Raw genomic sequence first — 144,179 nt, forward strand, 5'->3', positions numbered from 1 at the left:
CATTTCCTTAATGAGTTTATTATCTGTATTATTATCCCTGCTTCACACAGAGACCGTGCTGATTAATAATGATCACGTTTAGGCTTCACATGATCCAGTATACAGTGCATTCGGAAAGTATACAGACCCCTTGTCTTTTTTCACATTTTGTTTCGTTACAGTCTTATTCTAAAATTGATTAAATTAATTAACAATACCCCTTAATGTCAAAGCAAAAACAGGTTTTTAGAAATGTTTGCAAATAATTTACAATTAAAAAGTAGACCCTTTGCTATGAGACTCGAAATTGAGCTCAGGTGCATCCTGTTTCCATTGATCATCCTCGAGATGTTTTATCAACTTGATTGGAGTCCACCTGTGGTAAATTCAATTGATTGGACATGATTTGTAAAGGCACACACCTGCCTATATAAGGTCCCACAGTTGACAGTGCATGTCAGAGCAAAAACCAAGCCATGGTGTCGAAGGAATTGTCCGCAGAGCTCCAGGACAGGATTGTGTCGAGGCACAGGTCTGTGGAAGGGTACCAAAACATTTCTGCAGCCTTGAAGGTCCCCAAGAACACACTGGCCTCCATCATTCTTAAATTTAAGAATTTTGGAACCACCAAGACTCTTCCTAGAGCTGGCCACCCGGCCAAACTAAGCAATCGGAGGAGAAGGGCCTTGGTCAGGAAGGTGGCCAAGAACCTGATGGTCACTCTGACAGAGCTCCAGAGTACCTCTGTGGAGATGGGAGAACCTTCCAGAAGGACAATCATCTCTGCAGCACTCCACCAGTCAGGTCTTTATGGTAGAGTGGCCAGACGGAAGCCACACCTCAGTCAAAGGCACATGACAGCCCACTTGGAGTTTGCCAAAAGGCACCCAAAGGACTCTCAGACCATGAGATGCAAGATTCTCTGGTCTGATGAAACCAAGATTGTACTCTTTGGCCTGAATGCCAAGTGTCATGTCTGGAGGAAACCTGGCACCATCCCTAAGGTGAAGCATGGTGATGGCAGCATCATGCTATGGGGGATGTTTTTCAGCGGCAGGGCCTGGGAGACTAGTCAGGATCGAGGGAAAGATAAACGGAGCAAAGTACAGAGAGATCCTTGATGAAAACCTGCTCCAGAGCGCTCAAGACCTCAGATTGGGGCGATGGTTCACCTTCCAACAGGACAACGACCCTAAGCACACAGCCAGGAGTGGCTTCGGGACAAGTGTCTGAATATCCTTGAGTGTCCCAGCTAGAGCCCAGACTTGAACCCGATCGAACATCTCTGGAGAGACCTCAAAATAGCTGTGTAGTGACGTTCCCCATCCAACCTGACAGAGCTTGAGAGGATCTGCAGAGAAGAATGGGAGAAACTCCCCAAATAAAGGTGTGCCAAGCTTGTAGTGTCATACCCAAGAAGACTCAAGGCTGTAATCGCTGCCAAAGGTGCTTCAACAAAGTACTGAATAAGGGTCTGAATACTTATGTAAATGTGAAATTTACGGTTTTTGTTGTTGTTCTTTCCCAAAAATGTATAAAAGCCTGTTTTCGCTTCGCCATTATGGGGTGTTGTGTGTAGACTGAAGAGGGAAAAAAGAAATTCAATCCATTTTAGAATAAGGTTGTAACGTAACAAAATGTGGAAAAAGTCAAGGGGTCAGAATTCTTTCCGAAGGCTCTGTATGTTGATAGAAGTCAGAAAATGCTATTGTGTGAGGTGTTTGTAATAAGATTAAAATAAAATTAGATTTCATCCCTGACTCTCTGTCATCATCTGTAATTAAACATGCACATTCCTCCCTCTCTCTGTCCTTTCTTTACTTACATTGCTCACTCAATTGGTTTCCTGACCTGATTCTCTTTCACTTGCTATTATCCAGGTACACTATATATACAAATGTATGTGGACACCCCTTCAAATTAGTGGACTCAGCTATTTCAGCCACACACGTTGCTGATAGGTGTAAAAAAAATAGAGCACACAGCCCTGCAATCTCTATAGACAAACATTGGCAGTAGAATGGCCTTACTGAAGAGCTCAGTGACTTTCAACGTGGCACAATCATCGGATGCCACCTTTCCAACAAGTCAGTTCATCAAATTTCTGCCCTGCTAGAGCTGCCCCGCTCAACTGTGCTTTTATGTATGAATTGGAAATGTCTAGGAGCAATAACGGCTCAGCCGCGAAGTGGTAGGCTCACAAGCTCACAGAACAGGACTGCTGTTTGCTGAGCAGTGTAGCGCTCATAAATCGTCTGTCCTCGGTTGCAAGACTCACTACCGAGTTCCAAACTGCCTCTGGAAGCAACATCAGCACAGGAACTGTTTGGGTTGGGTTGGAAATGGGTTTCCATGGCCGAGCATCCGCACACAAGGCTAAGATCACCATTTGCAATGTCAGGTGTCGGCTGAAATGGTGTAAAGCGTATCGCAATTGGACTCTGGAGCAGTGGAAACTAGTTTTCTGGAGTGATGAATCACGCTTCACCATCTGGCAGTCCGATGGACAAATCTGGGTTCGACGAATGCCAGGAGAATGCTACATGCTCCAAAGCATAGTGCCAACTGTAAAGTTTGGTGAAGGAGGAATAATGGTCTTGGGCTGTTTTTCCATGGTTGGGCTAGTCCCCTTAGTTCCAGTGAAGGGAAATCTTAATGCTACAGCATACAATGACATTCTAGACGATTCTGTGCTTCCAACTTGGTGGCAATTGTTTGGGGAAGGCCCTTTCCTGTTTCAGCATGACACTGCCCCTGTGCACAAAGTGAGGCCCATACAGAAATGGTGTGGAAGAGCTTGACTGGCCTGCATAGAGCCCTGACCTCAAAAAATCTCTTATTTGAGAAAGACCTGATTTAGACTAAATAAAAGGGGTGGATGTGAAATAAAACAAAAACAAAATCAAAAACAGGATCAGTGTAAAATCACATTTTAAATAAAAAATGTAAAGACAAAGAGAAGAACATTATGTGAAGTGAAAGACTTGCTAATGTGAGAAAAGGGAACTTTCCTACATATTCCTACAGCATGGTTGTAGGATGGAACGTTCCTACATATTCCTACAGCATGGTTGTAGGATGGAACTTTCCTACATATTCCTACAGCATGGTTGTAGGATGGAACGTTCCTACATATTCCTACAGCATGGTTGTAGGATGGAACGTTCCTACATATTCCTACAGCATGGTTGTAGGATGGAACGTTCCTACATATTCCTACAGCATGGTTGTAGGATGGAACGTTCCTACATATTCCTACAGCATGGTTGTAGGATGGAACGTTCCTACATATTCCTACAGCATGGTTGTAGGATGGAACTTTATTAAGACATTCTTAATAGCTGACTTGGGGAGAAGCTGTAAAAAGACATGTATAAGGGGAAATACAGTATTAATCAGGTTAGATTAATGACCTGGTGATAAGCTAATAAGGGCCTGGACAGGAAGTGAAGGGGAGGAATGGTGTTTCCATGAATAGATGAACAGATGAAGCCGTTTCCTAGGTGTATTTATGGAGGAGGAGTTCTGGGCACCATGCCTCTAGCTCCCATCGCTCCCTTCTTGTGTGTATGTGTATGTGTATGTGTATGTGTGTGTGTGTGTGTGTGTGTGTGTGTGTGTGTGTGTGTGTGTGTGTGTGTGTGTGTGTGTGTGTGTGTGTGTGTGTGTGTGTGTGTGTGTGTGTGGTGTGTGTTTTAAAAACAAGTGTCTCTGAGAAAAACAACTTCCAACATCAAAGGCTTTAATCATGGACTTGTTCCAGGGAACACCGTCTTTGTTATCAATTTTGGCCAACAAAACAACACACAAGTAGACCGTCCATGTCTTTTCTATATTTGTTAGGAAGATCATTAAAGAGAACAGAACAGGGACACATTGTTTAAATGAGTTAGGTGGGGCTTGATGTGAGAGAGCAGATGGTTGGTTCAATAGATTCCAGAGCTTAATGGAAAGTTGGTTTGGGATTTGGGCCACTGGTCTCTCCCTATGTGTCGGATGGCTGGGGGCCTGTGGTGGTTGATGAGTCACGGATGGGCACAGATAGGGATTTATCTGCCAACTCACTGAGGGGGTTATTGGCTATTCAGTGCCAGACCTTAAAGCAAGCCTCACCTCCTCTGCGGCTGTCATCCAGCTCTCCATGGTGGCAGGACATGGGTGTGTGTTGAATAATGAATAACAGGGCAGTGATTTGGAGTGTTGAGGTAATTAGAGATGCATCTGTACTAGGAGGAACAGCCAGAGGAGAGCAGACCAGACACAGGTTCTCTCACACACACACACACACACACACACACACACACACACACACACACACACACACACACACACACACACACACACACACACACACACACACACACACACACACACACACACACACACACACACACACACACACACACACACACACACACAGAGGCCAGGCTTGTCACCGACTTCCTTATTAGATTTAATTTAATCTAGGATTAGACACACATTCACGCACGCACACACATACACACAAGCACACACACACAAACACACACACAAACACACACTACAGAGTGCTAAGGAATAGAGAGTAAAATGTACTTAATGTTTTGTCATCTATGAACATATGTTTGGGAGTTATTTTGGGGTGATTCTTTTGGGGTGATTCTTTTGGGGTGATTATTTTAGTGGCTTGCCTGCATTCTTTGAATAATTTACAAGAGGATTTAGATTCACCCTACTGAAGTTTGATCTCTTCATTGCACACACAACTTCAGGGTGTCACAGAAATGATTATCTTCTCTCTTGGTTCATTCAGATTGCTTCCCTCTGTAGATAGAACCTGGTGGTAATCTGAGTATTACAGTTACGGAGCACGTTGTGAAGACGTGGGCTCAGACAGCCTCAGCCTCGGAGACATCTGTAAGGATGTGATACAGAATTATTCAGCAGGGGTAGAAAGCAGAGAGACAGAGACAGAGACAGACAGGTCTTACTGCTCTACCTAGACTCTGTCATCATCTCAAACCCTGTTCATGGGAGAAGGAAAGGTGGAGGGAGAAGGGAGTGATGTGGAGGGAGACAGGAACATATCTACAATGACCCTGTCATCATCGCAAACCGTGTTTTTGGGAGAAGGAAAGGTGGAGGGGGGGTCTGTTGTTTTCTCTCTGACAATTCAGGTATGATCCGAGCAAAACAGTCCTCTTTAAGCAAACTAACCTTTGAGCCTTGAGCTCTTCACTATCTCCCTGTGAAGCCATCCCTTCCCTGCCCTAGATCTCTCTAAGATATCCTGTCAATAAACTGACAACACAGGGCAAAACTATAGGCTCTCTCCATCTCATCACACCACTGTCTGTATCATTCCCTGCCTTGCATCTCTCTAATCTAACAGATATCCAGTTCAAGATATTGATAATATGGGCCATGCCTGTCTCTCCTCAATAAATCATATCACTATTTCATTTAATGGTTCATCTCTAAAGGAAAAAGCCCATCGCACCGAATGACGGTGCCGTTCGTTTGCAGTTTGTTCGCTGTTCGTTTGGCGCAGTGTGTTTTAGGGTCCACTCGCATGTAGGTGTCCGACTGCATACATTTTCATCTTTCTAGGTGTAGAATCGGTTTGTACTAGGTTAACACACTCTGCTCAGAGGTGCTAAGTACTCTCAGCCAGAAAACGCTACCGGTGTGTCCGTGCCTTTATGACAGACTTCTGGGTTCCAAGATGACTTAATGGTTAATCAGGGGTTGGACAAAATACCGTAGGGATCGGAAAATGTAGAACTCATCTGTTTATGTGTAAATAGAAAACAGGATCAAGACTCTTGGTTTGATCAAATCAAACGTAATGACTCATGAAGAGAAGAAATGCACAGTATGACATGTATGTTCATGAACCAGGACCCCATATCAAAGTCAACGTAATGGTAATAAACAAAACAAACTCTCCAAGGTAATAGCTTTCACTGCTTTGGATGACTAACGAGACCTTTGTACTGTTGAACGTTGAGTCAAATGTTGAGTCAATACTTTGTAGAAGATCCTTTGGCGGCGATTACAGATGTGAGTATTTTGGGGTTAAGAGCTAAGTCTCCTGTTACGGCTAGACGTTCTGCTTGTTTCGACAACATCCGGTGAAATTGCAGAGCGCGAAATTCTAATTGAATTAAAATTACAAGTGCAATACACCAAAATAAAGCTTATTTTTTTGTTAATCCAGCCACCGTGTCAGATTTCAAAAAGGCTTTATGGCGAAAGCAAACAATGCGATTATCTGAGGACAGCACCCCACATTACAAACACATGAAAATCATATTTCAACCAAGCAGGTGCGACACGAAAGTCAGAAATAATTATATAATTCATGCCTTACCTTTGAAGATCTTCTTCTGTTGGCACTCCAATATGTCCCAGAAACATCACAAATGGTCCTTTTGTTCGATAAACTCCTTTTTCATATCCCCCGCAAAAAAATGGCACGTTTGATTCAGAAAAACACCGGTTCCAACTCGCCCAACATGACTACAAATGATCTAATAAGTTACCTGTAAACTTGGTCCAAACATTTCAAACAACTTTCCTAATCCAACTTTAGGTATCCTAAAACGTAAATAATCGATAAAATTTAAGACGGAATATACTGTGTTCAATAGCTAATAAAATCAACGTGGAGCGCGTGACCTGTAGTGCGCGCCAAACAAAAGAGTACACTTGGCTTGACACTCATTCTGAACAGCCGTACTTCTTCATTTCTCAAAGGAAAAACATCAACCAATTTTTAAAGACTTGCTTACTAGGTGTGTCTAATCAATGTTGTAACCACTCCCTCTTCCAATTAGGGCTAATTGGAAAAGCTGTTCAAAAGAGGACATTGTACTCTTTTTTTTTGTACTCCCTGACGAAGGCCATGCAGACGAAACGCGTCTGTTTTTTAAAAACTTTGTTTCGATTGAACATGCCATACTAATAAAGGCATTTTAATTAATTATATGAAGAGTGCCTTGGTCCTCCTTTCTTTTTGATGACCAATTTACCCCTTTTACCAAAGAGCACCTTCTATCTACCAAAATGTACTATTGTGTACCTTAGTAGCGCTTCCCTTCCTCCTCTTTCTACAATTTCTAAAGACTGTTGACATCTAGTGGAAGCCATAGGAACTGCAACCAGGTGCCTCATAAATCTAGTTACCCATAGAAAATAGAAAACACAGTCACCTCAACAAACAAAAAAATCCCTGGATGGTTTGTCCTCGGGGTTTCGCCTGCCAAATAAGTTCTGTTATACTCACAGATGTTATTTTAACGGTTTTAGAAGAGTGTTTTCTATCCAAATCTACCAATTATACGCATATCCTAGCTTTTGGGCCTGAGTAGCAGGCAGTTTACTTTGGGCACGCTTTTCATCCGGACGTGAAAATACTGCCCCCTATCCAAACAGGCTAAGAGCCTTGCAAACCTGATTGATCATTGCCAGACAGCCATTTTCAGGTCTTGCCATAGATTTTCAAGTCGATTTAAGTCAAAACTGTAACCAGGTCACCCAGGAACATTCAATGTAGTCGTGGTAAACAACTCCAGTGTAGATTTGGCATTGTGGTTTAGGTCATTGTCCTGCTGAAAGGTAAATTCATCTACAAGTGTCTGGTGGAAAGCACACTGAACCAGGTTTTCTTCTAGGATTTTGCCTAAAAACTCCCTAGTCCTTGCCGTTGACAAGCATACCCATAACATGAAGCAGCCACCACCATGCTTGAAAATATGAAGAGTGGTACTCAGTGAAATGTTGGATATGCTCCAAACATAACACATTTTATTCAGGTCAAAAAATGAATTTCTTAAAAATCTTTTTTGCTGTATTACCTTTAGTGTCCTGTTGCGAACAGGATGCATGTTCTAGATGTCACGATCGTCTTGACTTGGAAGAGAGGACCAAAACGCAGCGTGTGAGAAATACATTCTCTTTTTATTAGAGACGAGCAACGAACGAAACAAAACAACAAACTGACGACCGTGAAGCTATATAAACAAATGGTGCTGACACTGACCACTACACAATGACATAGACAATTACCCACAAACACATGATGCCCATGGCTGCCTTAAATATGGCTCCCAATCAGAGACAAATGAAAGACATCTGTCTCTGATTGAGAACCACTCAGGCAACCATAGACATACCTAGAAACATTCACTAAACACAAACCCATACACTAAACCCAACACCCCCTTTACCATATAACCACCCAAGACGAGACAAAACACAAACATTCCCCATGTCACACCCTGACCTAACTAAAATAATAATGAAAACAAAGAATACTAAGGCCAGGGCGTGACAGTACCCCCCCCCCCCCCAAAGGTGCGGACTCCGGCCGCAAAACCTGACATAGAAAGGGGAGGGTCCGGGGTGGGCCCCATCATGGCGGCGGCTCGGGTGCGGGACGTGGCCCCCACTCCACCATTGTCAATACCCGCTTTGGTAGCCTCCTCCAAATGGCCACCCTCCAAATTAACCCCACTGGATTAAGGGGCAGCACCGGACTAAGGGGCAACACCGGATTAAGGGGCAACACCGGAATGAGGGGCAGCTCCGGACTGAGGGGCAGCTCCGGACTGGATGGCGGATCCTGGCTGGCTGGCTCTGGCGGATCCTGGCTGGCTGGCTCTGGTGGATCCTGGCTGGCTGGCTCTGGCGGATCCTGGCTGGCTGGCTCTGGCGGATCCTGGCTGGCTGGCTCTGGCGGATCCTGGCTTGCTGGCTCTGGCGGATCCTGGCTGGATGACGGCTCTGGCTGGTCATGGCTGGATGACGGCTCTGGCTGGTCATGGCTGGATGACGGCTCTGGCTGGTCATGGCTGGATGACGGCTCTGGCTGGTCATGGCTGGATGACGGCTCTGGCTGGTCATGGCTGGATGACGGCTCTGGCTGGTCATGGCTGGATGACGGCTCTGGCTGGTCATGGCTGGCGGACGGCTCTGGCTGGTCAATGCTGGCGGACGGCTCTGGCTGATCCTGGCTGGCGGACGGCTCTGGCTGATCCTGGCTGACGGACGGCTCTGGCTGATCCTGGCTGACGGACGGCTCTGGCTGATCCTGGCTGACGGACGGCTCTGGCTGATCCTGGCTGACGGACGGCTCTGGCTGATCCTGGCTGACGGACGGCTCTGGCTGATCCTGGCTGACGGACGGCTCTGGCTGATCCTGTCTGGCGGACGGCTTTAGCGGCTCCTGTCTGGCGGACGGCTCTAGCGGCTCCTGTCTGGCGGACGGCTCTAGCGGCTCCTGTCTGGCGGACGGCTCTAGCGGCTCCTGTCTGGCGGACGGCTCTAGCGGCTCCTGTCTGGCGGACGGCTCTAGCGGCTCCTGTCTGGCGGACGGCTCTGCAGGCTCATGGCAGACAGGCGGCTTTGCAGGCTCAGTACAGACGGACAGTTCAGACGGCGTTGGGCAAACGGGCAGTTCAGGCGCCGTTGAGCAGACGGGCAGTTCAGGCGCCGTTGGGCAGACGGGCAGTTCAGGCGCCGTTGGGCAGACGGGCAGTTCAGGCGCCGCTGGGCAGACGGCAGACTCTGGCCGGCTGAGACGCACTGTAGGCCTGGTGCGTGGTACCGGAACTGGAGGTACCGGGCTAAGGACACGCACCATCAGGCTAGTGCGGGGAACAGCAACAGGGCACACTGGACTCTCAAGACACACAGGAGGCTTGGTGCGTGGTGTAGGCACTGGTGGTACTGGGCTGGAGACACGCACCATAGGGCTAGTGCGTGGAGGAGGAACAGGGCTCTGGAGACGCACTGGAAGCCTGGTGCGTGGTGTAGGCACTGGTGGTACTGGGCTGGAGACACGCACCATAGGGCTAGTGCGTGGAGGAGGAACAGGGCTCTGGAGACGCACTGGAAGCCTGGTGCGTGGTGTAGGCACTGGTGGTACTGGGCTGGAGCGGGGAGGTGGCGCCGGAAATACCGGACCGTGCAGGCGTACTGGCTCCCTTGAGCACTGAGCCTGCCCAACCTTACCTGGTTGTATGCTCCCCGTCGCCCGACCAGTGCAGGGAGGTGGAATAACCCGCACCGGGCTATGTAGGCGAACCGGGGACACCATGCGTAAGGCTGGTGCCATGTAAGCCGGCCCGAGGAGACGCACTGGTGGCCAGATGCGTTGGGCTGGCTTCATGACATCCGGCTCAACGCTCAATCTAGCCCGGCCGATACGTGGAGCTGGAATGTACCGAACCGGGCTATGCACGCGTACAGGAGACACCATGCGCTCTACTGCGTAACACGGTGTCTGCCCGTACTCTCGCTCTCCACGGTAAGTACAGGGAGTATGCGCAGGTCTCCTACCTGACTTCGCCACACTCCCTTTTAGCCCCCCCCCCAAGAAATTTTTTGGGCTGACTCACAGGCTTCCTACCGCGTCTTCGTGCTGCCTCCATTCGCCGGTATCCCTCCTCGCACTGCGCCAGAGAATCCCAGGCGGGCTCCGGCATTCGCCCTGGGTCGATCGCCCACCTGTCGATCTCCTCCCACGTAGTGTAGCCCAGATCCTTCTCCTGCTTCCGAGCTAGCTCCTCAAAACGCCGCCTCTCTGCTTTCGCTGCCTCCAGCTCAGCTTTGGGGCGGCGATATTCTCCTGGTTGAGCCCAAGGTCCCTTACCATCCAATTCGTCCTCCCATGTCCAGAAATCCTGTGTAGGTGGGTCCTGTTGCTGTTTCACACGCCGCTTGGTCCGATTCAGGTGGGTAATTCTGTCACGATCGTCTTGACTTGGAAGAGAGGACCAAAACGCAGCGTGTGAGAAATACATTCTCTTTTTATTAGAGACGAGCAACGAACGAAACAAAACAACAAACTGACGACCGTGAAGCTATATAAACAAATGGTGCTGACACTGACCACTACACAATGACATAGACAATTACCCACAAACACATGATGCCCATGGCTGCCTTAAATATGGCTCCCAATCAGAGACAAATGAAAGACATCTGTCTCTGATTGAGAACCACTCAGGCAACCATAGACATACCTAGAAACATTCACTAAACAAAAACCCATACACTAAACCCAACACCCCCTTTACCATATAACCACCCAAGACGAGACAAAACACAAACATTCCCCATGTCACACCCTGACCTAACTAAAATAATAATGAAAACAAAGAATACTAAGGCCAGGGCGTGACACTAGAATAATTTTTTATTCTGTACAGGCTTCCTTCTTTTCACTCTGTCATTTAGATTAGTATTGTGGAGTAACTTCAATGTTGTTGTTCCATTTTTCTCCTATCACAACCATTAAACTCTGTAAACTCACCATTGGCCTAATGGTGAAATCCCTGAGCAGTCTCCTTCCTCTTCGGCAACTGAGTTAGGAAGGACACCTGCATCTTTGTAGTGACTAGATGTATTGATACACAATTGAAAGCCTAATTAATAACTTCACCATGCTCAAAGGGATATTTTGCGTCTGTATTATTATTATTTTTTTTACATCTACCAATGATTTGAAAAACCTCTCTGGTCTTTGTTGTTGGATCTGTGCTTGAAATTCACTAGTCGATTGAGTGACCTTAAAGATAATTGTATGTGTGGGTTACAGAGATGGGGTAGTCATTCCAAAATCATGTTAACCACCATTATTGAACACAGAATGGGTCCATGCTACTTATTATGTGATTTGTTAAGCACATTTTAACTACTGAAATGATGTAGGCAGGCCATAACAAAGTGGTTGAATACTTAGCGACTTAAGACATTTCAGCTTTTAAATTTGTATTAATTTCGAAAAAGTTTCCACGAACAAAATTACGCTTTGATATTATGGGGTATTGTGTGCAGATCAGTGACACAAAATCTCAATTTAATACAGTATATTTTAAATTCAGGCTGTAACACAACAAAATGTGGAAAAAGTCAAAGGGTGTGAATACTTTCTGAAGGCACTGTACACACAAGTCATGCAGTTGGAGCAAACTGTGGTGCAACTGCAGGAAACAACACATCCAGATACTCTCTGTTTCTGTGAACAGACCACATTTATCCCCAAGGCTCCCTCCACTGAGACACTCTCTAACTCAGTGGTTCCCAACCTTTTTCGGTTACTGTCCTACCAAATTAATTTAGCTCTACCCGGAGTACTCCTGAAGTACCGCCTGTGTGCATTTTACCAGTAAACCTACGGTTTCAAGAGTCTTCTCAAGTACCTCCTGTGGATAGGCCAAGTACCCCCAGGGGTCCTAGTACGGGTAGGATATTATCATAAGTGTTCATTCATTAAACACTGCATCATTAATTTCACATAACTCTTGGCAAGGTTTTAGATCTCAGGTTGGCTGTAACACACACACACACACACACACACACACACACACACACACACACACACACACACACACACACACACACACACACACACACACACACACACACACAAACACACTGGGCAGCTCACAGGGGTCCTGATGTGATGTCAGTGATTGATGAGGGTCTTATCATGTTCCCAGAATGCTTTTTCTACTTCCTCCTGCGAGAAGCAGGCCACTCTGATGCACCCATCACACGCCTCTAGTGTAAGGGCTAGCAGAGGACGGATATACACTGAGTATACAAAACATTAAGAACACCTGCTCTTTCCATGACATAGACTGACCAGGTGAATCCAGGTGAAAGCTATGATCCCTTATTGATGTCACTTGTTAAACTTCAATCAGTGAAGATGAAGGGGAGGAGACAAGTTAAAGAAGGATTTTTAAGCCTTGAGACAATTAGGACCTCCTAGTTTTATACAGCTACACTGATGCACCAGACTGATTTCAGAAGCAGTTCTGTGAGCCATTACCACTTACAGCATCTAGGAACATCACATGAACCATGGTTTAGCTCCTCTAAAATTGGGAGGGAGCAACCAGTTATAATGTGCTCTACTGTACTGTTAAGTGTTATTTTACACTAAGAATTGACTGTGATAACTTACACTGCCGGTCAAAAGTTTGGACACACCTACTCATTCAAGGGGTTTTCTTTATTTTTACTATTTTCTACATTGTAGAATAATAGTGAAGACATCACAACTATGAAATACACATATGGAATCATGTAGTAACCAAAAAAGTGTTTCAACAAATCGAAATATATTTGAGATTTGAGATTCTTCAAATAGCCACCACTTGCCTTGATGACAGCTTTGCACCTCTCATGAGGTAGTCACCTGGAATGCATTTCAATTAACAGGTCTGCCTTGTTAAAAGTTAATTTGTGGAATTTCTTTCCTTCTTAATGTGTTTGAGCCAATCAGTTGTGTTGTGACAAGGTATACAGAAGATAACCATATTTGGTAAAAGACCAAGTCCATATTATGGCAAGATTAGCTCAAATAAGCAAAGAGAAACAAAAGTCCATCATTACTTTAAGACATGAATGTCAGTCAATACGGAAAATTTCAAGAACTTTAAAAGTTTCTTCAAGAGCAGTCGCAAAAACCATCAAGCGCTATGATGAAACTGGCTCTCATGAGGACCGCCACAGGAATGGAAGACCCAGAGTTACCTTTGCTGCAGAGGATAAGTTCATTATAGTTACCAGCCTCAGAAATGTTTGCCCAAATAAATGCTTCACAGAGTAACAGACACATCTCAACATCAACTGTTCAGAGGAGACTGTCAGGTCTTCATGGTCGAATTGCTGCAAAGAAACCACTACTAAAGGACACCAACAAGAAGAGACTTGCTTGGGCCAAGAAACACGAGCAATGGACATTAGACCGGTGGAAATTTGTCGTTTGGTCTGTAGTACAAATTGGAGATTTTTGGTTCCAACTGCCATGTCTTTGTGAGATGCGGTGTGGGTGATCTCTGCATGTGTATTTCTCACCATAAAGCATGGAGGAGGAGGTGTTATGGTGTGGGGGGGGGCTTTACAGGTGACACTTTCAGTGATTTATTTAGAATTCAAGGCACACTTAACCAGCATGGCTACCACAGCATTCTGCAGTGATACGCCATCCTATCTGGTTTTCACTTAGTGGGACTATCATTTGATTTCAACAGGACAATGACCCAACACACCTTCAGAGTGTGTAAGGGCTATTTTACCAAGAAGGAGAGTGCAAAGCTGTGTGCAAAGAGTGTGCAAAGCTGTCATCAAGGCGGCAGGTAGCCTTGTGTTTAGAGCGTTGGACTAATAACCGGAAAGTTGCAAGATCAAATCCCCGAGCTGACAAGGTAAAAATCTGTTGTTCTGCCCCTGTTCCTAGGTGTCATTGAAAGTAAGAATTTGTTCTTAACTGACTTTCCTAGTTAAAAAAAGGCAAAGGTTGGTTATTTGATTTATTTAACACTTTTTTGGTTACTGCATGATTCCATACGTGTTATTTTATAGTTTTGATGTCTTCACTATTATTCTACAATGCAGAAAATAGTAAAAATAAAGAAAAACCCTTGAATGAGTATGTGTTCTAAAACGTTTTAACATTAGCGTAGCAAGAGAAGGTATTGACAGGAAAGTCTCAAGGTGATATAACATGATTTAACCAACCGTGGAAGGGTTCAGGGGGGCTGACCAGGGGCAGACTGGCCATCAGGCATTTTTAGCCCAGATGGCTTGTGTAACAAAATGATCATTATCTGACTAATAATGTCGGCCTCAAGGGGAAAATATGGGCCGGTATGGGGGCTTTGAGGAAAAAATGTGTCTAGTATGTGGGCCTCAAAGAAAAAAATTGAAATGCCAGGGCCGAATTCTGGTCCCAATCCGCTCCTGGGGTTGACCCTCAAATAGCAATCCCTTTGTGTTTGTAAAACAGCTGATTGAGATGACAGGGGAGCCCCAGTTTGAGCCTCAGCTCCTGCCCAGTAACGACTGTGGGCTATGCTTGGGCCCCTGACTGTGTCCCTGGCTCCCTGGCAGCATCCCCCTCCTGCTGCTCCCCTCTTTACAGAGTCAGAAGAATACATTTCCTGCCTCTTAGTCCCCTGCCATTGTTATCTGAGTTCTCAGGTCAATAACATTAATACAGTATCAACACACTGGGCTGACAGGGGAGGGAGGGGGAGTGGGGCAAGGGGAGGGAGGGGGAGTGGGGTAGGGGGAGGGAGGGGAAGTGAGGGACAGGGGAAGGAGGAGTAAAGCGGGAAAAGGGTATTGTTTTCATAAAAGTCAGCTTCAGGGTGGCTTAACTATTCACTTTTCTTTGCAAACATTTACAGTGGACAGGGCTACTGTATTTGTAGTGTGGTAATGTTGGAGAAGTCAGAGTTTTCACATTAAATACTTTTGAGGATATTTGTGGCCTGTATTTATAGTGGATTTACAACTCAGTTGTCCCATTGTAAAAGAATAGGGGTCTGACGCCCACTGTTAAAATATATGTAAGGATTCAGTGGTGGAAAAAGTATTCAATTGTCATACTTGAGTAAAAGTAAAGATACCTTAAAATAGAAAATGACTCAAGTAAAAGTTAAAGTCACCCAGTAAAATACTACTTGAGAAAAAGTCTGTAAGTATTTGGTTTTAAATATACTTAAGTATCAAAAGTAAATGGAATTGCTAAAATGTACTTCAGTATCAAAAGTAAAGGTAAAAGCATAAATAATTTCAAATTCCTTATATTCAGCAATCCAGACGGCACCATTTTTAAAATATATTCTTTATTGACAGATAGCCAGGGGCACACTCCAACACTCAGACATAATTTACAAACAAAGTATTTGTGTTTAATTAATGAGTCTGCCAGATCGGAGGCAGTAGGGATGACCAGGGATGTTCCCTTGAATTGGACCATTTTCCTGTCAAAATGTAACGAGTACTTTTGGGTGTCAGGGAAAATTAATGGAGTAAAAAGTACATCCTTTTCTTTTGGAATGTAGTGAAGTAAAAGTTGTCTAAAATATAAATAGTAAAGTAAGGTACAGATACCTTAAAAAGATACTTAAATTACTCTCCAGTACTTCACAACACTGCAGGGATTACTTGCCTACCATAAGTAAAGGCCCAATGCAGCAGTTTTTATGTCAATATCAAATAATTACTGAGTAACAATTAAGTACCTTACCGTGATTGTTTTTAATTAAAATGGTCAAAAATAAACAAAAATAGCTTCTTAGCAAAGAGCAATTTCTCAAGCTAGATTTTGCTAGGACTGTCTGGGAATGGTTTGAGTGAGGAGGGGAAAACCGAAATTGTTATTGGCAGTGACATTTGGAACTCACTTTCTTATTTGTCTATTAACTAATTTATCACCTAGTGATGTCACCAGGCAGATCAAAATTCCATCCCAATTAAACAAGCTGTAATTTCTTACACTAACAGGGTATTATCATAATTTTCACAATTTCACAGTATTATTCCAACCTCATAGTGTGGAAATATATATAAAACACATAAAAGTCTCATTAGTGACTGCACTGGGCCTTTAAAGCATATTGTTTAGTAAATTAAACTGATTTAAAACTTAGTCTATGTGTGTTTTCAGCATCAAAAATCAACATATAACTGTTATGAATATTAACAATCTGAAATGACAGAGAGGACTGTTAGAACAGGCAAAAGTAATTAAACATGGCATGAGAATCAGCCGTTACTCAACTCAGCCCTTCCAAAATATTATTCATCTGAGCCAGACAGTGTGCTGAAGGCTCAGTCTGTGATTGGTGAGTTGGTGCCAGAAGCACACTGGGAAAGAGTTGTGGCCTATCTTACAACAACACCCCCCCACACACAGATGCACGCACCCATTCACACACACACGCACACGGATTCATGCACTCAGACACTTTTTGGACAGTAAAATGTTTGACCATTAAAAATATTCTTCTAACTTCTAAACCTTAACCCTAACCCTAACCCTACCCCTAAACTAACCCCAACCCCCAAAACCCTAACCCTAACCTTAACCACAAAACTCTAAACATAACCCTTAAGATTAAAATAGCATTTGAACAAATTTAGGACATGAAAAAAGTAATTTCCTACCTTGTCATGACTTTTGGGTGAATTGTTAGGACATTGGGGTACTGACAAGGTAGGAAAACAAGTACACACACACACACACACACACACACACACACACACACACACACACACACACACACACACACACACACACACACACACACACACACACACACACACACACACACACACACACACACACACACACACACACACACAGGTGTCTCCTGCTGGAGCATGTTCCAGAGCCTCATTTGGACATACCACAGCAGACGCTGTGGAGGGAAACTACACCAGCGTTACATAACAGTAAACGGCCCTGGAACAGACTAAACTGTTGTGTTGTGTTTTGTCATCTTAGGGACTCCTGATATGTGTACACTATCACAGTTCTACCCTGTTTGATGTCCTCAAACATACACACTCACGCGTACGCACACGCATGCACACATGCACGCTCTCTCTCTCTCGCACTCTCTCACACACATGCACACGCACACACACACACACGCGCACGCGCTCACGCACATGCACACACACACACACACACACACTGTATTGTATAAGACTTAGAAAGGACAAGAATTTCATTTCAAGGAGATGTGAGGAGGAACTGAATGTTCTTAAGCTGCTGTGGGATGTAATCCATTCCAGGTGGGATTTGTTTGTGTCAAATACTTGGCAACAGGAAGTCGTATATCTGAATGCCTTTAAACATGTGGGGCTTTTTGAAGGATACCTCATTGTCTTTGAGTAAACACAGAGTCTATTTGAGGATTATATGTGTCTGTTTGAAGGTGTGTGAGCTGTTGCCCCTCCTGTCGATGTATCAATCAAAGGTGATAATGAGGTGTCAGTCAGTGGCTCTCTGCATGTCCCATCCTGGAACTATATCTGTTAGCTGCTGAGAGGTAATCCTGTTGGTTCACCTCCGTAAACAGCCGTCCCATGGGCGTGTGTATGAGTGTGTGTGTGTGTGTGTGTGTGTGTGATTGAGTGTGTGTATAAGTGTGTTTGTGGATGCGTGTGTTTGTGTGTGTTTCCAGATAAAACATGGCTCTCCCAGCAGCACACGTGACACCTGTCCATCACCCTCCAGCAGGCCCAGTTGGGGTGTCCCTCGTTGGGGTGTACCAATAGATATACACTAGATTCAACACAGAACTTCTACCTAGGAAGTCTACTGTGTGTCTGCTGGGAGGCATCTCTTTGCGTGTTTTCACAGTGGTCTGCCTACCTGGAGTTTCCCTGATCATCGTGCCAACAAGTGTTGCATAACCCAAGCCATAACATTTCCCTCCACTCTCCACTCTCCAATACCCATAAACCACACAATCTCTACATGGTATAGAATGGTACCACAGGAGGTTGGTGGCACCTCAATTGGTAATGGATGGAGCGGAATAGTGGAATGGTATCAATTACATCAATCACATGGTTTACATGCCATTCCATTTGCTCCAAACCAGCCATTATTATGAGCCGTTCTCCCCTCAATCAAATATGGTGTAAAGGAAATGCTTCCTTGGAAACAGTTAACACGAAATACTCTAAAAACATCTCTGCCGCCTCCAGAGTGGCGCAGCGGTCAAAGGCACGGCATCTCAGTGCTTGAGGCATCACTACAGACCTGGGTTCGATCCCAGACTGTGTCACAACAGGCTGTGACCGTGAGTCCCATAGGGCGGTGTACAATTGGCACCTGCAGGCTGACTTTGGTCGTCAGTTGAACTGTGTTTCCTCCGACACATTGGTGCAGCTGGCTTCTGTGTTAATTATGTGGGCGGGTGTTAAGAAATGCAGATTGACGGGTCATGTTTCGGAGGACGCACGACTTGACCTTTGCCTCTCCTGAGCCCGTTGGGGAATTGCAGCGATGAGACAAGATCTGAATTGGATCAAAATTGTATATCATGAAAAAGGGTGTGAAAAAGAAATCCTCTCTGCCTTTATCATTGTGGGTTTGAATCATTTTGATTTCAAGGCCCAAGCTAACATACTTTTTGAGTCGCACCGTCACGCCTTGAGAAAAGGTGGAAGGTGTGAGATGTATCGGTGGTTGTGAATGGTGGAGAGGAAACATTAAAAATCACTTTTTTAGAGTGCCTTTTATAACCTGCAATTTTTTAATGTTTTTTGAGCGACTGAAAGTTGAATAAAGGGCTAAGAGGGCACACAATACTGTCCACATACCTTGAATACTTTAAAACAGCAAGCATGCACAGGGAGTAATAAACCTGACATTATATAAGGTTCCTACACTGGTTGAATCAAAATCAAATAAAAATAAAAATGTATTTGTCACATGCGCCGAATACAACAGATGTTTACCTTACAGTGAAATACTTATTTACAAGCCCTGAACCAACAATGCAGTTTTAAGAAAATAAGAATAACAATATCGGGCTATATACAGGGGGTACTGGTGTCAATGCAAATAGTCTGGGTAGCCATTTGATGAGCTATTCAGGAGTCTTATGGCTTGAGGGTAGAAGCTGTTTAGAAGCTTCTTGGACCTAGACTTGGGGCTCCGGTACAGCTTGCCATGCGGTAGCAGAAAGAACAGTCTATGACGAGGGTGGCTGGAGTCTTTGACAATTTTTAGGGCCTTCCTTCTGACACCGCCTGATATAGAGGTCCTGGATGGCAGGAAGCTTGGCTCCAGTGGTGTACTGTGCCGTACTGTGCCGTACGCACCACCCTCTGTAGTGCCTTGCGGTCGGAGGCCGAGCAGTTGCCATACGAGGCAGTGATGCAACCCGTCAGGATGCTCTCGATGGTGCAGCTGTAGAACCTTTTGAGGATCTGAGGACACATGCCAAAACTTTTCAGTCTCCTGAGGGGGAATAGGTTTTGTCGTACCCTCTTCACGACTGTCATGGTATGCTTGGACCATGTTAGTTTGTTGGTGATGTGGACACCAAGGAACTTGATGTCAACCTGCTCCACTACAGCCCCGTCGATGAGAATGGGGGTGTGCTCGGTCATCCTTTTCCTGTAGTCCACAATCATCTCCTTTGTCTTGATCACGTTGAGGGAGAGGTTGTCCTTGCTCCACATGGTCAGGTCTCTGACCTCCTCCCTATAGGCTGTCTCATCATTGTCGGTGATCAGGCCTATCACTGTTGTGTGATCGGCAAACTTAATGATGGTGTTGGAGTTGTGCCTGGCCATGCAGTCATGAGTGAACAGGGAGTACAGGAGGGGACTGACCACGCACCCCTGAGGGGCCCCCGTGTTGAGGATCAGCATGGCGGATGTGTTGTTACCTACCCTTACAACCTGTGGGTGGCCCGTCAGGAAGTCCAGGATCCAGTTGCAGAGGGAGGTGTTTAGTCCCAGGGTCCTTAGCTTAGTGATGAGCTTTGAGGGCACTATGGTGTTGATCGCTGAGCTGTAGTCAATGAATAGCATTCTCACATAGGTGTTCCTTTTGTCCAGATGGGAAAGGGCAGTGTGGAGTGCAATATAGATTGCATCATCTGTGGATCTGTTGGTGCGGTATGCAAATTGGAGTGGGTCTAGGGTTTCTAGGATAATGGTGTTGATGTGAGCCATGACCAGACTTTCAAAGCATTTCATGGCTACAGACATGAGTGCTACAGGTCGGTAGTCATTTAGGTAGGTTACCTTGGTGTTCTTGGGCACAGAGACTATGGTGGTCTGCTTGAAACATGTTGGTATTACAGACTCAGACAGGGAGAGTTTGATAATGTCAGTGAAGACACTTGCCAGTTGGTCAGCGCATGCACGGAGTACACGTCCTGGTTATCCGTCTGGCCCAGCGGCCTTGTGAATGTTGACCTGTTTAAAAGTCTTACTCACATCAGCTGCGGAGAGCGTGATCACACAGTCGTCCGGAACAGCTGATGCTCTCGTCCATGTTTCAGTGTTACTTGCCTCGATGCGAGCATAGAAGTAGTTTAGCTCGTCTGGTAGGCTTGTGTCACTGGGTAGCTCGCGGCTGTGCTTCCCTTTGTTGTCTGTAATAGTTTGCAAGCCCTGCCACATCCGACGATCATCGGAGCCGGTGTAGTACGATTCGATCTTAGTCCTGTATTGACACTTTGCCTGTTTGATGGTTCGTAGGAGGGCATAGTAGGATTTCTTATAAGCTTCCGGGTTAGAGTCCCACTCCTTGAAAGCGGCAGCTCTACCCTTTATCTCAGTGCGAATGTTGCCTGTAATCCATGGCTTCTGGTTGGGGTATGTACGTACGGTCACTGTGGGAATGACGTCCTCGATGCACTTATCAATAAAGCCAGTGACATGTGGTGTACTCCTCAATGCCATTGGAAGAATCCCAGAACCTATTCCAGTCTGTTCTAGCAAAACAGTCCTGTATTTTAGCATCTGCTTCATTTGACCACTTTTTTATAGACCGAGTCGCTGGTGCTTCCTGCTTAACTTTTTGCTTGTAAGCAGGAATCAGGAGGATAGAGTTATGGTCAGATTTGCCAAATGGAGGGCGAGGGAGAGCTTTGTACACGTCTCTGTGTGTGGAGTAAAGGTGGTCTAGATTTTTTTTCCATCTGGTTGCACATTTAACATTCTGATAGAAATTCGGTAAAACTGATTTAAGTTTCACTGCATTAAAGTCCCCAGCCACTAGGAGCGCCGCCTCTGGATGAGCGTTTTCCTGTCATTGAGTTCGGTTTTAGTGCCAGCTTCGGTCTGTGGTGGTATGTAGACAGCTACGAAAAATACAGATGAAAACTCTCTAGGTGTAACGGCTTTCTTCTTCCTCCTCTGATGAGGAGTAGTAGGAAGGATCGGAAGACCAATGCGCAGCGTGGTACGTATCCATAATGACTTTTAATAAGAATGAATACGACAAAATACAAACTAACAAAGTGAAACAAAATGAAAACCGAAACAGTCCCGTAACGTGAAACACACAAACACTAAACAGGAAATAACCACCCACGAAACCCAGGTGGAAAAAGGCTACCTAAGTATGATTCTCAATCAGAGACAACTAACGACACCTGCCTCTGATTGAGAATCATACCAGGCCAAACGAAAAAACCAACATAGACAAACGAACATAGATTACCCAACCAACTCACGCCCTGACCACACTAAAACAAAGAAAATACAAAAGAACTATGGTCAGAACGTGACACTAGGTAGATAGTGTGGGCTACAGCTGATCATGAGATACTTTACCTCAGGCGAGCAAAACCTTGAGACTTCCTTAGATATTGTGCACCAGCTATTGTTTACAAATATGCATAGGCCCCCGCCCCGTGTCTTACCAGAAGCTGCAGTTCTGTCCTGCCGATAGAGTGTATTACCCGCCAGCTGTATGTTCTTAATGTCGTCGTTCAGCCACAACTCGGTGAAACATAAGATTTTACAGTTGGTAAGATATATGTGCTTTCAGTTCGTCCCATTCATATTCCAGCGATTGAACATTAGCTAGCAGAACGGAAGGCATGGGCAGATTAGCCACTCGTTGCCTGATCCTCACAAAGCATCCTGATCTCTTTCCGCAAAACCTACTTCTACATTTCCTTTTCCAGCGAATCACGGGGATCTGGGCCTGGTCGGGTGTCCGTAGTATATCCCTCGCGTCCGACTCATTGAAGAAGAACTCCTCGTCCAATTTGAGGTGAGTAATCCCAGTTCTAATGTCCAGAAGCTCTTTTCGGGCATAAGAGATGGTAGCAGCAACATTATGTACAAAATAAGTTATGAACAACGCGAAAAAACTAACAAAATAGCATGGTTGGTTAAGAGCCGATACGACAGCAGGCCTACCCTCCTGTGCCATCTTCTACAATAAAATTATTTTGAACCAACGCGGAGTAGACGTTGAATTGACGTCTGTGCCCAGTGGGTTTGGTGGAGAGAGGTGGAGGAAGGTACGACAATACAAGTCATAGCATGTAGGCTTCATCTTATGAAGCCATCACACCTTCAATTAGATTTGAGATCAGTATAATTAGTCAGTTTTGCTATTCAAGGTTTAGAGATACACTGTACTGTAGATAGAACGATATAGGGCTCAGTATACAGATAGGGCACAGTATAGAAAGACAAACATTTGAGCCTCTTCCTCAGAGTTGAACAGAGTTGCATTTGAGGAAATCTTAACTTCTACCGCCTCAGAAACCCGGGTCCGGGAGCACCCCCCACCACCCCCACCAGTAAAAAAGCTGACTAGCATAGCTAGCATAGCGTCACAAGTAAATACTAGCATCTAAATATCATTAAATCACAAGTCCAAGACACCAGATGAAAGATACACTTCTTGTGAATCCAGCAATCATTTCTGATTTTTAAAATGTTTTACAGGGAAGACACAATATGTAAATCTATTAGCTAACCACGTTAGCAAAAGACACCATTTTTCTTACTCCACTATTTTTTCACTCCATCACCAGCTATCACCAATTCAACCAAATAAAGATATAAATAGCCACTAACCAAGAAAAAACTTCATCAGATGACAGTCTGATAACATATTTATTGTATAGCATAGGTTTTGTTAGAAAAATGTGCATATTTCAGGTATAAATCATAGTTTGCCATTGCAGCCACCATCACAAATCTCACCAAAGCGACTAGAATTACTACAGAGAGCAACGTGTATTACCAATTTACTCATCATAAAACATTTCTTAAAAATACACAGCGCACAGCAATGGAAAGACACAGATCTTGTGAATTCAGACAATATTTCAGATTTTCTAAGTGTTTTACAGCGAAAACACAATAAATCGTTATATTAGCATACCACATGTGCAAACGTTACCCGAGCATTGATTCAAGGCAAAGAGAGCGATAACGTTATCATCACCAAAATATATTAATTTTTTCACTAACCTTCTCAGAATTCTTCCGATGACACTCCTGTAACATCATATTACACAATCCATATAGAGTTTGATCGAAAATGTGCATATTTAGCGGCACAAATCGTGCTTACACAATGGAAATACTGTCCAACTACTCAAGCAATCTGCCCGGCGCCATCTTGGAAAGACACCTATTTTTATCGAAAACTATTCATAAACTTGACTAAAAAAATACAAGTTGGACAGCAATTGAAAGACAAATTAGTTCTTAATGCAATCGCTGAATTACATTTCTAAAATTATCCTTACTGTGCAATACAGGGTGCGCCAAAGCGAAGCTACACAAAAAAAATGGCGATATATGCGTTTAACATTTTTCAACAGAACAACGATTTATCATCATAAATAGTTCTTACTATGAGCTGAGCTTCCATCAGAATCTTGGGCAATGTATCCTTTCTCCGGTCTAATCGTCTTTTGGTCGAAAGATGTCCTCTTGTCCTGTCGAAATGGCCACTAACGTTCGGCATCTACAGGAAAAGTGTCCAACTCTTCAAAGTGCGTCACAAAGAAATGCCTCAAAATCGCACTAAACGGATATAAATTGCTATAAAACGGTTTAAATTAACTACCTTATGATGTCTTTAACACCTATAACGAATAAAAATATGACCGGGGATATAGAAGTGCCTAAACCAAAGCTTGGAAGGAGGCCAGTCCGACGACCACTCTGCGTCGAGCGCACGGCTGAAAAGAAAGGTACTTCCGTATCTTGGTCTTTTATAAAGTCCCAGATTGCGCAATCGACCCCATTCAAATTGTCACCACTTACTGACATCTAGAGGAAGGCGTAGGCAGTGTTTGTAGCCCCATAGCATTCACAGGGACTTATAAACTGACCTGGGAGCAGGGGCCAAGATTTCTGAAATCTCACTCCCTGGCAGGAAAAGTGCTGTAGAATGAGTTCTGTTTCACTCAGAGACATAATTCCAACGGTTTTAGAAACTAGAGAGTGTTTTCTATCCAATAATAACAATAATATGCATATTGTACGAGCAAGAATTGAGTACTAGGCAGTCTCCCTATTGAGTAGAGGTTAAATCCTGTCCTCTCAGTGGGCTACCTCTGTCTGAGGAACACGTTAAAGACATCACTTCCAAACCCAGTGTTACCCAGTGGGCTGTGTGTCGAGGCCGGGGTCGGGACAGAGAGCAGGAAGCTCAGGACATCCCCAACCTGTAAACGAACAAAAACCCTACAAATTCCTGGACTGATTGTCACGCCCTGACCATAGTTTGCTTTGTATTGTTTTTATGTTTTGTTTGGTCAGGGTGTGATCTGAGTGGGCATTCTATGTTGTATGTCTAGTTTGTCTGTTTCTGTGTTTTGCCTGATATGGTTCTCAATCAGAGGCAGGTGTTAGTCATTGTCTCTGATTGGGAACCATATTTAGGTAGCCTGTTTTGTCATTGTGGGTGTGGGTGATTGTCTATGTGTTAGTTGCCTGTGTCTGCACTGTTATATATAGCGTCACGTTCGTTTTGTTGTTTTTGTATTAGTTTGGTTAGTGTTTCTTCTTAAATAAATAGAAGAATGTATTCACTTCACGCTGCGCCTTGGTCCTCCTCTCTTCCACATTACGACGAGCGTGACACTGCTGTTATATTGACCTCCTCTGCCCCTACTTCCATACTGTTCTACCCCTCTGCTCCTCTCTACCTCTGCTGCTCCTCTGTTCCCCTCTAGTTCTCCTCACCCCTCCTAACCCTTACCAAACCTATCCTTCTACCACTCCCTTCTTCCACCTCCTCCCCACCCGTCTTAGTTCTCATCACTCCTCCTCATCCCTCCCTCTGCCCCTCCTTATCCACCCCTTTTCAGTTATTGCTTCCACCAGTATTAGTTTATTCTTATAATGCTCATAAATACTCTGACCCTAAGAGACTGGAGCCATTAAAGACAAACAGACAATCAACGTCTTAACTGGCCCGCCATATTAAGACGTTGAACACACATATTGTATATTATTACTACATGCATTATGCTTCTGGAAATCATGTTGGATCCTGAACATGGTGGTGAACAATTTAGAAACATTTTCAACAAAACATCACTTTATTAATGTTGAATTTATTGATTTAACCAGAAAGAACCGTTGCGGTCACATGACCTCTTTCCAAAGGGTATTGGTATCTTATGTTTTGGATTTTCTCCTACTACAAAGAGAATTGTTAAAAGGGCCCAATGTACTGTACCCATTATAGAACATGCTCTTTTATCACAGGAACAGGACAAAATGGTGTGTGACCTCACTTCCTCGCTGGTGTGAATTTGCAGAACTCGTGCTCCCCGATCCGCCAAAGTGCCAACTGCCAACACTCCAGCTTTCATTTTTGTTTTATTTAACCCTAAACTTACTATGGAAATTGACTGAGAAGAGAACACATTCTCATTCACAGCAACTTCTTTGAGGTTTTGTGGTGATGTGCAAAGTAATAAAAGGTGCATTCACAGCACCAATCTTGAGTAGAAAGGAGAGGAGATGGGTTGAATGAGCCAATTGGAAGGTGGACATGATTACGTGACCAATGATGGCCATAATAGTATGAGGGCCAGGGTGGCAATGTAGCCAGGACACCAGGGTTAACACCCATATTACTACATGTTGTTTATTTAGTCAGAACACCAGGGTTAACACTCATATTACTACATGTTGTTTATTTAGCCTGAACACCAGGGTTCACACTCATATTACTACATGTTGTTTATTTAGCCAGAACACCAGGGTTAACACTCATATTACTACATGTTGTTTATTTAGCCAGAACACCAGGGTTAACACGCATATTACTACATGTTTTTTATTTAGCCAGAACACCAGGGTTAACACTCATATTACTACATGTTGTTAATTTAGCCAGAACACCAGGGTTAACACTCATATTACTACATGTTGTTTATTTAGTCAGAACACCAGGGTTAACACTCATATTACTACATATTGTTTATTTAGTCAGAACACCAGGGTTAACACCAATATTAATACATATTGTTTATGTAGTCAGAACACCAGGGTTAACACTCATATTACTACATGTTGTTTATTTAGCCAGAACACCAGGGTTAACACTCATATTACTACATGTTGTTTATTTAGCCAGAACACCAGGGTTAACACTCATATTACTACATATTGTTTATTTAGTCAGAACACCAGGGTTAACACCCATATTACTACATATTGTTTATTTAGTCAGAACACCAGGGTTAACACTCATATTACTACATGTTGTTTATTTAGCCAGAACACCAGGGTTAACACTCATATTACTACATATTGTTTATTTAGCCAGAACACCAGGGTTAACACCCATATTACTACATGTTGTTTATTTAGCCAGAACACCAGGGTTAACACTCATATTACTACATGTTGTTTATTTAGTCAGAACACCAGGGTTAACACTCATATTACTACATGTTGTTTATTTAGCCAGAACACCAGGGTTAACACTCATATTACTACATGTTGTTTATTTAGCCAGAACACCAGGGTTAACACTCATATTACTACATGTTGTTTATTTAGCCAGAACACCAGGGTTAACACTCATATTACTACATGTTGTTTATTTAGTCAGAACACCAGGGTTAACACTCATATTACTACATGTTGTTTATTTAGCCAGAACACCAGGGTTAACACACATATTACTACATGTTGTTTATTTAGCCAGACCACCAGGGTTAACACTCATATTACTACATATTGTTTATTTAGTCAGAACACCAGGGTTAACTCATATTACTACATGTTGTTTATTTAGCCAGAACACCAGGGTTAACACTCATATTACTACATATTGTTTATTTAGCCAGAACACCAGGGTTAACACCCATATTACTACATGTTGTTTATTTAGCCAGAACACCAGGGTTAACACTCATATTACTACATGTTGTTTATTTAGTCAGAACACCAGGGTTAACACCCATATTACTACATGTTGTTTATTTAGCCAGAACACCAGGATTAACACTCATATTACTACATATTGTTTATTTAGTCAGAACACCAGGGTTAACACTCATAATACTACATATTGTTTATTTAGCCAGAACACCAGGATTAACACTCATATTACTACATGTTGTTTATTTAGTCATAACACCAGGATTAACACTCATAATACTACATATTGTTTATTTAGTCAGAACACCAGGGTTAACACTCATATTACTACATGTTGTTTATTTAGCCAGAACACCAGGGTTAACACTCATATTACTACATATTGTTTATTTAGTCAGAACACCAGGGTTAACACCCATATTACTACATGTTGTTTATTTAGTCAGAACACCAGGGTTAACACTCATATTACTACATATTGTTTATTTAGCCAGAACACCAGGGTTAACACCTATATTACTACATGTTGTTTATTTAGTCAGAACACCAGGGTTAACACTCATATTACTACATATTGTTTATTTAGCCAGAACACCAGGGTTAACACCCATATTACTACATATTGTTTATTTAGCCAGAACACCAGGGTTAACACTCATATTACTACATGTTGTTTATTTAGCCAGAACACCAGGGTTAACACTCATATTACTACATGTTGTTTATTTAGCCAGAACACCAGGGTTAACACTCATATTACTACATATTGTTTATTTAGCCAGAACACCAGGGTTAACACCCATATTACTACATGTTGTTTATTTAGTCAGAACACCAGGGTTAACACTCATATTACTACATATTGTTTATTTAGCCAGAACACCAGGGTTAACACTCATATTACTACATGTTGTTTATTTAGTCAGAACACCAGGGTTAACACCCATATTACTACATGTTGTTTATTTAGCCAGAACACCAGGATTAACACTCATATTACTACATGTTGTTTATTTAGCCAGAACACCAGGATTAACACTCATATTACTACATGTTGTTTATTTAGTCATAACACCAGGATTAACACTCATAATACTACATATTGTTTATTTAGTCAGAACACCAGGGTTAACACTCATATTACTACATGTTGTTTATTTAGCCAGAACACCAGGGTTAACACTCATATTACTACATATTGTTTATTTAGCCAGAACACCAGGGTTAACACTCATATTACTACATGTTGTTTATTTAGTCAGAACACCAGGGTTAACACTCATATTACTACATGTTGTTTATTCAGCCAGAACACCAGGGTTAACTCATATTACTACATGTTGTTTATTTAGTCAGAACACCAGGGTTAACACCCATATTACTACATATTGTTTATTTAGTCAGAACACCAGGATTAACACTCATAATACTACATATTGTTTATTTAGTCAGAACACCAGGGTTAACACTCATATTACTACATGTTGTTTATTTAGTCAGAACACCAGGGTTAACACTCATATTACTACATATTGTTTATTTAGTCAGAACACCAGGGTTAACACTCATATTACTACATATTGTTTATTTAGCCAGAACACCAGGGTTAACACCCATATTACTACATGTTGTTAATTTAGCCAGAACACCAGGGTTAACACTCATATTACTACATATTGTTTATTTAGTCAGAACACCAGGGTTAACACTCATATTACTACATGTTGTTTATTTAGCCAGAACACCAGGGTTAACACTCATATTACTACATATTGTTTATTTAGCCAGAACACCAGGGTTAACACCCATATTACTACATGTTGTTTATTTAGTCAGAACACCAGGGTTAACACTCATATTACTACATATTGTTTATTTAGCCAGAACACCAGGGTTAACACCCATATTACTACATATTGTTTATTTAGCCAGAACACCAGGGTTAACACTCATATTACTACATGTTGTTTATTTAGCCAGAACACCAGGGTTAACACTCATATTACTACATGTTGTTTATTTAGCCAGAACACCAGGGTTAACACTCATATTACTACATATTGTTTATTTAGCCAGAACACCAGGGTTAACACCCATATTACTACATGTTGTTTATTTAGTCAGAACACCAGGGTTAACACTCATATTACTACATATTGTTTATTTAGCCAGAACACCAGGGTTAACACCCATATTACTACATATTGTTTATTTAGCCAGAACACCAGGGTTAACACTCATATTACTACATATTGTTTATTTAGTCAGAACACCAGGGTTAACACTCATATTACTACATGTTGTTTATTTAGTCAGAACACCAGGGTTAACACTCATATTACTACATGTTGTTTATTTAGTCAGAACACCAGGGTTAACACTCATATTACTACATATTGTTTATTTAGTCAGAACACCAGGGTTAACACTCATATTACTACATGTTGTTTATTTAGCCAGAACACCAGGGTTAACACCCATATTACTACATGTTGTTTATTTAGCCAGAACACCAGGGTTAACACTCATATTACTACATATTGTTTATTTAGTCAGAACACCAGGGTTAACACTCATATTACTACATGTTGTTTATTTAGCCAGAACACCAGGGTTAACACTCATATTACTACATGTTGTATATTTAGCCAGAACACCAGGGTTAACACTCATATTACTACATATTGTTTATTTAGCCAGAACACCAGGGTTAACACCCATATTACTACATGTTGTTTATTTAGTCAGAACACCAGGGTTAACACTCATATTACTACATGTTGTTTATTTAGCCAGAACACCAGGGTTAACACTCATATTACTACATATTGTTTATTTAGCCAGAACACCAGGGTTAACACCCATATTACTACATGTTGTTTATTTAGTCAGAACACCAGGGTTAACACTCATATTACTACATATTGTTTATTTAGCCAGAACACCAGGGTTAACACCCATATTACTACATATTGTTTATTTAGCCAGAACACCAGGGTTAACACTCATATTACTACATGTTGTTTATTTAGCCAGAACACCAGGGTTAACACTCATATTACTACATGTTGTTTATTTAGCCAGAACACCAGGGTTAACACTCATATTACTACATATTGTTTATTTAGCCAGAACACCAGGGTTAACACCCATATTACTACATGTTGTTTATTTAGTCAGAACACCAGGGTTAACACTCATATTACTACATATTGTTTATTTAGCCAGAACACCAGGGTTAACACCCATATTACTACATATTGTTTATTTAGCCAGAACACCAGGGTTAACACTCATATTACTACATATTGTTTATTTAGTCAGAACACCAGGGTTAACACTCATATTACTACATGTTGTTTATTTAGTCAGAACACCAGGGTTAACACTCATATTACTACATGTTGTTTATTTAGTCAGAACACCAGGGTTAACACTCATATTACTACATATTGTTTATTTAGCCAGAACACCAGGGTTAACACTCATATTACTACATGTTGTTTATTTAGCCTGAACACCAGGGTTAACACCCATATTACTACATGTTGTTTATTTAGTCAGAACACCAGGGTTAACACTCATATTACTACATATTGTTTATTTAGCCAGAACACCAGGGTTAACACCCATATTACTACATATTGTTTATTTAGCCAGAACACCAGGGTTAACACTCATATTACTACATATTGTTTATTTAGTCAGAACACCAGGGTTAACACTCATATTACTACATGTTGTTTATTTAGTCAGAACACCAGGGTTAACACTCATATTACTACATGTTGTTTATTTAGTCAGAACACCAGGGTTAACACTCATATTACTACATGTTGTTTATTTAGCCTGAACACCAGGGTTAACACTCATATTACTACATGTTGTTTATTTAGCCAGAACACCAGGGTTAACTCATATTACTACATGTTGTTTATTTAGTCAGAACACCAGGGTTAACACCCATATTACTACATATTGTTTATTTAGTCAGAACACCAGGATTAACACTCATAATACTACATATTGTTTATTTAGTCAGAACACCAGGGTTAACACTCATATTACTACATGTTGTTTATTTAGTCAGAACACCAGGGTTAACACTCATATTACTACATGTTGTTTATTTAGTCAGAACACCAGGGTTAACACTCATATTACTACATGTTGTTTATTTAGTCAGAACACCAGGGTTAACACTCATATTACTACATATTGTTTATTTAGTCAGAACACCAGGGTTAACACTCAAATTACTACATATTGTTTATTTAGCCAGAACACCAGGGTTAACACCATTATTACTACATGTTGTTAATTTAGCCAGAACACCAGGGTTAACACTCATATTACTACATATTGTTTATTTAGTCAGAACACCAGGGTTAACACTCATATTACTACATGTTGTTTATTTATTCAGAACACCAGGGTTAACACTCATATTACTACATGTTGTTTATTTAGTCAGAACACCAGGGTTAACACTCATATTACTACATATTGTTTATTTAGCCAGAACACCAGGGTTAACACTCATATTACTACATGCTGTTTATTTAGTCAGAACACCAGGGTTAACACTCATATTACTACATGTTGTTTATTTAGCCTGAACACCAGGGTTAACACTCATATTACTACATGTTGTTTATTTAGTCAGAACACCAGGGTTAACACTCATATTACTACATGTTGTTTATTTAGTCAGAACACCAGGGTTAACACTCATATTACTACATATTGTTTATTTAGTCAGAACACCAGGGTTAACACTCATATTACTACATGTTGTTTATTTAGCCTGAACACCAGGGTTAACACTCATATTACTACATGTTGTTTATTTAGCCAGAACACCAGGGTTAACTCATATTACTACATGTTGTTTATTTAGTCAGAACACCAGGGTTAACACCCATATTACTACATATTGTTTATTTAGTCAGAACACCAGGATTAACACTCATAATACTACATATTGTTTATTTAGTCAGAACACCAGGGTTAACACTCATATTACTACATGTTGTTTATTTAGTCAGAACACCAGGGTTAACACTCATATTACTACATGTTGTTTATTTAGTCAGAACACCAGGGTTAACACTCATATTACTACATGTTGTTTATTTAGTCAGAACACCAGGGTTAACACTCATATTACTACATATTGTTTATTTAGTCAGAACACCAGGGCTAACACTCATATTACTACATGTTGTTTATTTAGCCAGAACACCAGGGTTAACACCCATATTACTACATGTTGTTAATTTAGCCAGAACACCAGGGTTAACACTCATATTACTACATATTGTTTATTTAGTCAGAACACCAGGGTTAACACTCATATTACTACATGTTGTTTATTTAGTCAGAACACCAGGGTTAACACTCATATTACTACATGTTGTTTATTTAGCCAGAACACCAGGGTTAACACTCATATTACTACATGTTGTTTATTTAGCCAGAACACCAGGGTTAACACTCATATTACTACATATTGTTTATTTAGCCAGAACACCAGGGTTAACACCCATATTACTACATGTTGTTTATTTAGTCAGAACACCAAGGTTAACACTCATATTACTACATATTGTTTATTTAGCCAGAACACCAGGGTTAACACCCATATTACTACATATTGTTTATTTAGCCAGAACACTAGGGTTAACACTCATATTACTACATATTGTTTATTTAGTCAGAACACCAGGGTTAACACTCATATTACTACATGTTGTTTATTTAGTCAGAACACCAGGGTTAACACTCATATTACTACATATTGTTTATTTAGCCAGAACACCAGGGTTAACACTCATATTACTACATATTGTTTATTTAGCCAGAACACCAGGGTTAACACTCATATTACTACATGTTGTTTATTTAGCCAGAACACCAGGGTTAACACCCATATTACTACATGTTGTTTATTTAGCCAGAACACCAGGGTTAACACTCATATTACTACATATTGTTTATTTAGTCAGAACACCAGGGTTAACACTCATATTACTACATATTGTTTATTTAGCCAGAACACCAGGGTTAACACCCATATTACTACATGTTGTTTATTTAGTCAGAACACCAGGGTTAACACTCATATTACTACATATTGTTTATTTAGCCAGAACACCAGGGTTAACACCCATATTACTACATATTGTTTATTTAGCCAGAACACCAGGGTTAACACTCATATTACTACATATTGTTTATTTAGTCAGAACACCAGGGTTAACACTCATATTACTACATGTTGTTTATTTAGTCAGAACACCAGGGTTAACTCATATTACTACATGTTGTTTATTTAGTCAGAACACCAGGGTTAACACTCATATTACTACATGTTGTTTATTTAGTCAGAACACCAGGGTTAACACTCATATTACTACATATTGTTTATTTAGTCAGAACACCAGGGTTAACACTCATATTACTACATATTGTTTATTTAGCCAGAACACCAGGGTTAACACCCATATTACTACATGTTGTTAATTTAGCCAGAACACCAGGGTTAACACTCATATTACTACATATTGTTTATTTAGTCAGAACACCAGGGTTAACACTCATATTACTACATGTTGTTTATTTAGCCAGAACACCAGGGTTAACACTCATATTACTACATATTGTTTATTTAGCCAGAACACCAGGGTTAACACCCATATTACTACATGTTGTTTATTTAGTCAGAACACCAGGGTTAACACTCATATTACTACATATTGTTTATTTAGCCAGAACACCAGGGTTAACACCCATATTACTACATATTGTTTATTTAGCCAGAACACCAGGGTTAACACTCATATTACTACATGTTGTTTATTTAGCCAGAACACCAGGGTTAACACTCATATTACTACATGTTGTTTATTTAGCCAGAACACCAGGGTTAACACTCATATTACTACATATTGTTTATTTAGCCAGAACACCAGGGTTAACACCCATATTACTACATGTTGTTTATTTAGTCAGAACACCAGGGTTAACACTCATATTACTACATATTGTTTATTTAGCCAGAACACCAGGGTTAACACCCATATTACTACATATTGTTTATTTAGCCAGAACACCAGGGTTAACACTCATATTACTACATATTGTTTATTTAGTCAGAACACCAGGGTTAACACTCATATTACTACATGTTGTTTATTTAGTCAGAACACCAGGGTTAACACTCATATTACTACATGTTGTTTATTTAGTCAGAACACCAGGGTTAACACTCATATTACTACATATTGTTTATTTAGTCAGAACACCAGGGTTAACACTCATATTACTACATGTTGTTTATTTAGCCAGAACACCAGGGTTAACACCCATATTACTACATGTTGTTTATTTAGCCAGAACACCAGGGTTAACACTCATATTACTACATATTGTTTATTTAGTCAGAACACCAGGGTTAACACTCATATTACTACATGTTGTTTATTTAGCCAGAACACCAGGGTTAACACTCATATTACTACATGTTGTTTATTTAGCCAGAACACCAGGGTTAACACTCATATTACTACATATTGTTTATTTAGCCAGAACACCAGGGTTAACACCCATATTACTACATGTTGTTTATTTAGTCAGAACACCAGGGTTAACACTCATATTACTACATATTGTTTATTTAGCCAGAACACCAGGGTTAACACCCATATTACTACATATTGTTTATTTAGCCAGAACACCAGGGTTAACACTCATATTACTACATATTGTTTATTTAGTCAGAACACCAGGGTTAACACTCATATTACTACATGTTGTTTATTTAGTCAGAACACCAGGGTTAACACTCATATTACTACATGTTGTTTATTTAGTCAGAACACCAGGGTTAACACTCATATTACTACATGTTGTTTATTTAGCCTGAACACCAGGGTTAACACTCATATTACTACATGTTGTTTATTTAGCCAGAACACCAGGGTTAACTCATATTACTACATGTTGTTTATTTAGTCAGAACACCAGGGTTAACACCCATATTACTACATATTGTTTATTTAGTCAGAACACCAGGATTAACACTCATAATACTACATATTGTTTATTTAGTCAGAACACCAGGGTTAACACTCATATTACTACATGTTGTTTATTTAGTCAGAACACCAGGGTTAACACTCATATTACTACATGTTGTTTATTTAGTCAGAACACCAGGGTTAACACTCATATTACTACATGTTGTTTATTTAGTCAGAACACCAGGGTTAACACTCATATTACTACATATTGTTTATTTAGTCAGAGCACCAGGGTTAACACTCATATTACTACATATTGTTTATTTAGCCAGAACACCAGGGTTAACACCATTATTACTACATGTTGTTAATTTAGCCAGAACACCAGGGTTAACACTCATATTACTACATATTGTTTATTTAGTCAGAACACCAGGGTTAACACTCATATTACTACATGTTGTTTATTTAGTCAGAACACCAGGGTTAACACTCATATTACTACATGTTGTTTATTTAGCCAGAACACCAGGGTTAACACTCATATTACTACATGTTGTTTATTTAGCCAGAACACCAGGGTTAACACTCATATTACTACATATTGTTTATTTAGCCAGAACACCAGGGTTAACACCCATATTACTACATGTTGTTTATTTAGTCAGAACACCAGGGTTAACACTCATATTACTACATATTGTTTATTTAGCCAGAACACCAGGGTTAACACCCATATTACTACATATTGTTTATTTAGCCAGAACACCAGGGTTAACACTCATATTACTACATATTGTTTATTTAGTCAGAACACCAGGGTTAACACTCATATTACTACATGTTGTTTATTTAGTCAGAACACCAGGGTTAACACTCATATTACTACATATTGTTTATTTAGCCAGAACACCAGGGTTAACACTCATATTACTACATGCTGTTTATTTAGTCAGAACACCAGGGTTAACACTCATATTACTACATGTTGTTTATTTAGCCTGAACACCAGGGTTAACACTCATATTACTACATGTTGTTTATTTAGTCAGAACACCAGGGTTAACACTCATATTACTACATGTTGTTTATTTAGTCAGAACACCAGGGTTAACACTCATATTACTACATATTGTTTATTTAGTCAGAACACCAGGGTTAACACTCATATTACTACATGTTGTTTATTTAGCCTGAACACCAGGGTTAACACTCATATTACTACATGTTGTTTATTTAGCCAGAACACCAGGGTTAACTCATATTACTACATGTTGTTTATTTAGTCAGAACACCAGGGTTAACACCCATATTACTACATATTGTTTATTTAGTCAGAACACCAGGATTAACACTCATAATACTACATATTGTTTATTTAGTCAGAACACCAGGGTTAACACTCATATTACTACATGTTGTTTATTTAGTCAGAACACCAGGGTTAACACTCATATTACTACATGTTGTTTATTTAGTCAGAACACCAGGGTTAACACTCATATTACTACATGTTGTTTATTTAGTCAGAACACCAGGGTTAACACTCATATTACTACATATTGTTTATTTAGTCAGAACACCAGGGCTAACACTCATATTACTACATGTTGTTTATTTAGCCAGAACACCAGGGTTAACACCCATATTACTACATGTTGTTAATTTAGCCAGAACACCAGGGTTAACACTCATATTACTACATATTGTTTATTTAGTCAGAACACCAGGGTTAACACTCATATTACTACATGTTGTTTATTTAGTCAGAACACCAGGGTTAACACTCATATTACTACATGTTGTTTATTTAGCCAGAACACCAGGGTTAACACTCATATTACTACATGTTGTTTATTTAGCCAGAACACCAGGGTTAACACTCATATTACTACATATTGTTTATTTAGCCAGAACACCAGGGTTAACACCCATATTACTACATGTTGTTTATTTAGTCAGAACACCAGGGTTAACACTCATATTACTACATATTGTTTATTTAGCCAGAACACCAGGGTTAACACCCATATTACTACATATTGTTTATTTAGCCAGAACACTAGGGTTGACACTCATATTACTACATATTGTTTATTTAGTCAGAACACCAGGGTTAACACTCATATTACTACATGTTGTTTATTTAGTCAGAACACCAGGGTTAACACTCATATTACTACATATTGTTTATTTAGCCAGAACACCAGGGTTAACACTCATATTACTACATGCTGTTTATTTAGTCAGAACACCAGGGTTAACACTCATATTACTACATGTTGTTTATTTAGCCAGAACACCAGGGTTAACACCCATATTACTACATGTTGTTTATTTAGCCAGAACACCAGGGTTAACACTCATATTACTACATATTGTTTATTTAGTCAGAACACCAGGGTTAACACTCATATTACTACATATTGTTTATTTAGCCAGAACACCAGGGTTAACACCCATATTACTACATGTTGTTTATTTAGTCAGAACACCAGGGTTAACACTCATATTACTACATATTGTTTATTTAGCCAGAACACCAGGGTTAACACCCATATTACTACATATTGTTTATTTAGCCAGAACACCAGGGTTAACACTCATATTACTACATATTGTTTATTTAGTCAGAACACCAGGGTTAACACTCATATTACTACATGTTGTTTATTTAGTCAGAACACCAGGGTTAACACTCATATTACTACATGTTGTTTATTTAGTCAGAACACCAGGGTTAACACTCATATTACTACATGTTGTTTATTTAGCCTGAACACCAGGGTTCACACTCATATTACTACATGTTGTTTATTTAGCCAGAACACCAGGGTTAACTCATATTACTACATGTTGTTTATTTAGTCAGAACACCAGGGTTAACACCCATATTACTACATATTGTTTATTTAGTCAGAACACCAGGATTAACACTCATAATACTACATATTGTTTATTTAGTCAGAACACCAGGGTTAACACTCATATTACTACATGTTGTTTATTTAGTCAGAACACCAGGGTTAACACTCATATTACTACATGTTGTTTATTTAGTCAGAACACCAGGGTTAACACTCATATTACTACATGTTGTTTATTTAGTCAGAACACCAGGGTTAACACTCATATTACTACATGTTGTTTATTTAGTCAGAACACCAGGGTTAACACTCATATTACTACATGTTGTTTATTTAGTCAGAACACCAGGGTTAACACTCATATTACTACATATTGTTTATTTAGTCAGAACACCAGGGTTAACACTCATATTACTACATATTGTTTATTTAGCCAGAACACCAGGGTTAACACCATTATTACTACATGTTGTTAATTTAGCCAGAACACCAGGGTTAACACTCATATTACTACATATTGTTTATTTAGTCAGAACACCAGGGTTAACACTCATATTACTACATGTTGTTTATTTAGTCAGAACACCAGGGTTAACACTCATATTACTACATGTTGTTTATTTAGCCAGAACACCAGGGTTAACACTCATATTACTACATGTTGTTTATTTAGCCAGAACACCAGGGTTAACACTCATATTACTACATGTTGTTTATTTAGCCAGAACACCAGGGTTAACACTCATATTACTACATATTGTTTATTTAGCCAGAACACCAGGGTTAACACCCATATTACTACATATTGTTTATTTAGCCAGAACACCAGGGTTAACACTCATATTACTACATATTGTTTATTTAGTCAGAACACCAGGGTTAACACTCATATTACTACATGTTGTTTATTTAGCCAGAACACCAGGGTTAACACCCATATTACTACATGTTGTTTATTTAGCCAGAACACCAGGGTTAACACTCATATTACTACATATTGTTTATTTAGTCAGAACACCAGGGTTAACACTCATATTACTACATGCTGTTTATTTAGCCAGAACACCAGGGTTAACACTCATATTACTACATGTTGTTTATTTAGCCAGAACACCAGGGTTAACACTCATATTACTACATATTGTTTATTTAGTCAGAACACCAGGGTTAACACTCATATTACTACATGTTGTTTATTTAGTCAGAACACCAGGGTTAACACTCATATTACTACATATTGTTTATTTAGTCAGAACACCAGGGTTAACACTCATATTACTACATGTTGTTTATTTAGTCAGAACACCAGGGTTAACACTCATATTACTACATATTGTTTATTTAGTCAGAACACCAGGGTTAACACTCATATTACTACATATTGCTTATTTAGTCAGAACACCAGGGTTAACACTCATATTACTACATGTTGTTTATTTAGCCAGAACACCAGGGTTAACACTCATATTACTACATATTGTTTATTTAGTCAGAACACCAGGGTTAACACTCATATTACTACATATTGCTTATTTAGCCTGAACACCAGGGTTAACACTCATATTACTACATGTTGTTTATTTAGCCTGAACACCAGGGTTAACACTCATATTACTACATGTTATTTATTTAGTCAGAACACCAGGGTTAACACCCATATTACTACATGTTGTTTATTTAGCCAGAACACCAGGGTTAACACTCATATTACTACATATTGTTTATTTAGTCAGAACACCAGGGTTAACACTCATATTACTACATGTTGTTTATTTAGTCAGAACACCAGGGTTAACACTCATATTACTACATGTTGTTTATTTAGTCAGAACACCAGGGATAACACTCATATTACTACATATTGCTTATTTAGCCTGAACACCAGGGTTAACACTCATACTACATGTTGTCACAGTGACTCGGTTAGAGTAGGAGGACACCCTTTGAAGGCTGTGAAGTTCAGGATTTATGGAATAACAAATCCACAGGACTGTCCAGCCACCTCCCTCTAACCTCCCCCACCCTTCCCTCTTCCCCTCCCTGTCTCTCTTCCCATTGTCTCAGGGAGAAAGGGAAACCTGCTTTGTCCCACTTGCAAAGTTTCAGAAACAGTCATACAACTGGCAAAGTCTTCTGTTGATCACATCATATGTGGAGTGCAGCTATGAGGTGAGAGACAGACTGAATTAGACTTCAGAACTTTTCTCTTAACACTTAATAATGAATGCGATTGAAGTTAAATGGAGATATGATTGCTTTTGTTAAACTCTCGTCTAAACAGGGACAAAAAGAATGCTGGGGCATCCAAATTCAGGCCTTAGTTACGTAATAGAGTGAAGTAGGACTGTTTGGGTCTGAGGTGTTCCTCCATTGGCTCTACCACCCCATCACTCTCACTCTCACACACACACGCACGCACGCACGCACACACGCACGCACGCACGCACGCACGCACGCACGCACGCACGCACGCACGCACACACACACACACACACACACACACACACACACACACACACACACACACTGCACTAGTTGAGCCGGTCTGTTTACTTGAAAGAGAATATTTGTACATGTTTTGTTGATTCTGCCATTCAACCCAAAATCAAATAAGTACATGAGAAAAATATCTGAGTTACGTTTGAATAATCCCTTATGGCTTTTGGAAGGTTCACCTTGAAGAAAACAGGTCACAGATTCCAGAGTTTACAGTTCCCTGATATTATCTACTCCATAATGAGCTTCAAATCCAAACAAATTTGATTTTACACATGCGCCAAATACAACAGGTGTAGTAGACCTTACAGTGAAGTGCTTACTTACAAGCCCTTAACCAACAATGCAGTTTTAAGAAAAAAAGTGTTAAAGTATTTACTAAAATAAACTGAAGTTAAAAATTATTTTTTTAAATATAGGAAAAAAAACTAGAAAAATGGACAAATAACAAATAATTCAGGAGCGACAATAAAATAACAGTAGTGAGGCTGTATAACAGGGGGTACCGTAACAGAGTCAATGTGCGGGGGCATCGGTTAGTCGAGGTAATTGAGGTAATATGTACAAGTAGGAAGAGGTAAAGTGACCATGCATGGATAATAAACAGAGAGCAGCAGCAGCAGCATAAAAATGGGGTGGGAACAATGCAAATAGTCCGAGTAGCCATTTGATTAGCTGTTCAGGAGTTTTATGACTTGGGGGTAGATGCTGTTAAGAAGCCTCTTTGACATAGACTTGGCACTCCGGTCCTGCTTGCCGTGCGGTAGCAGAGAGAACAGTCTATGACTAGGGTGGCTGGAGTCTTTGACAATTTTTTGGGCCCTCCTCTGACACCGCCTTGTATAGAGTTCCTGGATGGCAGGAAGCTTGGCCCCACATGTACTGGGCCGTATGCACTACCCTTTGTAGTGCCTTGCGGTCGGAGGCCGAGCAGTTGCCATACCAGGCAGTGATGCAACCAGTCAGGATGCTCTCGATGGTGCAGCTGTAGAACCTTTTGAGGATCTGAAGACCCATGCCAAATCTTTTCAGTCTTTTGAAGGGGAATAGTTACTGTCGTGACCTCTTCACGACTGTCTTGGTGTGTTTGGACCATGTTAGTTTAAGGATATGTGGACACCAAGTAACTTGAAACTCTCAACCTGTTCCACTACAGCCCCGTCGATGAGAATGGGAGCGTGCTCGGTCATCCTTATTTTGTAGTCAACAATCATCTCCTTTGTCTTGATCACGTTGAGTGAGAGGTTGTTATCCTGGCACCACACTGCCAGGTCTCTGACCTCCTCCCTATAGGATGTCTCATCGTTGTCGGTGATCAGGCCTATCACTGTTGTGTCGTCGGCAAATTGAATGATGGTGTTGGAGTTGTGCTTGGCCATGCAGTCATGAGTGAACAGGGAGTACAGGAGGGGACTGAGCATGCACCCCTGAAGGGCCCCTGTTTTGATAATCAGTGTGGAGGATGTGTTGTTGCCTACCCTCACCACCTGGGGGTGGCCCGTCAGGAAGTCCAGGATCCAGTTCCAGTCCAGGATCCAGGGAGGTGTTTAGTCCCAGGGTCCTTAGCTTAGTGATGAGCTTTGAGGGCACTATGGTGTTGAACGCTGAGCTGTAGTCAATGAATAGCATTCTCAAGTAGGTGTTCCTTTTGTCCAGGTGGGAGGGGCCAGTGTTGAGTGCAATAGAGATTGCATCATCTTTGGATCTGTTGGGGAGGTATGCAAATTGAAGTGGGTCTACAGTTTCTGGGATAATGGTGTTGATGTGAGCCATGACCAGCCTTTCAAAGCACTTCATGGTCACAGACGTGAGTGCTACGGGTCGGTAGTCATTTAGGCAGGTTACCTTGGTGTTCCTGGGCACAGAGACTATGGTGGTCTGCTTGAAACATGTCGGTATTATAGACTTGGTCAGGGACAGATTGAAAATGTCAGTGAAGACACTTCCCAATTGGTCAGCCCATGCTTTGAGTACACATCCCGGTAATCAGTCTGGCCTTGTGAAAGTTGACCTACTACGGAGAGCTTGATCACACAGTCGTCCAGAACAGCTGATGCTCTCATTCATGCTTCAGTGTTGCTTGCCTCGATGCGAGCATAGAAGTTATTTAGCTCGCCTGGTAGGCTTGTGTTACTGGGCAGCTCTCTGCTGTGCTTCCCTTTGTAGTCCATAATAGTTTGCTAGCCCTGCCACATCCGACGAGCGTCGGAGACAGTGTTGTACGATTCAATCTTAGTCCTGTATTGACGCTTCGCCTGTATGATGTATCGTCGGAGGGCATAGCGGGATATCTTAAAAGCATTTGGGTTAGAGTCCCACGCCTAGAAAGTGGCAGCTCTACCCTTTAGCTCAGTGCGGATGTTGCCTGTAATCCATAGCTTCTAGTTGGGGTATGTACGGTCACTGTGGGGACAATGTCATCGATGCATTTATTGATGAAGCCAGCGACTGATGTGGTGTACTCCTCAATGCCGTTGGAAGAATCCCGTAACATATTCCAGGCTGAGCAAGCAAAACAGTCCTGTAGCTTAGCATCTGACCACTTCCTTATTGAGCGAGTCTCTGGTACTTCCTGCTTTAGTTTTTGCTTGTATGCAGGAATCAGGAGAATAGAGTTATGGTCAGATTTGCCAAATGGAGGGCGAGGCAGTGCTTTTTATGCGTCTCTGTCTGTGGAGTAAAGGAGGTCTAGAGTAATGGGCAGCTGTATGTTAGGGCAGCTGTATGTTATCCAAGGTCGTTGTTCAGCCATGACTCGGTGAAACATAAGATATTACAGTTTGTAATGTCCTGTTGGTAGGGCAGTCTTGATCGGAGCTCATCCATTTTGTTATCCAATGATTGGATTGCGCCGGAGGAGGTTATCCAAATTGTAATTACAGTTGAAGTCGGAAGTTTACATACACCTTAGCCAAATACATTTAAACTCAGTTTTTCACAATTCCTGACATTTAATCCTTGGAAAATTCCACGTCTTAGGTCAGTTAGGATCACCACTTTATTTTAAGAATGTGAAATGTCAGAATAATAGTAGAGAGAATGATTTATTTCAGCTTATATTTCTTTCATCACATTCCCAGTGGGTCAGAAGTTTACATACACTCAATTAGTATTTGGTAGCATTGCGTTTAAATTGTTTAACTTGGGTAAAACGTTTCGGGTAGCCTTCCACAAGCTTCCCACAATAAGTTGGGTGAATTTTGTTCCCATTCCTCCTGACAGAGCTGGTGTAACTGAGTCAGGTTTGTAGGCTTCTTTGCTCGCACACACTTTTTAAGTTTTGCCCACAAATTTTCTATGGGATTGAGGTCAGGGCTTTGTGATGGCCACTCCAATACCTTGACTTTGTTGTCCTTAAGACATTTTGCCACAACTTTGGAAGTATGCTTGGGGTCATTGTTCATTCATTTGGAAGACCCATTTGCGACCAAGCTTTAACTTCCTGACTGATGTCTTGAGATGTTGCTTCAAAATATCCACATAATTTTCTTTCCTCATGATGCATTATATTTTGTGAAGTGCACCAGTCCCTCCTGCAGCAAAGGACCCCCACAACATGGTGTTGCCAGCCCCGTGCTTCACGGTTGGGATGGTGTTCTTCGGCTTGCAAGCCTCCTCCTTTTTCCTCCAAACATAACAATGATCATTATGGCCAAACAGTTCTATTTTTGTTTCATCAGACCAGAGGACATTTCTCCAAAAAGTACGATCTTTGTCCCCATGTGCAGTTGCAAACTGTAGTCTGGCTTTTTTATGGCGGTTTTGGAACAGTGGCTTCTTCCTTGCTGAGCGGCCTTTCAGGTTATGTCGATACAGGACTAATTTTACTGTGGATATAGCTACTTTGTACCTGTTTCCTCCAGCATATTCACAAGGTCCTTTGATGTTGTTCTGTGATTGATTTGCACTTTTCGCACCAATGTATGTTCATCTCTAGGAGTCAGAACACGTCTCCTTCCTGAGCGGTATGATGGCTGCGTGGTCCCATCCAGACTTGTGGAGGTCTACAATTTTTTTCTGAGGTCTTGGCTGATTTCTGTCGATTTTCTCATGATGTCAAGCAAAGAGGCACTGAGTTTGAAGGTAGGCCTTGAAATACATCCACAGGTACACCTCAAATTGACTCAAATGGTGTCAATTAGCCTATCAGAAGCCATGACATCATTTTCTGGAGTTTTCTAAGCTGTTTAAAGGCACAGTCAACTTAGTGTATGTAAACTTCTGACCCACTGGAATTGTGATACAGTGAATTATAAGTGAAATAATCTGTCTGTGAACAATTGTTGGAAAAATTAGTTCTGTCATGCACATGTAGTAGATGTCCTAACCGACTTGCCAAAACTATAGTTTGTTAACAAGAATTTTGTGGAGTGGTTGAAAAACAAGTTTTAATGACTCCAACCTAAGTGTATATAAACTTCCTACTTCAACTGTTTTTCACCTCCCTAATCTTACTTTATTTGCACACACTGTATATAGACTTTTCTATTGTGTTATTGACTGTACATTTGTTTATGTGTAACTCTATGTTGTTTGTGTCGCACTGCTTTGCTTTATCTTGGCCAGGTCACAGTTGTAAATGAAAACTTGCTCTCAACTGGCCTACCTGGTTAAATAACGTGCAATTTTTTTTTATTGCACGTTGGCTAATAGGACTGATTGTAGAGGGGGATTACTCACTTGCCGTCAGATCCTTGCAAGGCATCCCGACCTAGGTCCCCGATATTTCAGTCTCTTCTTCATGTGAATGACAGGGGTTTGGGCCTTGTCGGGTGTCTGAAGTAAATCCTTCGCGTCTGACTTGTTAAATAAAAAATATTTGTCCAGTACGAGGTGAGTAATCGCTGTCCTGATATCCAGACGCTCTTTTCGGTCATAAGAGATGGTTGCAGAAACATTATGTACAAATAATGTGAAAAAACAGACACAATAACACAATTGGTTAGGAGCCCGTACAACTGCAGCCATCTTTTCCGGCGCCATCTCAATCACCCATTCATTTCCTGTTATTATGAAAAAGAAATTAAAACGGTTCATTGAGCCTTATTATGCAATTTAGCACAGCCGTTAGTTGTTATTAAGGAGTATTTAGGCACAGAAATCATTTTTATTCGGTTTGTTTACCTTAACACAAAAAAGGTGGAAATAATTTATGTTTCACAACATTACACTGCGCTTTTCCAAAATTCATTATATCGTTATTATTGAAGCCAATAAAAAATTGCTGATATATGAGAAATAAACTGACGGGGAAAGGGTGAGACAATAGGCCATGCTTGTAAACCCGACACTTTGCAAAGTGTGAAAAGCTCTGCTGTAATGTCCTGTCTCTCACTCTGAGTGTTAGCGAGGGCAGGCCGCTCTAGGCCTCTTCTCAGGAAAGCCATGCTGTAGGGAGTGGTAACTCTGGTTCCTCTCTTATCAATGATGGCCTCACCATCCACACCCTAGCTACCACGGTTTACACATCCTGCCCCACAGCTCACACACGCTGGAGATGAGGGATGATCGGAGCTTCACACACACACCCATCCAACATGAATAATTCCACTCCCACATTCACACCTCTGGAGTACTGACAGTGCTAGACCTCTGAGGCAGACAGGCTTCAAATGAATGGTAATAGTGATAGAGAAGCAGTAATGTAGAGCTTGTTCTGATAATACCTGTCCAACTCCTCAACCACAGGAAACCATCAGATCAGACTAACCTCTTAGTGGACTACACAAAATGAATTCAACACAGAGTTGAGTGTGTTCACTTTCACATAATAGTGCTAATTGTGACTGAGTGGAATATCCTGGTAAAATCAATACAAATGGCATGAAATTAAATGAGGAAGAAAAGGGTGGACAGAGATGCCATCAGCGTGTGAGTTTGGCTCTCATAATTTAGGGCACTGCCCTGCGTCACGTCACAGCAGCGAGAGCAGAAGGTACAGTAAAACATCTGGTGTAGATGAAAACATGTACAGTCCACATCTGGCTCCACACTACATCCCTCCATGGAAACCCGTAATGACCATGTGCACAGGGATTTTTTATGGTTGTGAGCTTCTCTTTTATGACCCTAGAGCAGGCCTAATTCAGTGTCACATAGGAGGAGTGGAGGGTGTGGGGGGAGTGGAACAGCGAGGGTGTGTGACTTGAACAGGGTTGGACTGGAACAGGGTGTGGTTTGACATACAGCTTCTGAATCAACTACTTCTGAGGGCAGGGAGGAATCCCATGATGCTGGTCAGCAGGTGCGCTTGATTTAGCTCAGAGTTTGCACTTTAAGGACAATTCCATTGGTTTAATTGTACAGGACAAATTAAGTCACGCAAAGCTCAATTTGAAGGGGATTGGAGTCCATGTGTTTAGCCCCTTAACACACTAATACCATATTACTTACATCAAAAGATCAGAGGGCAGGGGCCCAGTCAGGGCTTGTAGTGGTACAGGAAAGGAGGAAAGGAGGAAGAGAGGGAGAATGATAGGAGGGTATGGGAACGACTGAACCCTACGCACCAATGTGACTCTGTTAAACTGTGTGTGTGTGTGTGTGTTCCCCCTGGCCTTAACCTCTGGTGCCACACACATCTGTCTGACGTCACTATGACGGAAAAATCGACATGGGCAAACAGCCATTTAGCCCCAGAGAAGGGATATCACAGAAACAATGTGCCACCGTTTACATGGCAGGACCCTGGACGATCATTCAGTCATATCCACATGTGGTAGGAAAGTAACACTTGTTTAGGTGTAGTATTGAAATGTTTAATCCAAATGTTTACAGCATAGCGAAGACTGAAAAAGTAGTGTGAAGCTTTACGAAGTCAAATTCATATTATTTCTGTTTTCTGCTGTTTATTTAGTTGCAACAATGTCTATGTTGCTCCTCCTTTCATAAAAAAAGACTAAATTCTTAAAATGTTTGAAAACACATTTGAAATTCTCTTTGACGTTTTTGGTGCAGGACCAGGCTTTCTGTAGGTGCACATGCAGAGAGAGAACATGAATATGCAGAGAGAATATTTTTGCATATTTCATTATCTCTGAAACAATTAACTGTGTGCCAGTTTCATCACATTATCCTTCCCTATCAAATACCTGGGTGACCTGGATGACCACATTGTGTGTGTGTGTTTGTGCGTGGGGGTTATGTGTGTGTGTGTGTGTGTGTGTGCGCGTGCGTGCGTGCGTGATTGTACGTGTGAGCTAGTGTGCGTATGTGTGTGTGTATTTGTATGCGTGTGTGTACGTGTCAGTGTGTGCGCACATGTGTGTGCCCTCCCCTCACAGGACTGTGCCTTCCCCTCCATCCAGCCAACAACCAGGAAAGGGCTTAACAGAGGAAACAAGTCCAGAAAAATAACTCCTTACTGGGTCATCTCCTCTGACCGATTGCCCCTCTCCTCCCTTTCTCTCTCCCTCTCTATGTTTTTGTTCTGAGGAGGGCGGGTCTTCCTGGGCTAGAACTGGCTGTGACCGCTCGTCTCTTCTCCAAACAGAAACAACCCAACACCACTGAAATCAGCCCCAGATAATAAACAAGATAATACATAGTTTCAACAGCTGGTAATGGTGTGAACATGTTATACTGCTTGTCCTGTAATGGAGGTAGCCTATATCCCAAGGCCACCTGATCAGCACCACTATCAGAGTTGTAATTCTGTGCCCAGCTCCAAATCCCACTGCTATGACCCTGTTCCCTGTTACATTATGCATATCATGCTTTTCCCTCAGTGTTTCTCAGGAATATTCATGAGCCTCATTAGAACACCAGCCTCAGTTCTAGCTAACAGTGAGAGTAGCTGTTGAACCTGAATTAGTTTCACCGCAGAATTCAGGGGGTTTGGGGCGTAGGCAGTGAATTCAGGGGGTTTGGGGCATAGCCAGTGAATTCAGGGGGTTTGGGGCGTAGGCAGTGAATTAAGGTGGTTTGGGGCGTAGGCAGTGAATTAAGGGGGTTTGGGGCGTAGGCAGTGAATTAAGGGGGTTTGGGGCATAGGCAGTGAATTAAGGGGGTTTGGGGCGTAGGCAGTGAATTGAGGGGGTTTGGGGCGTAGGCAGTGAATTAAGGGGGTTTGGAGCGTAGCCAGTGAATTCATGGGGTTTGTGGCGTAGGCAGTGAATTAAGGGGGTTTGGGGCATAGCCAGTGAATTAAGGGGGTTTGGGGCGTAGCCAGTGAATTCAGGTCGGTGAAAAGTGAAATACAGTGTGTCTGTGTGTGAGTAGAGTACACTGTGTAATGAAAGCACATCTCTCCCGTTTGTTATTCTCCGTTTCTACACTGACAGGAGGGCGGGAACCTATTTCATGAGCAAATATCAGTGATTTACATTTTTCCCCCCAGAATCCAATGCAGTGTGTAAATGCCATATAACTGCTGATAAGCTATGATAGAAGTGTGACTTAAATATTCTTCTTCTTCTTCCTCTGAAGATAATATTAATTACACTGTTGCCCAAGGTCTAACGTCATCTAGGAAATTATTTTCACCACTTTTTACATGGGAGAGGAGAAAACCACTGTGATGTCATGTTATTGCATTTAATTGTTGCTTTATTCGAGTTGAACAAATTCCTACAAACAAACACATACATATGATCACCCCTCCCCCCTCACACACAGACAGAGTAAACAGGTGGACATAACTGACGGTCCAATGTGGTAACAGTGTAACAACTTTTTTTAAACGCTTCCTTCGAAGCAATATCAATATTTGACTTCTTTTAAGTATCATAATAAACGTCATACAAAAATCTGATGACGCAAGGTCAGAAAACGGACCAATAAAGTGCATTTACTTGACTGTCCCTAGGGAATTTGGAAGTCCATGGGTGCGTTCCAGGTACACAAACCCTGCACAAATCTGAGATCAGATCTTTACATCATTTGGAGAACTATTTAACATCTCAGGAAGCACATCAACATGATATAACGATCCTATAAACTGCAAGGACCTGAGTAGAATGAGTGTATCTGGAACGCACCTAAAGTCTTAGGTAGGGCTGGATCTGACAGCAGAAAAGGTGTATCTGGAACGCACCCAAAGTCTTAGGTAGATAGCGAAGTAGGGCTGGATCTACACTCTGGAATGCACCCAAAGTCTTAGCCAGGTACTAAGCCTGGATCTGACAGATGCCTGACACTTTTGGAGTACAGGGTCCAGATCAGACCGCTAGCCAAGCCAGGAAGGAATATTCAGATTGCTTAGCCAACTGAGCCTGGCATCAACAGAATTACACAAGACACAACCACTGACACTGACACCAATAGTGCTGAGCTGAACTAAGTTTATACCCCACCTTGACCTCACTTCACCCAAGTGATAGCAACATTAAATAGCCTAACTGCTGTAGATCCTAATCATTTATCACTGATGAAACACTAACATTGTTACACTTACGTTTAAAAATGTCCATCTCTGTATTCTCTTCTCAGTGAATCATCATCATCATTGAGCTTATTGTGAACTATTCTCTCTAAACTTGTATACAGAGGCGCAACTTTGGTTTTAGAAGAAGGGGGGACATACTTTTTTTATTTTATTTTATCCAGTCGGACAAACACTCCAAACAGTTTACCCGACTGCTCGGAGGCGTCCGCATGGTCCTAAAGCACACAGTTGCCTCGTTTTGTATCACATTCCAATGTTTAAACGTTCTCAAAAATGCAATTTCAGAATGTGGGGGGGACATGTCCCCCGTTCCCAGTGAAAGTTGCACCCCTGCTTCTAATACTGACTGATTGTAAGACTATATTTCAGAGGTCACACTAACATGACTCCTACTGCAACTTGATAGTCCTTCTTTGTGTTTTCGACATGTAATCTCATTGTCAACAAAAGCTTTGGTAAACCTATAATTTCATTGTGTTTTCATGTTTCAAACTGATTGAACAATAGGCTACATACACTTGTAACACTTGACAGTAAAGACAGTCAAGTGTGCATTTGACTTCTCTGACACTCCAACGTTTTGATTGTTTTGTCTCTCTGGGAACTCTTGTGTGCCTCATGGTATGACGAAATACTTCCTATAAAAATACATTAGTGTCTACTGTCCCGTGTTGCTGTGCCAGCCAGGACTGTTACCATCCAAAGTCCATGGCATGGTGAAAAAAATCTATTCCATCAGTTCCAGTGAGGACATATTGACAACACCCCGAGACAGCCCTGAACAAACTCAGTCCATTTGACTGATACAACTGAGCCAAGACAGACTTACAGGCAGGCAGGCAGGCAGTCCAGCAAGCAACTGACCCATCACTGAGTGCTCCACATCACCTGGTCAATGTATTGATAAGGAGACACCTAGCAGTATTGGTACACCATACTAGTCAACACCATATGTCCAGCTCATGGTTAACAGGTTAACACCCCGACAGATGGGTCACCGTCCATCACCATTGGTATCTCACATTAAGTCCTTGTGTAACTCCACCAACTCCGCCATGTTGGCGGTTGTGTGTGTGACCAATCCGATCATCTCTTCTTCTTCTGTTGAGCTTTCTGCGTCTTCCTCCTTTTGATGATCATGGTGTGGAGCTTCTCGAGACCTTCCTGTAGCCCCTCCCCTATGATGGCGCAGGCGGGCTGCAGGTGCCAGGGCGTTCCATTACCCAGCTCTGCTAGCGCCAGAGAGCGCTCCATCTCGTGAAGCGGCAGGGAGTTCCTCAGGTCCTGCTTGTTGGCCACCACTAGAACAGGCACCCCCTGGTTCTCTGCTAACCTTGTGATCTTATGGAGCTCCGTCTTGGCCTCCTCCAGACGCTCGGTGTCGACGGAATCCACCACAAACACGATACCGTCGGCGCACCGCGTGTATGAGCGCCACAGGGGGCGGAGCTTCTCCTGACCGCCCACGTCCCAGAAGTGGAACGCCGCCTTCCGCCAGGACTTTCCGCTAGCACTCAGGGACACTTTGATCTTCTCCGTGTTGAATCCCTTAGTGGGGACCGTGTTCACAAACTCATTGAAACGAAGGCGGTAGAGGACAGTGGTCTTCCCGGCGCAGTCCAGACCCAGGATGACAATATGGAGAGCCTGGAAGGAAGGAAGGCTGGGGAAGATCTGGTCTGATAATCCATTACCCATCTTGTTTCTCACACTTTGAGGGAGACTCAGACAGGGGAGAAGCTTGCCGCTGCTGCTTCAACAAATAATCACAAGACTGCTTTGCTCATTCCTTTTCCAGGGGGCTGTGCTGCAGCATTCACCTAGACATAAAAGAGAGAGGATACAATGTAAGCAGCTGTAAAAAGCACTCTAACAACCAACAAGAACAGCAGTCTATTGCTTTACAATTGGAGGGGCTATGCACTGTAAGTGAATATAGCCTAGGCCTATACAGTCTCTGTCTTTTTTCCTTTTTTCATTGTAAGTGAATATGCTCTCTCTCTTTCTTATTCTTAAGCCTTCTACATCTTTAATATTTCGGGCCATGAGATGAATGAGAGGTAAACCAGAGGGGTGTGAAAGGAGCCTATTTGCACATGTAGCGTCTAGAGCAGCGCTCGGAGCTCGGTGGATTTCATATGTTAATTCCCATTCAGAGACAGTAGGCTATCAATATTGAATAACAAGGACGTCGGCGTGCTCCCAACAAAATCCGACTTTAACTGTCTTCGGGTTGATGATCATTGCCGTTGGCACAAGGAATAACACTATTCTGCTCGTTGCCTGACAAATCGTAAATTGAGAGAATAATCGAAATAGGCTACATAAGATTGACTGGCTGGCCATCAAGAAACTGTTGCGCGGCAACAACAGTCTTCTACCACTAACGACAAAACAAATGGGTTGACAGGCAGACAGGGGGGTTATGTCAACATGTGCTATGAAAAAACAATACACTGAATCGAATGCGTTTATATATGTTAGTAGGCTATTGTTAGTTTGCTATTCAATCATCTTGCACTCAATAATAGGCGGTCTAGGCAGACATTCAATGCAAACTGTCATGAAAAATTGGCGACGATGGTTTGGGTATAATCTAATTCATTCCACATATTGTACTAAACGTAATCTCTATGCATAATCTCCATGCATGGAAAAAATTATATAATTTGTAGAATGCACACCTACCTTTGTGATGTAGGCCTATGGACTTTCCAAAACATCAAAGCGAAATCGTTGCAACAGGGTATCGTTTATGATCTCCTCTCTCTTGCTCACACTTTCATGTCCACACGACTACTGAGCGATAAACGTGGATATACTCCCTCTCCAATCCCGCACCACGGGTTCAACCCAGAATGTTTCTAGCGAGAGCTCTGTTTGGTTGAAGTCCCAGAGTGCTCCGTTTTCTCCTTGTCCGATTGGTGATGAGCGGTGCCTGTTGTCGTCGTCGTCCTCACGCGACACACCTCCACGCGCCACCTGTTTCTGTCACTTGGTGTCATTGAACTCTGAAATTACATTGTACTGGTTGCAATGAAAAGTGCGTGTTATATATTCTAGATGTATTTGTACTTGATATGATGTTTTCTGTGTAAAATGTGTATCTTATCAGGAACTCATCTATAGGCTACACTTGTGTGACTTGTGATTGAAATGTGATTGAAATGTTTCAAGTTTCATTGATTGCAACAAACTATTAAATATTAAGATCTAGATCTTTTTAAAAGATGTGTCCTGCCTAAATGTGTATGTTCAATTACAAATAGGGCCAATGTTTGCCGATTTAAAAAAAAAAATTAGATCATTAGATCAGAAAGGAAAAAAGCAATAATGTAAGATCAAAGCACGGTGATTTCCTTCACCAAGATGAGGACCATCAAGAGCACATTTACTGAGTGACTTGGGTGGTCTCTCGGATCTGGTCTGATCGCTCAACAGTTTCAATTGTATGGTCTGAAAGTGTGTGGGCTCCCCAGACGCCAGACATTGTGATGGTGGGAAATGTACATTTGAAATAACATTTCAGTGCAATCACACTGGGCACACATTGATTGAATCAACGTTGTTTCCACGTGACTTCAATGAAATTACGTTGAACCAACGTGGAATTAACGTTGAATTGATGTCTGTGCAAAATCTCACACTCAATTTACTAGTGATAGTTATGTCTCTCATTGGAAAGCCTAGGTCTTTCTTTTGATATTCTAACGTGACCAAAATGACTTTTTCAGGTACTCGAATATTGTAGGATATGAATTACAAGTTCATTTTCCAGGCTACACAGTAGGCCAAGGTTTGAGATGAAGACAAGACACTGGAGCTAATAAATGTTTAAGACAAGACACTGGAGCTAATAAATGTTTAAGACAAGACACTGGAGCTAATAAATGTTTAATAATGTATTAGCCCGTCTTGAATTAATTTGATTGTCCATCATGGTTAGACGTTTAGCCTGGTAATTACCAGACTGATTAGCGAACCATTCATGTAAGCTCGCGAGATCAGGCGGCTACGTTAGACTCGAGGACAAAAAAAAATGAAATTCTCTTTCTCAGTGTGAGTTCATGCAAATAACTCTCGGGAAGGCGTTATGCATTTTCTATCAGAGTTTTTAATGACAAAAGCATTCAATCTTCCATACTCGCCAACACACAAATTACAAACTTCTTATTTGTATTTTTGTTTTTATAGAGCAAATAGCAATATTTAATTCCAGACGTAGTCCAAATGTAAAGATCCGCATTCAAATTAACATCATATATCATACTTTTTGGTCTTTTATCTTTGGAACCAAAACAACAAAGTTGTCCAAGCAGTACACATCATCTGGGGTTAACACTAGTCCATGAAGAGCTAGCTAACCCTCCTTTCACACTAGTATTTGTAAACCCTCCACTGAATACAGAGTGAATGTTATAACTGTTATAACTGTCTAACTGTGTTATAATGGTGTTATAACTGTTGGGATTCATTGATGCTAAATCTGCAGTGTCTTCATGGTCCTGGCCATGGTGTCTGAGTCCCAGCGTGCCGCGTCCCACCCCAGGAACCACCCTGTGAAGGTGGGGGGCTCATGACCCTGCTTCACCATCACTATGGAGGTCCTCTTATCCCGACCACCCGGATCCGTCTCTATGTATGTCTTGGCTGTAAGGAAGGGAGCACATAGATGTTATCAACGGGATAAACCATAGAAAAGAGGGTGTTCACACCTCTTATATATTAAAGGTATATAAGTACATACATATATATATATATTTTTTAATCTCATCTCATTGCTTAAATGTATGCATAAATAAGACCTTATAGATGCCAAGTCTTGGTCATGATATGGTTTCAGTTTATATACTTATAAACTATATATTAAACGTACTACGAAAAATAAACTACCCTATATACACACACACAAGGCAAAACTCACCTGATTTTACAGATTCAGTTCTCTCAACTTCATTGGCATCTTTGCCAATCCAGATAAACACCTATCGCAAAAAATGAACATCAATGTAGTTCAACCTCCATAGAGTTAGAAATGGCCTGAAAATTGTAATTGAGGATATGTAACAAGCTCCATACCTGATCCCAGACATCCAACAGCATCACGTCATCCTCTGCCAGATCCTCCTGACTGAACTCCCCTGGAACCTCCTCAATCTGCAAACAGTATTTGTCATCTATCTATCTATTTGAGTGTGAGTGTGAGTGTGAGTGTGAGTGTGAGTGTGAGTGAGAGAGAGAGAGAGAGAGAGAGAGAGAGAGAGAGAGAGAGAGAGAGAGAGAGAGAGAGAGTGTGTGTGTGCGTGTGTGTGGTACTCACTATGAACCTGCCAGTCTTGTTGGAGCAGGAGAACAGGCGAGGTTGTTGAGTGAGGCTCTTACTCGCCAGTCTCTCTGATGTTTGGTAGTCCTTCTTTCCCCCTAATGCTGCCCAGAGGTCCGCTACAACCAAACAAACAAACCTGCTTGGGTTTCTTTGCATCTTGAACTTGTGATATACATTTTTAGGACGAAAAACCTCAAACTTGTCAATCTGTCTGAAGACTTTCCTTGTGTCAGTGTGTCCCCTGGTGACTTTCCTGAGTACTACATCATATCTCTTTTTTTTTAATTTTACCTTTATTTAACTAGGAAAGTCAGCTAAGAAAAAAATATCTTATTTTCAATGACGGCCTAGGAACAGTGGGTTAACTGCCTTGTTCAGGGGCAGAACAACAGATTTTTACCTTGTCATCTCAGGGATTTGATCTTGCAACCTTCCAGTTACTAGTCCAACACTTTAACCACTAGGCTACCTGCGGCCCCTCATAAAGCTTCTCGGAGTAGAACTTCTGATCTAATATCAGGAACCCGTCCATATATTCTTATTCATTATGAACTAAAAAGGAAAACTAATACTACATTAGCACTCCTCTGAGACGTTTTATGAACATGAGCCCAGGCCAAGGAATCTGTATGATATTCTCACCTGGTTCCTGTCCCTCTACGATGCGTTGTGTCTGACACTTCAGCACCTGACTCAGGTACTGGGCCCCCCGCTCTTCGTCCTCGCTGGCGCCCTTACCCACCCACAGGTAGCTCCCCCCCGAGGGCAGCTTCAGCAGGTATGCGTCGTTAGAGTTCAGGCTGCCAGCCTCCACATCCACCTGCCACAACACACACACACAACAGACAATGCAACTGGGATCTAGTGGTGAGGAAACGCTGACCTCCAGTCTAGATGATAGGAAATGACAAATGAGCATCGTAAATGCCAATGAAAAACCCTCAAATTTAGCATAATCAGTGCCTATTCACAATATAGTGTGAAAACTGCATTTATGTGTGTTTACCTTCCATCTCTGCCAATCAAACAACCATAGGTGTGTGTCTGTGTGAGAGAATATCCTAACCTCTGCGATGCGTGTGATGGTGCCCAGGTTACGTCGGACCTGGAACAGGCGTGTGGGGGCCGCAGGTGCCTGGCCTCCGATGCGTGAGGTACCACTCTTATACACGATGAGGGGCTTGGCTTTGAACAAACTCAGGAGATGGGCAGGCTCTTTTCCTTGGGATACTCTCACCTAGGAAACCAAAAGAGAGTATTAATGCATATCAAATTTGGTACAGGAGCTCATGGATAGCAAAGCCATAGCTGGAGGGCCAGGTAGAAAACTATGCTGTAGACAACCACTAGGGGGCACTATAACATGGCATACACAGTGGAAGATTCTCATTTGGGCAAAAAAACGTTATCTATCCTCCGTGACCCAGAAACCGATAAGTTGTCGGGTGGTGGAGGAAATTGTCAATTCGTTAGTAGGCGAACAAAGGAGTCTGCTCCCTCTTCGATGGCCTCCTTCGGCAGCGGATGCACAAGAGTGTCCTCGCGGCAGGTAGCCTGCGGTTATGGAACCCCTACCTGTCCCAGACCTGCTGTTTTCAACTCAGAATTATCGGCTATGAAAAGCCAACTGACATTTATTCCTGATTATTATTTGACCATGCTTGTCATTTATGAACATTTTGAACATCTTGGCCATGTTCTGTTATAATCTCCACCCGGCACAGCCAGAAGAGGACTGGCCACCCCTCATAGCCTGGTTCCTCTCTAGGTTTCTTCCTAGGTTTTGGCCTTTCTAGGGAGTTTTTCCTAGCCACCGTGCTTCTACACCTGCATTGCTTGCTGTTTGGGGTTTTAGGCTGGGTTTCTGTACAGCACTTCGAGATATTAGCTGATCTACGAAGGGCTATATAAAATAAACTTGATTGATTGATTGATAGCGCAGAAGTGTTTTATAATCCGCCACACCCACTTTGAATCAGATGTGTTTTTTTCGAAGGAGAAAAACATGTACACATTTAAAAACTATACTCTACTTATCTATAAAATGTCTGCCACAACTAGCTCCATTTGTTTAAATCACTTTAATCATTTATTTGGGTATTCCACCCATGTAAACGCATTTCGAGAGTTTGGGACTATAAGTTGTATCTGCATTTTTGTCTAAATGTTGTTATTGACATAGCCTTGTTCTGTTCAATGTTCTCTACCTATATAGTACTCTAAATACCACAAATCATGTTGTTAATTTCAAAAGATTACAAGATAAACATCGCTGACACCATTCAAACCATTGAGGGATCAGAACTTTAATTATCTCAGAATCATCTTTTTCCACATTGAACCTTATCGTCCCAAGCTCTCGATTTGCCTGATGAGGCACGAGTGGAGAAGGAGAATCTCATTTCATACAAGCGCATTTGTTTCCACGTTTCCTCTCCTCGATTACCTTTGACCTTTTTAAAAAAAGAGGTGAGGAGAGGATGGAGGAGTTAGTAAAACAAATTGAGAACCTCCCAGCGGCACCCTGTGCTAACAGTTGATCATAAAACATTGAATCAGATAATGAGATACTGTAACGTCCTGACCAGAGTTCTTATGTGTTTTGCTTGTTTAGTGTTGGTCAGGACGTGAGCTGGATGGGAATTCTATGTTGTGTGTCTAGTTAGTCTGTTTCTGTGTCCAGCCTAATATGGTTCTCAATCAGAGACAGCTGTCATTCGTTGTCCCTGATTGAGAATCATATATAGGTGGCTTGTTTTGTGTTGGGGATTGTGGGTGGTTGTTTCCTGTCTTTGTGTTTTGTCTGCACCAGCTAGGACTGTGACGGTTAGTTTGTTTTGTCATTTTGTATAGTGTCTTGTTTTGTGTTAATTAAATAATGGAAAATTACCACGCTGCACATTGGTCCTCAGATCCTTCTCGCCTCTCCTCGTCTGAGGAGGAGGATGACTTAGACTGCCGTTACAGAACCACCCACCAAACTCGGACCAAGCAGCGTGAGTACGGGCAGCGACAGCAGCAGCAGCGGCCAACTACACAGGACTCCTGGACATGGGAGGAAATTTTGGAGGGTAAAGGACCCTGGGCTAAGGTTGGAGAGAATCGCCGCTCTCGGGAGGAGATGGAGGCAGCTAAAGCCCAGGAGCGGTGGTATGAGGAGGCAGCACGGAAGCGTGGCTGGAAGCCCGTGAAGAAACACCAAAAATTTCTTGGGGGGGGGGTGGCTAAAGGGTAGTGTGGCGAAGGCAGGTAGGAGACCTGCGCCCACTTCCCATGCTTACCGTGGAGAGCGGGAGTACGGGCAGACACCGTGTTATGCGGAAGAGCGCACGGTGTCTCCTGTACGTGTGCATAGCCCGGTGCGGGTTATTCCACCTCCCCGCACTGGCCGGGCTAGATTGAGCATTGAGCCAAGTGCCATGAAGCCGGCTCTACATATCTGGCCTCCAGTACGTCTCCTCGGGCCGGTGTACATGGCACCAACCTTACGCATGGTGTCCCCGGTTCGCCAACACAGCCCAGTGCGGGTTATTCCACCTCCCCGCACTGGACGGGCTACGGGGAGCATTCAACCAGGTAAGGTTGGGCAGGCTCGGTGCTCAAGGGAGCCAGTACGCCTGCACGGTCCGGTATATCCGGCGCCACCTTCCCGCCCCAGCCCAGTACCACCAGTGCCTACACCACGCACCAGGCTTCCAGTGCGTCTCCAGAGCCCTGTTCCTCCTCCACGCACTCTCCCTGTGGTGCGTGTCTCCAGCCCAGTGACCCCAGTTCCGGCACCACGCACCAAGCCTCCTGTGCGTCTCCAGAGCCCTGTACGCACTGTTCCTTCTCCCCGCACTCGCCCTGAGGTGCGTGCCCTCAGCCCGGTACCACCAGTGCTGGTACCACGCACCAGGCCTATAGTGCGCTTTGAGAAACCAGTGTGCCCTGTTCCTGCTCCCCGCACTAGCCTTAAGGTGCGTGTCTCCAGTCCGGTACCACCAGTTCCGGCACCACGCACCAGGCCTACTGTGCGCCTCAGCAGGTCAGAGTCGGCCGTCTGCCCAACGCCGCCTGCACTGCTCGTCTGCCCAGCGCCGTCTGAGCTGCCTGCACTGCTCGTCTGCCCAGCGCCGTCTGAGCTGCCTGCCTGCCCAGCACCATCTGAGCCATCCGTCTGCCCAGCGCCGTCTGAGCCATCCGTCTGCCCAGCGCCGTCTGAGCCATCCGTCTGCCCAGCGCCATCTGAGCCATCCGTCTGCCCAGCGCCATCTGAGCCATCCGTCTGCCCAGCGCCATCTGAGCCATCCGTCTGCCCAGCGCCATCTGAGCCATCCGTCTGCCACGAGCCTTCAGAGCCGCCCGTCTGTCCCGAGCCATTAGAGCCGTCCGCCAGTCATGAGCTGCCCGCCAGTCATGAGCTGCCCGCCAGTCATGAGCTGCCCGCCAGTCATGAGCTGCCCGCCAGTCATGAGCTGCCCTCCAGTCATGAGCTGCCCTACAGTCATGAGCTGCCCTACAGTCATGAGCTGCCACTCAGTCCGGAGCTGCCACTCAGTCCGGAGCTGCCACTCAGTCCGGAGCTGCCACTCAGTCCGGAGCTGCCACCCAGTCCGGAGCTGCCACTCAGTCCAGAGCTGCCTCTCTGTCCTGAGCTACCTCTCTGTCCTGAGCTACCTCTCTGTCCTGAGCTACCTCTGTCCTGAGCTACCTCTCTGTCCTGAGCTACCTCTCTGTCCTGAGCTACCTCCTAAATCATGTGGGGGCCTTGGGGAGGATTCTTAGGCCAAGGTCGTGGGCGAGGGTCGCCACTCAAAGGACGCTAAGGAGGGGGACAAAGACAGTGGTGGAGTGGTGTCCTCGTCCTGCGCCGGAGCCGCCACTGCGGACAGATGCCCACCCAGACCCTCCTCTTGAGTTTTAGGGGTGCGTTCGGAGTCCGCACCTCAGGAGGGGGGTACTGTAACGTCCTGACCAGAGTTCTTATGTGTTTTGCTTGTTTAGTGTTGGTCAGGACGTGAGCTGGGTGGGAATTCTATGTTGTGTGTCTAGTTAGTCTGTTTCTGTGTCCAGCCTAATATGGTTCTCAATCAGAGACAGCTGTCATTCGTTGTCCCTGATTGAGAATCATATATAGGTGGCTTGTTTTGTGTTGGGGATTGTGGGTGGTTGTTTCCTGTCTTTGTGTTTTGTCTGCACCAGCTAGGACTGTGACGGTTAGTTTGTTTTGTCATTTTGTATAGTGTCTTGTTTTGTGTTAATTAAATAATGGAAAATTACCACGCTGCACATTGGTCCTCAGATCCTTCTCGCCTCTCCTCGTCTGAGGAGGAGGACGACTTAGACTGCCGTTACAGATACCAACTTCACAACCAGAGAAAAGATTACATCATGCCCCGTAGGCATGGAAAGTAAACCCTGATAAAACAATCAAATTAGGGAATTTAATACACTATGGGCTGGAGAGAATAACCTCTAGTATCACAATTTACAACTGTGATAAAAAAAAAAAGTTTAAAACTTTCTACAGCTTTTACACATTTCCACCGAGGGCCTTCGCTCCAACAGCAGTGTGTGTGTCTTTCGGAGGGGTTGGGATAAAGCACATCCACTGGACATCTGTGGACATTGGACAATAAGAGATCCTCAACTTAACTTCTTGGGGATATAGGGGGTGCTGTTTTGCATTAGCATAATTTGCTCTACAGATTAAACTGCCTAGTACTCAATTCTTGCTCGTACAATATGCATATTATTGTTATTATTGGATAGAAAACACTCTCTAGTTTCTATAGCCGTTTGAATTATGTCTCTGAGTGGAACAGAACTCATTCTACAGCACTTTTCCTGATATGGAGTGAGATTTCAGAAATCTTGGCCACTGGTCCCAGGTCGGTTGTAAAGTCCCTGTAAATGCTATGGAGAAACAAACACTGCCTACGTCTTCCTCTGGATGTCAGTACGTGGTGACGCTTTGAATGGAGTCGATTGCGCAATCAGGGCCTCTATAAAACACCAAAGACCGGAAGTAGCTTTCTTTTCCTGCCTGCGCCTGACGCACGAAGGACGTTGGACTGGCTCTCTTTCCAAGCTTTGGTTTAGCCACTTATATATCGCCGGTCATGTTTTTACTCGTTATAGGTGTTAAAAACATCATAAGGTAGTTAATTTAAACCGTTTTATAGCAATTTATATCCGTTTAGTGCGATTTTGAGGCATTGCTTTGTGTTGCACTTTGAAGCGCCGGGCACATTTCGGGGTCCCGGTCGAACGTTAGTGGGCATTTCGACGGACAAGAGGACATCTTTCGACCAAAAGAAGATTAGACCCAAGAAAGGATACATTGCCCAAGATTCTGATGGAAGATCACCTCATAGTAAGAAATATTTAAGATGATAAATCGTTGTTCTGTCGAAAAATTTTAAACGCATATTCCGCCATTTTCTTTGGTATAGCTTCGCTTGGCGAACCCTGTATTGCACAGTAAGGATAATTTTAGAAATGTAATTCAGCGATTGCATTAAGAACTAATTTGTCTTTCGATAGCTGTCCAACTTATATTTTTTTAGTCAAGTTTATGAATAGTTAATCATGAGACAAGATCACTGTCAAATATGGCGCCCGACATTTTCAGGCTAGTTTTGCTAGTATTGTCATTGTATAACCACGTTTTTTTGTGGCTAAATATGCACATTTTCGAACAAACTCTATATGTATGTTGTAATATGATGTTACAGGAGTGTCATCGGAAGAATTCTGAGAAGGTTAGTGAAAAAATTAATATATTTTGGCGATGATTACGTTATCGCTCTCTTTGGCTTGAATCAATGCTCTGGTAACGTTTGCACATGTGGTATGCTAATATAACGATTTATTGTGTTTTCGCTGTAAAACACTTAGAACATCTGAAATATTGTCTGAATTCACAAGATCTGTGTCTTTCCATTGCTGTGAGCTGTGTATTTTTAAGAAATGTTTTATGATTAGTAATTAGGTAATACACGTTGCTCTCTGTATTTATTCTAGTCGAGTTGTGATGGTGGGTGCAATTGTAAACTATGATTTATACCTAAAATATGCACATTTTTCTAACAAAACCTATCCTATACAATAAATATGTTATCAGACTGTCATCTGATGAGGTTTTTTCTTGGTTAGTGGCTATCAATATCTTTATTTGGCCGAATTGGTGATAGCTACTGGTGGAGAGAAAAAATGGTGGACAAAGAAAAATGGTGTCTTTTGCTAACGTGGTTAGCTAATAGATTTACATATTTTGTCTTCCCTGTAAAACATTTTAAAAATCTGAAATGGTGGCTTTATTCACAAGATCTGTATCTTTCATTTGGTGTCTTGGACTTGTGATTTAATGATATTTAGATGCTACTATTTAATTGTGACGCTATGCTAGCGATGCTAATCAGTGGGGGGTGGGTGGGGGGTGCTCCCCAAGTGCTCCCCAAGACGCAAGCGTCCCACTGTCCCAGAGAGGTTAATTTGGGTTAGACTTACCTGAACTGCATTCCCACCCAGAGAGCGATCGAGCTCCACAGTTAGGAAGGCAGAAGCTGTGAGCTCATCTAGAGTGCTGCTAGCCCCCTGCCTGCCACAGGAAGTATAGGGATCAATCAATTAATCCATCCATCCATCCATCCATCCATCCATCCATCCAACCAACCAACCAACCAACCAACCAACCAACCAACCAACCAACCATCCATCCATCCAACCATCCATCCAACCAACCAACCAACCAACCAACCAACCAACCAACCAACCAACCAACCAACCAACCAACCAACCAACCAACCAACCAACCAACCAACCAACCAACCAACCAACCAACCAACCAACCAACCAACCAACCAACCAACCAACCAACCAACCAACCAACCAACCAACCAACCAACCAACCAACCAACCAACCAACCAACCAACCAACCAACCAACCAACCAACCAACCAACCAACCAACCAACCAACCAACCAACCAACCAACCAACCAACCAACCAACCAACCAACCAACCAACCAACCAACCAACCAACCAACCAACCAACCAACCAACCAACCAACCAACCAACCAACCAACCAACCAACCAACCAACCAACCAACCAACCAACCAACCAACCAACCAACCAACCAACCTAATTGAATATATGAGCACAGGTCTACCAGACTCACCAGGTGTAGATGACCTGTCCTCTCTTATATGTATAGAGGATGATGTAACAGTCTCCTCCATAGAACTGGCCATAGGTCTTTGGGTCGATTGGGACTCGACCACTGCTCTCCACTCTGAAGACCTAGAACATGAAACATGCATCTGGCTTGCTATTCTACTATCATTTGTTTACAATCCATGTGATTGGAATTGTCAGTTGAATAAAACACCTGACTCATTTTTAGATTAGCACATTTTCTTATTCACTGCTCTTAATGCCTGTGTAATGAGGAACCTTGCCTGATACCTGAAGGCCTGTGCTAGCTCCCTGATCTATTGCTTAGACCTTAGCTCAGCGGGCTAACAGTCTTGTGGCAGTAACACATGGTCCTGTACCTGAGTGTCTCCTGTGCCGTCATCCACCATGTTATAATGGGCTGCCATGCTCTGGGACTCATGGAGTTTGGAGGCATCGAACTCCACCTGACGTATCTTTGCGATCCTCTCGGTCACAAAGACCTTCCCAAACCCCTCGCTCTGGTTTTTATCCCTCCACCCCTGGAAGAAATGCCTGAAGATGGGAGTCTCCCCACCCTCTGGAAGTACCTGGATCTGGAGATAGAGAAGAGGAGTTGTTTCTATGAATGTCAGGGTTGGGGATCAACTCTCCTTCAGTCCTGATGAAGATGGCGCCGAAGAGGATGGCTGACATTTTACGTGCTCCTAACCAATTGTGCTATTTTGTCATTTTTTTGCCTTGTTTGTAACTTCTTTTTTTTAAACTTATTTTGTACATGATGTTGCTGCTACCGTCTCTTATGACCGAAAATAACTTCTGGACATCAGAACAGCGATTACTCACCACAAACTGTAATATTTTTTTTTGTTTAATGAGTCCGACGAGAAGGATATACTGCTCTCCCGGGAACAGGCCCAAATCCCCATCATTTGCGTGAAGAAAAGACGGAGGAAAAGAGGACGCAAATCTGGCTGCCTTCTGAGAATCCGTAAGCAAGCGAGTAAACTCTCATTGCCATCCATTCTACTTGCTAACATGCAATTTGACACACCCTAATCTGTTTCACTTGTCTTTGTGATTGTCTCCACCCCCCTCCAGGTGTCGCCCATCTTCCCCATTATCTCCTATTCTGGTGTTCTCTGTTTGTCTGTTGCCAGTTCTTCTTGTTTGTCAAGTCAACCAATGGTTTTGTATCAGCTCCTGCTTTTCCCCAGTCTGTCTTTACTCGTCCTCCTGTTTTTGACCGTTGCCTGTTCTGACCCTGAGCCCGCCCGCCTGACCACTCTGCCTGCCCCTGCCCCTGAACCTGAGCCTGCCTGCCATCCTGTACCTTTGCCCGTCTCTGGATTACCAACCTCTGCCTGACCTGACCCTGAGCCTGCCTGCCTTCCTGTACCTTTGCCCCTGTTGCTGTAATCAACATTGTTACTTCGACACAGTCTGCATCTGGGTCTTAACTTATCCTGATACAATCATTGGAAAATAAAATTGATGACCTACGATTACGATTATCCTACCAACGGGACATTAAGAACTGTAATATCTTATGTTTCATCGAGTCCTGCCTGAATGACAACACGGATAATATGGAGCTGGCGGGAATTTCCATACACCGGCAGAACAGAGAAGATACATCTGGTAAGACGAGGGGTGGGGGTCTTTTTGTCAATAACAGCTGGTGCGCGATGTCTAATATTAAAGAAGTTTCGAGGTATTGCGCGCCTGAGGTAGAGTACCTTAAACTGTAGACCACACTATCCACCAAAATAATTCTCATCTATATTATTTGCAGCTGTCTATTTACCACCACAGACCGATGCTGGCACTAACACCGCACTCAACCAACTCCATAAGGCCATAAGAAAACAAGAAAATAATCACCCAGAAGCGGTGCTCCTAGTGGCCGGGGACTTTAATGCAGGCAAACTTAAATCAGTTTTACCAAATTTTTACCAGCATGTCACATGTGCAACCAGATGGGAAAAAACTCTAGACCATCATTACTCCACACACAGAGATGCATACAAAGCTCTAACCCGCCCTCCATTTGGCAAATCTGACCATAATTCTATCCTCCTGATTCCTGCTTACAAGCAAAAACTAAAGCAGGAAGTACCAGTGACTCGCTCAATACGGAAGTGGTCAGATGACACGGATGCTACGCTACAAGACTGTTTTGCTAGCCCAGACTGGAATATGTTCTGGGATTCATCCAATGGCATTGAGGAGTATACCACCTCAGTCATCGGCTTCATCAATAAGTGCATTGACGACGTCATCCCCACAGTGACTGTACGTACATATTCCAACCAGAAGCCATGGATTACAGGCAACATCCACATCTAGCTAAAGGCTAGAGCTGCCGCTTTCAAGTAGCGGGACACTAATCCCACTATGCCCTCAGACGAACCATCAAACAAGCAAAGCGTCAATACAGGATTAAGATTGAATCCTACTACACCGGCTTTGACGCTCATCGGATGTGGCAGGGCTTGAAAACAATTATGGACTACAAAGGGAAACCCAGACGTGAGCTGCACAGTGACGCGAGCCTACTAGACGAGCTAAATGCTTTTATGCTCGCTTTGAGGCAAGCAACACTGAAGCATGATTGAGAGCACCAGCTGTTCTGGATGTCTATGTGATAACGCTCTCGGTAGCCAATGTGAGCAAGACCTTTAAACAGGTTAACATTCACAAAGCCGCGGGGTCAGATGGATTACCAGGACGTGTACTCAAAGCATGCGCGGACCAACTGGCAAGTGTCTTCACTGACATTTTCAACCTCTGACTGAGTCTGTAATACCTACATGTTTCAAGCAGACCACCATATTCCCTGTGCCCAAGAAAACGAAGGTAACATGCCTAAATTATTACCGCCCCGTAGCATGTTGGTAGCCATTTAAGTGCTTTGAAAGGCTGGTCATGGCTCACATCAACAGCATCCTCCTGGATACCCTAGACCCACTCCAATTCGCATACCGCCCCAACAGATCCACAGATGACGCAATCTCACTCGCACTCCACACTGCCCTTTCCCACCTGGACAAAAGGAACACCTGTGTGAGAATTATTCTGTTCACTGACTACAGCTCAGCGTTCAACACCATAGTGCCCACGAAGCTCATCACTAAGCTAAGGACCCAGGGACTAAACACCTCCCTCTGCAACTGGATCCTGGACTTCCTGAAGGGCCGCCCCCAGGTGGTTAGAGTAGACAACAACACGACTGCCATGCTGGTCCTCAAGACTGGGGTCCCTTAGGGGTGTGTACTTAGTCCTTTCCTGTACTCCCTGGTCACCCACGACTGCGTGGCCAAACACGACTCCAACACCATCATTAAGTTTGCTGATGACACAACAATGGTAGGCCTGATCACGGACAACGATGAGACAGCCTATAGGGAGGAGGTCAGAGAACTGGCAGTGTGGTCAGAGAACTGGCAGTGTGGTCAGTGAGGTCAGAGAACTGCCCCCCCCCCCCCCCCCATTTGTTTTGTACACTGCTGCTACTCGCTGCTTATTATCTATGCATAGCCACTTCACCCCTACCTACATGTACAAATTATTATTTACTTTAGTTAATTTGGTAAATATTTTCTTAACTCTTCTTGAACTGCACTGTTGGTTAAGGGCTTGTAAGTAAGCATTTCACGGTAAGGTCTAGACTTGTTGAATTCGGTACATGTGACACATAAAGTTTGATTTGATATGATCAGTTTAGCAGGTCATGAACTGACATAGACTGATATTTGAGTCACGAGTTGATCCAATCAAATGATCCAACCAAAGCAATTATGACTGACGCTATATGGATGATAATGAGCATGAACCTGTGTGTTAGCTGGGTAGCCCATCTGCTTGATGAAGCCCTCAGCAGTCTTCATGGCAGTCTTCCTCTCGCTGGGGTTGGCGTTACGGCCTTTATGGGTGATGATGGATGATTCATGCAGAAGAAGAGGTACAAAAAAGATGGGAGGTACTAAAGGATGAATTTAGATGGTCAAGATAAGCATGTGTAGCAGTTTAAATATGTACCTTTCCAGACAAAGATCATCCTGCTCTTCCCGTGGTCCAGGATGAAGCACTCGTCAGACAGCAGATGGCTCTGAGAGAACGGGTTCTCCTCTGAGACCAGGGTCACCTGCATTTCTCCGGACGCATCAGATACCTGAAAGGAACAACAGCGAGATGAGTGTGTGTGTGTGTGTGTGTGAGTGAGTGTGTGTTAGAGTGTGTATAGACTGTGTACCATACCATGTAGAGTTTGGCCATTTTCCTGTTGGAGATATCTGCCATCATATCGTCATTGTCATCACCTTCTGGTAGATCTGGCTTGTTGCCAAGTACCTGTTAAGGTTGACCGGTAAAAACACAAAGACAAAAAAGACTAAGATAATATTGACTTGTGTTAATGGAGATAGCAAAATGATAGTGTACATAAGTGGATTATTTAACTGTCATACAGTTAAGTGCCTGCAGTAATTCGCGATTAATGTCCATTCAAGAGTGCAAATTCTAGACTAGGGAATGAAAGTTCAATATTGTGGTTGTAAAAATACATATTGAATTAGCATCTGTCACCTCAGTTAACTCAGGCGGCTCGCTCCACTCTTCCACGACAACCAGCTTTGCTCGGCCATTCCTCTCATTGTCACGGATACTGGCAGCCACCTGTGCTGCCTTGAGGCGCTCAAATTTGTTGCACTCTGAACCGCACCACTGGTAGATAACCTATAGACAGGTAACAGGTACGGTTCATTTGAAAGAAGGTTGTTGCTCACTTTATCAAGTTCCAGGTGCATACAGGCGTTTAGCTTCGAGGGATAACTCACATTATGCTGGGGCAAGCAGATGACCCCGGTTCTAACCCAGTGGGTCACTGTTATGTGGCAATACATCCTGATTTCAGGCAATATTCAAATAAGAGAACAGTACAGCTTTTGGATTTAGTTTGGTAAACATTAGGATACCTTGTATATCAAATGATCTGATACATAAACCCACCTCAAGTCAACATACCGTAGGCCTACATATATTTAAGATTTAAGAAGAACTCAAGCCGAACAGTTAATATTTGACTTTCAACAGAATTTGAAGTTTGTCTGGACAATGTGTCTGTTTTCTCAGGAAGGTGACAAACAGTCAAACAAATGAACTGTTGTTACAGGGTCACTGAGTGCACTACCATCTCTGCCATACAAGTGGCAGAGGCATTGTTCCCAACATAGACACTATATAATTGATACATGTTCTATATCTATATGGTAAACTCTCACATAGAGGGAGGCTAAAGTACAATCTACTGATCTGTCGATCCATCGATGAGTCAATTAGTCAATCAGTAGATCAATTAATCAATCAATCAAATCTTACTGCACCAAGGTCCACGATGAAGCAGTCCCCTCTGTTGAAGCTGGACCAGTTGAGGGTAACCTCAGTTGCCCTGACGACGCGGCGACCTTTGATATGGAATAGTCTCAGAGCTGACAGGTCGTTGGTGACCACGTGATGGAACCCAGAGGCCACGCCTCCGGCCTAGAATAGAACAGGGTAGAATAGAAAAAAATGGAGTAGATCAGGATAAAATTGAATAATTCATTGCCCTCAAGAGGGAATTTGTCTTGCTCAGTTTTAAAGCAATACAAGATGTAGATGTACATAGCATACATCACATACAACACAAGATACACAGTTACATAGTGCCCAACACAAACATCCCTGAAACAACATATAAAAGGCAATGTCAGAGCCTATGAGTACCCTGTGAGGTTGAACAAGGTTAGAATGTCAAGTAGTTCCTTCTAGTGATTGGGTAATATTAAGGAAAATTAAGAAAGGTTCAGAACCAAGAAAAACAAACAATGTGAGGATCACGCATAACTGTTTTTCCTTTTCATCTGCACACCAGGTTCCTTTACCATCCCATGAGTCAGTGTTGCTGCCCATGGCTAGGGCCAAACAAAACGTTACGACAAGTGTTCATTTAATAGCAGACCTCCAGCGTATGATGCCCAGGGTCTGAAATGTGGCAAATGGAATGAATGTTCACTGCTAAAAATAAGCGTGCTTTTTGGTTCAATATAACACCATATCTTCTAGTAGTAAATAGCAGTAAGACAGATACAGGAACAAATATAATATTAGTGAAATAAACTGAAATAAAATGCATCAGTAAGACAATACTGTACTTTATATGTGATGCCTCCCTTGAAGTAGCGTGTGAAGGCGGTGGACTCGAACCCCTGCAGTTCTCTGTACTGGACAGGCTTCCCTCCTAGGAAATCATCCAGCTGAACAGTGAAGATGGCCGCCGCTGTGCTCTCGTCCTGGCTGCACTCCTTACCTAAGGAGAGAACATGAGTGGTACAGTACTTAAATACAATATGATAAATGTTAGCATGAAATGAGAGAGTATTCAAGTTTAGACAAAGGAACTTAAGCACAATGTTCATTCTTATGAGTCAAACTGCCTAGATGATGTTATCACTGTGATGTTCATAGTATGCTTTATCTTCACACTGTGTGGCGTGGGCCTGTTTGTTCACATCTTTTTTGTCACCCTTGAAGACGGCTTGGCAACAATAATCACACTGGTGATGCAGTTTTCATATTTCACTCTCAAACAGAATCTAACAGCCTTGCGTGTTGCCATTGTACATTTCTGGGTGACTGCTGCTGCTGCACAATACAACAGTGGTTTAACACCTATCTCAAGGCCATCAGAGGCCATCAGACTGTTAAACAGCCATCACTAACACAGAGATGCTGCTGCCTGGGTACAGACTTGATATCATTAGCCACTTGAATAAATGGATCACTAGTCACCTTCATAATGGCACTTTAATAATGGTTACATATCTTGTATTAGTCATCTCATATGTTTATATTATATTTTATACAATCTATTGCATCTTGCTTATGCCGCTCTGTCATTGCTCATCCATATATTTGTATGTATATATTCTTATTCCATTCCTTTACTTAGATTTGTTTTTATTAGGTAGTTGTTGTGGAATTGTGAGAATACATGTTAGATATGCTTCACTGTCGGAAATAAAGGCACAAGCATTTCGCTACAGTCGCAATAACATCTGCTAACCATGTGTATGTGACCAATACAATTGGATTTGATTTGAGGAGCTGGAACCCTGTAAGTGGTACCTTGTAGGCCTGATGAGGTAGGTAAACAGTCCAAGTCATACCTACTATTTTGGTGTGACTAACATAGTTAAACATTAGCTAGCAGTCTATAACATGTTGCCATTCAAATTTAGTGAGTGACTGGATGAAGGAACTGAGGGAAAAATTAAAGCCCATAGCAGCAAGCATAATGTGAAGGAAACCCTTTGGAGGTCCATTAGCGTGTTTAATGGTTAATGGTTAATGATGGGGGGGGGGGGGGCATGAGGGAGGAGAGGAAAGAGGAAGGGTGGGAGAGAGAGGAGGTGGGAGAGTGAGAGAGAGAGAAAGAGGGTGTGGGAGAGAGAGAGACATAAAAATATATGATTATGTGTCAAGGAAGGAAGCTGGAGTTACAGATCAGCAGCATTGACTTGCATGGTTCAGTAGTTCCACCACGAAACTGACAGTACCTTCAGGTACAATGTGTCTACTCTGAGACAGCTGAACAGAGAAGTTACTCAAAGGTTAATGAAAGGCTTGATCGTTTCCCAGATTACGTGTGGAACGAGGACTGATAAAGTTTAGGACCTCTGCTGAGAATGACCTTATCTTATCCAGGAAGATTCATGATAGTCAATCACCCCACCCAGATAGTCACTTTCATTTTTTACTTCAGGCAAAAAAACTGTATTCAGCTCAGCTGATGACAAGATCGGCTGACTTGCTTCTGCTTTACTTCTCTGTACACTAAGACAACAGCACCTTGAGACCTCACAGTTGTGAAACGTTATGAAACGTCACTCACACACAGGGATGGAAATTAAGCTAGCCCATTAACCCGTTGCCAGTACTTTTCAGACAGGGCTAGTACAAAATGTGCCCAACTAGCTACCCGGCTATTGACATTTTGTCTTTTCAAATATCGCATGGCACATTTTTTTAGCCCCGGGCTCTTACAAAGGCCTTGAGGCCTATATATAAAGCTTAATAAAGAGCAGTTATACTAGCAAGAAAAGCATGCAGGTTTCTTATTTTTTCTCTCATGTTATTCAATTGTTACCATGCACCTGCAAAAGAGTGCCTTTTGAATTTTTAGACTGCTTGAATTTTTAGACGGCTAGCCTGGCTGTCCAGTGCCCAAAATCCTTATGTTCCATCCCTGCTCACACACGATCATCCACAAAGAGCAGAGGCATTCTACTATTAGGTTGACATTGGGTCTTTCAGGGGAGGTGCAGGACAGCAATGCCAAATAATAGTGATTATTTAATCCATTTCTAAACTATCTTTCTCAACATTATCAGCATCTCATATCTGCATTTGTGGTGTCAAGCTAAACCATCTATCTTGTTCTGTCTTGTAATGTACAACCTGCTCTTCTCTTATATGAATACATCTACTCAGATATGATCCTATGATGAAGGGAATGTGTTATAACACTGTTAGTATATTATGTCCTTTGATGCTAAGTTATTTTAGCTATTGCCAATGTATGTATTAATGTTAATGAGAAGGTTCTGAGAATATTATGCCATGGATTTCAGCCTGTAGCTATAAAACTTGAACGTCTATGAAGCACTCCCCAAATGTATTCACGTTAATCTCCAAGGATTCATAACCCTCCGTCAGTAAACAAATCATCCAGCGTGTGACATGTTGTGTGGAAGAGCCTGAGGAAACACACTCGCTCATTCACTCCAACTCACCCAGCCAGAAGTGCAGGTCGTAGAAGCAGCTATCCCGCTGTTTGACGGTGTGGAGAACCACGTACGCGTCCCCAACATAGAAGTTCCCGTGCAGGTTCTCAGGCACAGCGACCAGCTCAATCTTCTCTATCCTCCATATCTGGAGACCGGCTGCCCTGCCTGCCTTGTCAAACTCCCTGTGGTAGAGCACCATGGTTCCTCTGGTTGTCTGGTGGCAGAAGGGCGACGGCTGGATGTGGATCCCTGGTGTGGTGAGAAGAGTATGGGGTGAGAGCGAGGCACAGACTGCTGCTCTGTTCTCTGTCTGGTCCAGGGGAGGAGTGAGTCAATAGCAGCAGTGTGCAGGGCTCTAAGGCTGAGGTTGAGGCTGAGAGGGGGTGGGTGTGTCTTAGAGGCTGCCAAAGTACACACACAATGCGTACGCGCACATACACACTCACACACACACACACACACACATGTTTTCACTACACCTACATATTACTGTCTCTATCCATGCTCAATATTTCCAATATGCCCTTGGAAAAGCGCTCAGAGTAAAGGTTCTGCTATAATAACTTTATTACATCATAATATTAGGCTTCAAATAACTTGCATTCAGATCAGGTCAACAGAGATGTTTATCTTGTAGTTTCAACAGAGCTCAGCAAATCAAATCCAATTATATTTATCACATGCGCCGAATACAACATGTGTAGACCTTACCGTAAAATGCTTACTTACAAACCCTTAACCAACAATGCAGTTTAAGAAATAGAGTAAAGAAAATATTTACTAAATAAACGAAGTAAAACATTTCATAAAAAGTAACACAATAAAATGACATAACAATAACGAGGCCATATATACAGGGGGTACCGGTACAGAGTCAATGTGCGGGGGTTCAGGTTAGTCGAGGTAATTTGACCTGTTCACTGGATGTGCTACCTTGTCCCGGACCTGCTGTTTTGGACTCTCTCTCTACCACACCTGCTGTCTCTAACTCTGAATGATCGACTATGAAAGCAAACTGACATTTACTCCTGAGGTGTTGACCTGTTGCACCCTCTACAACCACTTTGATTTTTATTATCTGACCCTGCTGGTCATCTATGAACGTTTGAACTTCTTGGCCATGTACTGTTATAATCTCCACACAGCACAGCCAGAAGAGGACTGACCACCTCTCAGAGCCTGGTTCCTTTCTAGGTTGCTTCCTAGGTTCTGGCCTTTCTAGGTTGTTTTTGCTTCTACACCTGCATTGCTTGCTGTTTGGGGTTTTAGGCTGGGTTCCGGTACAGCACTTTGTGACATCGGCTGACGTAAAAAGGGCTTTATAAATACATTTGATTGATTGACACTTGTAAGTAGGGGTAAAGTGACAATGTATAGATAATTAACAGCGAGTTGCAGCAGTGTAAAAACAATGGGGTCAAGGTAAATAGTCCAGGTGGCCATTTGATTCATTGTTCAGCAGTTGGAGGTAGAAGCTGTTAAGAAGCCTTTTGGACCTAGACTTGGCGCTTCGGTACCGCTTGCCGTGGGGTAGCAGAGAGAACAGTCTATGACGTGGGTGACTGGAGTCTTTGACAATTTTTGGGGCTTTCCTCGGATGCCGCCTAGTATATAGATCCTGGATGGCAGGAAGCTTTGCCCTAGTGATGTATTGGGCCATACGCATTACCCTCTGTAGCGCCTTACGGTCGGATGCCGAGCAGTTGCCATACCCGGCGGGGAGGCAACCGGTCAGGATGCTCTCGGTGGTGCAGCTGTAGAACTTTTTAGGATCTGGGGACCCATTCCAAATCATTTCAGTCTCCCCCGGGGGAAAATGTTTTGTCGTGCCCTCTTCATGACTGTTTTGGTGTGTTTGGACCTTGATATCAGTGTGTGGTTATTTGTCTCTGCACTTATAAACACAGAGAACCAGAAAAAAATCCCCACAATTGCATCAGTTCAGAATTGATCTCTACTCTGGTTTAAAGAAATATTACCATTTGACCAAGAAACTAAATATAAACCAGACATTACAGAATGGTTCCCTTTCAAGTTCCCTATTTCTTGTTCCGTATTAGACTGGTCTCTAAAGGTTATGGCTTAGGGGAGAGCTCAAGTTTTAGTTCAAGTTTTTTGCGATGGTATTCAAAACTTGTAGATTTACCAGCCGTACCTGCTCAATTCCAACACATTGCACAGCTTGGGGCCAAATCTTTGGAAAATGTCAAGCATTTTCCTCATAAGTTTTGAAATACAATGACAGTCTGTAGTACAACTACTTACTACTAACTATTACATAAGTGTTTTTTTACAAGACCAATCTGCTAATGTTGTGCAACGAATCTGTTTTGAGTACTGTAGAGTTTTATCCCTCAAAAATAAGGTTATTTTAAAGTTGGTGACGCCAGTGAGCAATTTCCACTTGGTGTCAGTTAATGTGAGCAATAGAGAAGGAGGATCCAGACCCGTGATGGAAGCTGTATAATGGTGATTCCTCACGAAACCAGGACAAAAAAAGACCATGATTCGGGACTTTCACGACATTTAATAAATAGAATGGACCTTTGGAGGAAGGATTGTTGACATATATTTGACATTTGTATCAAAAAGCATAATTGAGAAATAATCAAAGTTGGCATATTTATGACATTTTTGGACTTACCCAGACCTCTTCCTTTAAGACTCCATAATATTTCATACGTAGGTGCTACAAAGCAAAAACTGGAGTCAAATGAAGCTTTACCGCTTGTTCTGAAATATGAGTGGTATTTTGAGTTCAATAACAATTTCCAAACATTCATTTGTTAATGTATAAAAAAATGTACAGTAATTTTTTTTAATATACATTTTTTGATTTGGGTAATTTTTCAATATATTGCTGAACATAATATAGTCTATGGGCATATGAAAGATAGACAGGGAAAATAGATGATCTATGTCAGAAATGAAATGGAGCAAAACAGTGCTGTTGCTTAGCACTGTAAACATATCAAAACACAGTGTCATGTGATATCCTGTTTTTGGTGTGGATCTGATATTAAAGTACAAGCAATGGGTGTCAATTCCCTTGTTACTTTATCTGCAATATACACCCACACTTCAGCGTCACTTAAAGTGACTATGTTCAGCTTTACATTGGCTGTGTTATTTTCTCATAGGATTTTCTTTACAATGGTGAGGTAGGCAAAATATTTTATGGTAAGATAGGCCATTTAGGGGAAGTTTACAGGCAGTGGTACTTTCAAATTAGTGCAGTAAAAGTGTGCGTGTGTGTGTTAGATTCAAAGACAGGCTGTGACCTCTCCACCAGTAAGTGATTGCATGCAGTTAAGCAAACAAGTTCTGTCATGTGTCATCTATTACACGTTTATTACATGGCTCATAATTAAATCAGTAGTTTACCGGAATTCAACAACTTCTAGTTGACACTGTTTCAAAGTTAAAAGGTACCACCCGCTGGGAATTGAATCTTTGAGAGGTTTAATTCATTATTTCGTAAAGAACAGCTATGATGTCATAAATACCAGATAAATTCCAAATATCACCATACTGAATCTGGCCCATTGAATAGGCATAGCAGGATCTTACCGGAGCCGAGTACCGGCACCTCACATTACTGCTTGAGCCCCTGTTCATCTTATAGAATATCAGCTCAAAAGTATTGTGGAGCTCCTACACCTAAATAAAAACTATACCGACACTCGAAATGAGTACCGGAACCTATTTCAGTCCAAGTCAAGCACTGATAACACTATATAACTAGCTATGATGTAGCATTAACTGTATGATGTAATAGCCTACAGTATCAAGGTATTAACTGACTCCCGTAGCAAACTGTTATAACACAAGCACAGACAATATTTCAATCTGTCTGCCTCTAGACAGCAGTGTAGTCAATTTCATTAAGGCAATTTTTCACTGAGTGCTTTCTTCTGGGTCAGCATGTTTCACAAGATGAATCATCTGCTTGATTGGGTCAGATATTATGTCTTCATATTGGGTCTCCATGTGAACAGAAGTCTTGCCCTGTTCTGTTGTGTCCTTTGGGGCGCTCAGCCTTGAGAGGATAAGGCCTACACACATAGCCCTTAAAATCAGACAACTGCTTCGAACGACAGCCACAGTTCCAACAGAAATATAGCACCTTGTCTTCCTTCCTCGTCTTGATATGTTATCGTCCTGTTTGTCATCATTGCCGCCTGATATCAATCAATAACGTAAATCCATCAACTACATTTCATTTCCCAGAGACATGGAGATATCAAAATGACTAGTTAATTAACTAGCTAACAGTGTGACGGTATTCACACTTGCTAATCCATAATGAAGGTATTCTATTTCCTACGACTGATTCTAGTGTAAACAAACACACATTACATTAGAATAAACAACAGCAGATCATTGTCTTTATTCCAAATGTTTATTGGTTATTTTTCCTTAGTCACAGTCACTGTGTTTCAGTCAGTGAACATGTCCAGGTAGCGTTCCAGTGTGAAGTTCTCCCTGTCAGCCAGTGGGTTGCGGTCCAGGCCATATAATGTGACCCTGGCCTCCTGCTGCCTCAGTCTCTGGGCCTCCCTCTTCATCGGCTCGCTCTCCGCACTCAGCACTAATGGCTGAAGCTTTGGCTCTGGCTCTGGGGAGGAGGCAGGCTCAGTAGAAATATAGTCAGAGTCCCAAAAAGGTCTGACCATATTGTCAGGTAAGGCAACATATTGTTCCTCCAAGTGGTTGCCTGAATTGGCTGCATGGGCTCTGGAGTTATAGCTAAAGGGTCCCCGGAATGGCTTAGGTATTGGTGTAGTCGGCATCACCTGGCTGCTGGAGTTCTCGGGAGGCAAGAAACTGGTCCTCAAAACGGCCAGCTGTATTGGTGTAGGGGTTGCCATGGGTGACTCAGTCGCTGTGGGTAGATGGTGTGAGTAGGTCTGGAGTCTCTCCATAGACTGGGCCGATGTGAGGTTGCAGAGGGAGGATGGAGGGTACGGGTAAGGGAGGAAGCTGCGGATGTGGGAACATGTTCATGAGAGTGGCATATTGTGAAAGGATCATGTTGCTCAAAGCGTCCTCGGAGAAGTCTGGGTATCTTGGAACCGCTGAGGGCCCATCCAACACTTCTGAGAGCAGGTCCGTCTCGTCATTGCCCTCTGCTGCTAGGTAGAATAAGCGCTCCAATTCTGGTCCATCGGTCTGTGTCTCTAGCAGAGATGAGGATATGTCAGATTGCTGAAAGTCTCCGTTGTCTCGGTTAGCCTGGTTTCAGCTCCTACTTTTCACTGTTGCTTTTTTCCCTTTGATGCACTGTTTTTTTCATTTACTCACTGCTGTCTTTCTCCACCATTCGATTCATATGTTGCTCAGACTCACTGTCAGTATCTGTTAGTCCCTTAGTACCTGTCTCATCCACCACCTCCACTCCGTCTTTCCTCAGCAGTAACATTATTCTCTTGTACTTCTCCGTAGTGCTGTGTTCTTGGCTGGTCAATTAAAGCTGCCATCTGGGTTCCTCTGTTTAGGTGGAGCATGCTTCTTCTTTCTCTTCTTCTTGAGTGGCTCAGAAGACTCTGAACTCTTGCTCCAGTCAGAACCCCCGTGGCTCCAGTCAGAAACCTCCTGATGCTGGCTTGTCTCAGGTGTTTCAACAGGGCTCATGGGAACAGTGTAGTGGTGGAAAAAGTACACAATTTTCATACCAAAAGTAAAGATACCTTAAAAGAAAATGACTCAAGTAAAAGTCACCTAGTAAAATACTGCTTGAGTAAAAGTCTAAAAGTATTTGGTTTTAAATGTACTTAAGTATGAGAAGTAAAAGTATAAATCATTTTAAATTCCTTATATTAAGCAAACCAGACGACATGATTTTCTTGTTTTTTTAAATTTACGGATAGCCAGGGGCACAGTTCAACACTCAGATATAATTTACAAACGAAGCATTTGTGTATAATGAGTCTGCCAGATCAGAGGCAGTAGGGATGACCAGGGATGTTCTCTTGATAAGTGCGTGAATTAGACAATTTTCCTGTCCTGCTAAGCATTCAAAATGTAACGAGTACTTTTGGGTGTCAGGGAAAATGTAAAAAGTACATTATTTTCTTTAGGAATGTAGTGGAGTAAAAGTAAAAGTTGTCAAAAATAGAAATAGTACAGATACCCCCAAAAACTACTTAATTAGTACTTAAAATTATTTTTACTTAAGTACTTTACACCACTGGATCAGTGCCCCCTTGTATCTCTGAAGTGGTCAAGGCCAGCTGGTGAGGTGGTGGACCCTGGTACACAGGAAGACCGTGCCAGGATGCCGATGGTGCTGCGTGGTACACCTGGTATACCACCCTGCACTGTTAGGGGCAGGGGCAGCATTGTTCACAAGTACTGTCACTGCTGGTCCTGCATACACAAAATGCAAAAATAAACAAGTCATACAATTTGTGTAATATACAATAATATTGGCAGAGACATTCTTTTCATATTTGCTGTCAAAGCTATGGACCCAACCTGACACACTACAGGCTGGGAGCAGCACAGGGTCAGCTGGCAGTAAGTGCTTTGCCCAAGGGCACAATGGTACTGGGTATACAACATAGGAAGTTGAAGCCAGCAACTCTTCGGCTGCAACTTCCTCCAGATTTGCCTGTCTGTCCTGGGACTCAAACTTTGGTTACTAGACTGTTCCAGGATCTATTGGTGCTCTTGCTCCATTGTCAAGTCAAACAACTTTGAGGCTACAACCACTTTAATTAAGGCTCATCTGACAAGTCATTAAGTATACAAGCTTGCATCAACATGTCATCAGTGATATTAACTTACCATTATTTTGCTGTAAGGCAAAAGGAAGATCAGCTTCCAAAATGGCCTGAAAGTGCATGTAAAGTGTAAGTAATGTGCCAAATTCCATCGAAAGGGGCTATTTATGCAGACAGGTGTTTGTCAAATATGGGGTTTGATGTAAAAACTGTTCCCACTGGCTGTCCACTGTCCCCATGGCAACATTGTGCGAGTTCAGTTTTGCTCAGGAGACAACCGTTTGGCAAACATCCATCGAATCAGAATTACCAGTATGATTCCAATTCTGGTTCATGAACTCATTGTGATGTCACACTGATTCATGTGCTAAAGCATGTGAGTGTTCCATTTCTTACCAGTTGCTCTGTGGTTTGTTAAATAAAAAGGTATGAACAAAGACTGAAGAAAATACAAGATAACAGACAAATGTGGTGACAACTTTATTCATGCTATTACATTTTTTCCTGAAAGCATGACAACATACCTAGACAGGACAAACAATTTAAAATATGATGAAAAGCAAATAAAAACTACATTTATACTCTTTAAAAACAGCTTGTATTTACATCTAGTCAAAAAGTTGTTACATTATTCTGATTATCTACCCCACAGAAGTAGACATTCAGAAAGAACCTCGTCAGATCATCAAACCACTCTTCTTCTTGATGAACCAATAGTATTTCAAGTCTTCACTCAATCCTAACATTCAATCAAAAGCTGAACCACTCTTCCATACACGATTAAGGTGCTTGATTAGGAACAAAAACAAAATTAAATGTTGTGCTCTACAATAACCTAGGAAACTGCTAATTACATCAACGGCAAACTACAGTTTGATTATTCATTAAGAAATTCAAGGTATATTTTTCTATGACAGAGGGTAGTTTCTATTAGAGTTGTATAATTCAAGGTATATTTATATCTATGAAAGAGGGTAGTTTACATTAATTTGAGTTCATATTTCAAAAAGGTTCTCTACAACGTAGGTATGAATCATATTACAAAAGTTGTATTAAAACAGGTTTTCATTAAATCTAGGTAGTTCTACAAACTCTTCAACTGAGTTTGATAGGCAGGGACGTAAATTATCAAAACGCAGTCCCTTGCAGGTTATTAATAAATCCTCTTTATGTATATCATGAAAATGGATCCGATGGAATGTAAAAATTCAGTTGGTCAAATACAAATCAGCAGTAGGTAGGATCACAAAACATTACACAACTCCCTCATAGGCACAAACTGAGAGGATTAAATTACTGATAAGGAATCACCATCAATCAATCAATATTTTACCAATTGGGAACAGAGTGGTGGAAGGAACTTAATATCTTAAATTACTCAATTTCAGGGATATAAGCCTTTCAATTCACGTCAACGGATCACACACACAACAGATCACAGTAAACTGGTCCAAATTCACAGATTGTACAGAGAGCCCTCTAAAGCAGAACCTGGTCATTACAAGCTGAGAAATCCTGGAAACGCCACATTCTGGCTTCATCTCAAATGGTACCTTATTTCCTAAATCAGGGTGATTCAACTCTTAACCGACAAGGTCCACAGCCTGCTGGTTTTCTATTCTACCTGATAATTGCACCCCACCTGTTGTCCCAGGTCTAAATCAGTCCATGACTAGAGGGGAACAATGAAGAAAAAACACAGTGGAACTGGCTTCGAGGTCCAGAGTTGAGTTGAGTTTGGGGGCCCTATATAGCGCACTACCTTTGGACAGAGCCCTAGTAGTGCTATATAGGGGATTGTGATTGATCAGCAGATTTAGATGGACTAGATTAATGTCATAATAATACACACTATTGTGTTACAACAGGTCTAACTTTGAGAATAGACTGGTCCCAGATCTGTTGGTTCAATTTCTCTGACTATCAAAATGATTTGAGATCAGATTACTGAGAGAACTCTTTCAGAGGTTATCCTCATCCATACACAGGAAAGTGTTATTACTTCATATACATTTACAGTTCAAAGTGGTTTGGAGGAGTCTGGAGTGGCATCGTGAAATGTTACATTGTCACAGTGACAGGTTGAATTTGAAATGCATTAATAAAGTGCATAATGGTTTGGTACTGAAATATTGTGGTAGTGTTTATACATTTAAAACAAGTATTTTTCCCCTCAACTGCACATTTGGCATATACTCCCAACAAAATGGTAAGCTAACACAGAAATGCATGACAGTGGGGTCTTCATCAGTAGATGGACGGTGAAGAGGAAGGAGAAACACAGTGTACCATCTTCGGCTGGGGTGGCTAACCCTCCTCCTGGAGAGCTACTGGGTGGACACTTATCCCTGCTCTAACATTCTATATCCAGCTGATCAGCAGTGTTAGAGAAGGGCTGGAACAAAAGCCTACACACACAGTAGCTCTCCAGATTTGGCAGGTTTCCTGATCTAAGACTAGCATCCAAGGACCCTCACCAGGACCAGGCTCAGGTCAGGTAGGGCAAGTATGTGGGTTACTCTGGGGGTATTGGGGCATTAGACACCTTGGCCTGCGCCCCCCTCACAGTGGTGGTGTTACCTCCACAGTCTACATACTGGTACATCTCCTGAGTGACCTGCTCCATGTGGCCAAAGTACACTGTGGTCACCGTCACCCTGGAAACAGGATTATTCAATATATTATTGACAAGTATTACAAGTGCATTAACAAGTATTACATGTGAGAATGAGAACCAGGATTCTGTGGTCCTGTGTGAATATTTAAAGAGAGATGTGCAGACAGAGTACTTACTGCATCATAACCACAATGTTGTGCACCTTTATGGTCTGTAGGGTGCAGTAATCACTGGGAAAAAGAAGAACAGATGCTTCAGTCAGATTGGCTGTTTCACGTGATAAGAAAACAAAAAACGAATCTTGTCCACCAGCTGGCTCTTTCTCTGTCTGGTTTCACAGAGTTTCAGAAAGGGACTTGAAAGGAGCCTATTTGCTGATCTTTCAGTCCATCAGCATACCCCTTGAACCACCCCTCTACGTTGTGCATTTCAAAGCAGGAGCAGCACAAGTGAAAGGCTAAACAAGAAATGAAGTAAGTTCGGGAAATCGGAAAGTATGAATTTAAGACAGGGGTCTTCAACCTTTTCTTGCCCAGGGACCCCCTCCCAGGAAAACTGGTGACCCCAAAAATGCATTTTGACTTGACCACATTATAATTGGAAGGGGAAGTATAAACTCTGTCTATTAGGTAGAAAAGAAACTGCAAACACATGTTCTCTAAGAGCAGCTGTTTAAAACAAAAGGTTAGCCATGTGTTGCAAAAATGTATGTCCAAGTCAAGAAAGCTTACCGGCAGCACTTTTCACAGGTGCTTTTTTAAAGCCTACAGTTGAAGTCGTAAGTTTACATAAACCTTAGCCAAATACATTTAAACTCAGTTTCACAATTCCTGACATTTATTCAGAGTACAAATTCCCTGTTTTAGGTCAGTTAAGATCACCACATTGTTTTAAGAATGTGAAATGTCAGAGTAATAGGAGAGAGAATTATGCTTGGGGTCATTGTCCATTTGGAAGACCCATTTGCGACCAAGCTTTAACTTCCTGACTAATGTCTTGAGATGTTGCTTCAATATATCCACATAATTTTCCTCCTCATGATGCCATCTATTTTGTGAAGTGCACCAGTCCCTCCTGCAGCAAAGCACCCCTACAACAGGATACTGCCAGCCCCGTGCTTCACGGTTGGGATGGTGTTCCTCGGCTTGCAAGCCTCCCCCTTTTCCCTCCAAACATAACGATGGTCATTACGGCCAAACAGTTCTATTTTTGTTTCATCCGACCAGAAGATATATATATATCTATCTACACTGCTCAAAAAAATAAAGGGAACACTTAAACAACACAATGTAACTCCAAGTCAATCACACTTCTGTGAAATCAAACTGTCCACTTAGGAAGCAACACTGATTGACAATAAATTTCACATGCTGTTGTGCAAATGGAATAGACAACAGGTGGAAATTATAGGCAATTAGCAAGACACCCCCAATAAAGGAGTGGTTCTGCAGGTGGTGACCACAGACCACTTCTCAGTTCCTATGCTTCCTGGCTGATGTTTTGGTCACTTTTGAATGCTGGCGGTGCTTTCACTCTAGTGGTAGCATGAGACGGAGTCTACAACCCACACAAGTGGCTCAGGTAGTGCAGCTCATCCAGGATGGCACATCAATGCGAGCTGTGGCAAGAAGGTTTGCTGTGTCTGTCAGCGTAGTGTCCAGAGCATGGAGGCGCTACCAGGAGACAGGCCAGTACATCAGGAGACGTGGAGGAGGCCGTAGGAGGGCAACAACCCAGCAGCAGGACCGCTACCTCCGCCTTTGTGCAAGGAGGAGCAGGAGGAGCACTGCCAGAACCCTGCAAAATGACCTCTAGCAGGCCACAAATGTGCATGTGTCTGCTCAAACGGTCAGAAACAGACTCCATGAGGGTGGTATGAGGGCCCGACGTCCACAGGTGGGGGTTGTGCTTACAGCCCAACACCGTGCAGGACGTTTGGCATTTGCCAGAGAACACCAAGATTGGCAAATTCGCCACTGCCGCCCTGTGCTCTTCAGATGAAAGCAGGTTCAGACTGAGCACGTGACAGACGTGACAGAGTCTGGAGACGCCGTGGAGAACGTTCTGCTGCCTGCAACATCCTCCAGCATGACCGGTTTGGCGGTGGGTCAGTCATGGTGTGGGGAGGCATTTCTTTGGGCGGGGCCGCACAGCCCTCCATGTGCTCGCCAGAGGTAGCCTGACTGCCATTAGGTACCGAGATGAGATCCTCAGACCACTTGTGAGACCATATGCTGGTGCGGTTGACCCTGGGTTCCTCCTAATGCAAGACAATGCTAGACCCCATGTGGCTGGAGTGTGTCAGCAGTTCCTGCAAGAGGAAGGCATTGATGCTATGGACTGGCCCACTCGTTCCCCAGACCTGAATCCAATTGAGCACATCTGGGACATCATGTCTTGCTCCATCCACCAAAGCCACGTTGCACCACAGACTGTCCAGGAGTTGGCGGATGCTTTAGTCAAGGTCTGGGAGGAGATCCCTCAGGAGACCATCCGCCACCTCATCAGGAGCATGCCCAGGCGTTGTAGGGAGGTCATACAGGCACGTGGAGGCCACACACACCACTGAGCCTCATTTTGACTTGTTTTAAGGACATTACATCAAAGTTGGATCAGCCTGTAGTGTGGGTTTCCACTTTAATTTTGAGTGTGACTCCAAATCCAGACCTCCATGGGTTGATAAATTTGATTTCCATTGATAATTTGTGTGATTTTGTTGTCAGCACATTCAACTATTTAAAGAAAAAAGTATTTAATAAGAATATTTCATTCAGATCTAGGATGTGTTATTTTAGTGTTCCCTTTATTTTTTTGAGCAGTGTATATATATATAAAAATAAACGATATTTGTCCACATGTGCAGTTGCAAACCGTAGTCGGGATTTTTTAAAGGCGGTTTTGGAGCAGTGGCTTTTCCTTGCTGAGCAGCCTTATGTCGATATAGGACTCGTTTTACTGTGGATATAGATACTTTTGTATCTGTTTCCTCCAGCATCTTCACGAGGTCCTTTGCTGTTGTTCTGGGATTGATTTGCACTTTTCGCACTAAAGTACGTTCATCTCTAGGAGACAGAACGCGTCTCCTTCCTGAGCGGTATGACGCCTGCGTGGTTCCATGGTGTTTATACTTGCGTACTATTGTTTGTACAGATGAACGTGGTACCTTCAGGCGTTTGGAAATTGCTCCCAAGGATGAACCAGATTTGTGGAGGTCTACAATTTCTTTCTGAGGTCTTGGCTGATATCTTTTTATTTTCCAATGATGTCAAGAAAAGAGGCACTGAGTTTGAAGGTAAGCCTTGAAATACATCCACAGGTACACTTCCAATTGACTCAAATGATATCCAAAATTAAATCTAGAATAGGCTTCCTATTTCGCAACAAAGCAGCCTTCACTCATGCTGCCAAACATACCCTAGTAAAACTGACTATCCTACTGATCCTTGACTTCGGCGATGTAATTTACAAAATAGCCTCCAACACTCTACTCAGCAAATTGTATGCAGTCCATCACAGTGCCATGCGTTTTGTCACCAAAGTCCCATATACTACCCACAACTGCGACCTTTATGCTCTTGTTGGCTGGCCCTCGCTTTATATTCGTCATCAAACCCACCTGGTCAGGTCATCTATACGTCTTTGCTAGGTAAAGCCCCACCTTATCTCAGCTCACTGGTCACCATAGCAGCACCCACACGTAGCACGCGCTCCAGCAGGTATATCTCATTGGTCACCCCCAAAGCCAATTTCTCCTTTGGCCGCCTTTCCTTCCAGTTCTCTGCTGCCAATGACTGGAACGAAATGCAAAAAAAATTAAAATCACTGAAGCTGGAGACTCATACTTCCCTCACTAGCTTTAAGCACCAGCTGTCAGAGCAGCTCACAGATCACTGTACATAGCCCATCTGTAAAAGCCCATCCAACTATCTCATCCCCCATACTGTTATTTATTTTGCTCCTTTGCACCCCAGTATCTCTACTTGCACACTCATCTTCTGCACATCTATCACTCCAGTGTTTAATAGCTATATAGTAATTATTTCACCACTATGGCCTATTTATTGACTTACCTCCCTTATTTGCACACACTGTATATAGACCTTTTCTATTGTATTATTGACTGCATGTTTGTTTGTTCCATGTGTAACTCTGTGTTGATGTTTGTGTCGCACTGCTTTGCTTTATCTTGGCCAGGTCGCAGTTGTAAATGAGAACTTGTTTTCAACTAAATCTACCTGGTTAAATAAAAGGCAAATTTTTTTTTGCCTATCAGAAGCTTCTAATGCCATGACATCATTTTCTGGAAATGTCCAAGCTGTTTAAAGGCACAGTCAACTTAGTTTATGTAAACTTTTGACCAACTGGAATTGTGATACAGTGAATTATAAGTGAAATAATCTGTCTGTAGACAATTGTTGGAAAAATTACTTGTGTCATGCACAAAGTAGATGTCCTAACCGACTTGCCAGAACTATAGTTTGTTAACAAGAAATTTGTGGAGTGGTTGAAAAACGAGTTTTAATGACTCCAACCTAAGTGTATGTAAACTTCCGACTTCAACTGTATGTCAGATATTCCATTGAGTGTAACTGGCTCAATATATGAAGTTTACGAAATAAAGTTGCCATCAGAAGATATTATCCTCTTTTCTATTGTAGGTATGTAATAATAAATTAAAACCGGTTGCTAGCGATACATGCATACAAAAATAATATTTAAAAATGTTTCATGGACCCTCTGCAGTATCTCCGCGGACCCCTGGTTGAATACCCTTGATCTAAAAATACGTCTTCACATACACGTTATATGCCGAAGATCAGAATCAATTGGGCTTCCAAAAAATAATATGGGTCGGTGTGATCCAACATTGCTATTGATTGCAGGTTTTTCAAAGTCCCAAATAATCCAGCTATGACAGGCTCTCTGTCCCTCTCCAGCCTTTAGCATGTGCCCCTTTCAAGTCCCACTTTAGTGTCATGTGGTTTCCAGGCTCTATATGCGGTAACATGAGCCTGGGGACGAGGTTAAGCAAGAACTGAAAGAGGACTCCACACTGCAATCTGTACTCCCATAGGATTTATTTTAAACAACATCTCGACCATTAGGCTCCCAGTGTTCTCATAATACTAGTACTGTAACGTGCTGTACTGGGTTGTGCTGTACTTACTACATGTAGCTCATCTCGTCTGCTATAATGGTGGGAACCATGTAGTCAACCTGGGAACAACAACACACAGGGTTATGATCAAAAAGGTGACATGGGGAAAGAGTGCTCCAAGAACCAAAATAGGAAATTGACCTGAAATCCTCACTGTGACAACGGATGCAGGACAAGGAAGAGGTGTCTGAATCTAGTACAAAAAAACAGCTAGGGGTCGTTGGATCTTGAATTTAGTGAAACTGGAGTTTCTGCTGCACGTCCAATAATGATCGTTGTGTAATAACCACACTATTACAGTGCAGTTACCGCATTATTACCAGTCATCGTTGTGTAATAACCATCCTATTACAGTGCAGTTACCGCATTATTACCAGTCATCGTTGTGTAATAACCATCCTATTACAGTGCAGTTACCGCATTATTACCAGTCATCGTTGTGTAATAACCACACTATTACAGTGCAGTTACCTCATTATTAACAGTCATCGTTGTGTAATAACCACACTATTAGTGCAGTTAGCGTGTTATTACCAGTCATTGTTGTGTAATAACCACACTATTAGTGCAGTTACCGCATTATTACCAGTCATCATTGTGTAATAACCACACTATTAGTGCAGTTACCGCATTATTACCAGTCATCATTGTGTAATAACCACACTAGTGCAGTTAGCGTGTTATTACCAGTCATCGTTGTGTAATAACCATCCTATTACAGTGCAGTTACCGCATTATTACCAGTCATCATTGTGTAATAACCACACTATTAGTGCAGTTAGCGTGTTATTACCAGTCATCATTGTGTAATAACCACACTATTACAGTGCAGTTACCGCATTATTACCAGTCATCGTTGTGTAATAACCACACTATTAGTGCAGTTAGCGTGTTATTACCAGTCATCATTGTGTAATAACCATCCTATTACAGTGCAGTTACCGCATTATTACCAGTCATCGTTGTGTAATAACCACACTATTACAGTGCAGTTACCGCATTATTAACAGTCATCGTTGTGTAATAACCATCCTATTACAGTGCAGTTACCGCATTATTACCAGTCATCGTTGTGTAATAACCACACTATTAGTGCAGTTAGCGTGTTATTACCAGTCATCATTGTGTAATAACCACACTATTACAGTGCAGTTAGCGTGTTATTACCAGTCATCATTGTGTAATAACCATCCTATTACAGTGCAGTTACCACATTACCAGTCATCGTTGTGTAATAACCACACTATTACAGTGCAGTTAGCGTGTTATTACCAGTCATCGTTGTGTAATAACCACACTATTAGTGCAGTTACCGCATTATTAACAGTCATCGTTGTGTAATAACCATCCTATTACAGTGCAGTTACCGCATTATTACCAGTCATCATTGTGTAATAACCACACTATTACAGTGCAGTTAGCGTGTTATTACCAGTCATCATTGTGTAATAACCACACTATTAGTGCAGTTAGCGTGTTATTACCAGTCATCATTGTGTAATAACCACACTATTACAGTGCAGTTAGCGTGTTATTACCAGTCATCGTTGTGTAATAACCACACTATTAGTGCAGTTAGCGTGTTATTACCAGTCATTGTTGTGTAGTAACCATCCTATTACAGTGCAGTTACCGCATTATTACCAGTCATCGTTGTGTAATAACCACACTATTACAGTGCAGTTACCGCATTATTACCAGTCATCGTTGTGTAATAACCACACTATTACAGTGCAGTTACCGCATTATTAACAGTCATCGTTGTGTAATAACCATCCTATTACAGTGCAGTTACCGCATTATTACCAGTCATCGTTGTGTAATAACCACACTATTACAGTGCAGTTACCGCATTATTACCAGTCATCATTGTGTAATAACCACACTATTAGTGCAGTTAGCGTGTTATTACCAGTCATCGTTGTGTAATAACCACACTATTACAGTGCAGTTACCGCATTATTACCAGTCATCGTTGTGTAATATTCCACACTATTACAGTGCAGTTAGCGTGTTATTACCAGTCATCGTTGTGTAATAACCACACTATTACAGTGCAGTTACCGCATTATTACCAGTCATCATTGTGTAATAACCACACTATTACAGTGCAGTTAGCGTGTTATTACCAGTCATCATTGTGTAATAACCACACTATTACAGTGCAGTTACCGCATTATTACCAGTCATCATTGTGTAATAACCACACTATTAGTGCAGTTAGCGTGTTATTACCAGTCATCGTTGTGTAATAACCACACTATTACAGTGCAGTTACCACATTATTACCAGTCATCGTTGTGTAATAACCATCCTATTACAGTGCAGTTACCGCATTATTACCAGTCATCGTTGTGTAATAACCACACTATTACAGTGCAGTTACCGCATTATTAACAGTCATCGTTGTGTAATAACCATCCTATTACAGTGCAGTTACCGCATTATTACCAGTCATCGTTGTGTAATAACCACACTATTACAGTGCAGTTAGCGTGTTATTACCAGTCATCATTGTGTAATAACCACACTATTACAGTGCAGTTAGCGTGTTATTACCAGTCATCATTGTGTAATAACCACACTATTACAGTGCAGTTAGCGTGTTATTACCAGTCATCATTGTGTAATAACCATCCTATTACAGTGCAGTTACCACATTATTACCAGTCATCGTTGTGTAATAACCACACTATTACAGTGCAGTTAGCGTGTTATTACCAGTCATCATTGTGTAATAACCATCCTATTACAGTGCAGTTACCACATTATTACCAGTCATCGTTGTGTAATAACCATCCTATTACAGTGCAGTTACCGCATTATTACCAGTCATCGTTGTGTAATAACCACACTATTACAGTGCAGTTACCGCATTATTAACAGTCATCGTTGTGTAATAACCATCCTATTACAGTGCAGTTACCGCATTATTACCAGTCATCGTTGTGTAATAACCACACTATTAGTGCAGTTAGCGTGTTATTACCAGTCATCATTGTGTAATAACCACACTATTAGTGCAGTTAGCGTGTTATTACCAGTCATCATTGTGTAATAACCACACTATTACAGTGCAGTTAGCGTGTTATTACCAGTCATCATTGTGTAATAACCACACTATTACAGTGCAGTTAGCGTGTTATTACCAGTCATCATTGTGTAATAACCATCCTATTACAGTGCAGTTACCACATTACCAGTCATCGTTGTGTAATAACCACACTATTACAGTGCAGTTAGCGTGTTATTACCAGTCATCGTTGTGTAATAACCACACTATTAGTGCAGTTACCGCATTATTAACAGTCATCGTTGTGTAATAACCATCCTATTACAGTGCAGTTAGCGTGTTATTACCAGTCATCATTGTGTAATAACCACACTATTACAGTGCAGTTAGCGTGTTATTACCAGTCATCGTTGTGTAATAACCACACTATTAGTGCAGTTAGCGTGTTATTACCAGTCATTGTTGTGTAATAACCATCCTATTACAGTGCAGTTACCGCATTATTACCAGTCATCGTTGTGTAATAACCACACTATTACAGTGCAGTTACCGCATTATTAACAGTCATCGTTGTGTAATAACCATCCTATTACAGTGCAGTTACCGCATTATTACCAGTCATCGTTGTGTAATAACCACACTATTAGTGCAGTTAGCGTGTTATTACCAGTCATCATTGTGTAATAACCACACTATTACAGTGCAGTTAGCGTGTTATTACCAGTCATCATTGTGTAATAACCACACTATTACAGTGCAGTTAGCGTGTTACCAGTCATCGTTGTGTAATAACCACACTATTACAGTGCAGTTACCGCATTATTACCAGTCATCATTGTGTAATAACCACACTATTAGTGCAGTTAGCGTGTTATTACCAGTCATCATTGTGTAATAACCACACTATTAGTGCAGTTAGCGTGTTATTACCAGTCATCGTTGTGTAATATTCCACACTATTAGTGCAGTTAGCGTGTTATTACCAGTCATCGTTGTGTAATAACCACACTATTAGTGCAGTTAGCGTGTTATTACCAGTCATCGTTGTGTAATAACCACACTATTAGTGCAGTTAGCGTGTTATTACCAGTCATCGTTGTGTAATAACCACACTATTAGTGCAGTTAGCGTGTTATTACCAGTCATCGTTGTGTAATAACCACACTATTACAGTGCAGTTAGTGTTATTACCAGTGGTGAAAGTAGAACTTTAAGGGCCTAATCATAGAATTACATATAGAATCCTTATTAATTGAATAGGATCTCTGTGTGCCTCGTAAAGATGTCATTTAACTTGGAAAATGTATTACCTATTACTGTAGCATAAACACAACCAGTCATGTTTTCATCCGATTGTCAAACAATCACTTCAAAGGGCTCCTATACTAGCTACACATGCGTGTTATTACCAGTCATCGTTGTGTAATAACCACATTCATCGACTGGCAACATATTACCAGCCTCCAAACAGTGGTGAATGGAAAGAGTCATCTGTTACAGTGTAATGACATTTAGGCCAGAATGTATGCGTCCACTGCTGCCTGCGCGTGTCTCGGTGATGGCCACGGATCTCTGCCTTGTCAAACTGTCAGTGTTCTCGTCAAACCACATCACATTTTGTGGCATAGGCTATGTCAGCTGTTTTCATGCCACTGACATGCAGTAATGATAAAAAGTGGTGTAATAGCCTACAATTGTCTTGACATTTTGTTACAATTATTGTGATAAGCTCATGTATCTCCGCTATATATTTTGCCTGGACGCTGTACTCCCCCCCCGGGTTATTGCAGAGTTGTTATCGTGTTATTACAGAGTTGTGTACCTGCTGCAAGCCCAGAGGACTGATAGCGGTGCGGTTATTGATGCGGGACTTCCCGATCACCGTGTTGGAGAACTGGACCTGGGCTGTGATGTTAGACACCTCTATACTGTAGTAGTTGTTATTGGTGATGTTCAGAGTGTTCTGGAATGAAGAAGAATATTTTGTAATTTTATGATCACAGAAATTAATCTTTTCACACAAACACCACAGGAAACCAGAGTTAGCCAGTGCGGCAACCCTGGTGCAGTTTCGGAGTTATGCGCCTTGCTCAAGGGCTCAATCGCCGGGGATGGCAGGATACCTAGAATCCCACTATATTTGTGACCCAACTCATCTGCCCGAACATGGGCAACCTTAGGAGCAAAGAACCGGTTGAGAAGGAAAAGCAGTCTCCTCCTGTGACTGTCCTACTTGATCCAAATCATCATGGTGTGGTTAGAACAGAGGAGAGAGGCTCACCGTCACGTTGAGATAGACAATCCTCTTATCCTCATCGTAGGTGACGAAGACAGACTTGACGCCCCCGTAAGAGACGTCTATGGTACGAGGGAATAGGAAGAAGACAGCCAGGCTGGACAGCAGCAGACACACAGCCACTGAGGCCGTCACATACAGCTTTCTGTGAAAGAGAGAGCCAAAGGCAGGGTCAGAAGTAGCAGGATACAAAGAATATTGCAAGAAAGGAATAGTTACTTGCAAAGTTGCAGTCACATGGGAAAACATTATTGTGACGTTTAGCCTATAGCTACCAACCCAACAACAACATTCCACTTACGTTCTCCTGGGCCTGAGTCTCTGGTCACTGTATGGAATCAATGCCACCAGCTGGTTCTCTTGGCCTGTGTAATGCAAGGAAATATTTAAACTAATCATCTGATATAACTACAACATTAAATACATTACTACAACATTAGCAATACTAGGATTGTAACGATTCACCAACAGGCATCAGTCCCTGGTTCAACTGTTTAAGATATGAGTGCATCGATTCGCGGGAGCACAAACCGATCCAAATATGGCATGAATCGGTCAGAATATACATTTTTTTTTTTTTTTTTTAATGTGCAGACCGCCGGATCACTAATGTTTTTTTTATTACTCGTAATTGTATGCCCCCCATCCAAAAATAGCTCTAAATCTTGTGACTGAAATTATGCTTCCTCTCCTTCAGCAGCCTATCATTGATGTCCAAGTCAGATAACAACCGTGCACACAGAGCACCGCACCTCAAGGCAACGAGAGCCTATCCCTGATCTAATATTTGTATATCTGCGTGGCACCTTCAGCACTTAAACAATTGTGAAATGGCTTTCGCAATGTCAAATCATAAGCTTTATTAGTTAGGTGACAAATGTAATTTGGGTAATTGTTAACAAATGCGCTGTATGGTGTTTTACCGGCAGCGTGAAGGCTACCGGAGTGGACACGACTCACATCTTGCTGATTGAACATCTTAATGCTAATTAGGGCTTTTCAAATGCCAGGTTCACCATAAGATATACTGTACCAGTCAAAAGTTGACAACCCTAGTACCAACCCTGGTACCAACCACCTTGTCTTTGTGAGATGCAGAGTAGGTAAACGGATTATCTGTGCATGTGTGGTTCCCACCGTGAAGCATGGAGGTGTGATCATGTGGGGGTGCTTTGCTGGTGACATTGTCAGTGATTTATTTAGAATTCAAGGCACACTTAACCAGCATGGCTACCAGAGCAATACGCCTGGTTGGCGCTTAGTGGGACTATCATTTGTTTTCAACAGGACAATGACCCAAAACACACCTCCAGGCTGTGTAAGGGCTATTTGACCAAGAAGGAGAGTGATGGAGTGCGGCATCAGATGACCTGGCCTCCACAATCACCCCGACCTCAACCCAACTGAGCTGGTTTGGGATGAGTTGGACCGCAGAATGATGGAAAAGCAGCCAACAAGTGCTCAGCATATGTGGGAACGCCTTCAAGACTGTCAGAAAAGCATTCCCCATGAAGCTGGTTGAGAGAATTCCAAGAGGGTGTAAAGCTGTCATCAAGGCAATGGGTGGCTACTTAGAAGAAACCATTTTTTTTTTTTTTTACATGTTTTTTTTAGGGATGCACGATATATTGGTCGAGCAGTCATATGAAAGGGTAAGGAAATTTCAGCGAGACAACTCAAATGTCGAAATCCATTAAAGCCAAGATAATGGAATCAATTTCCCTTGATAATCAACCGTTTTCTGTCGTGGGTGATGTTGGCTTTCGCCGACTGGTCGAGCACCGGTACACACTACCAAATGCGCTATTTTTCAGATGTTGCCCTACCGGAGTTACACAGTAATAGCGTCACTGCGATTGGCTTCACGACATACATACTAACGTAAACTCACTCACTTTTGTACATCGCCTTGGTCCGTACAATTGACCTTATTTTAGTGCCCCAAAAACGTAATACTTCCAGATCAACTGTAATGTCAATACCATTGTAAAGCACAATTTCTCCCCTTTCCAACAAAATCAATGACATGACCCCCACGCTGCCCGTTTCTGCATAATTCAACAAGGCAATGAGCCCCATCAGGTCTTTTTAAAAATGGCGGGTGGGGAAGCGAAACTAATGCGTGATAGTGAGGAGGAGATGTGGGAAAATGGCTTTTTTTCACTCGATCTGTCCAACTTATCACCTTATCGCCTCTAAAATGTAAATAAAACACTAAAGAGTTTATATAATATGTCATTACATACCTATTTGAAGGTTTGTGTCGAATTTTAAAATCGGGTTTTTAGGGCGGTGCTAAAGTGATCTTAGAAGTAAACAGCGGCTTTGAGAATGATGATCGCATGCAATGACGCAAAAAATGACTAGGTATCCCCCCTTACCCCCGTCACTGTCCATTTCTTGTTTTTAAACGATGTGAGAAGTGCTACACCTGGTGGAGAGAGATTGTAAGACAGAAATAGTTGCTTTATGCGTGCTGTACGTTACGGCATGACACATCATGATGTAACGGAGGGTCAGTTTTTTAAACTTTTCTCCAATACTATAGAGCCATTACCATGTTGATCAATGCATGAATAGAAACCTAGTTCACACCCCAGATCTTTAAGTCAACACAGTCACTACAGTCCCATTAGTTTTCTTTGCAGCCTCGTTTGAATGTCGCGGTTGCGCACATTTGTACGGAATGGGGTGAGTTTACGTTACTGAAAACCGGTTGGGTCTTTGCGTGTCAAAAAAGTTACAGTAGCACTGTCAAATCTGAACAAAAAAGTCTGCAAACAAGTAAACACCCCGGCCACGAACGATGTGTTTTCAATACGGCGTTGGTAATAAAGCATAATTTGTTCGACCGCAACTTCTGGGCTAGCTAGCTTTAGCTTGGTACCTAGCTAGCACCAATACAACCAGCCTGAAAACAATGACCAGTAGAAACTGCAGTCATTTTCATTATTCTTAGCAATGATTTAGGAATATTAGCTAGGCAGCCACTTGTTGTTCACCTATTGAAATTGAACTTCAGTTCATGAAAATAGCTAGCCAGCTACTTAACCCTGTTGCCCAAAGCTAATGTTATAAGCAGCCAGCTAGCTTCATCTGGCTAGTGACGCTCGACAGGACCAAGTTACATGTTGTGAAGCTAGCCACAATAAGGATTAGGCACAATAGTGGAATTTGCGGTTTGCCTTCAAAATAAAAGTATGTAATTGACAGTGATGCAAATTAATACAAATAATATAATTAAGTCAAACGTTTATTTTGAAGGCTACCCGCAAAGTCCGCTGTTGTGGCTAATCCTCATTGTGGCTAGCATCACATAGATGGGTCTGACCACCATTAATCACATAAGAACGGTCTTACGAATTAGGGTGATGACACCTAGCTATATGGTTAGCTAGCTAACTAACTAAAGCTACTGAAACAGATTGTCGTTTTGCTATGTTTATGGGGAAGAACATGGTCTGCATCCATGAGCTAGATAGCTTTTTTTTTAATGACCAGCACTGTAGGTGTGCGAGACAACTTTTCATCGATACGTATGCTATGATGGTATCGCTGTGACATATGAAATACGAGTGATAGCGTAATCAATGTGTAATAACTACGTAAACAATTAATGAACGCGTTAAATTATTGTGAGGTGCAGTCATATTCAGGTCCCAATTGGTCAACAAGCTTAATTGACACGGAAAATAATGTTATTTGACACGTAAAATAGCGTTAAATAGTTTATTTTTTGACACGCAAAGACCCAAACGGCGTTCCATAGAAATCCTGGTTGAGAATGAAACGACTGATGAATGAAACAGAACAGCAAGTAAGTGAAAGAAATAGGTTTTGATTTATGTTTTACTGGTAATTGGGACATACGTAAATGCCAACAAAATAACTTCCTGGTCAGTGTGGTGTTTGTGTAACCTTTATTTAACTAGGCAAGTCAGTTAAGAACAAATTCTTATTTACAATGACGGCCTAACCCAGCCAAACCCGGACGACGCTGGGCCAATTGTGCACCGCCCTATGGGACTCCCAATCACGGCCGGATGTGATACAGCCTGGATTCGAACCAGGGACTGTAGTGATGCCTCTTGCACTGAGATGCAGTGCCTTAGACCGCTGCGAACATGTGTGTGTGTTAACTATTTAACTGTACTAGAATGCTTAAAAGGCCGTTAAAATATTAAATATCGGTTATCGGTATCAGGGTTTTTGGCAAGGAAAATATTGGCTATTGGTATCAGCCAAAAATTTCATTTCGGTGCATTACTACTTTTTTGTTTACTCAACACATGATTCCATGTGTCATTTCATAGTTCTGATGTCTTCACTATTGTTCTACAATGTAGAAAATAGTAAAAATAAAGAAACATTTGTAGGTGTGTCCAAACTTTTGACTGGTACTGTAGTTTTGATTTAAACTGTCAGTGCATTTGGTCATTTTTACATGAACAGGGTGAACAAACAATTTGGCAAGTTGCACACTAGGCCTACGGTCAAGCGGTCAAAACCATTCGCTTTTGAGACGGGTGAAATCCAAAACTGTGCTATATTAACTGGCTGTGTCATAGCTAGAGCCTGACCGATAAATCATTTCACCGATTTCATTGGCCAATATGGTATTTTACCGATTTTGGATGATAATTCCACAGATATTACAAAAATAGGATGAAAAAGGCAAATATATATTTTAAAACTTTATAATTATGTTAGGAGGCTCAAACATTAGCGGGAAGTCACTTTCTCAGCAAAAGCTCTCAGTGCTATCCTGGTTCCAAATTCATGTGCTTCAGGGAAGCAAACAGAGCTGTTAAGTAGCACCACCTAAAACCAACTTGGGCACAGAGGATGGGAAAACAACTAGAGCAGGCTCTCACCACTGGTGGGTGTGATGACATGATGTAACATCCTCAAACAAGTGTATGAACATCTAGTTCCACAATTCAAATACTTTTCGGTTTTGTGTGCCAAAACTAAGACTACTGTGTGGCCTGGGGAAAAATCAAGGAAAATAGTCTGGTTATTTGTCAGAGCCATGAAGGAGTGACTGCACAGCTGCAGTGTTTTTCCCATGAAAAACAGGGGTTATTATTTGACTGCCTGTGCATGCATGTTTGTGTTCATGTTGTGTCAGAAATCTGTGCGTGCATTAGTGCGTGTTCAATAATGTGGTGTTCCTAGTTGTGGATTGGTGCAGGCCCTCAGAACTTCTTCTCCAACGCTATTGACACCGCCTTGCGGAAAAACTCTTAGAAATAGTTTATTCTCCATAAGATTTGTTTCATTAAATTGTGAAATAATCAATGAAATGGATAGATGGGTATCAAATCAGGCTTGAAAGGAGAGATTCACATCACTAATCATTATTATCCCTCAAAAAGGGAAATTCACCAGGCCCTGGGGATAAAATCATAAACTACAAACACAGCTTTGATTATAGTGAGTCTACGGGCATAGCATGTGTCCTTCATATGCCAAATTCAGTCATTGGTCTCATTCCCTCAAGCCCACAGAGTGAGTCGGAGTCACACTATTCATTATCCACAAGAGAGCACCCACGTGGTTTTCCATACACATCAGCACTTCAACTGCCATCTGACTATGATCCTGGGCTGATCAAAACTCTTACCGAGTCATATTCATTCAAATGGTATAGCAGCTTAACGAAGTTATCTGAGACCAGGCTTGTAGTACTCTACTCCTCCTGTTTACCTCTAGGTGTCCCAGCTGTCAGGGTACAGGCAGGATATGTGACGCTGTCCCTGCCAGTGAACTCTACATAAGTATGCGTGTGTGTGTGTGTGGTGCTCACCTCTAGGTATCCTCCCAGTGCCCTGGCAGCTGGGACATGTGACGCTGTCCCGGCCTGTGAACTCTACGTAGGGGAACTGGGACACGTCCTCTCTCTTCCCATCATCGTTCTGTGTGGTGGTCAGGGAGTCATCGTAGCATGCCTGCTTGGACAGGAGGGAGAAGGCCTTCCCCATGGTCACACCTGGAGGAGGAGGGGGTCAAAGGTTACTTGTTGGCGTTTGACATGTTTTAAAAAATAAATATTGGAATGCTAAGACAATCAAGGCATTTTAAATAATGACATTTATCCTTCTGAGTACCTTGATGGGAGAACTACAGCAGCTTGCAAAAGTATTCACCCTCCTGGCATTTTTCCTATTTTGTTGCCTTACAACCTGGAATTAAAATTGATTTTTGTGGGGGGTTTGTATCATTTGATTTACATAACATGCCTACCACTTTAAAGATGCTAAATATTTTTTGTGAAACAAACAAGAAATCAGACAAAAAAACTACTTGAGCGTGCATAACTATTCACCCCCCCAAAGTCAATACTTTGTAGAGCCACCTTTTGCAGCAATTACAGCAGCAAGTCTCTTAGGGTATGTCTCTATAAGCTTGGCACATCTAGCCACTGGGATTTTTGCCCATTCTTCAAGGAAAAACTGCTCCAGCTCCTTTAAGTTGGATGGGTTCCGCTGGTGTACAGCAATATTTAAGTCATACCACAGATTCTCAATTGGACTGAGGTCTGCGCTTTGACTAGTCCATTCCGAGACATTTACATTTTCCCCCTTAATCCACTCGAGTATTGCTTTAGCAGTATGCTTGGGGTCATTGTCCTGCTGGAAGGTGAACCTCCGTCCCAGTCTAAAATCTCTGGAAGACAGAACCAGGTTTCCCTCAAGCATTTCCCTGTATTTAGCACCATCCATCATTCCTTCAATTCTGACCAGTTTCCCAGTCCCTGCCGATGAAAAACATGGTGATAGTGTTCTCGGGGTGATGAGGTGTTGGGTTTGTGCCAGAAACAGCGTTTTCCTTGATGGCCAAAAAGCTCAATTTTAGTCTCCTTTGACCAGAGCACCTTCTTCCATATTTTTGGGGAGTCTCCCACTTGCCTTTTGGCAAACACCAAACGTCTCTTTGTTGCGCCTCTGATTAATGCCCTCCTTGCCAGGTCCGCGAGTTTTGGAGGGCGGCCCTCTCTTGGCAGGTTTGTTGTGGTGCCATATTCTTACCATTTTTTAAATAATGAATTTAAAATGGTGCTCCGTGGGATGTTCAAAGATTTTGATATTTTTTTTATAACCCAACCCTGATCTGTACTTCTCTACAACTTTGTCCCTGACCTGTTTGGAGAGCTCCTTGGTCTTCATGGTGCTGCTTGCTTGGTGGTGTCCCTTGCTTAGTGGTGTTGCAGACTCTGGGGCCTTTCAGAAAAGGTGTATATATACACTGAGATCATGTGACAGATGATGTGACAGATTGCACGCAGGTGGACTTAATTTAACTAATTATGTGACTTCTGAAGGTAATTGTTTGCACCAGATCGTATTTAGGGGCTTCATAGCAAAGGGGGTGAATACATATGCACGCACCACTTTTCTGTTTTAAACAAGTACTTTTTTTCATTTCACTTCACTAATTTGTACTATTTTGTGTATGTCCATTACATGAAATCCAAATAAAAATCTATTTAAATTACAGGATGTAATGCAACAAAATAGGAAAAACACCAAGAGGGATGAATACTTTCACAATGCACCGTCATTTAATAAGTGAGGGCCATCATCCCCTACATTTTCTTACTGGTTGCTTGTTAGAGCAGCGCTGGAGAAAACAACTTCTTCGCTCGCTTTGAGGACAATACAGTGCCTGCTACCAAAACCTGCGGGCTCTCCTTCACTGCAGCCAACGTGAGTAAAACATTTAAACGTGTTAACCCTCGCAAGGCTCCCGGCCCGGACGGCATCCCCAGCCGCGTCCTCAGAGCATGCGCAGACCAGCTGGCTGGTGTTTTTACGGACATATTCAATCAATCCCTATCCCAGTCTGCTGTTCCCACATGCTTCAAGAGGGCCACCATTGTTCCTGTTCCCAAGAAAGCGAAGGTAACTGAGCTAAATGACTATCGCCCCGTAGCACTCACTTCCGTCATCATGAAGTGCTAGTCAAGGACCATATCACCTCCACCCTACTTGACACCCTAGACCCACTCCAATTTGCTTACCGCCCCAATAGGTCCACAGACGACACAATCACACTGCCCTAACCCATCTGGACAAGAGGAATACCTATGTAAGAATGCTGTTCATCGACTACAGCTCAGCATTTAACACCATAGTACCCTGGGTCTTGACCCCGCCCTGTGCAACTGGGTCCTGGACTTCCTGACGGGCCGCCCCCAGAAGGTGAGGGTAGGTAACAACATCTCCACCCCGCTGATCCTCAACACTGGGGCCCCACAAGGGTGCGTTCTCAGCCCTCTCCTGTACTCCCTGTTCACCCATGACTGCGTGGCCATGCACGCCTCCAACTCAATCATCAAGTTTGCAGACGACACTACAGAAATAGGCTTGAATAGCAACAACGATGAGACGGCCTACAGGGAGGAGGTGAGGGCCCTCGGAGTGTGGTGTCAGGAAAATAACCTCACACTCAATGTCAACAAAACAAAGGAGATGATCGTGGACTTCAGGAAACAGCAGAGGGAGCAGCCCCCTATCCACATCGATGGGACAGTAGTGGAGAAAGTGGAACGTTTTAACCTGTTATGGCTGCAAGGGGCAGTATTGAGTAGCCAGTTAAATAGTGCCCATTTCAAACGGCCTCGTACTCAATTCTTGCTCGTACAATATGCATATTATTATTACCATTGGATAGAAAACACTCTCTAGTTTCTAAAACCGTTTGAATTATTTCTCTGAGTGAAACAGAACTCATTCTGCAGCACTTTTCCTGACCAGGAAGTGGAATGTCAGAAATATATGCTCTGTTCAACTTCCTGCCTATACATGGTCATGATACGTAAGAGTCTACGTACACTTCATACGCCTTCCTCTGGGTGTCAAGAGGCTGTGAGAGAAGAAATGTTGTGTTTATCTTGGTCTGAGGTGGAATAAAAGCTATTTCTTTGACGTGACCGTCCACTTCCTGTTTCTGGAGCGCGCGAAAGAGGACATGGATATGCCTTCTGTTTTGCTCCCGTTATGGACGACTAACATCTCCGTCTTAGATTTTATTTGATACATGTGACCATATCATCGTAACGTATGTTTTTTCAATATAGTTTAATCAGATTATTGAAATTTTTTCGGGAGTTTTGCCGTGTTCCGTTCTCTGACTTTGTTGACGTTGGAGTGATCCGTGCCACTTGGCAAGTGCCCATGCTAAATGAAGAGGGATATTTGCCGTTCCAGATCAAAACAACGACTGTTCTGGACAAAGGACACCTTGTCCAACATTCTGACGGAAGATCACCAAAAGTAAGAAACATTTTATGATGCTATTTCTAATATCTGTCGTGCATGTGAACTGGTCGTGGGCGCCCAAGTGTTTCTGGCTATTGTGGCTACGCTAATATAGCGCTACATTTTGTTTTCGCTGTAAAACATTTAATAAATCGGAAATATTGTCTGGAATCACAAGATGCCTGTCTTTCAATTGCTGTACACTATGTATTTTTCAGAAATGTTTTATGATGAGTAATTAGGTATTTGACGTTGGTGTCTGTAAATATTATGGCTGCTTTCGGTGCAATTTCTGATTGTAGCTGAAATGTAAACTATGATTTATACCTGAAATATGCAAATTTTTCGAACAAAACATATGCTATACAATAAATATGTTATCAGACTGTCATCTGATGAAGTTGTTTCTTGGTTAGTGGCTATTTATATCTTTATTTGGTCGAATTTGTGATAGCTACTGATGGAGTAAAAACTGATGGAGTAAGAATAGTGGTGTCTTTTGCTAACGTGGTTAGCTAATAGATTTACATATTGTGTCTTCCCTGTAAAACATTTTAAAAATCGGACATGTTGGCTTGATTCACAAGATGTGTACCTTTCATCTGGTGTCTTGGACTTGTTAATGTGTGAAAGTTAAATATTTAAAAAAAAATATCTTTTGAATTTCGCGCCCTGCACTTGAGCTGGATGTTGTCATAAGTGTACCGGTGTCGGGCTGCAGCCATAAGAAGTTAAGTTCCTTGGCGTACACATCACGGAAAAACTGAAATGGTCCACCCACACAGACAGCGTGGTGAAGAAGGCGCAGCAGTGCCTCTTCAACCTCAGGAGGCTGAAGAAATTTGGCTTGTCACCAAAAACACAAACTTTTACAGATGCACAATCGAGAGCATCCTGTCGGGCTGTATCACCGCCTGGTACGGCAACTGCTCCGCCCACAACCGTAAGGCTCTCCAGAGGGTAGTGAGGTCTGCACAACACATCACCGGGGGCAAACTACCTGCCCTCCAGGACACCTACAGCACCTGATGTCACAGGAAGGCCAAAAAGACAATCAAGGACAACAACCACCCGAGCCACTGCCTGTTCACCCCGCTATCATCCAGAAGGCGAGGTCAGTACAGGTGCATCAAAGCGGGGGCCGAGAGACTGAAAAACAGCTTCTATCTCAAGGCCATCAGACTGTTAAATAGCCATCACTAACATTGAGTGGCTGCTGCCAACACATTGACTCATCTCTAGCCACTTTAATAAGGAAAAAAATGTATGTAATAAATTTATCACTAGCCACTTTATATAATGTTTACATACCCTACATTACTCATCTCATATGTATATACTGTACTCTATACCATCTACTGCATCTTGCCTATGCCGTTCGGCCGTCATTCATTCATATATTTTTATGTACATATTCTTATTCATTCCTTTACACTTGTGTGTATAAGGTAGTTGTGAAATTGTTAGGTTAGATTACTTGTTAGATATTACTGCATGGTCGGAACTAGAAGCACAAGCATTTCACTACACTCGCATTAACATCTGCTAACCATGTGTATGTGACAAATAACATTTGATTTGACCAGCTCAGAAACCGGATTGCATAGCGGTTAAGGTATGGTGGGATTCGAGATGGTCGATGATCTGTTTGTTCACTTGGCTTTCGAAGACTTTAGAAAGGCAGGGCAGGATAGATATAGGTCTGTAACACTTTGGGTCTAGAGTGTCTCCCCCTTTGAAGAGGGGGATGACCGCGGCCCCTTTCCAATCTTTAGGAATCTCAGACGATACGAAAGATAAGTTGAACAGACTAGTAACGTAAACTCACCCCATTCCGTACAAATGTGCGCAACCGCAACATTCAAACGAGGCTACAAAGAAAACTAATGGGACTGTAGCGACTGTGTTGACTTCAAAATCTGGGGTGTGAACTAGGTTTCTATTCATGCATTGATCAACATGGTAATGGTTCTGTAGTATTGGAGAAAAGTTTAAAAAACTGACCCTCCGTTACATCATGATGTGTCATGCCGTAACGTACAGCATGCATAAAGCAACTATTTCTGTCTTACAATCTCTCTCCACCAGGTGTAGCACTTCTCTCATCTTTAAAAGAAATGAACAGTGACAAGAAATGGACAGTGACGGCGGTAAGGGGGATACCTAGTCATTTTTTGCGTCATCACTGCAAGCATCATGACTCAAAGCCGCTGTTTAACGTAAACTCACTCACTTTTGTACATCGCCCTGGTCCGTACAATTGACCTTATTTTAGCGCCCCCAAAACATAATACTTCCAGATCAACTGTAATGTCAATACCATTGTAAAGCACAATTTCTCCCCTTTCCAACAGAATCAATTACATGACCACCACGCTGCCCGTTTCTGCATGATTCAAGAAGGCAATGAGCCCCATCGGGTCTTTTTAAAAATGGCGGGTGGGGAAGTGAAACTAATGCGTGATAGTGAGAAGGAGATGTGTGGGAAAAATGCTTTTTTCCCACTCGATCTGTCCAACATATCACCTCTAAAATGTAAATAACACACTATAAAGAGTTTATATAATGTGTCATTACATACCTATTTGAAGGTTTGTGTCGAATTTTAATCGGGTTTTTAGGGCGGTGCTAAAGTGATCTTAGAAGTAAACAGCGGCTTTGAGAATGATGATCGCATGCAATGATGACGCAGAAAATGACTAGGTATCCCCTTACCCCTGTCACTGTCCATTTCTTGTTTTTAAACGATGTGAGAAATGCTACACCTGGTGGAGAGAGATTGTAAGACAGAAATAGTTGCTTTATGCATGCTGTACGTTACGGCATGACACCTAACGATGTAACGAAGGGGTCCGTTTTTTCTCCAATACTATAGATCCATTGCCATGTCGATCAACGCTTGAATAGAAACATAGTTCACCCCCCCGATTTTGAAGTCAACACAGTCCCATTAGTTTTCTTTGTAGCCTCGTTTGAATGTTGCGGTTACGTACGAATGGGGTGAGTTTACGTTACTTCTGAAGATCACTTTAGCACCGCCCTAAAAACCCGATTCAAATAGGTATGTAATAACACATTAAATAAACTTTATAATGTTTTATTTACATTTTAGAGGCGATAAGGTGATAAGTTGGACAGATCGAGTGAAAAAAAAGCCGTTTTGCCACACACATCTCTCCTTCTCACTACCACGCTTTAGTTTCGCTTCCCCGCCCGCCATTTTTAAAAAGACCCGACGGAGCTCATTGCCTTTATTATGCAGAAACGGGCAGCGTGGAGGTCTCGGCAGGAATTCTGTTGGAAAGGGGAGAAATTGTGCTTTACAATGGTATTGACATTACAGTTGATCTGGAAGTGTTACGTTTTTTGGGCGCTAAAATAAGGTCAATTTTACGGACCATGGCGATGTACAAAAGTGAGTGAGTTTACGTTAATAGGGGTTGCGACAATAGCGGCGGATAATTTTAGGAAGAGAGGGTCGAAATTGTCTAGCCCAGCTGATTTGTAGGGATCCAGATTCTACAGCTCTTTCAGGACATCACCTGTCTGGATTTGGGTGATTGCTAAATAACGTTAGCCAATTAAGCTCAATTGAGTTTCCTCATTCGGTTAGCAAGAGTCATTTGAGTATCAACTGGTTTGTAAATTAGCTAGTTAGTAAATACACGATCATAAAATAAGCTGGCTAACGATAGCGAAAATGGCAGCAACAGGATAACGTTAGCTAACGATATTAGCAGCAGCAGGCCAGTGCTGTTTTGATTTTCAGTGGAATTAAATGACACAACATGTATTTAACCGCATACTATTCATAACGTTAAATTAGTATTGTCCATCTTACCAGAATACGAGTTATGTTTTTCCTTGCAATCGTTTAAGGTTATGCAGTTCTTGTTTATCTATCAAACAAACTGACACTCGCAGTGCATTTCGGATGATGACGTAACTGTCTTTTTCTTAGATGAGGTTTAATGGCGGTTGGCATCCAATAAATGTTGCATTACCGCCACCTACTAGACTGGAGTACAACTCCCTCATACTTAGTTTGAAAAAATAAATAAAATACAATCTACCACAACTCTGACAATTTTTTAAAATAAAAATTAAATAATAATAAATAAAACTACCCTAATCCAATATTTACATCTACTTAATTCTACTTCAGGCCAACAGCCTGAAAGGATGTGACACCACCACTTAACACACCCTGTAACTCTTCTGATGTCAAGTCTTGCACACCCATATACCTCTCTGCAGCTGCCACCACAACCTCAATTTTCTGCGACTTAAGTTCCATCCCTGCAGTACAGTTGATAACCATTGCGATAAAGGCTAAAAATCCAATCTTACTGAAACATATATCACTTGTTGTCCTGACTCTCTGTACTGGTACAGATCTACAACTCAAACCACTCCTCTCAGGATCCCTCCCCCTTGACCCATCTTCCTCTACTTTCTTCACTGCCTCAGCATATGACAACTTCTGCACTACTCTAACCCTGGAAACTTCAACCTGTCTCTCTCGCTCCGGACATTTCTGATCCCCAGCCCCATGGGCACCCCTACAATTAACATATATCACTACTTTCCCAAATTCCTTATGTCTCATGCCCTTCTGCACACTTCTCACACCTAGGAATATCCCTCCTACACACTGCTGCCACATGCCCATAAGCTTGACACCTGTAGCAACGTAATGTAATTGGCACAAAAGCTCGTACGGGATAACTTATATATCCTAACATCACTTTGTCAGGCAAAGACTCAACATCAAAACTCAAAAGAACAGACAACGACTCAACTGTTTCACCACTCACGCCACCCTGGCTGCATCGCACCAAATGACGAGCATCACAAACACCGGGATCTTCCCCTTCAGTTGGTCAACTTTCACATTTACAGCTACCCCAGTAATTACTCCTTCAATGGCGGTCTTTTCTTGAGATCAAAAAATTCACATCGCTTGCCCCCATTAGTTTAACATGGAGCGCCTGCTCCCTCTTACCAGCAGAAACACAAACAGTTATCACAAGACCATTTCTGGTTACCCTCACTGATTCCACAGCACCCAACTCTGTTTTCACCCACCCTGAAACCACAAATGAATCAGCCAAAAGGCGAGGGTCCACTTTTTCCAAAAACTTCACTCCTACTGTCACAGACTCATCTTTATCCTAACCTTCGGTGCAAGCCTCGGGCTCTGAGAACTTCAACAAACCTACCACCTCCGATACTAAGCCCTCATTCACTTCCATTTCTCCTTGTCTTCAGATCACTCTGCTTACACTTTCTACCGTTCTTCTTTAACAAACCATCTCCCTTTTTCTGCCATTTTTAACCAACTCAAGCTCAGCCTCTCTCTCTTATACCTCCCCTGCCTCTCTTTTCCCTCCATTCCTCCTCTGCATTCCAAGTATACGTCTCCTTATGATAATACTGCACTTCTCCTGACATACATCTTGTTCTTGCCTTCTCAAGGGGCGCAATTTAACCGGCTGTCACAATCTCTGTACAATCAGCACGAACCCCTCGGGATGTAGTGCTCAACAGTGCATCCCACTTGTAAAGCAGCTGCTTCGTCTTGATGTACTGCTCTTTGTAACTGTCAGCTGTCAGCTGAGGAGTGGTCAGAAAAAAGTTGTAATCACAAAAATAAACAAATTCATAAAAATAATAATAATTTATCACCCTGGTCAACGCCTACAGTGAGTCCTTGGTCAATGTAAAACAGCCTTTATTCCAGTTTAAAGGTTACATGAGTAACTTTTCCACCTGCTCCAATAAAAGTTTTGCAATTATGCTGCGGGATTTAGAGGTAATTTGTGGTGTAGTACGGTACCCTGCGTCACTACTTCATTGCTCCAGACCAGCGCAAGGGGGAGTTAGAGCACTGATTATGCTTTTGGGTCCTACTGTGTCTCTAACTGACAATGAGGGGGCGACATAAACCTAAATAGAAACTGATAATTGTGCACGACTTCAGTATTACTTACTAAAATTGTTGTTACACTAAGGTTTTAATTATTTTATTTTGTTAGGATTATTTTGCTCTTACTGTAGTAGTGTAGCCCACTCCCGACCAGTCACGTTGTACAGTGCCTGAGTGTGCAATGGTCTAAGAAAGTTTAGAAGTTGCACTTGGTACAGTGCAAGCTGTGTTGCTACAGATGCTGGTTCAATACCTGTGCCGGCCTTGACTGGGAGACCCATGAGATGAGTGTAGGTTTTTGGTTTCTTTCCCTCTAAAAACAGAAATAAATCATTCTAAATAACAAACTGGCTTTATTTACAAATTAGTAACAATGTCTCACCCCATGTTTAAGAATGGGCTTTTTATCGATCATTTTACATTATTTGAAAATGAAATCATCTCCAAAATATTTTTTTTTTAACAAAGCGATTATTATTATTATTATTATTAATTTAGAATTATATAAAAGCCCCTTGGATATTCTCACAGATATATTATTAACCCTGCTATTAGCAGGACAATATTTGTCATATTGGTCATGGCTCCCGAGTGGCGCACAATGGGATTGCCTTGCAGTTCTCCAGCTGTATCCAATGAAACAGGGGTGGGCGTGCGAGGTTCAAGGCACGAGGGCAGGGGGCACGGGATGGGCCGCAGAGCCACGCACAGAAGACGGACCTAGCCCATGAGGAAGGGAGGAGGAGGAAGGGTAGCTGGGTAGCACAGAGCAACACTTTAAGGGGCATTGCACTAATAATGGCGATGACTAGGGAAACGTTCCCGCTGTTCTTAGTGCCAGTCTGCACGTTCAAACTAAAACAATGTAACTAATAATGGCGTGAAAAACGCCCCTTAGATATGAATTCGGAGGGCAGATATTATTAAATATTAGAGCATTAAACCTCTCACTAAAGGCGTCACTCAAAAGTTATACTTAAATCCGAACTGGATTTAACAAAAAATGACATGAAAAGCACACATTTGTAAATCCCAAACTCTAAAAGTAATTGGAAAGGTAGATACAGATTATTTGTGACATTGTGGTTACAATATAGAATGTAAACAAGATGCTGTGTTTTTATTTACAGTAGTGACGGACAGCTGGTGGCATTTTGAAAACAGGTTTTCAAACACTTGTAGCCCGATTATAAGGACAACAGACTCTTTATAGCCCGGCTAGTGTAGGTGTGAACAATCTCCCCCACCTGCAAAAAATGACATTGTGACCGAAGAGAAGAGATGAAATGGATATTGTTTTCATCAAGCCAGCTTCTTTCTATGGTGCTACCCGTTCCAGGGTTAGGACCGTAACCACGAGAGGACTTGAAAATGAGCCGGAGCTGAGAGGATCACCAAAACTAAAGGTATTTTGGTTTCAGTGCATTTTCTTAAAACCAAAATGTATATAGCCTATCAATGTGTAGGCATACTGTGTAATACAATCGATAATTAAATAAAGGTTAAATAAAATTTAAAAAAATATATATATTGTGCACTAAAAACGTGAATGTGTTTTTGCAGAGCGTACCAAATGCCGACAATCATCCGTGGAGATCAGTGGACAAACGGCTGGACAACGGGCTGCACCGAAAAAACACATGGTTGCCAAGAAAGCAGTTAGTTTTACTACATTCTTAAAATGTGTACGCAGCATTTGTGTGTTGGAGTCACTTTTAATTCTTAATTGATCTACCATTTCTATCATAGGCCACTGTAACCAATGGGGGCTCAGGGCGGTACCATTCTGCTCATCTGATTTGATTTAGATTTTATTAGGATCTCTTTTAGTCCTCATTTGGAATAATCTTCCAAGAGTCCTTAAACATTCAAATACATTTTTTAATAAGATCACATTTTCACATTTAACACGCTGTTACAAACATACATAATACACTAACATATTGACCAGATAAATACAGATATAGATTGATTCTTCACCTATCATAGTCCAGCACAACTTTCCTATGTATTATATTTAAATGGTTTTAAAGTATTGTTTAAATGTATATATTGAAAGGTTTCTTGTTTGCTCAGTTAAATTATTCCATTTCTTTATTGCTCTAAATCGAAATGTTATTTTGCCTATTTCTCTTTTCTGTCTGGATAACACATAGATGGTGGACAATCTATTCCTAGCATTTACTGAATGTCTGTCTCTTACCAACTGAATACCGTTGTGAATAGAGTTTTAAAATGGTGTATATTATGAAAAAAAAATACGCATGTTTTTTTTCAATTCTCTTGTTGATTGATGACTACAACAGAATAACCATATCTCCACCTTAAAACAATCCTTGCTGCTTTGCTCTGTTCAATCTGCAGCCTCCTAATTTCACTTGCTTATGCATTTCCCCAGACCACAGAACAGTAGTTCATCTGACTCTCAATTAATGCTTGTGTTATTTGCTTAAGAATCTTTACCGGTAAAAATGTACCTATCCTTCTGATCGTGCATGCAGTTTTAATATTTGTTTTCCATAGATGAGCTATTTGAGTTGTCTAGCTGCACTCCCAGTTGTTTTGTTTCTACCACTTCCTCAATTTGTACTCCTTCCATACTTAATTGTATCCCCATGCTGTGTTGGCCTTTTCCTGGTGGAACCGACCAACATAACTTTGGTTTTCTTGGTGTTTAAAACAAGTTTGTTCCGGCAAACCCACTCCCTGATATTTTCCAAATCTACTTGTAGAGCTTGCTGTACCTGTTGAACCGATTGTCTTGCTGTATAAATTGTAGTATCATCTGCAAATATAGTAGCTTGAGATTCAGATAAGGCAGAAGGAAGGTTGTTGGTATATATTGAGTAAAGAAGTGGCCCAAGGCAGCTGCCCTGTGGTATTCCACAGTTTAACACATGAGGGGAAGAAAATGAACCACTGATATAGGTGGACTGTTTCCTGTCAGTTAGATACCTCCTTAAAACCATAATGCATGAATTTTGTCAAAATGATTTCATGATCCACTAAATCAAATGCTGCACTAAAATCTAAAAATAGTACACCCACAAACCTGCCATTGAGTCAATCACCACCTTCCGGAGACACCTGAAACCCCACCTCTTTAAGGAATACCTAGGATAGGATAAAGTAATCCTTCTGACCCCCCCCCCCTTAAAAGATTTAGATGCACTATTGTAAAGTGGCTGTTCCACTGGATGTCATAAGGTGAATGCACCAATTTGTAAGTCGCTCTGGATAAGAGCGTCTGCTAAATGACTTAAATGTTAAATGTTAATTATCCATAGCATTGAGCCACTGGTCAGTCATGTCAATCAATGCAGTGGTAGTGGAATGGTTTTTGCGATAAGCATGCTGATTAGCGGTAATCAGATCATTCTTTTCCATGTACTCCCATATTTGTCTACTCACAATACCCTCCAATATCTTACTGAGTGAAGGGAGTAGACTAATTGGTTGACTATTGGCAGGAGTAATGGGTTCTTTGCTATCTCTCGGAATAGGACACAGTTTCGCATGCTTCCATACATTTGCAAACATCCCCTTTTCCAGGGATGAATTAAATATATATCTCAGTGGAACTGCTATCTGGGGAGCAGCACAGCAAAATAAAAATGGTCCATAAGATCATAACCTGTAGATTTACCATTGGGTAATGACTTCAATAGCTTCAACACCTCTACTGACACCATTTGTAGACAGAAAGAGCAGGTTTTGTTGCTCATAATATGATCATCAATCCATTGGACAATAGCTTGTTTGGAAGAATAGGTGTTTACATTATCGCTCAGTAAATTCATTTTCTTTGTAAAAAAATCTTCAAAATGATTAGCAATATCAGTTGGTTTTGTTATTGTTCTCCCGCCAACCTCCGCACTCAATGGGCATGATGAGATAAATGTACCAAGTAAGCCCTGAACTGTGTCCCATACCTTTTTAGAATCATTTTTACAATCAATAAAAGCATTTTTGTAAAAGCATTTTTTTCCCTTACAATTCAATTTAACTGGTTAATTACGTAATGTTCTATAATTCTATTCATCAATGTCTAGTTTAGATTTGGCTGCTAAGACTTTTGCCATATTTCTTTGAGAAAAAGCCTCACCCAGTTCAACATCAATCCATGGAGATGGACGAGCCCCAACTGTACTCTTTCTTACTGGGGCATGATGGTCCATTACCTCAGTGAGCAAATCAATAAAACATTCTGTAGCGGGATTTAAATCATCCTCTCGATAAATCAGCTCCCAGGGTACAGCATCAAATCATTTTGAAATAGCTCATGATTAAATATTTAAAAATGTCTCTTGACCACAATCCTTAGCGGTTTCTTTGGAACTTTGGTGTTCATGGTTATGGTCACAATATTATGGTCTGTCCAGCCCACTGGCATTGATCTGGCTTTTAAGCATTGCAATGGTATATTACAGAAGATCAGATCAATGCATGTGTCTGAACGATGACCCAACTTAATTGATGATCTAGTAGTATCATTAACCATTTGTTTCAAACCACAGTTCTCGGCATATCTCATCAATTTAGTTCTATTTGAATTATTATGATCCTTACAATTTATATTAAAATCACCCAAGATAAATACATCTCTGTTACTATCTGTGGCCTGTTCAAACCCAGTGCATAAGTCATCCAGATAGGCCACCTTAGATCTAGGATGTCTATACACACATCCTAACAATATGGGTGCCTGGTGAGACAGATGTACTTGAGCCCATAATGCTTCTATTTGTCATCCCTCCTCTTAAAAGGTATATGATTCTGAATGTACAGTGCTACACCCTCACCGTTCCTATTCCTGTCTCTTCTCAGTAGACTATATCCTTGAATGTTCAGTTGCCCATAATTTACAGATGCATCTAAATGCATTTCGGTCAAAGCCAAAATATGAATATTATTTATGTTGACCAAGTTAAAACCTCATGTATTTTGCTAGGAAGGCTACATACATTAACCTGAGCCATATGCAGCCCTTTCCTTATCAAGTGAAGATCAATAGAGCATGTATTCGTTATACTTGAAGTTGTCATGATACACTAGAACACACAAACTCACATTTGAACATTGGATTAAAATAGCCAGGGAGTTACTCTAGTGTCCCGATACAGTTGCCCGTTGATGTAAAGTTTATCCATCACCATGGAGCTTTGTTGATTCAGGCAATGCTTTTCCTTCATGATGGGATACATTTTTTCTCTCCTTTCTTTGATCTCGGTGGGAAAGTGATCATTCATTCCAAAATCAGTGTTTCTGAGTTCTCTGCCCCTGCTCTTCACCATTTCCTTTTGCTTAAAATTGTTAAAACATGCAATAATAGCCCGTGGCCTATTTCCAGAGGCCTTACCCGTTCTATGGAGTGACATTATGCACAGCATCAGTGGGCAGTTAAAGTTCAGTTGACATAAAGTCTCGGACAGTGTCCTCACAGCCTCTGCTGTTGTCATTCTCCGGTATCCCTGAAAATATTAGATTTCCCACATTGATCCACACTGTACATCAAGCAAGGTTTCTTTAAGATGTTTGTTCTCCCTTTGCACCTCCTCCACCTTGCCACGAATAGAGTCTACAGTACCTTTCAGCTTTGTGTTCCCTTTCCTTAGATCATCTATCTGACATTGGCTGAATTCTAGACTGGCACATAATGCATTGATGTCCTCTTGTAATATATCCAAGATATCAAGTGTGACAAGTCTTTCATTGATGGATTTTAACAAGTCAACATCCATATCAGTAAACCTCTCCCCACGCGCGCCCTCTTGCTTGGGGATGGTTTGGTGGATTCGTTGATACCGCTTGGACAACTTGGTTTGTTTTGTTGATTGGGTTTGTTGTCCTTAACAGTGCTTGAATCCTCCGAAACCACCGACATGTTTCTTTGAACTCGTAAGTGAAACGTTCAAGCTATTCAATGGATTCTGAATCATCCAGCGTGTTTGCAGGCAGAGTAAAACAAAAGTAAGAAAACAATGGATGTATCTTTCTGGTGTTGTGCCGAAAATCTCCCCCCTGCCAGAATTCTTCCCCTCCCCCTTACTGTGAACGCGCACTGCGTTACTAGTGCCTCCCCCGCGATCAAACCGACATAAAAAATAAAATTAAACGCAGCCTAATGTGATCAGAAATCTCAACAGCAAGCAGCTGTTGAAGAATTGAGCAATTGAATTGAACACAGCAATGAAGAATTGAGTGTGTGCGCGTTCACACGAAGGGAGGGGGGGATTCTGGCAGGGGGGAGATTTTCGTCATACCACACCGTCGGTATTTTATTTTTTTTAACAATTGTGTACTCACTCGTGCCTGTTATATTGAAATATTTCCTAAAAACAACTAACCGCGACATGCAAAATAGTGTTGTGTGTTCCAGCAGCGAAGGATTGATTTCTCCCAGGTGAGAAAAAGGGAGTGTTTGAAACATATGATCTCTGATGAAGGTGCACATGGATTAAATTCAAACTTTGAAGACCGAGATCGAGTCATTGAAGGCAGACCAGCAGAAAGAGAAACATTATCGGAGGGCAGAGATACGGGTGACTGCTGATGCATTGGTCCAGACCCAGGCGGATTTGGCGGAGAGACAGGCGGAGAATGATGCGTCGAAGAGGGCGAGGAATGAGATGGAGTCACAATCCTTGCCACAGGATCAGCTGTGAGCTCTGGAACTCCACCTCCGACAGGCAGTCAACATACCTGGCGGTTTCATCAGGTCTTCGGTTCACCCTGACATTTCCATTCCTCTTCTGACAACAGAACTTGACCAACTGCTCACCAGGCACAGCAAGGGCCGTCCGGACCGTTCTGCTGTTCTGCTATAGCCTAATAAACAAATGCAGGTGGCTTATATTTTCAAAATAGTTTAAATGCTTTATTATCCAAATGTAAAAGCATATACTGTACAGTACTGTATTTCTTTATCAGCATCTTTATGCTTTCGTTAATAAAATAATGATACAAATACTCTTTCAAAATGGCAATGTTTATTTAGTTATGGATCATAACGAATTACTGTGGGAATAAATATCACTGAATTACAGAAATATTGGAACAAAGTTGTCTAATGAAGGTAAGCAAATTGTTGCTTACTGGAAAATACTCTATATTTTGGGAGGGCTATATTTTGGCCTTAATGGGCGGTGCACAATTGGCCCAGCGTTTCTCTCCCTCTAAAAACAGAAATACATGTTTTGTCCTTTACAAATATTATCTTGGCCTTTATTCAGATTACAATCGCTCACTTTAGTTTTTTTGAAAATGAAATAATCTCCAAAATATCGTTATACATTATCAAGTTGATGGCACAGTTATATAGCGGCACCTACATAAAACTGAGTGACTCACTCATTCATGGCTTTGGATCAAAATAAATAAGTACCAACATTCTTTCGGATAGTCTTTAATAAAGACATGTTTTGGTTAACCTGACCTGGACACCATGTACAGTATTATGAGCTATTAGCAGGACAAATTACCTTCAACAACACCTCTCTGTATTTTGATACTTTGTGGATGGGGGCTCCCGCAGTGCAAAATGCCTTGCTACAGATGTATTTTCGATACCCGTGCCGGCCACCACCGGGAGACCCACGAGGCAGCTTTTGGTTTTAATTTAGAATCCTCCAAACCTCTATATGTAATTATTGGCGGAGAGTCACATCATATTTTTCGATACACTGTAGGCCTACCATAGGCGACATGAGTCTCACTAGTGTTGAGTAATGTGCTGTTAAAAGTGGTGTAGGTCTTATTTATTTAAAGAGCATAATGAAGTTAAAAGCAATTGGATTTGAAGCAATAGCCTACAGTGATTTTAGCTCCATTTCGCGTTGCTCTGAGACAAGCATGGGGACTGGTCTTGATAAATTAATGAGATTTATATTTTCACTGAATCTCCATTTGGGTATTGGTTAGACTACAATTATACAATTAGGGTGTAGAAATATTATGCTCTTAGTGTAACCTTTATTTAACTAGGAAAGTCAGTTAAGAACAAATTCTTATTTACAAGGACAGCCTACTCCTTCCTCCCCATCGGGGAATTGAACCCCTGTCTCCCGTGTGCACGCACAACACGGGGATTCTTTAGCTAAATAGCCCAGTACTGTAGCCTACTCCCAACCATCATGTTGTACAACACCATATTTTCCGTTCCATTCTAACGGAAACCCAGAGGGTTTTCGTTTTTCTTGGAATAGAAACACCATAATATTAACTTAGCAACATTTCTTAAAATCAGTCCCATAAACTATGTTCTTACAAAAAAAGGTTTTAAATTCTCTAGTACAGCCACTATTGAAGGCTATCAAATGCTTTTCAAAGAAGCTCTCTGGTGGTCAAACTAGCACTAACTAGCATTAATGGTACCTGTGGTTGACACTTAAATAACGCGCCATAGAATTCTGCGGCACCATGCAACCTGTGCCGCAGTACACTGCAACTTATAAAGGATGAACCACTCTAAGCTAATGGTGATGAAGAAATAAAGGACTTGCACCTCTCGCAAGTTTGAAACTGACAAGGGAGGGAGTACAGGGCTTAGCATGTCCGTCGAGGAGGCAAAGAAATTATTTCGACTTGGAAAAGTTGAATATTTTCAGAAGTAGTCGGGTAATTGGTTAAGGGAGGAGGATTGGAGGGAAAGAGAGAGGAGGATGAAAAGATTGAGGGAGGCAGAGGATGGGCTGTTGAAGCTTGCAAAGCAAGAGAGATGGTATGTCGAGGAAGATAGGTGTCAAGTTCAAACAGAGTGAGCCGGACTCCAGTTAGCGTTCTGGAGGTGAAATGGAAGGGGGAGAAGGTGTTGTGAGGAGGTCGGAGACCGAGCCTAGTATTGATGGAAATGGTTATCATAAAGATACTTCTGGTCCAGTAGGAGTGACATTTTTGCAGAGAGTGGAACCAGGCCTTTTGGCTGATCCATGGGTGGTTTCAGGTTGAGAGGAAAATATAGTGGGTGCTGTCGAGTCAGTGAAGGTGGACTTGTGATGTTTGTTTGTGTTTCTTCAGATCAGAGGGAGCAGGCACTCCGTGCAACGTAACTTGGGGAAAGACCTGTATCTTGCTTTGCACTTAGGTACAGGGCATTTCTGGGGTAGCATTAAGTGTGGAGGTGAAGCAATTTAAGTTGAAGCTTGCTGGTGTTTGTGACGCCCACCGTTTGGTACGCCGCAGACCCGGTGGGGACCATGGTGAAACAGAGGTGACACAGTCTGTTCTTTTGAGCTTTGATTCGGAGTCTTTACCCGACAAAGTAATGTTAGGATATACTGTATTGGATGCCAACCGCCGTTAAAGCTGCTGCTTCTTCTTCTTCTACTCTGAGGTTTATTGGCAGACTACGCTCATAAGGTGTGTTGCCGCCACCTACTGTATGGGGTAGTAAAATAAAATACAACCCCCCCCCAATAAATGTTTTGGATGAACAAATCATACTAATTACCAAAAATGTAAAAAATAAACACAAACAAAATTCACGCTACTACGCTGAATTTCAAACAAAAACTGTGCTATTCAGATCCCTACACAGGCTCAGGAACCTGGGAGGGGGGAACCTCTTCATTCAGTACTCCCTGTAACATTTTGGCTGTAAAGTTCTGGAGATCCAGAAATCTATTTGCCGCCTTCGCAATGATGTCTAACTGCTTTGATTTTTTATTAGTTTGACTATTGCAATTTATCACTTGCGCTATAAACGCAACAAAGTCCACCTTCTTCACTATTACTATGTAGGGATCTTTCTCCTGCATGGCATTCACTGCAGACTGTTGGACATCCACTAACATATCCTCTCTACTCACTCCTGCTATTTTCACTTCCATCACATAGGAGACCTGCTGGATGCCCCTGATCCTAGCTACTGTGACCTCCTTCATCCATACAGGGCACTCCGGAAACTGAGGAACGTGAATCGCACTCAAACCATAAACTGCCTTTTAATTTTCGACTTTAGCCCTTTTCACTCCACTTTTCTTCACCATCGTCCACTCATTCTCACCAACTATACTCGCGCCAAGAGAATCGCACAATACTTCCGCTTCCGCCATTGCTCCTCCTTGTCACCCCCCGGACTCCTTCTTTCTATGCTGTGAAAGATGCGAGAGTTTGGTTTCTCAAATTATCTCCCATATTGTTGGCATTCCAGCACAGCTGTTGCTTCACTAACTTTTTCTCCATTTCCTCCATTTTGTCCGCGCTACTCGCCGCCATTTCCCTTCCTGAACTTCTACCAAGCTACCCGCCGTTAAACCTCACAGAAGAAGAAGAAGAGAATCCAAATCCACCAACTTTGCGTGCGAAGCTGATTGAAACTGATTGTACATATCGATTGATCCTCGTGTTAGGTTGAAAACATAGCAAAACAAAACAGTACAAGAAAGTACTTCTTCACGTCCTTGCAACACATGTTTTTTGGAAGTAAAAAAAGCATTTCTAAGACTTGGACGTGGCCTCCAAACCATGAGCAAATTATCTTCAATTATCGCTACAATTGTAGGCCTACTACTTTGAAATGGTCATATTCTTGCAAACAAAACCTCTATGAATTCATAAGCTGCCATTCTGTTTCTATCCACATGATGGCAGTAACATTTAGTGTTTGAAATCCACCAACCAACTCCGAACGTACTAACGTACTTACTGTGATCTGTGTTTTGACTCTGCTTATGGGCCCATGTCTTCTGAAAACGTGGCTATTATTCCCTGTTATATCAATGTTGGCTCAGCCTCCTTCCTCTGTTATCCGCTGGATATCACCCAGACAGCACAGCTTTGATTACCATACCACACGCCACACCCATGCATCAAACCAAGTTGAACGCTGTATAGTTGTCAAATGAGACACAGCATTTGTTTAATTATACCTGAGTTACAGAAGTTACAATGTAAATTGTACAACAGACCCACGTTTGGAAAGTCTGTTTAATAACATCCTTCAGACATTTTGTCTCTAATTCCCCCCATCATGACCAACTGCCTGTCCCCCGGCACAGTAAATTGAAATTTAATTGTATTTAACTTCTGGCTTCCCACAGACTGTTTTTGTGCAACCCAATACAATTGGGAGCAACGCTAGTGTATGTAAATAAATCTGTGTTGCTAAAAGCCGCTATGTGCTATGGTGCAGTGCACTATACACACCAAATTCAATCAGTTGACATGCAATTATGCACCAGTAAGAGGTTTTAATGGCCATGCTAATAACAGTGTGTGTTGGATCACAATATTACAATTTCCCCATTTCTGTTTGCATGGCTGTCTCTGCCCTCATTTGTCCCACTCCCACCACCAATAGATGGGTCTTTGTTGTGTGCGTGTGCTGTGATGGGGCTGAGCTCAGTTCAGTGGCACACTTTCATCATGATCTTCTCTCTCTCTCTCTCTCTCTCTCTCTCTCTCTCTCTCTCTCTCTCTCTCTCGCTCACTCTGTCTCTCTCACTCTCCCTCTCGCTCTCTCTCTCTCTCTCTCTCTCTCTCTCTCTCTCTCTCTCTCTCTCTCTCTCCCTCTCACTCTCTCTCTCTCTGTTCCTCTCACTCTCTCTCTATCTGTCCCTCTCACTCTCTCTCGCTCTCTTCCATCCTCTGCATTAGGGACAGCAGTGTATCTGTTGTCAGTCTGTCATGTTGCATTTTTTTATTTCATGTTTATCCTCCCTGTCCTTGCTTTCTCTTTTTATATAACAGCATGTTAATGGTTTTATTATCCATTACTGAGATGATACAAGGGGAATGTGACAAGCTATTCAATCCTGGTTTCTCTAATCTAATTTGGCGTTGTTTTATGTGGGTCCTGTCCTGCTTTTATGTGGGTCCTATCCTACTTTTATGTGGGTCCTATCCTGCTTTTATGTGGGTCCTATCCTGCTTTTATGTGGGTCCTATCCTGCTTTTATGTGGGTCCTGTCCTGCTTTTATGTGGGTCCTATCCTGCTTTTATGTGGGTCCTATCCTGCTTTTATGTGGGTCCTGTCCTGCTTTTATCTGGGTCCTGTCCTGCTTTTATTTGGGTCCTATCCTTCTTTTATGTGGGTCCTGTCCTGCTTTTATGTGGGTCCTGTCCTGCTTTTATCTGGGTCCTATCCTGCTTTTATGTGGGTCCTGTCCTGCTTTTATGTGGGTCCTATCCTTCTTTTATGTGGGTCCTATCCTTCTTTTATGTGGGTCCTATCCTTCTTTTATGTGGGTCCTGTCTTGCTTTTATTTGGGTCCTATCCTGCTTTTATGTGGGTCCTATCCTTCTTTTATGTGGGTCCTGTCCTGCTTTTATCTGGGTCCTATCCTTCTTTTATGTGGGTCCTATCCTGCTTTTATGTGGGTCCTATCCTGCTTTTATGTGGGTCCTGTCCTGCTTTTATCTGGGTCCTGTCCTGCTTTTATTTGGGTCCTATCCTGCTTTTATGTGGGTCCTATCCTTCTTTTATGTGGGTCCTGTCCTGCTTTTATTTGGGTCCTATCCTGCTTTTATGTGGGTCCTATCCTTCTTTTATGTGGGTCCTATCCTTCTTTTATGTGGGTCCTATCCTTCTTTTATGTGGGTCCTATCCTGCTTTTATCTGGGTCCTGTCCTGCTTTTATGTGGGTCTTGTCCTGCTTTTATATGGGTCCTTTGCTCTTTTTCTCAGGTCAGGATTTTTTCTCTCTCAAGTGCAATGTTACATGATTTAAAATGAAGTTTGACATGATAAAATGAAGGCTGACATGTTTAACTCTTTTTCATTGTTAAAAAAATAAACAAATGTAAACATATCCTATCAAAACCACAATACCTGGGACAAACTATACTTAGCCTCGATTTCCAGTCTGCCACATAGTTGTAGGTATATGTAATATTTCAGAAACAATTGATGATGAGAAAAAAACAAGGTTAAATATTTATAAGGTAGCTATAGATATCCTTGAGCTTGGCTTCAAAGAAAGCATTTAATTTATGTCAAAATACTAAATGAAGCCTTTAAGTGAACGTACAAAACACCCGTTATTATTGCCTATATCGTGAATACTTAGCATGTAACTGCCATGAAATATTAAATTACATTTCCCATTACAGAGGGGAAACAGTTTACATCAATCTGTAATTACGATCAAGTCAAAGTGATCGCACAACCTTTTGGAGCTCATAAATATGTATGTGGCTGATGTGTGGTACTGGTGTAATTATCTGTCATGATTAAAGAAATGCAGACCAAACCAAATTGTTATGTAGTCAAATAACTTGTTTTCATCACAGTATCATACCTGGAAATGGATAGTGGGCTGAACGAAAGAAAGCCCAAGGTCATATACAGTAGTACTGTACTGTAACACACTCTACTATAACCCACAAGTAAGTGAGAAAGAATAGAAAGCCCAAAGTCATAAGCAATGTTTAGTAAAATAATGAAATGTTAAAATGTCAGATCCATATTTGAAATTGTTTATGTTTGAGATGGTTATTTAGTTCTGCTCCATGCCAGGCCCTACTGCTGCTCTAGTCTAACCCAAATGCCCTGGTCTCCGGCAGGACAGCCTGCCTGTTCTTAATGAGGGGAGTGACTCAGCTGTGTGTTAGAGGCTCATTAGTAGCGTATAGTCCATCAGGGCCTTGGTCTGACCCCTAAGGTCAAATCTGATGGTATGGACCATAGATTATATTTCTATGGTATGGATGAACCCTCTGGCCAAGCCCAGAGGTCCCTCCACAGACGGTTCATGGCAATGTGGTTAATACAATGTAAAGTGATTATTTAGAGAACGCTTAAGAAAATGAAAGGCCCTGTAAGAGGAATAGAGAAGGCCTGTTTATGGCCCTATAATCAAGCCACTGGACAGTGTGACCCATGAATAGAAGAAGTGATGCAAGCTACTGTACCATAGGAATATAAGCTACTGTACTCTTCCCCTTCTCTCTCTCTCTCTCTCTCTCTCTCTCTCCCTGCTTCTCTCTCTCTCTCTCTCTCTCTCTCTCTCTCTCTCTCTCTCTCTCTCTCTCTCTCTCTCTCTCTCCCTGCTTCTCTCTTTCTCTCTCCCTGCTTCTCTCTCTCCCTACTTCTCTATCTCACCCCCCCTCTCTCCCTACTTCTCTCTCTTCCCCCCCCACTCTCTCTCTCTCTCTCCCTGCTTCTCTCTCTCTCGCCCCCCTCTTTCTCCCTGCTTCTCTCTCTCTCGCCCCCCTCTTTCTCCCTGCTTCTCTCTCTCTCGCCCCCCTCTCTCTCCCCCTACTTCACTCTCTCTCAGTTTCTCTCTCTTTCCCTCCACTACGGTTGGCATAGATGCAGTTTGGAATGAGCACCATGTCGTCACTGGTTGGTTCCCCCTAAATCAGAGCATCAAGCAGAGGTGTATTTTATATTCACTGTGTGTGTGTTTCATGCTCTGTAGTAAAAAAAGCTGTCATATGTCACACTCAGACATGTGACAGGATGACTCACTCCTTATCAAATCAACACAAAGGGTACGACCTCCTCCACCACAGTGAGCTGTCATATAACATACACACACTTGGCACTTGTCAGGGGAGGAAAAGTCAGCTGACGCAGGCTAGGGTCTGCGTCATCGACTCTGTGTCTAGTCTACAGTAGCAGACCATTTCTGGACTGGTGTTTTTGTACTGTCCGTCATCTGTTTTGAACCGTGACGTCGGTCAAGTGTAATGCTGTCATGCGGTTTCTCCATTGGTCGATCCTCCATATTCTGTATGACTATGATTAATTGCTCTACTACTACATTGTGTGTGAGTGAGTGTGTGTGTGTGTGTGGTGTGTATTGTCCATTTATGTTACATGATGCGTGGAACACTGTATCTGATATAGCAAATAAACAATGCATAGCTGATATTGCACAGTAATGTAGGGAACTGTGAAGCATAAAGTGATCCGGGCTGAAGTTAATGTTAGACATGACATTTGGTGGGTTTCTAACATGTTCAAGGTCGTTCTCTCTGAACTCTTGTCTGGCCTAGAGAGGAGTGGAGCATTAATCTAGTTTTTTGCTGCGTCAAGACAAAGTTGGCTCTGTGAGTGGATGGATTTCCCCCCATCTCTCAGTCTTTCTCTCTTGCTCTGTTTACTTGGATCAGTTCTTCTCCATGGTAGTGAGATAGGCAGGGCTCTACGCTGACCTTTTTTACAAGGAGCACGTGTGCGTCTAAGTTGAACATTTTTAAGAGCACACAAAGAAATGTAGGAGCACAATGAAAAATATTTGCGGTAACAAGACGTTTTCTTTGTATTAATAGTGCAAGCATGACGGTCATGAATCTGTGCTCAGTGTATTCTCCATGGCTCTCAGGGGCTGTGACACAGTCAAGTAATCATTGCAACAATATTCATCTGGGTGATTTTCTTCTAGGCAAACTGGTACTCCTAAATGAAAATTCCAGGTCGGACAGCTAAATATTTACGCGCATATGCAAATAAAATTATCGCACCGTAGAGCCCTGATAGGGGAGTGAGAAGGAGTACTGTTCAGCAGTTGATGGAGTACTGTTCAGCAGTTGATGGAGTCCTGTTCAGCAGTTGATGGAGTCCTGTCCAGTAGTTGATGGAGTCCTGTCCAGAAGTTGATGGAGGCCTGTCCAGCAGTTGATGGAGTCCTGTCCAGCAGTTGATGGAGTCCTATCCAGCAGTTGATGGAGTCCTGTCCAGCAGTTGATGGAGTCCTGTCCAGCAGTTGATGGAGTCCTGTCCAGCAGTTGATGGAATCCTGTCCAGCAGTTGATGGAGTCCTGTCCAGCAGTTGATGGAGTCCTGTCCAGAAGTTGATGGAGGCCTGTCCAGCAGTTGATGGAGGCCTGTCCAGCAGTTGATGGAGTCCTGTCCAGCAGTTGATGGAGTCCTGTCCAGCAGTTGATGGAGTCCTGTCCAGAAGTTGATGGAGGCCTGTCCAGCAGTTGATGGAGGCCTGTCCAGCAGTTGATGGAGTCCTGTCCAGCAGTTGATGGAGTCCTGTCCAGCAGTTGATGGAGTCCTATCCAGCAGTTGATGGAGTCCTGTCCAGCAGTTGATGGAGTCCTGTCCAGCAGTTGATGGAGTCCTATCCAGCAGTTGATGGAGTCCTGTCCAGCAGTTGATGGAGGCCTGTCCAGAAGTTGTTTCTGTGTTTGCTGGGTTGTTCCCAAAGCTCATTCTGTTTCTCTCTGTTATGACACAGTTGCAGTGTGTATGTGTGTCCACCAGCAGTCAGACGAGGCCAGGGGAGATAAGAACAGTCTAATAACTAATCCCCCAGATTGGTGTGTGTGTGTGTGTGTGTGTGTGTGTGTGTGTGTGTGTGTGTGTGTGTGTGTGTGTGTGTGTGTGTGTGTGTGTGTGTGTGTTTGTGTGTCTGTGTGTGTGTGTGTGTGTGTGTGTGGTGTGTGTAGGCTTATGTGCCAGGGGTCTGTGTGATTTGTGTCCTACCGTGACATGGTGCAGTAGTGACAAGGCAGGGAGGACATCAATTTAGCATAGTAGTAATAATAATAGTTGGTTGATTACCACTGCATCCTTGGTCACAACCCATGAAAAGGTATGTGCTCTGTTCTCTGTTTGACCGCAAGACACCATGATGTCATGAAGGATGTGCTAGGCTATTTCTACTGAAAAGTGATTCTGAAGAGTTCCAGTCAGAGACTGTCGGGTGGGTCCATCTGATTACAACTAATGAACACATCAATTGAGTTGGCCTTAGACACATAACAAACAGACATAACAGACCCCTTACAAAACTATAGTGGCTGTGTATTGGCTAAAGATGGAGTTAACAATGTTGTATAATGATGTTGCTGTCCCCTATATAAACTGCAGTGATCGTGTAAAGACGGAGCAGGTTGGTACAATCAGTACCTTGGAGAGCGTACGGTGGACCGGACATGAAAGTGTGCACGGCAGCAGATATTTTCTCACCTTCACAAAGCTAGAAGAGAGGGACACAATGACCCTTCCCATGGTGGGGTGGGGGAGGGGAGAGAGGCAGGGGGAGGTGTGCCCGTGTGTCTGTGAGGGTGCATGTCTCACCGTGTGTTTGTGTCATTGTGTTCGAGTGTATAAGAGCGTACACATGTGTGTCTATGTTTGTGTCTCTGTTTGTGTAAGCTGTGCTTTTTGAGCTTAGGAGGGGAGAAGAGGGGAGACTAACTACCTACCCAAGCTCTCAGTTCCTCTTTGTCTGACTACACCTCTTCTCCCCTCCTCCTCTCCTCTCCTACTCTCCTTTTCTCCCCTCTTCTCCCTTCCTCACCTCATCTCCTCTTCTTCTCTTCTCTTCTCTCCTCCCCTCCTCTCTTCTCCTCTTCTCTTCTCCTCTTGTTCTCCTCTCCTCTTCTCTTCTCCTCTTGTTCTCTCCTCCTCTCTTCTCCTCTTCTCTCCTCCTCTCTTCTCCTCCTCTCTTCTCTTCTCCTCTCCTCCTCTCTTCTCCTCTTCTCCCCTCCTCATATAATGACTATATAGGGGTTGTGTTGTAATTAGCAGCTGGCTGAGGTTAATGATTGTCAGGCCTTCTCTCTCTATGTCATGCTCCATCAGAGAGTGTGTGTGTGTGTGTGTGTGTGCGTGCGTGCATGTGTTCGTGCGTGTGCCATGCTGCTGTTAGTAAGATGGTTGCCATGGTGGCAGAGAGGGACATGCACTCCTTTTGTTGTATACTTCCTTTGGGATGTGTAGTAATAGAGGGACTGAAGAAGAGACCAGGATGCATTGTATGGCAGGCCATAATGACATAACCAGAGAGACAGAGACTCCGGTTGTTTCTCTCATCAACAAAGGTCGTAAAGGAGACATACACAAAGGCAGACAGAAGCTGATAAAGACACAGACACATATACGTACACATGCCCTTTGCTTTTTGAGGGTTCAATAGCTCTGCCATTGCTTTTGAGATAAGGGCCATGATTTGTTATGAGAATGAATATCAAAACAGAAAAACCTATTTGAAGATGGACGCAGTGAAGAGTAGGTTATCTCACTCACTGCTTTGCCCTCTATTAAATCAGAAATGACAGGAAACATTTATCTGAATGTCTCAGAATGATTTATGCCCCAAGCCAAATCACTCTGGAACTGTTGGTTATCAAGGACACCGCTCAGAACCGTATTAGCCATACCTTATAGCCAGTCAGAGAGTCATCGGGATATGCTGATAAGATATTTTTTTCAGTTGGAATTGAAATAGAAATGAAATAACTGCACAGATCGACCCTGTCTGGATGAATAATCGCTGTGCTTTAACGTGTTTCATTTAGACTAACATGAACTGATCTGATAGGGCCAGGCTCTCTCTCTCCCGACAGGGCCAATTGAAAAACTGAAGAAGGGAATAAGAGAAAGAGAAGAAGAAGAAAGGAAGAATGGGCAATTCCACTCCAGGACAGCCCAATAATATTTAGGGTATCTCATATTGTTCTGGCAATTCTCACATATAAACTTAAGTGGTAGGAAGGATGTTTGACATGCTTTTTACAAACAGTTTTTGACAAAGTCGTGATGAAAGTGACAATTTAGGATTAAAAAATTAAAAAAATTAACAAAATCACATATGTTATAATTCTGAATAAATTCATGTAAAAAGACAAACTCCCTAAAAGACAAACTCTAGACAAACTCCCTATTTTAGAGCACACTATAAGGAGTATAATGAAACCAAGATGTTGTCTGTATCATGCAGGTTAGGGTCTTACAGAAGGTATCTATAGGTCTAAAAGAGCCTCAAAGGGCCCTTTTCATCAGGATTTTCCCAAATGTAAAAAGCATGTCAAACATCCTTCATCACAAGTTTACATGTGAAAATTCCTAGAACAGTCTGAGATAACCCCCCAAAAATTTGGGCTGTCCTGGCATGGAATCTCCCGAATATGATTTCATGGTGAACCAGCAAGGAGCAGTGGCTTCTTTTCTTCCACCTTATTAGACCAGATAAAGAAAGAGAGAAAAAGGAGTGACGGAGAAAGGAGTGAAGGAGAGAGAAAGAAGTCATTATCCCACATACCTTTTACATTAACCCTCATATCACACTGTTACAAAGGGAGAATGTGTAATACAGTTTTAATAATTTTAGGGCTTTTCAAGCTGATGATTTTGGATCAATTGATGACATTGTTAAACAGAAGACTAAACCCAACACGTCTAGTGCATTTCATGGGAATTATACGATCAGGTATTCCAAATTATGTTTCACAGTGCATTTTGAAAATATTCCGACGCATTCCCTTTTTCCACTATTTGTTATGTTACAGCCTTATTCTAAAATTACAGCCTTATTCTACACACAATACCCCATAATAAAAAACATAAATACCTTATTTACATAAATATTCAGACCCTTTGCTATGAGACTTGAAGTTGAGCTCAGGTGCATCCTGTTTCCATTGATCATCCTTGAGATGTTTCTACAACTTCTACAAGGCGCCTAAAGGACTCTCAGAACATGAGAAACAAGATTCTCTGGTCTGATGAAACCTAGATGACTTGCGTGAAGTCTGGAGGAAACCTGGCACCATCCCTACGTTGAAGAATGGTGGTGGCAGCATCATGCTGTGGGGATGTTTTTCAGCGGCAGGGACTGAGAGACCAGTCAGGATCGGGCAAAATACAGAGAGATCCTTGATGAAAACCTGCTTCAGAGCGCTCAGGACCTCAGATTGGGGCGACGGTTCATCTTCCGACAGGACAACGACCCTAAGCACACAGTCAAGACAACGCAGGAGTGGCTTCAGGAAAAGTCTCTGAATATCCCTGAGTGGCCCAGCCAGAGCCCGAACTTGAACCCGATCGAACATCTCTGGAGAGACCTGAAAATAGCTGTGCAGCGACGCTCTCCATCCATCCGACAGCGCTTGAGAGGGTCTGCAGAGAAGAATGGGAGAAACTCCCCAAATACAGGTGCCAAGCTTGTAGCGTCATAACCAATAAGACTCAAGGCTGTAATCGCTGCCAAAGGCACTTCAACAAAATACAGAGTAAAGGATCTGAGTACTTACGTAAATGTGATATTTCCATTTTTTTAATACATTTGAAAACATTTCTAAAAACATGTTTTTGATTTGTCATTATGGGGTATTGTGTGTAGATTGATGAGGGGAAAAAACAATTGAATCCTTTTTAGAATAAGACTGTAATGTAACAAAATGTTGAAAAAGTCAAGGGGTCTGAAGACTTTCCGAAGGCACCGTACTTAAACAGGACAGTTGGCAACACGCAATCTCCATCATATCTTGTTTGTTACTTTAGAAGATGACATCATAGATGACAATGAACGACCTGCAAAGGCTCATGGGAATAAGGTGGTTTTAATAATTGAGCGGCTGTTCACCGTCTATCCCATCAGCACCATGGGTCACATGGGAAATGGGCTGACCGTCCGGCACCCCACTACCCACAATTCCCAGCAAAATTCACGTCACAGGAAAATCATTACCCCCCAAAGGTTGTGGTTGGCTAATGCAGCTGTATAATGTTAATGTGGTACTATCAAAAAGAACTCCAAGGTTCCAAATGTGATGTAAATCTAATTAGCATCAGCCCCCACCTCTGACCGGGAAGACCTCATTTTACATTTCAATTGATCAGATTGGTGCTATCTATCTGGACCCAAAGTGATTACCATAATTTGTCTTGGGCACTCTCTCCGTGCCATTAGACTGAACACAATCAATTTCCCTCTATGGTGAGTGGCTACATTCTCAGAAGTCCCTTTTTCCTCTCTTCTCCCTAACAGTGTCTTAAAGTCAAACCTTACAGTACGCTGAATACAACCCTACAGAGAACACTACAGTCAGTGATGTGTGTGGGTTTAAACCTGCTCCTGCTGCGTAAGACTGTGTTAGCCTGCTGAGCTAAAGCCTAGGCCCTAAGCCACCTCTGTTAACCCATTTGTTCCCAATTTTTCCCAGACATGCCACAATGCAAATATTGATACCCTAACATGTAATCGAATTACTCATTGATGCCAGATAGCCTAAAATAATGAAAGAAAAACCTCAATGTAGCCTATAGATACAGTGGGGCAAAAAAGTATTTAGTCAGCCACCAATTGTGCAAGTTCTCCCAGTTAAAAAGATGAGAGAGGCCTGTAATTTTCATCATAGGTACACTTCAACTATGACAGACAAAATGAAAAAAAAATATCCAGAAAATCACATTGTAGGATTTTTAATGAATTTATTTGCAAATTATGGTGGAAAATAAGTATTTGGTCAATAACAAAAGTTTATCTCAATACTTTGTTATATACCCTTTGTTGGCAATGATCAGAGGTCAAACGTTTTCTGTAAGTCTTCACAAGGTTTTCACACACTGTTGCTGGTATTTTGGCCCATTCCTCCATGCAGATCTCCTCTAGAGCAGTGATGTTTTGGGGCTGTTGCTGGGCAACACGGACTTTCAACTCCCTCCAAAGATTTTCTATGGGGTTGAGATCTGGAGACTGGCTAGGCCACTCCAGGACCTTGAAATGCTTCTTACGAAGCCACTCCTTCGTTGCCCGGGCGGTGTGTTTGGGATCATTGTCATGCTGAAAGACCCAGCCACGTTTCATCTTCAATGCCCTTGCTGATGGAAGGAGGTTTTCACTCAAAATCTCACGATACATGGCCCCATTCATTCTTTCCTTTACACGGATCAGTCGTCCTGGTCCCTTTGCAGAAAAACAGCCCCAAAGCATGATGTTTCCACCCCCATGCTTCACAGTAGGTATGGTGTTCTTTGGATGCAACTCAGCATTCTTTGTCCTCCAAACACGACGAGTTGAGTTTTTACCAAAAAGTTCTATTTTGGTTTCATCTGACCATATGACATTCTCTCAATCTTCTTCTGGATCATCCAAATGCTCTCTAGCAAACTTCAGACGTGCCTGGACATGTACTGGCTTAAGCAGGGGGACACGTCTGGCACTGCAGGATTTGAGTCCCTGGTGGCGTAGTGTGTTACTGATGGTAGGCTTTGTTACTTTGGTCCCAGCTCTCTGCAGGTCATTCACTAGGTATACTGATAACAAGTTCAAACAGGTGCCATTAATACAGGTAACGAGTGGAGGACAGAGGAGCCTCTTAAAGAAGAAGTTACAGGTCTGTGAGAGCCAGAAATCTTGCTTGTTTGTAGGTGACCAAATACTTATTTTCCACCATAATTTGCAAATAAATTCATTAAAAATCCTACAATGTGATTTTCTGGAATTTCTTTTATCATTTTGTCTGTCATAGTTGAAGTGTACCTATGATGAAAATTACAGGCCTCTCTCATCTTTTTAAGTGGGAGAACTTGCACAATTGGTGGCTGACTAAATACTTTTTTGCCCCACTGTATAAATTGCACAAAAATCTTATTTATGGATTTTTTAAAGATATTGTTTTCTCTTTATTCAACCAATATTTTATTTCAACAATGCATTTGTTTTTTAAGCTGTTGAATACAGACTTCTGGTGTCAAATTTGTCTGTAAATGTACACCTTGGAGATTTACGCTTGTCGTCTTCTGACCATTTTGAGAAATCATGTGAAACTTCTCTGAATCATACTAGACACCTTAATAATGCATAATACAATATATGACGTATTTGTTGATAAGTATCACTTTAACTTTAACTAAAGCACAAGCATTTTTTCTCTCACTATTGTGACTGATGGGCTTAAATGGATTACGTGACTTTCACAGTAGAAATACCATCAGTTACCCACATTTACCTCAAGCCTCAATTATAGATCTCTCCAAATAATTACTAGTATTAGATTAGATACATCTGCGGTTACAGCATGGCGTACTGATATCTTACAGTAAGTGCAATATCTGAACAAACATTTAGCAGAGGTCTCCTCTGTTCTGTGCAGTCACTTTCTCGTTTAATACAGCCCTGATGTAGAACAGAGAGAGGGAGAGAAAGAGAAAGAGAGAGGGCTGCAGCTAATCTCTATTATAATGATTTATGGGGACCCGCTAGACCAGGACTTGAACCACCGACCCTGGTTTCAGGGTGAGTGCTCTGTCACAGGGTTTTCCAAGCTCGGTCCGGAATGCAAGACAGTCAACTAATAAAGCAGGCAGTGGACCATGTGGTGCTGAAACGTAAAGCTGCAACCGCAGCGCAATCAATAGGAGGTGAACATATAGCGAACTTGTTATGCAAGTGGAGCACAGCAACAGATGGAGAAAAACTACACCAGTCAACTAATTCATTTCTACAGTAATCTTCATTTTAATTTGACTTTACAAACAACAATAGGGCTTAATTGGAGTCTATTTCTTCCAAACAAAGGCCTATATAAAATAACTTAACTGGCTGAGGTAGGCTATGACGCTTAACAGCGTCTTTCACAAGAATAAAATATATGGCCTAACAGAAGTGTTTTTTATTTTTTATTAGGCCTACTTACAATTGCAACTGGAATTTTTTTTTGCGTCCTACATAAAACAATAATTTAAAGAAAAAAATACGCTGTCTGTGTCTGAATGTCTGTATCGGGAGTCTCTGGATTGCTTGCTCCTGTAACAGAAAAAAAAGAAAATACTGTCAGCTTTAGACCAAAATAGCCCTGGATAAGCACTCACAATAATGTTAGTATTTTCTAAATACAGTCATATAGGCCATTACGTTATTTGCTCAATGGGAAAAGTTGCATTTCCCCTCGGACACGATCTTGTGGATGTCGGGCCAGAAGGATGTGATGTTGATGTGCAGGCAGTCCTCGATTGACTTGTGTGAAAGTCGCTTCTTGTCGTGAGTCTTGTTTGCTTTCATAGAGGAAAAGGAGGACTCACAGGTGTAAGTCTATCCAAAGATTGTTTGCACATAAACTCAGCAAAAAAAACTCAAACATTTTTCAGGACCCTGTCTTTCAAAGATAATTTGTAAAAATCCAAATAACTTCACAGATCTTAATTGTAAAGGGTTTAAACACTGTTTCCCATGCTTGTTCAATGAACCATAAACAATTAATGAACATGCACCTGTGGAACGGTCGTTAAGACAATAACAGCTTACAGACGGTAAGCAATTAAGGTCACAGTTATGAAAACTTAGGACACTAAAGAGACCTTTCTACTGACTCTGAAAAACACCAAAGGAAAGATGCCCAGGGTCCCTGCTCATCTGCGTGAACGTGTCTTAGGCATGCTGCAAGGAGGCATGAGGACTGCAAATGTGGCCAGGGCAATAAATTGCAATGTCTGTACTGTGAGACACCTAAGACAGTGCTACAGGGAGACAGGACGGACAGCAGATCGTCCTCGCAGTGGCAGACCACGTGTAACAACACCTGCACAGGATGGGTACATCTGAACTTCACACCTGCATGACAGGTACAGGATGGCAATAACAACTGCCTGAGTTACACCAGGAACGCACAATCCCTCCATCAGTGCTCAGACTGTCCAAAATAGGCTGAGAGAGGATGGACTGAGGGCTTGTAGGCCTGTTGTAAGGCAGGTCCTCACCAGACGTCACTGGAATCAAATCAAATCAAATCAAATTTTATTTGTCACATACACATGGTTAGCAGATGTTAATGCGAGTGTAGCGAAATGCTTGTGCTTCTAGTTCCGACAATGCAGTAATAACCAACAAGTAATCTAACCTAACAATTCCACAACTACTACCTTATACACACAAGTGTAAAGGGATAAAGAATATGTACATAAAGATATATGAATGAGTGATGGTACAGAACGGCATAGGCAAGATGCAGTAGATGGTATAGAGTACAGTATATACATATGAGATGAGTAATGTAGGGTATGTAAACATAAAGTGGCATAGTTTAAAGTGGCTAGTGATACATGTATTACATAAAGATGGCAAGATGCAGTAGATGATATAGAGTACAGTATATACATATACATATGAGATGAGTAATGTAGGGTATGTAAACATTATATTAAGTGGCATTGTTTAAAGTGGCTAGTGGTACATTTTTACATAATTTCCATCAATTCCCATTATTAAAGTGGCTGGAGTTGAGTCAGTATGTTGGCAGCGGCCGCTAAATGTTAGTGGTGGCTGTTTAACAGTCTGATGGCCTTGAGATAGAAGCTGTTTTTCAGTCTCTCGGTCCCTGCTTTGATGCACCTGTACTGACCTCGCCTTCTGGATGATAGCGGGGTGAACAGGCAGTGGCTTGGGTGGTTGTTGTCCTTGATGATCTTTATGGCCTTCCTGTGACATTGGGTGGTGTAGGTGTCCTGGAGGGCAGGTAGTTTGCCCCCGGTGATGCGTTGTGCAGACCTCACTACCCTCTGGAGAGCCTTACGGTTGTGGGCGGAGCAGTTGCCGTACCAGGCGATGATACAGCCCGGCAGGATGCTCTCGATTGTGCATCTGTAGAAGTTTGTGAGTGCTTTTGGTGACAAGCCGAATTTCTTCAGCCTCCTGAGGTTGAAGAGGCGCTGCTGCGCCTTCTTCACAGCGCTGTCTGTGTGGGTGGACCAATTCAGTTTGTCCGTGATGTGTACACCGAGGAACTTAAAACTTTCCACCTTCTCCACTACTGACCCGTCGATGTGGATAGGGGGGTGCTCCCTCTGCTGTTTCCTGAAGTCCACAATCATCTCCTTTGTTTTGTTGACGTTGAGTGTGAGGTTATTTTCCTGACACCACACTCCGAGGGCCCTCACCTCCTCCCTGTAGGCCGCCTCGTCGTTGTTGGTAATCAAGCCTACCACTGTAGTGTCATCCGCAAACTTGATGATTGAGTTGGAGGCGTCCATGGCCACGCAGTCGTGGGTGAACAGGGAGTACAGGAGAGGGCTCAGAACGCACCCTTGTGGGGCCCCAGTGTTGAGGATCAGCGGGGTGGAGATGTTGTTACCTACCCTCACCACCTGGGGGCGGCCCGTCAGGAAGTCCAGGACCCAGTTGCACAGGGCGGGGTCGAGACCTAGGGTCTCGAGCTTGATGACAAGTTTGGAGGGTACTATGGTGTTAAATGCTGAGCTGTAGTCGATGAACAGCATTCTCACATAGGTAATCCTCTTGTCCAGATGGGTTAGGGCAGTGTGCAGTGTGGTTGCGATTGCGTCGTCTGTGGACCTATTGGGTCGGTAAGCAAATTGGAGTGGGTCTAGGGTGTCCGGTAGGGTGGAGGTGATATGGTCCTTGACTAGTCTCTCAAAGCACTTCATGATGACGGAAGTGAGTGCTATGGGGCGGTAGTCGTTTAGCTCAGTTACCTTAGCTTTCTTGGGAACAGGAACAATGGTGGCCCTCTTGAAGCATGTGGGAACAGCAGACTGGGATAAGGATTGATTGAATATGTCCGTAAACACACCAGCCAGCTGGTCTGCGCATGCTCTGAGGACGCGGCTGGGAATGCCGTCTGGGCCTGCAGCCTTGCGAGGGTTAACACGTTTAAATGTTTTACTCACCTCGGCTGCAGTGAAGGAGAGCCCGCAGGTTTTTGTAGCGGGCCGTGTCAGTGGCACTGTATTGTCCTCAAAGCGAGCAAAAAAGTTATTTAGCCTGTCTGGGAGCAAGACATCCTGGTCCGCGACGGGGCTGGTTTTCTTTTTGTAATCCGTGATTGACTGTAGACCCTGCCACATACCTCTTGTGTCTGAGCTGTTGAATTGCGATTCTATTTTGTCTCTGTACTGGGACTTAGCTTGTTTGATTGCCTTGCGGAGAGAATAGCTACACTGTTTGTATTCGGTCATGTTTCCGGTCACCTTGCCCTGGTTAAAAGCAGTGGTTCGCGCTTTCAGTTTCACGCGAATGCTGCCGTCAATCCATGGTTTCTGGTTTGGGAATGTTTTAATCGTTGCTGTGGGTACGACATCGTCAATGCACTTTCTAATGAACTCGCTCACCGAATCAGCATATTCGTCAATGTTGTTGTTGGACGCAATGCGGAACATATTCCAATCCGCGTGATCGAAGCAGTCTTGAAGCGTGGAATCAGATTGGTCGGACCAGCGTTGAACAGACCTGAGCGAGGGAGCTTGTTGTTTTAGTTTCTGTTTGTAGGCTGGAAGCAACAAAATGGAGTCGTGGTCAGCTTTTCCGAAAGGAGGGCGGGGGAGGGCCTTATATGCGTCGCGGAAGTTAGTATAACAATGATCCAAGGTTTTACCAGCCCTGGTAGCACAATCGATATGCTGATAGAATTTAGGGAGTTTTGTTTTCAGATTAGCCTTGTTAAAATCCTCAGCTACGATGAATGCAGCCTCAGGGTGTGTGGTTTCCAGTTTACAAAGAGTCAGATAAAGTTCGTTCAGGGCCATCGATGTGTCTGCTTGGGGGGGAATATATACGGCTGTGATTATAATCAAAGAGAATTCCCTTGGTAGATAATGCGGTCGACATTTGATTGTGAGGAGTTCTAGATCAGGTGAACAGAATGACTTGAGTTCCTGTATGTTGTTATGATCACACCACGTCTTGTTAATCATAAGGCATACACCCCCGCCCCTCTTCTTACCAGAAAGATGTATGTTTCTGTCGGCGCGATGCGTGAAGAAAACAGCTGGCTGCACCGACTCCGTTAGCGTCTCTTGAGTTAGCCATGTTTCCATGAAGCAGAGAACGTTACAATCTCTGATGTCTCTCTGGAATGTTACCCGTGCTCGGATTTCATCAACCTTATTGTCAAGAGACAACGTCGCCTATGGGCACAAACCTATTGTCGCTGGACCAGACAGGACTGGCAAAAAGGGCTCTTCACTGACGAGTCGTGGTTTTGTCTCACCAGGGGTGATTGTCGGATTTGCGTTTATCGTCGAAGGAATGTGTAAATGTCAGTGTTCTGCCATGGCCAGCGAAGAGCCCGGATCTCAATCCCATTGAGCACGTCTGGGACCTGTTGGATCGGAGGGTGAGGGCTAGGGCCATTCCCCTCAGAAATGTCTGGGAACTTGCAGGTGCCTTGGTGGAAGAGTGGGGTAACATCTCACAGCAAGAACTGGCAAATCTGGTGCAGTCCATGAGGAGGAGATGCACTGCAGTACTTAATGCAGCAGATACTGACTGTTACTTTTGATTTTGACCCCCTTTGTTTTGGGACACATTATTCCATTTCTGTTAGTCACATGTTTGTAGAACTTGTTCAGTTTATGTCTATGTTCTGGGAAATATTCTTGTTACTTACAACCTCATCCAATCGCATTAGAGTTGTTGAATCTTGTAATGTTCATACAAATATTTACACATGTTAAGTTTGCTGAAAATAAACGCAGTTGACAGTGAGAGGACGTTTCTTCTTTTGCTGAGTTTAAAATGCAAGTTTCTTTATTGGGCTGTATTCCTCTGAGCATTCCAGCATTCCAAAACTCACACAAGGACTCGTCACTCCTGAGCGCATCCCTAATTTGGCTCGATATCTGGAATTCAATCAACTCAGTTTGAATTGCGGCCTCATCCAGCGAGGGTATCGTTTTCTTAGCAAGGGAGGATAATTTTCCACCTGTGCGGACTGTGAGATGATTACGTACAAACGTCTTCAAATCTGGTGAAGAAGTTGTCCCTCAGCTGCTTGATGAAATCTTCCATCACCTCTGTGCAGTGGCAATTTTAGCATGTAAATCTTGGTGGGAAAAAAATACAAATAACAGTCAATAATAAATCAATTGCACTATAACGGTGACAAACGGTGCTCACAAACTGTTAGGGCCTACATAAAGCTGTCCCAACAGCAGAGTCCCAACAGCAGTCCCAAAACCTTACCACTGCTACACTTGGCTTTCATCAGAGCCTTGTCTAAAACAGTTCATTCAGCTTCATTTACTGCCTTTAAAAAAAACATAGTTGCTATGGTTGTCTTTCTTGAACAAATGTGGTTTCTTCTAACAATTGAGATGTACAAACTATGGCATAAGGGCAAGACAAGCGGATAAGAGGCAATCCGTAATTTCGATTAAGACATTAATGAGTGAGCTAGGACAGACGTAGTCAATATATCTATTTGTTCAGGACTTTTGAAATGTACAGAATTCAGAACATGGGCTGTTCTTACAATATTCTCCCCCTGTAGTCAGAACCGTAGGATAAATAAAGGGGGTATATAAGCAAACAATGAAAGCTCTTACAATATTCGAGGATTACATTTCTCTAAAACAGTCTATAGCCTTCCTGGATAGGCACTTCTAATGTAACTCTATGGCAGCACCCAAGGGGCTTGAATTTTCGAGCTCTCCCCGAAGATTTTGTGGTGATGTAGTGTCCTCATTAGTGGCAGAACACTGAGCCAATCACGGCGCAACTAGAAAACATTACCAACCCCTACACCCTGTATTTTCTGCTGACTGCCCCACCACCACAGAAAGCACTGAGCTAGGCTGAAATCCATGTTTTTTGAAGCTGCCTTACTCAAGAAAACAAAAAAGAGACCATGTTCGTATGTGGCTTCATTAACTCAATTATATAAATATATTTTTTACATTGTTTGCAAACTGATATGTTACATGTATTAATGCCAAAATAACAGTTTGCTTCTGGATCTTACCTTGATTCAGAGCAGCTCATAGATCACTGCACCTAAACATAGCCCACCTGTAATTAGCCCATCCAACTACCTCATCCCCATACTGTTATCTATTTTATTTATTTTACTCCTTTGCACCCCAGTATCTCTACTTGTACACTCATCTTCTGCACATCTATCACTCCAGTGTTTAATTGCTATATTGTAATTATTTTGCCACTATGGGCTATTTATTGCCTTATACCTCCCTTATCTTTCTTCATTTGCACACAAGGTATATATACTTTTTATATTGTGTTATTGACTGTATGTTTGTTTATTCCATGTCTAACTCTGTGTTGTTGTTTGTTTGTGTTGCACTGCTTTGCTTTATCTTGGCCAGGTCGCAGTTGTAAATGAGAACTTGTTCTCAACTGGCTTACCTGGTTTAATAAAGGTCAAATAAATAATATAAAATAAATAAATTCCTGATACTCATTGGCATTTACTGTATGTATAAATTATAGTCATACTTTATCAAACGCCTTTTCAAATGAAGACCAGGCCTGGTATCTTGATGTTTGATCATGTTGATAGGAGTAATTAAAACATGCTAATAATTAATCTTTGAGTACATCAAGAAAGGTCTGATATACCTCTACTGGTATACCACAATGTTTATTTCCATGTCTGTGTAATTGGTTTTTCTCACGCCAGCCAGGCCACTCCCAGATCAGCAGGTGTGTGTCGTGGGGTGGCTGGTTGGCAGATTATCCCTTAATCACAGACCACAGGCCTCTCTCTCTCAGCATGTTGTGTACACCCTCCACTATGTCCCTGTGTCGTGTGTGTGACCTAACTGCACAGTGACAGTGTATGTACTGTAGGCGAGATATTCTGCACCGTTCTACTGTTCTCCGTCTACAGTGCATTTAATCATTATGTCCCTGTGTTGTGTCTATGTGAGTGTGTCCCTGCACAGTCAATCTGATTACTTTTCAGGACATGATTAATTTACACACAAAGGGAAGCACAGCCACGAGCTGCCCAGTGACACAAACCTACCAGACGAGCTAAATTACTTCTATGTTCGCTTCAATGCAAGTAACACTGAAACATGCATGAGAGCACCAGCTGTCCCGGATGACTGTGTGTTCACGCTCTCCGTAGCCGATGTGAGTAAGACCTTTAAACAGGTCAACATTCACAAGGCCACAGGGCCAGACGGATTACCAGGAAGTGTACCCGTGAGCATAAGCTGACCAACTGGCAAGTGTCTTCACTGACATTTTCAACCTGTCCTTGTCTGAGTGTGTAATACCAACATGTTTCAAGCAGACCACCATAGTCCCTGTGCCCAAGAACACCAAGGTAACCTACCTAAATGACTACCGACCCGTAGCACTCACGTCTGTAGCCATGAAATGCCCCACCAGATCAACACTGCCCCCTCCCACGTGGACAAAAGTGAGAATGCTATTCATTGACTACAGCTCAGCGTTCAACACCATAGTGCCCTCAAAGCTCATCACTAATGTAAGGACCCTGGGACTAAACACCCCCCTCTGCAACTGGATCCTGGACTTCCTGACGGGCCTCCCCCAGGTGGTAAGGGTAGGGAACAACACATCCACCACGCTGATCCTCAACACGGGCGCCCCTCAGGGGTGTGTGCTCAGTCCCATCCTGTACTCCTTGTTCACTTATGACTGCATAGCCAGGCATGACTCCAACACCATCATCAAGTCTGCCGATGATCACCGATAATGATGAGACAGCCTATAGGGAGGAGGTCAGAGACCTGGTTGTGTGGTACCAGGACAACAACCTCTCCCTCAATGTGATCAAGACAAAGGAGATGATTGTGGACTAAAGGAAAAGGAGAACCGAGCACGCCCCCATTCTCATTGATGGGTCTGTAGTGGAACAGGTTGAGAGCTTCAAGTTCCTTGGTGTCCACATCACCAACAAACTATCAAGTTGTGAAGAGGGCACGACAAAGCCTATTCCCCCTCAGGATACTGAAAAGATTTGGCATAGGTCCTCAGATCCTCAAAAGGTTCTACAGCTGCACCATCGAGAGCATCCTGACTGGTTGCATCACTGTCTGGTATGGCAACTGCTCGGCCTCCTACCGCAAGGCATAGCAGAGGGTAGTCCGTACGGCCCAGTACATCACTGGGGCCAATTTTCCTGCCATTCAGGACCTTGATACCAGGCGGTGTCAGAGGAGGGTCCTAAAAATGTCAAATATTCCAGCCACCCTAGTCATAGACTGATCTCTCTGCTACCGCATGGCAAGTGGTACCCAAGTCAAGGTCCAAAAGGCTTCTTAACATCTTCTACCTCCAAGCCATAAGACTCCTGAACAGCTAATCAAATGGCTACCCAGACCCCACTTTTACCCTGCTGCTACTCTCTTTTTGTCATCTATGCATAGTCACTTTAACTCTACCTACATGTACATATGACCTCAATTACCTCAACTAACCGGTGCCCCCGCACATTGACTCTCTAGCGGTACCCTCTGTATATAGCCTTGCTTGTTATTTTACTGCTGCTGCTTAATTATTTGCTTCTTTTATTTTCTATTTTTTACTTATCTATTTTTTACTTAACCCTTTTTTATTTTTATTATTAACTGAAAGCATTGTTGGTTAAGGGCTTGTAAGTAAGCATTTCCTTGTAAGGTCTACACCTGTTGTATTCGGCGCATGTGACAAATACAATTTGATATGATATTTATTGTACTCGCGGGAAAGATTACTGGTTGTTCCAGGTGTACAGGATTTTCACTTTTGGAACCGTTCTCTTGTGATGCCAGGGAAGCTCAAACAACTGCACCTAAAGTATTTGAAATGTGATTTGAACCTATGTGTGACCCACACTATCCACTCTGAAGGATGGGAGCAAACCAATCTGCTGCAGCTGATTGGTGGGTGTGTGGGAGGGGCTGCAGTCCTCTGCAGTAGCTGATAGGCGTAGAGCTGTTGCAGATGGGCAATTGGTTGTTGCTGAGAAAAACACTGGTTGGCTGACCCACATTTTAGGAATATCAACGTTCATTGTAGAACCTTGAATAATGGATACATTGTTAGAAACACATATTGTGCATCCTGTATAGGATAGAAGGTTACTATAACCGACTATACAAATGGGCTGTACTGGCTCTCAGAACATTTCAGGGGCAGGCTAGGAATGAGATCATAATAAGACATTAGAAAGGCTCATAAATGCTTATAAGAGGTAATAAAGCTTAATATTAGTTGGCTTTTCTTTTCTTATCTGTCTATCAAGCCCCAGCAATCTTCCCCCTCTTTAAAACTTATCTTATCTTCTTTTCTCCTCTTAAACATCTGTCTTTTCTTCCCCCTATTCTTTCCCTCCTTTCTTCTGTAGCTCAGCAGTAGACGTCTCTAATTGTCACAGTGAGCTGAGCTGGTTAAGAGAGCCACGTTTCCGATCCAACAGGCAGACCGGGGCGCCTGTGGACATCAATTACCTGTGTGTGTGTGGTTTGTGTGTGTCGCCACAGTGAAACAAGTGGCTCCAATTAACCTTGCTGTGTTCCCTCAGCTGGCAGAACACTTCTACTGCCCAGACTCCTCTTGGTGAAGATTGAGATGTAATTTTGATGTGGGAATCGCAAGCCTAACACTACGGTACAGTACGTCCCTGCCTGACCGAGGAGGTGTGAGGCGACATTCTTAGAGATAACTGCTTCCTTTTGTCTATGAATGCAGCTAGGATATAATCGATTTCACCTTTTCACGTTGCTTGAATCAAAGAAATGGAAAGGGTACACGTCGGAAGAGAGACAGAAACAATGTTGCTCACCTATTTGTCAGGGGATCTGGTTTCAAATGAGTTGGCCTTTCTGTTTACATCTGTATCATGGATTTCTGATGTGGTTGAGTTGATCTGAAAGAGGAGGTACTGCTGTTCTCACCTTTGCCTGACCTGATTATAGGCTCCTAGGCTGTTGCTTGTGAAAAAGGCCATAAGAATGAAATGATAAACCCACATAGGAAACCCATATTGTACAAACTGATATGTTGGCACATCTGTTCAGAGACATCCCTTAGGCAGTGTCCCACATTTTATTTAACCTTTATTTTTTTCAGGGAGTCATACTGAGACCAAGGTCTATTTTACAGATTAGCCCTGAATTACATAAATTACAGAAAATACACACATCAAAATATGAATACAAAATGCAAGCAGAAAAACATCAAATTTAAGAACATTTTGAAGATTGTTTGACAAAGAAGGTGCAAGAAAACTAATAGCTGATTTACCTAACTCAGTAGAGACCAAAGACATTTCCAGAGTTAAGCATCCCTGAGACCGGGTGTGGTAACTCGTATGTCTAAAGTTTACTAAAGATATTAGGTACAGTGGGACATTTTGTAAAAGGCCGTCAAAGTGGGCCAACCAACTTTCTGGTATAGAATGCAGTGATGAGTACTAAGATTGTCGCCTGTAATAAAGCATAGCATCTAACAACTTTAATGAAGTGGCAGCTGCATTCATATAGAGGATGCAGCCATAGTCTAAGACCGATAGCAACGTCGACTGAATAATCAGTATTATTTAGCGAAAGGCAGACACCTATTTCTATAGAAGAAGCACATTTTTATTCTCAGCGTCTTAACTAACTCATCAATGTGCTTTTTAAAAGAAAGGTTTTAATATATTCAAATCCCCAGATATTTGTAAGCAGGGACACAATCAATGTGGACACCATCCAAATGACATATGCTTAAATCATCAGAGTTATTTTTATGCACTCTAGAGAACAACATATCCTTAGTTTTAACTGCATTTAATACTAATTTCAGGTCAATAAAGATTTTCTGTAACACAATGAAGGCAGTCTGTAGTTCAGGTAGAGCCTGGTCAACCGTGGGGGCGATAGCGTACACAACAGTATCATCGGCATACAAGTAAGTGCAGGTGACAATTTTTTACAGACAAGTCGATTTTGTTAACGTGAACACCCCTGCGGGACACCCTATTCCTTTTCTTCTTATAGTGTAAAGGGAAAGAGGGAATATAAAAGGGGTATAAAGGGAATATAAATGGTGTGATTTTGGACGCAGTCTTAATAACTTTAATGATGTACTTTACGTTACAGCCCTGCAGCGACGACCAGCTGTGTCTGTTATGTTTCACTTTCCCTATGAATGTCATTGTTGAGGCTTTTAAACTTCTCCAAATACATACTGTATCTGAAATATGTCATATGAATTCACAACCTAATCTGAACCCCTCAGCTCACATAATTTCCATCAGGAGATGATTTTCCACTCAACACTCAAACATCATTTTTTAAAGATTGAATTGAATAAAAGCTATAAATATAATGAAATATAATCTCCTTTCCACACAGACGGTATATTGTTCTGTTGATACTGAATGGTGTTTAGCTGGTTCCCCCTCATATACAGACACTTTTGTTTATTTTATGTTCTATGTTCTGAGGCTTCAAATGCACCCTGAGATGACACCTAGGCCCGGGCTTCCATAGCAGGCCAAGTAAGATGTCTGTGTTTGTGTCCGCGCTCACGCGTGTGTGTGTGTGTGTGCGTGCCATAGCAGGCCGAGATATAGCATGAACTAACGATGAGCTCAACGGTATTGATCAGAAGAGTCCTTGGGCAGACACTTGTGGCTCAATATCCTGATATGTCTGACAAGGAACCACAAGGAAGTGGCATTCCCAATCACAATCAACCCCCACCCCCTCTACTTTACCCCAAGAAAGACAAGAACAATGCTCAGAATCATAAGCTGGAATGTAACAGGCAAAATTCACATTATTTATTTGTCTGTGCTGTAATTGAGCATGGCTTGCTTTGCCTTTCCTTCACCAGGCTAAGGCATTCGTCATGCCTGTGGGTAGTAACTAACTAAACCTTGAAAAGCCCCATATTGTGCGCTTTGCCAAATAGGAGGTATGTGATGCGGAATGCACCGGGGTAGCAGCATATGATTGGTGTTAAGCTGCGTGACTGGCAGAGCAGAATGATAAAGGGTTCCTATGTAGCTGACCGGGAGGTTCCACTGTCTCCGGGAAGGAATGTGAAACGTTGAGCACTCATTGGCTTGGAGTGCGGCGCTGAAGATTAAGGGAGTCGCAGGGTGTGTGTGGGGGGGGGGGGGGGGGGGGGACGCAAACGAGGGATAAAAGAAAGGGAAAGTGTGAGGTAGATGCAAAAAATGCATTCTCCTCCACGCACTTCTCTCGTTCTCTCGTTCGTTCTTCCCATCCTTCCTCCTTCGTTATCCTTCTAGCCATAATTAAAGGAAGGGACTTGTGATGATTTTACTTTACTTCTGTCACTTTGGTCTCGTGAGACTCGGAAGGATCTCCCTCTAAGTCTGAAATAAGCTTGATCCACCGTCAGGAACCAGCGTCTTTTAGAAGTGATCCCACATCCTGAATATATTGATGACAACTCTTTGATGTCAGGGCTTCTCTCAGCAGTATAAACATTATTAATGTCACATTTCATCCGGCATTCTTTTTTTTCTTATTTTTTGTGCATGGGAATGTCGTTTGTGTTTTATGGGGGGTGGAATTTTCAAAATGCATCTAATGAAAACAATTAAATATTGAGTTTTTTCAACACAGAGTTACACATAAACCAACTTATAGTCAATAGCACAATAGAAAAATATATTTACAGTGTGTGCAAATGTAGAAGAGTAGGGAGGAAAGGCAATAAATAGGCCATGGAGGCGAAATAATTACAATTTAGCATTAACATTGGAATGACAGATGTGCAAGTAGAGAATAGAGATACCGGGGTGCAAAGGAGCAAGAGGATAAGTAACAATATGGGGATGAGGTAGTTGGGTGTGCTATTTACAGACAGGTACAGTGATCGGTGACAGGTAAGCTGCTCTGACAGCTGATGCTTTAAGTTAGAGAGGGAGATATGAGACTCCAGCTTCAGTGATTTATGCAATTTGTTCCAGTCATTGGCAGCAGAGAACGGGAAGGAAAGGCGGCCAAAGGAAGTGTTGGCTTTTGGGATGACCAGTGAAATATAACTGTTGGAGCACGTGCTACGGGTGGGTGTTGCTATGGTGACCAGTGAGCTGAAATAAGGCGGGGCTTTAC

At 42.3% G+C, this 144,179-nt stretch overlaps 3 protein-coding genes across 3 annotated transcripts; all 3 read right to left on the reverse strand.

Moving 5' to 3' along the window:
* Positions 1–49,553: 49,553 nt before the first annotated feature.
* Positions 49,554–53,224, reverse strand: LOC120022456 (ADP-ribosylation factor-like protein 4A). Its single transcript, XM_038966367.1, has 2 exons — positions 53,088–53,224; positions 49,554–52,219 (listed from the first exon to the last, which is right to left on the reverse strand). The coding sequence occupies exon 2, from the start codon at positions 52,095–52,097 to the stop codon at positions 51,486–51,488; it is 612 nt and encodes a 203-aa protein (XP_038822295.1). The 5' UTR covers positions 52,098–52,219; positions 53,088–53,224; the 3' UTR covers positions 49,554–51,485.
* A 1,312-nt stretch (positions 53,225–54,536) lies between these two features.
* Positions 54,537–73,005, reverse strand: LOC120022557 (adseverin-like). The gene is made up of 16 exons (XM_038966507.1): positions 72,721–73,005; positions 70,081–70,235; positions 69,266–69,427; positions 68,474–68,623; positions 68,147–68,239; positions 67,928–68,060; positions 67,723–67,811; positions 64,267–64,482; positions 63,891–64,012; positions 63,220–63,310; positions 56,792–56,962; positions 56,368–56,545; positions 55,720–55,841; positions 55,479–55,556; positions 55,324–55,384; positions 54,537–55,049 (listed from the first exon to the last, which is right to left on the reverse strand). The coding sequence occupies exons 1-16, from the start codon at positions 72,911–72,913 to the stop codon at positions 54,880–54,882; spliced, it is 2,184 nt and encodes a 727-aa protein (XP_038822435.1). The 5' UTR covers positions 72,914–73,005; the 3' UTR covers positions 54,537–54,879.
* A 6,895-nt stretch (positions 73,006–79,900) lies between these two features.
* On the reverse strand, positions 79,901–105,720 carry LOC120022670 (transmembrane protein 106B-like). The gene is made up of 8 exons (XM_038966653.1): positions 105,628–105,720; positions 98,333–98,515; positions 92,825–92,888; positions 92,509–92,668; positions 92,050–92,190; positions 87,224–87,273; positions 82,233–82,286; positions 79,901–82,096 (listed from the first exon to the last, which is right to left on the reverse strand). The coding sequence occupies exons 2-8, from the start codon at positions 98,505–98,507 to the stop codon at positions 81,955–81,957; spliced, it is 786 nt and encodes a 261-aa protein (XP_038822581.1). The 5' UTR covers positions 98,508–98,515; positions 105,628–105,720; the 3' UTR covers positions 79,901–81,954.
* Between the last annotated feature and the right edge of the window lie 38,459 nt (positions 105,721–144,179).

The sequence above is a fragment of the Salvelinus namaycush genome, chromosome 27, assembly GCF_016432855.1.
Source record: "Salvelinus namaycush isolate Seneca chromosome 27, SaNama_1.0, whole genome shotgun sequence".
In the NCBI taxonomy this organism is placed as follows: domain Eukaryota; kingdom Metazoa; phylum Chordata; class Actinopteri; order Salmoniformes; family Salmonidae; genus Salvelinus; species Salvelinus namaycush.

Excerpts from the sequence above, each read along its gene's own strand:
- LOC120022557 (XM_038966507.1), bottom strand. The coding sequence starts at position 72,913 with ATGGTGCTCTACCACAGGGAGTTTGACAAGGCAGGCAGGGCAGCCGGT. Across the intron at positions 64,483-67,722 it reads GCTACCCAGCTAACACACAG|ATCCAGGTACTTCCAGAGGG; the intron begins GTTCATGCTCAT and ends CTCTATCTCCAG. Across the intron at positions 55,842-56,367 it reads CGTAGAGGGACAGGAACCAG|CGGACCTCTGGGCAGCATTA; the intron begins GTGAGAATATCA and ends GTTTGGTTGTAG.
- LOC120022456 (XM_038966367.1), bottom strand. The coding sequence starts at position 52,097 with ATGGGTAATGGATTATCAGACCAGATCTTCCCCAGCCTTCCTTCCTTC.
- LOC120022670 (XM_038966653.1), bottom strand. The coding sequence starts at position 98,507 with ATGGGGAAGGCCTTCTCCCTCCTGTCCAAGCAGGCATGCTACGATGAC. Across the intron at positions 92,669-92,824 it reads AGACTCAGGCCCAGGAGAAC|AAAGCTGTATGTGACGGCCT; the intron begins GTAAGTGGAATG and ends TCTCTTTCACAG. Across the intron at positions 87,274-92,049 it reads GTCCTCTGGGCTTGCAGCAG|GTTGACTACATGGTTCCCAC; the intron begins GTACACAACTCT and ends TGTTGTTCCCAG.